Genomic DNA, 139,803 nt, shown 5'->3' with positions numbered 1-139,803 from the left:
AATGATAGTGTTTAAAAAAAAAGTTAATTAAACTAGCTTGGTAAATAATTTTGTTGCTTTTTCCGTGAAAAGAGGCCGTTTTTTCAACCTGTTCTGTTAGTTAAATATTATACCACTAAATCAATGAATACAAAAGTAAATTGTGTACATTGCCATCATCATTATCATCGTCGTCGTCGTCGTCGTCGTCACCACCATCATCACAACCATCTTATATATATTTATTCCATCATTGCTAAGTTAAAAAAAATGTATAAAAACACAAACCACCGATACCGGGAGATTTGACTCCTCTGATAACAAATCTAAGGAAAGTAGATTGTAAGTAGACGTGCAGAAATGATATAAACATTTTACTTAGTAATCCAGTAATGGGCCTTATAATATGTTGACATCTACATTGTATTCGCAAGGGCGTCGATCGACCATTTTGAAAAAGTGTACAGATTGTTTACCAAATTTTCAAGGCAAACAAAAATCCACAATCTAATTATTCTTATTCATTCGCAGGCTAAGGTTAAGAAAATCATTCCGCCGATATTAATCTTGAATGTGAGTTTTCAACACAAATTTTAATGTAAAGTCTACGTGTAGCCCTCTTTCAAAAATTGCATTTATTCTATGGTTAAATAATGTCAGCTCTGATTTTGGTACCAACACATTAAAATTCCGATCCCTTTCGCAGCACTGATATATGTTGGCGAGACATTAATCTACATATGCCACACTCCACCCGGGTGAGGTAAAACGGTATACCTAGCATGAATTAATTCCTTATTAAAATGGAATGGCAAAGAATGCGAATGTTCCAGATATGAGTGCTATACAAGACTCCACTGTTATTACTTTTATCATTATCAATATTGTTATTATTATCATCATTTATATTATCATCATTATTATTATTATTATTTTCATCATCATTATTATTAATTTTAGTATCATTATTAAGCTGTTGTATCCCATACGTATTACCTCAGCCCCACCCCCTTTCACAGAAAATCATTTCATTTGATGCTCAAAATAAATTGGTCGTCTTGTCATATCTTTTATTTTACGCAAGCGCATGTAAACCAACTTGATCATTTAATTAGATTTGCCTAAAGTAATTTTATATCTTTTTTCAAGACTTTTGTTTATTCTACGTTTGTTTTGACTACTTAGCTTCCTTTGGATCTCACTTCGTACGTCATTTAGATATACATTTATTGTATGAGAAATTCGTAACAGCAAAGTCCTGCGAACATTTTGTGTCAAGAATCTGAGACATAATTTAGCTGGAATGTATGTGAAATGGAAAATAAGGTACTGCTTTCAGAATAATCTGTGGTCTCCTACTTTTAAAAGTATCTGGTAAACATGTTTGCGATATTTGTAGGTACCCCTAACAAAAAGGGGAAGTGCTACAGATATGTGCAATTTTTTCTTCACCTTTTTGATGGTCATTATGGTTTTCATGTTGCCAATTCGTCTTCTCTGGTCATAATCTGAAAATTGTATTTGCAACTGTAAATTACAGCTTACCGAAATGTGTCGAATAAATTGTACAATCACATATTTTCAATTGTATCTATATTCATTTATGCACAGTGTGTTATATGTTGATGTATAAAAATAGATGGATCATGGCTTAAATTTACGTGCGTGTATGTTCGTGTGAGGATGAGGGTGCGGGTGACATGTGGGTGCATGTCTGTTTGTGATGATGAAGGACCTACAATAAATTGTACATTGTTTTTATGAGTACGATAAAATCACACGATGAAAAAGAGAACACCTTTATTAAAATGTTGTGTACATGTAATTTCATATTTATGGGTTTGTTTTTAAATCGCGTAGGTGGGGCTCGGTCTTTGTTATAATCATGAAGTGAAGGCATATACGTAAACATTTCCTAAATATAATTCATTCGGATAATTCGGGAAAATTCTTCATTCCAACGACATTAGGCTGTTTTCGCAACCGGCCTTGTACAACGCTAATCTTAGCGAGCGGGGGGGGGGGGGGGGGGGACGCACTCAGAGCGAAAATTTCCGCTTAGCATCCAAACCTCCGATTGGTATTCAGCCGAATTAGCGTCGGGAGTCGAGCTAGAAGGGGGTGGCGTGATCAGCCAATCAAAGCGCTTGTTAACTGTGACGGCGAGGCTTGCATACAGATGGGCGGTACGACTTTTCTGACGTCACGCAAGCGCGGAAAGTCCCGCGTATTCAGAGTTGCGAAACTGCAAATTAGATCGCGACGGTAGCCAGAATACGGAGACGGTCACAGCTCATTTAAATAACCCGTAGTCAGCACTTGCGTCGCCGTGCGACGAGACGCTATTTGGGGGGGGGAGGGGGTGGGGGTAACAAAAGTCTGGAATGTGGACTTGAGAGGTGTAGAGATGTCGCGTGGTCTAGTGGATTCGTCACCTATCTGAGGATTACATGGTTCGCGGTTCAAGTCCCGCAGAGCCCCTTCTGACACCTCTGATAAATGCCTCTATCGAAATCTCGTAGGTTCCCCTTTTTCCTTCGATAAGTGCCAATTTTCCTTTGTAAAAAGGGCCCCATTACATCCTCACAACTGCCCCTATTCATCTCAGGTGAGTGCCCATTTCCAGGTACAAGAAGGCTTAGTGCCCTATACCATCTCTGATAAGTGTTCCTTCACCTGTTATGAGGGCCTCTTTTCCTTTTGTATGCCCTCTTTTAATTTATATAAGTGTCCCTTTTCATCTCAGATAAGTGCCCTTATTCAAATTGTAAAGGTATGCCATTTAACCCTGTAATAAGTGCCCATTTTATTTTGACACGTGCCCCTTATCCTGTCTAATTAGCGCCATTTACCTTTTGAGAATTGCACCTTTTTCTTTGTAATAGGTGCCCTTGTTCTGTCCTCATAAGTACCTTTCTCGGCATCTCTGCTGACCGCCCCTTATCAGATGCGAGAGTAGTCCACGTCCTGGACGATTTTTATTGATGCGCAACCCCCTCACATAACAAACAGATGGCGCAGTCATATCTTACCGCGCTCATTCACTTTACCCCAGTGATGTGGGAGTACGACTATCAAGCGTGTGCGTGTGCGTATGTGTATGTGTGTGTGTGTGTGTGTGTGCTATGGGATGTGCACTCAACCAGATGAAAGCGAAATCGTGAACAACAGTCCAGGGGGTGGACTAGTGCAGGAGGTGCCATATTTCCATCTCAGATAATTCACCCGTTACTTTGACCGCCCTTTTTTCTTTTCTAATAAGTGTCCTTTTTCTTTGGATAAGTGCCCCTTTTTACATTCATCATAAAATGTGCACCTAATTTAAAACGGCTAAGAACACCTTTTCTTTAATTTCACTCAAATTTGATATAACTATGTTTTTTGTATGAAAGATCTTGTTTTTGTTGGCCACCCCTCCCCACCTTTAAAGACGCCCTGCTGCCCCTGACTGAAAAGACGGAAGTTCAGGAATCCTCTCCTTCCGACTGGTATTGAGATTACCAACTGACAGTACTAATATGAAAATGAAAGGGATATATTTTACCTCAACTGAATACAATGGTGTCAGAGCATACAACTAAACAGCTTTGATTTTACTAAACAGGCTCTCTCACACCCTCAATTCAATTTCAACGTAGTATTGACTTTACAATCTTTACAAAAATACCAATTGATTTTTTATTCAAAAGATCTCTGCGTTATTTCTAACATTATATTTCGAGTACATATAACTAATATGTAAGATGAAAATATATGAGGAAATAGCTGTAACGGTGATCCAAGTAATTTCCATCGCCATTTTTTATTGGCATTGCAAAAATATTTGGAATTTAATGTTAATATTTGGTGTAAATATGATCTATAATTATATAATTTTAAAAATGCCAACAAAATGAACAGTTTGACTTTCTTTTATATATAATTAGCTGAAATGACCTAATTTGCATATTTGATGAATATTCATGATTATTTTTTTTCTTCAAAAAATATATATTTCCATACCTGTCTGATATACATTGGTTTCATTGATGTATCATGTTCGGTTTTGATTTGATTACATATGCGCATATTAATTAGACGGACATATTTTCACAACTTTTTCATATCTGCAGATTCGCAAAAATGGCAAAATTTTTACCACAAAAATGATATTTTAGTGTCTGATAATTTAATTTATTAATTGTGTCCGAGAAAGTGATGAATTAAGTTGTCAACTTTGTCGAATTTTGCCATTTTTGCCAATTTGACCATTTCTGGCAGGTTTTTCGGTAATTTTGCGATATTCAAGAAATGGTATAAAATCACAACCCATTGACCGATTTCAATTCTTTTTTTTTTTTTTTTTTTTTAAGCTTTCATAAAGCTTGATCATTTGCAATCATCAAAAAACCTGTGTTTGTCTTACTTATTTTTGGTGTGATATACCTACTACTACTACTTTATTATTATAATAAATATTCTTATTATTAACATCATTATTATTATTATTATTATTTTCTTTTGGATATTGTGATTATCGTTCATCAACATCGTCGTCATCACTATGATTATTTATTTCCACAGTGCATTCAGGAAAACACACGGAAAACAAATAATTAAACTGAGAAGTTATTCTTTCGCTTACAAATAGGCTTTCTGTCTTTGGAACAGATCAATCAAATTATTTTATTGCCAAACATGGAAGCATGAACATGGAAAGAAACGGTTACTTCTATTCTAAAATAAGACAGGGTGATATAGCAAATTTTTTATTTGAAACTAAAAGTAGAAGAGTCATGTCAACAATCCCAGGAAACAAAACGGGAGATTCCAAGCTTGTTGAAGGTCATTTAAGCGCGAGACAAGTCCTCAACGTTTAATTCACATCCAGTCTATGTTCATTTTGAAATACAATGATAAATATGCATGATTATTTAATCCACTTTTTCTTTCTTTTTCTTTCTTTTTTTCTTTTTCTTATTTTTAGCCGCCCACACCCCACAGTGCATTTAGGAAAATACAAAGAAAAAAATTAAACCGAGAATTCGCTTACAAATAGGCTTTCCGTCTTTCATTGCAGATTATGGAAGCATGAACATGGACGGAAACGTTTAATTTTATTTAAAAATAAGATGATGTAGCAAAAAAAAATTGAAACTGAAAGAGGAAAGTTATTGTCAACAAGCCCAGAAATTTCAGCGCGAGACACGGCAACGTTCATTTCTCTTCCAGTCTATGTTCATGAACATACATTTTGAAATACAATCATAAATGAATAGCATCTGTTACTAACATCAACTCCTATCAATTTTTTGATTTAACATGAAATTCGCCTCCGAGAAGACAGTGTTCGTTACTATCATCATTGCAGCCATCGCGTCTTTAAAAGGGGGTAAGTATACTTAGACATATATTCATGGTCATCATAAAAAATCACCACATTTTTGTTCTGTTTTAATTTGTTTTGTGTACTTTGCTTAATACTTGTAAAATATTATTCAAGAACGATTAAATACCTTCAGGGTACTTTTAAAAGACAGAACGAATACCATGTTACAAACATTAAAGGTACTATGTCCCATTTGCAGGCCAAAAGAAAAAAAAGGTTAAATTCCAACGGCATTTGAAAGATAATACTAATTTAGAACTTCCCTAAAAAAAGGGGGGGCTTGAAAATGTCTTTAAGTGGTAAAATAACGACTAATAGTTGTCGAATCGACTTAAGTGACACCAATACAGTAAGTAATAGTCTGGTTTTTAGACCATTGTACCGAATGGTCGTACGTTTTGTGCTGCGCAAAGATTCAATCAGTTTAATGTTGGCCTTTACAAGAAGTGGGATACTGATGTAGACAAATGCTCATGTACCCTTTACAGCTCATTTTATGTATGTTATTACCAAAGAAGAAAAAAGCCAGTCAGTCACTCAATAGTGTCTGACAGTGTAGTCTAGCAAGTAAACGGGTTTCCTTGCATAATTTGAATATTAAAACACTGCTAACAGATAGGACATACATGACACACAGCCTTTTCACACACAGCTAGCAGCCTTTTCACACACAGCTAAAATTCATTGTATTTACAGATGATTAGTATAAACGTGTTTAACTCAACAGTTTTAAACATGTTTATAGAAAATTTTCCCCGTGTGAACATCGTTTATACGATGTTGGGATAGATACGAAGTCGAGATTCATACGCCCATAAAAGCAGGCTGCAGATACGAAGTTCGTATCTAGAGAGCTTGACATTTTGTGTGTGAACGGTTTTTTGTCAGTGTTTAAACGTGTTTAAACTGGATGGAGCGAGCGCTCTGTTTGATATGACCTGACCTTCAATGCGCAATGGCACTACTGCGCATTTTAAGAGCATTAGTTAATCACGAAACGATTAACGATCGCAACGAAATTTCTGTGTGTGAATGATATCGTATGTACAGGTGATTAGTTTAAAGCCCTTTAAACTAATCATGTTTATAGAATTTTAGCTGTGTGTGAAAAGGCTGATATTCATAATTCCTGCAAAGTTCTGCATAAATTAATTTGATGTTGGCTGCAAAAGGGACATAGAATCTTTAATGTATCCACTGTTACGCGCATATGTTTTCTAAATTCTCAGTTGAATTATCTTTATTCATCTTGGGAAACGGAGGTGCTGGGGACGCTGCAGCACCATCCCTCATTTTGATTTGTTTCGGGGGGGGGTGCACCTCAACCCATGCATAGGATGGTGCTGGGGCACTTCTGCAGGGGGAGCTGTCTACTAAGTTTGAAGTGAGAGGGCACCCAGAAATGTAAAGACCTTATTTTTCTGAAAAGCCACCCTTCAGCGCCCTGTTTAAAAAGGGGAAAAGATCACTTACAATAACCTACCTTGGGGTGCTGTTAACTATATCTGCTGTTTCAACGTTCCGCTGTGTCAGGTATTACCATACGAATGCTCGGAGGAAGCAGCCGCCTTATAATTTCGAAACTGTCACTTTCATATCATAATACAGTAACAAGCCAGACATCCTCTCCTGAATGGCACCGACTGGATGACGCAGTCTATCTAGTGGATAACATCACCCTAGAAGGGTACGATCAGGAGCAGGATCTCTGTCAAGGTTACGGAGCGAATCTAGCAAGGGTTGACTCAGACGAGATCCAGGTATTAAATCGATTCAAATAATGGTCAGATGTTAATCACACTTACTTTCTCAGCTTGTAACGTGATATATATACAGCTATAAGTTATGGCTAAGTTCTGTTTAAATGTGTTATCATCCACCATTGCTCTTGAAGCGTTACTTTCTGACGTAGCAACACGTAAGGGTGATAATTATAGTAAAAAGAATGAATGCAAAGTGAACGATGCGCTGATAATAATCGTCGGTTATGTGGTGCATGCGATGTTTATTACACACGAGGATCGCGCAATATGGATTGCGTCAATACCTACGCTAATACTATTAGTAATACTAATACTATTAGTAGGCTCTATTAGTAATAGAGCCTACGAAGGCAATTAGTGTATGGGCGAGTAATATAATGCAATCTGTGCACGATTTACTTCTTGAACGTCACTCTCACAGCAATGACACATCGTGTCTAAGGGGTAATATTCATTTGATAGGAAAATGTCCGATTCTTTAAAAAAAAGTATTCTAAATCATTGCACATATAAAGTTGTGTACGATTCTTCATTTGAGTGATGCCAAGTATAAAGAGATGTGGAGAATGTTTCACTTAGATTGAATAGTTTCTAATCAATATCATGTTACGCTCAGTCCATAGAACTTTTCTTTGTGATTCTTCCGCTGGATAATTGGTTTTAGGAATGAGAAGTGTGTCGTATATTTAATATTTTTCAACACCAATGCAGGTTTTCTTGACGACTTTCATCACTCCGGTCTTAAAAGATACGCGGTGCTTTTGGATTGGTTGCAATGACAGAGAGGTCGAAGATCAATTCAGATGGCTTGACGGCACACCAGTGATGTAAGCACTATAATCACGATATCGACAATAAAATAAGTGCATTTCTTTGATTAATCTCGTAGGACTTATTCATGTCGTTTGACAGTTATTAGTCATTTGAAGTTGGATCTCCATGCATAGCGATGAAGTTTGTCAGAAGTTTGTCAAAATTTATGAGTATGCACGTTTCTATAATTATCTCATATCCCAATTAAAATACTAGCAAACACAAAACGTTTGAAAGATGTTCTTAACACTTTCCAATGTCGTTAAAACGATTATGATTGTATGGTTATTTATGTCCTGTAAACGATTATTTAACCGGCATTACATTCAATTAGGATTGGATATTCTAAAATCCCATATATAGTATATGCTCACCTTCAAGTCTGGTTATTTTATTGCTATTGCAATTGTCATGCATTTTATTTTCCTTTGTTTTGTATTAGATACGATGGTTGGGCGCCAAATGAACCAAACAATAGAGGTGGAGATCAAAATTGTGCTTGCCTCTGGTCGAACAGAAGGATTGACAGACATGGACGTTGGGACGATGCCAACTGTTCACTAAACAGAAACTTCATTTGCCAGAAAGTAATTTGTGAGTGAGATCACATCTATCAATATGCTTATGTGTCTTCAAATGTCACTCTAGTCTTGCACACAAGGCGGCATTAATTTTACTTGATGTAATAACGAATGCATTTTATCATCTTATCATTTTTATCCGCGTTCTTCTATCTTTGTCATGTAAAGAACTGTCTTGTCTCGTTTTCATCCCTGTTGGCAGCCCCTTTCCCCCTATTTGGTAGTTCCTTTTGTAGTTACGGACTTAAGTATCATTTGAGGTGTTCACATTTTTACAAGCATTGCTTTATAGAACAATTTGTTTTTAATGTTTATAATTGATTTATAATGTTTTGTTGGAAACATAAATGAATTGAAATTGAAAAATTCGCTGTCATTGTACCCAGATTGGGATGGGGCTCTTGCACTTGATTTATTTGTTTATTTTCCTTGGGTTTTTTTCATAACATAAAGGTAATTTACACATAAACGAGTTATAAACATGACAGCTTTATCATTTCCAGCATTACCAGAGCTGCAAATAGGCCCAACAGTCGGAGAAATCAGCTCGTCATCAGTCACTGTCTTCTGGAGCTCTTGGATACCTTGCCTGGATCCTGGCTATGGACCTGTTGTTGGTTACCTTATCTATCAGCAAACCATGGGAGAGGAATGGATAGAGGTTGATAGAATTGACTCAGGTGTGGGAGAGGGCAATCTTCAACGAATAATGGAGTTTGTATTGACCGAGTTGAAACCAGGAACAAAATACAATATCAGTGTATCTGCCGTCATACAAGGTCCCGGCGGAGAAGGACCAAGAAGTCCACTTGTGACTATTACGACTCCTACCCTCGGTGAGTGGTGATAGGACCAATTGAGGATGATTTTGTATACGGATGTAAACAGAAACATCCAACCAACAGCTAAAAATGCATTGGTCTTAGCCTCAATAGCCTTTGAGTTGGTTGGTGGATTTGGCGGTCGGTCCTGTGTCCAATTTACATTATCCATTAATCTTATCCAGAATCTTACCCAGTTACCCTTACACTATTGGCCCTACAACAGGTGAACTGTCGGACCAAAATAGATCCTTTTCACTGGATGCTTTTTCTGCTGTCTTTGATTTTTACGGTAATATTTCCTTCAAACCAATTCTCATCATATTTAAGGTGATTAAGTGATTTAGTACAGTTAAAGATAAAGATCAGTTCTGGTTATGCGATTGCATTGTGAAAAAACGTTGTGGAAACGATCAGAAAAGGTTGATCATCTAGCATTTAAGTATTGGTGTGTACTGAAAGGTTCTGGAATCATCAAAATGATAAGAAATTTGGCCCAGTCTTGGTAAAGTTACGAGCACTATACACAGAAAGAGGTTTATGGGACTACGCACACATGCGCGCCCGTGCGTAATATCTATCACGTCCAAATAGATAAACTAATTTACCAAATATATCAATAAGTAGGCGGCTTCTCTGCAAAACTTGTATCATCACGTATTAGTAAAAACATATTCTTTCACATGATTAGTAATAAGAGCTACCAATTTCATTTTTTGAGAGGTGGCGTTTCCAAAACTGGTCTTTACCTTTAATGTAAGTAGTAAATAACAACATACATAATGTATATGCATGGATATTATCCGAAATACCTATTTAAGAATGTAACGTATTTGTAACTTTAATAAGTCAATTTAAAATAGGCCGTAAGAGATGTGATTACAGATTTGTTTTTATTTTTAGTAGTTTTTTTTTGTTGGTTTCTTTGCTAGTGTTTTTTTCTTTCTCTCGTAACATATAGGTACTTTACGTATATTAACTTGATAGCTTTATCATTTTCCAGCTTTACCAGAGCTGCCATCCGGCCCAACAGTCGGAGAAATCAGCTCGTCATCAGTCACTGTCTTTTGGAGCTCTTGGATACCTTGCCTGGACTCCGGCGACGGGCCAGTTGTTGGCTATCTTATCTATCAGCAAACCATGGAAGAGGAATGGCTAGTGGCTGGTAGTATCGACTCGGGTGTGGGAGAGGGCGATCTTCAACGAATAATGGAGTTTGTATTGACCGAGTTGAAACCAGGAACAGAATACAATATCAGTGTGTCTGCCGTCATACAAGGTCCCGGCGGAGAAGGACCAAGAAGTCCACTTGTGACTGTTACGACTCCTACCCTCGGTGAGTGGTGATTGGACCAATATTGATGATGATTTCGGTTACGGATGTAAACCGAAACATTCAACCAACAGCTAAAAACGCATAAGTCTTAGCCTCAATAGTCTTATATAATTATGTCGGTTGGTGGATTTGGCAGTCGGACCCGCGTCCATTTGACATTAACCATTAATATTATCCCGACTCTTACCCTTACGCTATTGCCCCTACACCCCCCCCCCCCCCCCCCCCCCACTGCACTGAGCGAGGAGCCGGAGTGGAGAGGCGGGCTGGTGGTACTTTTTAATAATTTCGTCGAGTAAAAATGCCGAATCCTTATTGACTACGATGTCGCAATGCTCCTACAGTTACCCTCGCCCTAATGACAATCATGGAATTGCCCTTAATCATTGTACAGAACTTCTTAGTCTGGTCCAAGCACTACCATACATACCAATTATGCGCAGCCTAGGGCCAAGGGAACCAAAGGGACGTAGGGCCAGTGATATCAAAATATCAAATGTCTGGATAAACATTATTTTATAGCATTCTTTGTAGTAGCAATAGGTCTCTTCTGCAATTAGCAATGAACTGACAAATCTTGGTGATCAACGCTTATCTTTTCACTGTTGCAGACAGTCAGTACCTGAGTAAGACTAGTGCTGTTTGGATGGTTTTATTCGTGATATCATTCTTGGGGATCATCATACTTGCTTTTGCCTTGGCGATTGTATGGTAAGAATAAATGTTTTTTTAATTTTTCGCATAAGAGTTGCCCTTTTCGATTACCCCTGGACAATCGTCCCCTGAAAAATACCCCCCCCCCCCTCCCCAGGAAAATAATACCCTGGCAACCTACCCCCTCCCCCTCTCCCTCGAGGACAATTACCCTCCAGAAGATTACCCTCCGGAAAATTACCCCCTGAAAAATTACCCCCATGGACAATTGTCCCCGTGGACGATACCCCCCCCCCCCCCGAGGGCAATTACCCCCCCCCCCTTTAATACTATTCTCTCTATATATAGGACAAATACGTCCCCCAAGGATATCCAACGACAATCAACCCCGAGGAAAAATACATCCTCTGAAAGGGGTAACCCCCCCCCCCCCCCGTTCATTAAAGGGGAATTCCACCCTGATAATAAGTTGTTTTTAATGAAGCCAGAATAAAACAAAATAGAGGGGTATTTCTCCTAAATAGTTTATACAACAAAGCTGCATTCGATCTATTCCTCTTGAACAACCTGCATTGCAAAAATGCATTTTTAGGTGAAGGATACAAACAAATCATCTTAATCTCATCATGCTTATCAGTAACATGAATATCTGCATATTTAATTATGAGGTAAACCATTCTTGTATTCCCTCAAAAACCTTGAAATGCGAATTTTCTTTTACCTCTGTCTTTACACTTATATTATAGTATTTGAAAATTCCGAATATGATATTAATAGTGATGGTAATAATGCTGGTAATGACGAGGATGATGATGATGATAATGATAATGATGATCAACAACTATTTCTGTCTGTCATTTCTAAATCGACCATGCAGCAAGCGGAAGCAGAAAAAGGCAGACCTGTCTCGTTTACGTGTTGTCCCAGAAGGAGCAGGCGATTCACAGAGCCCTCATTACGAGCTGCCTCAACCGAGTGCAGTCAGGCAACATGCCTACCAAGGCCTAAAAGGAACGGGGATCAGCAACATCCAAGAAGGGTTTTACGATGACATCGCTGATCCAGAGAAATTGGAATACGTATATATGTCATCTGGAGTTGGAAAGTAGTTATTCAATTTTCACATGAGGCGTCATGTATTGACCCCGGACTGCGTCAACGACACGCGTGACCTTTGACACGCAATAAGTGACATCGCACAAGGAATGGATGTAGAGCTATATCACATTGGGCTGCAAAAGCATGCAACTTGTTTCAGACACAACATTTAGAGATAATACTAGAATTAGCAACAATTTTCACCTGGAAACGCACTAAATTGGTACGTACGACAAATTTGTGTATGTATATCACACGAACTCCAGACAACATTTGGGTACAAAATTTGGCTGGAGTTCGCAAACTGTATGCTTTAAATATAGTTTAAAGTACATTGTCGCTCATATAGTTTGAATATTTTTGTTTTACCCCCAATTTATGGAATTATTTTAAAATAATTTAAAAATAATAGATCTAGATAATAGTATACATTCTCAGATTTTATTGAATAATAATTTGAAAAGGTGTGTTTTGCGTGACTGCTAAAGCATGTGTATGCTACTATGCTTATCAACTAGGGGACCTACGCCCTTAAGTCATAAATGACAGTAATGAGGATTAATGCCCCACAAAAGGGCACTAATATAGCACATCGACACGGTTTTGATCCTGGGGCCTCACACTTACGAGGCCATTGCTTTGTCACTGAACCATGGTTGTACGCATCGGGGGCTAGGGTAGGGGACAGTTTCCATAAATAAAAAAACACAAAGAAAATGCAATACATTTTTAATAATTTATTACATTTTATCCAAGTTTCCAACATAAACAAATCCTCTGAGTGCCCATGCCTTAAGCCATAATGCATGGCCGTCCAGAGGATTTTTTTATGTTGGGGACCGGTGTAAAATGCAATAAATTATTGAAAATTTTATTGCATTTTCTGTGTTTTTTTATATTTATGGAAACTGCCCCCTACCCTAGCCCCCGATGCGTACAGTAATGGTTCAGTGAAAAAGCAATGGCCTCATAACTGTGATGCCCCATGATCAAAACCGTGCTATATTAGTGCCCTTTTGTGGGGCATTAATCCTCATTACTATCATTTATGACTTAAGGGCGTAGGTCTCCTAGTTAATAAGCATAGTAGCAAACACATGCTTTAGCCGTCACGCAAAACACACATTGTCAAATTATTGTTCAATAAAATCTGAGAATGTATACTATTCTCTAGATCTATTATTTTTAAATTATTTTTAAAATAATTCCATAAATTGGGGTAAAACAAATATATTCCAACTTTATGAGCGACAGTGTACATTGTATTGTGTGTGTGTGTGTGTGTGTGTGTGTGTAAGTAAGTATGGCTGAGTGTGTTTGCAAGATATTTGTAAGTGTTTTGTAATAAGTATGAATATACATATATCTCTTTTTTGTTTTGCTTGTTATAGTATGTTTTTATTATATCTGTATATAATTGTATATTAATGGGCCCCTTTTACAAGCTCTGCTTCTCAGGGGTCCATAGCCTGTCATCATGGTAAAATTGTACAAGTTCCAGTGTCATTGTAAGTTGTTTTTAATGATTGGCTGAATAAATTGAAATTGAAATAAACTGCATTTCCATAATTTTATTAAACGAATTTATTTCACTGGCTGCCTGCCGTAGCAACAAACAACAAACTCCGTTTTGTTGACGATCAGCCATGCATTACGTCTTTCGTCTTCTTTGTTGTTAGGGCAGACAGCCAGTGGAACGGATTCGTTTAATACAATTATGGAAATACAAGCATTACTTTAAAGGAGTCACACCAAGAAGCAAAAGTGTATTGAATTGATGCAAAATTCATATCATTGTGAAGGGGAAGCCTTACTGATCAAATACAACAAATTTCCTCTTCAAAATATGTTTGGGGCCCGCAGAAATCAACTTTCAAATATGTTAGTTTTGAGATCCAGATTTACTGCCTTCAGCAGTCCTTCGTATGACGTCACTATTGTGACGTCACACCCTGGACACGGTTGTCTAGCTGCAGACTAATACACGCGCGACTCCGGTATGCGAGCGGTATGCGAGTATGCGAGCTGTTTGTCCAGGGTGTGACGTCACTATTCAGAGCTCGCTACGCTCGTGTGTTTGGCTTACGTTCGGGGGCGCTTGGGGGTCTAAGAAGGGTCTTGAAAAATTGCATTTTACGCCTTTCCATGATATCTATATGATTTCTCAGCAAATAATTCGTGTTTTTCAAGAGAAAATCTTTCCATCCATATGTAATTTGTTCTAATTATCAGTTGTTAGTAAAAAATATTTTTTTTTTTCCTGATTGAGGTGTCATATAAAAGGGCAGAAGTCTTCGAAATTCAGATACCGTTCGCCAAATGACTTTTTGGTACCCTTTCTTTAAATTGTTTTTAATCAGTCATGCGTGAAATATGCATCATATGAGTTGCATCAAATGAAAGAGGATCTAAGCTTTACAAAATATGTGTCATTTATTAATCATAATTGTGATTAAGTTATGATAGAAAATGGATAATTGTCGGTTTCGTTTCTCTGGGACGCACTGTATATTCATTCATGCACAGAGTGTTATACGTGGATGAATAAACTAGATGCGTCATGTATCCCCCCCCCCCCCTCCTTTCCCGGCTGCTATCGACTCAAGCATTCATGCTTATGATAGTTGGCCTCTGCATTTATCTTGATTCTTTGACTTACCTCCATACTTTCAAGTTTTCAATTATATGTAAGCATTTTTGGGGGTATATTTCATTCGTTACTTTTTATGTAATTAAATTATATTACATGTTACTTGAATATTTTGTATTTGACTTTTCGATTAATGCAGAAACAGCTGAAGAAAAAAAAAAGTATCATGGTCTAAATTAACGTGTGCGTGTGTGTGTGTGTGTGAGTGGTGAATGTGATATATTTTTAGGATTTAGGATGTTAGGTATGCGGTTAGATGTATGGGTGGGTGCTGTTCTGTGAATGGAGTATTTGTATAGTGTTCTATATGATGAGTAGATAAGTGTTGTGTTTGGTGTAATGGGAGTGTCTTGGGTGTGGTCTTGTGAGTGAGGATGATTGGCTGGAGTTCCAGTGTGCGCTTGTGAATCCGTGTATGTTTTGTAAGGTGCGAGTGAACGTGAATGTTTACGGGGGGGGGTTAAGTAGTAGAAGGGGTGGAGGGATGTCGTGCTTATGGTGCATTGTATACAAATATGAATAATTTTTTTAAGTTCGTTTTTCATGAATAATGGTAATTAAGTTCAGTATGTGATTATTAACTATTAGACAAATTTAGTGATTTCATTCCATTATTCTCCTTCTTTGCTCACTGTTTTGTGAATAATTTATTAATGTTATGAAAACGAAATGGAGAGCTGTATTTGTATGGAATTATTTACATTTATTTTTATGAAATGATTTATTTTAATTGAAATCTCATAATAAAAAAATTGAAGAAAAAAAAAAGTGTGTGTAATTTTTGTACATGTAGTTATATCGTTATGTTTTTTTTTTATCGGTAGGTGGGACGCGGCCTTTGTTAGGCCTAAACAATGTTGTTGTATTGCCCTTTAAGTTCCATAACAAGGGTCGGTCGGTCTGAAATGTTTGTTATCCCTTCTTTTTCTTAACTTTTTTTTCTTCCTCTTTGGGCTGATATTTTTCAGTTTTTTATTGCGGTAAACTTCCGAGGGCTCTACCCCCTAGCCCCCACTAATTAAGGGCCCTAAGACGGGCACCTGAATGCTCATCTGTCCATACTTAAATGCCTTAAACCCTTGAGCTTCATGGGGCTCAGCCCCCTGGATCCACGCCAATTATTGAACCGCCATTGTCAAAAATACGGTATCTAATTATGCTTATATGACTGTAATTTAATGCCAAAACCCCTGAGCTCCCAAAGCCCCTGGACCCGCGCCAATTAATGCTCCACTCGCTTCGCTACCTGATCGTTAATACTCCACTTTGAATAAAACGTTTCGCGGGGCCTGCTTGTAACATGTAAGAGTGGTGGTGTTGCAGATTTTTCTTATTGCTCATTACGCCACTGCCCCTGAAAGATGAGCCGCCTGGAATATCCCCCCCCCCCAAAAAAAAAGGCCTTAAACTGCTTCCGGCAAGTCTGGGTGTCGCCGTGGTCTAGTGTATACGTCACCGGACTGAGGATTACATAGTTGGCGGTTCGAGTCTCGATGTGGCACTAATGTACCTTGACAAAACATTCATCTACATTTGCAACACTCGACGAAGGTGAGGAAAATGGGTACCTGGCAGGAATTCCTTGAAACGCTAGAGCACAATAATGGCATCCGTACTAAGCGGGAGCAGTATTGTGGAGCCTCAGGAGTGTCAAGTCTGACAAACATAAGCGCTACACAAGAACCCACTAGTAGTAGTTGGTTGCTCCCAGATACCCCCCCCCCCCAAAAAAAAAAAAAAATAATAAATAATAAAAAATAAAAATAAGAATAATAATAATAATAATAAATAAATAAATAAATAAATAAATAAATAAATAATAATAATAATAATAATAATAATAATAATAATAAAAAAATTATAAAAAAAATAATTTAAAAAAAAAATAATAATAATAATAGTAATAAATAAATAAATATTTCTGGATTTTCCATATATAAGATAGTATCACGTTGGTGAATTTCGAACAATGTAACTGTAGAAATTGCTCTATTATGTAAAACTCCCCATCCACGACGTAACAGATAATCCCAACCTCTATTGTCTTCACTAATAGTTATACATAATTTCCAATGCCAATAAAATAAAGTCATGGCATGGCTACGCCATATTATAGTCTACTTTAAAAACATGAGCTAACTCTTTCCTGTATCTTCAATACTAAAAAGACGGAAGTACAGAAATCCTCTCCTTCCGACTTGTATCAATATTACCTAACTGACAGAAAGGCCGGAATATCTTTCACCTCGACTGAATACAACGGTGTTAGAAGCGTAAACCAACAAACTTTGATATTACTTTGTCAATTCAATTCAATTTCAACATATTGACTTTTCAATTCCTACAAAAATACCAATTTATTTAATATAGCTATGTATTCATGTTTATTTATAAGACCTCTGTTTTATTACTAACATTATATTTCGAGTAAATAAAACTGATATATAAGATGAAATATGACCTCTTTTTTAAAATCGAAACTGAACTTTTTAGCTGGTCTTTTGTAAGCATACCCTTTTTTCTTGTCGATTACAGTTCAAATTTAGAATAGGCTAAGAAGAACCATAAAATCCTCACCTTATTTGTCATATTTGCGAAGAATATTGCAGGTTTTCAAATACAGATTTCGCTGACAAGTTTGAAATAGAACCTGACACTGAGAAAATCTTTAAAACCTTTACAAACATTGGTCATTAAAAATGTCATAAGCCATAGACCTTACATAAACATAAACAAACACAAGCAAAACCATACTGAAAGAAACTCAGTAGTAAACAGAAACAAAATTACATCAGCTATTAGAGGGTTTGTACATGTATGTATCATTATATCTGCTTGTCATGATGCACTATTTTACATCCCGCGGACTACAATATGAATATGATAATCAAAGGTATCTGAAGTAACTGTAAACATGAGCGTTAGTAGTGGACAGCAATTGTTAGTATCTTACTCCTAGGATGATGTTGATGTCTTACCCATTTAATTTTAATCCATTCATTTATTAATTAATTATTTATCTGTTTACCAATTTCTTATTTTCATTATATTTTTGTTAATATTATTATTAGTAGTAATTTAATATGTTGTAGAATTATTGTTATTATTATTATTATTACTACTAGCTACTACTACGATCATTATTTTAGTTACTATTAATATTATTATTATCATTATTACTGTTATTATTATTGTAAGTATTGTTTTTGTTATTGCTTTTGCTATCATTCATCAACATCGCCGTTATCATTATGATTATTTTCTTCCAATGTGCATTCAGGAAAACAAACAGAAAACAAATAATTAAACTCAGAAGTTATTCTTTTGCTCACAAGTAGGCTCTCCGTCTTTCAAATACATCAATTAAATTATTATATAGAAACATGAATATGGAAGGAAACGGTTACTTTTATTCTAAAATAAGACAGGGTGATATAGCAAACTGAAAGAGGAAAGTCAGTGTCAACAAGCCCAGGAAACAAAACGGAAGGTATCAAGTTTGTTTTAGGTCATTGCAGCGCGAGACACGTCAACGATCATTTCTCTTTCTGTCTATGTACACACATTTTGAAATTTAATCATAAATGAATAGCTTCTGACATCAACTCGCATCCATTTTTTTATTTAAAATGAAGTTCAGCTCCGAGGAGACGCTGTTCGTTACTATCATCATTGCAGCCATCGTGTCTTTACAAGGGGGTAAGAATATACTTTTTACTAATATACATTTCTGTTCTGTTTTTTTTTTTGGTGTGCTTTACTTATTACTTGTGAAATATTATTCAAGAACGATTGAATATTTACAGGTTACTTTTAAAGGACAGACCGAATACCATGTTTCAAACTTTAAAGTATGCACTGCTACGCGCATATGTTTTTCTAAATTCTTAGTTTAATTGACCTTTATTCATCTTGGGAACCGGGGGTGCTGGGGACGCTGCAGCACCCCCCCCCCTTATTTTTTTTTTGTTTCAGGGGTGGACTTATCCCCTGCATTAGATGGTGCTGGGGTGAAAGGGCACCCAGAAATGTAAAGACCTCATTTTTACTAGTGAAAATCCACCCTTCAGCGCCTTGTTAAAAAGGGGAAATCACTTCCAGTTCATCCTACCTTGGGTGCTGTTTAATAACTATACGTGCTGTTTCAACATCCTGCTGCGTCAGGTATTACATGCAGCCGCCTTATGATTTCGAAACTGTCACTATCATATCATTATACAGTAACGAGTCAGTCAGAATGGCACCGACTGGATGACGCAGTCTATCTAGTGGACACCATCACCCGATTAGACTACGATGAGGCGCAGAGTCTCTGTCAAGGTTATGGAGCGAATCTAGCAAGGGTTGACTCAGACGAGATCCAGGTATAAACACGATTCAAAACGATTTCTGACGTAGCAACATAATTATGAGGGTGATACTTTAAGTAAAAAAGAGTGAATGCAAAATGAACGGCGCTGTGATAATAATTGCCTTGTTCCAGGCGCATGTGATAATATCAGTCATGAACGCGCGATCGAGTGGCGTTAGCCGCGAGGCCTTTCGAATTCTGTTTTTTCAGCTCTGCATGAATTATTCATGACTTTGGATTTATTTACCAATTAGAATGGCCATCTCCCAGTTTATTTCGTTCGTGATTCGTTCATTTCAAAACATGTAAGAAATGGTAAAAGACGTAAACTAGATTTGCTTATAAGATGAACATATAAATGATTAATACAAAATATCACATCCAAATCTACTTTACATGCAAAATTAGAATAAGATAGGAAACATTTGATGACTTGAGCTAACAATTGTAAGTGAGATAATTGGACTTTCCTTGTATACAAAATGAACCAGTCCAACTCGTTTCGTTCAATTTTATAGGTATTCTATAAGTTTACTGTGAACGTGATGGATAATATATGCCGACGTCACGCGATACGTTCGCTGATTGGACGCTACCATTTCGGTAGAGAACTCTAGTTGGAAGCAAGGGTTAACAAAAGAAATCCAAACCAGATTACTATAGGCATCTTGGGTGAAGCCACTCGCTCTGGCGTTCACTTGGGTTTTCGCGATTAGCCTCTTTTTAGGAGCTCGGCGTCTATCAGACATGAAGCCTTGTCTAAAGGCTAGTGTAAGGGCGAGTAATATAATACAATCTGTGTACGATTTACTTCTAGAACGTCACTCGCACAGGAAAGGCCAAACCCTGCTCCATTCACAGATACAGCTTTCAGTCAACAATGACGCCTCATGTCCAAGGGTTAATATTCATTCAATATTTAAAAAATGTCCGATTCCTAAAAAAAAAAAAAAAAAAAAAATTGCACATGTGTACGATTTTACATTCGAGTGATGCCACGCATAGAAGATCTCGAGAATGTTTCATTTTTGTTAAATAGTTTCTATTCAATATCATGTTACGATCAGGCCATATAACTTTTCTTGGTGATTATTTTGGTTTTAGGAATGGGAAGTGAGTCGTATGTTTTGTATTTTTCAATATCAATTCAGGCTTTCTTGACGAGTTTCATCACTCCGCCTTTAAGAGATACGCGGTGCTTTTGGATTGGTTGCAATGACAGAGAGGTCGAAGGTCAATTCAGATGGCTTGACGGCACACCAGTGATGTAAGTACTATAATCACGACATCGACAATAAAAAAGTGCATTTCTTTGATTAATCTTGTAGGAAAAATTCATGTCATTTGACCGTTAGCCTATTAGTATTTTGACTTTTGATATCCATGTTGGGCGATGAAGTTTGTCAGAATTTATGAGGAATCCACGTTTCTAGTTAACGGTTATGATTCCCTGGTTATTTATGTCATATAACCGAATATTTAACCAGCATTAGTCTTTTAGGAGTGACTAGTCTGCAATACCATTAATAGTATATTGCAATTGTCATGTATTTGATTGTTCTTTGTTTTATATTAGATATGATGGTTGGGCCCAAGGTCAACCAGATAATGGTGGTGGAGGTCAAGATTGTGCTTGCCTCTGGTCGAGCAGAAATAATGACATACATGGACAATGGGACGATGACGGCTGTACAGTAGACAGAAACTTGATTTGCCAGAAAGGAATTTGTGAGTCAAATTACATTTATCAATTGGCTTATGTGTCTTCAAATGTCACTCTAGTCTTATGTTCGTTGCACACAAGGCGTTATTAATTATGCCTGACGCAAGACTCCGTCAAAGAGTGAGGTGCGGTCTTTGATGTGAGGATAGCGCATAGGGTACAAAGAAACGCAACGAAATGAACAGAGCAGCATGACACACGGGGCAAAACCTAATTTACTGACTTGGATTAGCGCAGGTAACCGACGCAATTAAAATTACGTTTCGTCTGCAATGGACATTTCAATTGAAATCATTTCAACCTCAAATTTATGTAGTTAAAAACATTTGATCATTTATTGTGAGTAAGTTGCTAGATTTTGTTTTTTATCCTTTTTTTCTCGTATCTCATATACAGATAATTTCCGACTGACGATCCCTCGAACAAATCCCGGTTTTATTAATGTCTACTGCGCCGTCGACGTCGAAATCGAAGGAGAAACACTGTCTCCAGATGACGTCAAGCTATCCATCGGTCAAACTCTTTCGTCATCGAGACCGATTTCCCACTCATCGACGAGCCTTGATGGTGAATTCCGTAATAATAGTTTCCTCCTTTACAACGTGACCGAAGGTGACCAAATCTTCTGCTACGCTGGTGAACTTCCGGACAAAAATAGATCCTTTTCACTGGCTACTTTTTCTGCTGTCTTTGATGTTTACGGTAACATTTAGTTCAAACCAGAACTCATCATATTTAAGCTGATTCTACGCGATATTGTATATGAGCTGCATTTGCTTCTTTCTTTCCTTTTTTTCTGAATAGTAGTACTAGTAAGTAGTAGTAGTCTAGATAGAAAGGAGGCAACGACCAAATGAGGCGGGCGGGACGAGATACTCGTAAGTTTTGTTAGGCTTAGTCTACTTGACCTTAAATGTTAGTAAGCAAATAATTACCGTGGGTGAAGGTGATGGGACAATCCCAAGTATCACTTAATTCCGAGGCGATCTAGATGTACATGTAGTTATCTTTCCGAAGCTTTGCTTCAGAAAGATAGTCTAGTGTATGTAGTTTACATTCAGATCGCCGAGGAAGTGATACTGTCTTTTTACTGATAGTTTGCGATCGCCTGAAACCAAAAGGTGATTATTAAAAGGTGATTATTTACTTTATAATATATTCCACATCGGAAACATTTCACTGGTAGGGTCTACGAGAAACACAATCTAACTGTTTTGTTTACCTAGGCTAGTGTTACTGTTAGGCCTTGTTCTAACACTACTAGACCTACTACTGGTACTTCCACAAGTAGTACTACTACTAAGTCTAGATTCTAACTGTTAGATTCTATTTTCTGTACGATGGCATGAAGCCCCCTAAGTTTGATCTACTTACCAACAATGCTATTCCAATTGACTTCTTCCTACATTTTAGAGCAACAAGTCATCAATTAACAGCTAGCAGTACTTACGTACGTGTATACACGCAACGTTTACAATTCAATTTGTAATTCGCGCCACATCACCGCGGTGGACGTGGTCGCCTGCATGAGTTGAAGATAGTACACAGTGTTAAACACTTAAACGAGCCTTTCTTCTCCTTTAAATGATGGGCGAAACTATGTTTCATCACGTGTTTGACTTTTGACCAATCGTAGAGCAAGATTCTTAGTATGTTGTATTAGTAAATAACAACATACATAATGTATATGCATGCATAGATATTATCTGAAATATCTATTTGTTGGTTTCTTTGCTGGTGTTTGTTTTTCACATAACAAATAGGTACTTTACACATAGAATTAGCTATTAACTGGATAGCTTTATCATTTCCAGCTTTACCAGAGCTACCATCTGGCCCAACAGTCGGAGAGATCAGCTCGTCATCAGTCACTGTCTTCTGGAGCTCTTGGATACCTTTTCTGGACCCCGGCGACGGACCAGTTGTTGGTTACCTTATCTATCAGCAAACCATGGAAGAGAAATGGCTAGTTGCTGGTAGAATCGACTCGGGTGTGGGAGAGGGCGATCTTCAACGAATAATGGAGTTTGTATTGACCGAGTTGGAACCAGGAACAGAATACAATATCAGTGTGTCTGCCGTCAGAGAAGGTCCCGGCGGAGAAGGACCAAGAAGTCCACTTGTGACTGTTACGACTCCTACCCTCGGTGAGTCGCAATTAGAACAATATTGATGATGATTTCGTATATATACGGATATAAACAGAAACATTCTACCATCAGCTAGAAACGCATAAGTCCTAGCCTCAATAGGCAATGTCCTATGTCGGTTGGTGTACTTGGCGATAGGTCCGGCGTCCAATTGACATAAGCCATCAATCTTCTCCCGGCTTTTACCCTTACTCTATTGCCCCTCAAACTGACCCCCCCCCCCCCCCCCCCCCGCTCCCTTGCGTTGAGCAAGGAGCCGGAGTGGGGATGGGAGGCGGGCTGGTGGGGACTTTTTAATAATTTTTTCGAGTAAAAATGCCGGATCCTTCACTCATTATTGACTACGATGTAATGCTCCTACAAATCCTCGCCCCCATGACAATCATTGATTTGTCCTTGATCATTGTAGAGAACACCTTAATCTGGTCCAAGCACTATCCTACATACCAATTATGCGCAGCTTAAGATCTGTAACCATGGGAACCAAAGTAACGTAGGGGCAGTGATATCCAAATATCGAATGTCTCTATAAACATTTATAACATTCTTTGTTGTAGCAATAGGTCTATTCTGCAATTAGCAATAAATTGATCAAACTTGGCGATTAACGCTTATCTATTCAATGTTGTAGAGAGTCAACGCCTGAGGAAGACTAGTGCTGTTTGGATGGTTTTATTCGTGATATCATTCTTGGGGATCATCATACTTGCTATTGCCATAGTGATTTTATGGTAAGAATAAAACAACATTTTAATTTCTCGCATAATAGTAATGCCCTGTTCGAAAACTTTTTAAAGGCAGGACGTGGATTTGCAATATCTACATTGTTTTTTAATTGTCTAATTCCTAATTTTAACTGGTTTATACAACAGAGCTGCCTGCAATATATTCCTCTTGTACAGTTTGCATTGCAACGAGACACTTTTATAACAAAAATCATGATACTCGTATCATGTTTATCATAAACCTGAATATCTGCATATATAATCATTTTTAGACTAATAATATTTGATGATTTGCCGACTATAAAGATGGTAATAATGATAATTATGGAGATGATGATGATGGGGAAGATGGAGACGATGGTGTTTGGGAAGATAGAGATGAAGATGGTGATGATGATGATGATGATGGTGATAATGATAAAAAAAGATGATGATGATGATGATGATGATGGGGAAGTAGAGATGATGATGGTGATGATGACGACAGTGATTATCCACTATTTCTGTCTTTCTTTAAATCGACCACCAGCAAGCGGAAGCAGAAGAAGGAGGACCTGTCTCATTTACGTGCTGCCCCACCAGCAAGCGACCCACAGAGCCCTCATTACGAGCTGCCTCAACCGAGTGTAGTCAGGCCACCTGCCTACCAGGGCCTCAAAAAAACGGGGATCAACAACATCAAAGAAGAGGTTTACGCTGATATCGTTGATCCAGAGAAATCGGAATACGTCAATATTCCATCTGGAGCTCAAAAGTAATCACTTATGACAGCGTCGACGACACGCGTGGTATTTGACACGCAATACAGTGCCATCGTACGAGGAGTGGATGAAAGTTGGTTTCTTACTGGACTGCGAAAGGTCGCGACTTGTTAGAGACACACAATTTCGAGGAAGAAAAAGGTCCGCGAATAGCGACAATTTCAGTTGGAATCACCCTAAACTTTCGCCTGGATTCACATAAATGTCTTGCAAATTTGTTTATTAAACCCAATTTAGTCACAAAGTGTCGTAGCTTTGTCGCAATTTTGTCGCGCTCACATAAATTCGCGCCTTTCTCGATCTTGGAATTTCAGAGTCTCATTTTCGAAAAGGGTTCTAGACGGGTTCGAGACTCCCGTGACGACCCTTAGGCTACTTTGAGAGAATTTTTTGTCGTACAATTTTAATTTTAATGTTCAAAATTCCAGGGACACGAAAGCAAGGCCCTGCAACTAACATGAGGATATTGAGAAGCCATGCGATTGTTTCGAGACGGTTTGGAAACTCCCTCGCGAATGTAGCCTTTTGACAAGGCGTCGTGACTCTTTCTATTTTCCAAATAATTATGTGTCGTTTATCAATTATAATTGATAAAACATCGATAATTCTCGGTTTCGTTTTTTCTGGGACGCTCTGTACAATCAAATATCCAATTTCTTCTCGCTCGCAAGCATTAGAAATGAGGTTTATGAACGAGGATGGGTCGATTTTGTGCTAATGTAGGTATGGTAAAGGGAGGAACAGAAAATGGAAAGCTTTTGGTCTGCATGTCCCCACCTACCCCCTGGAATCTGGAAAATACCGAATACCCCCCATTTATCCCCCCGCCTACCCCGCCTCTCTCTCTCTCTCTCTCTCTCCCCTTCTCTCTTTTTGTTGTCTTCCTCTTTACTTTTGTCTCTCCCTCCCTTCCTTCCCTCTTCGTTTCTCCACTGACCCCCTCTCTTAAAGGTTTTATTTTATTGAAACCATGCAATGCACTATTCTATTGTAAAAAATTGGTGTATGTATCATGCAATAACATGTGACAATATGTAATACCTTGTATATATTATGACATTCGTACTATAATTCTCATACGTAGGTATAACTTTGTAATGATAGTGTTTTAAAAAGTTAATTAAACTAGTTTGGTAAATAATTGTGTTGCTTTTGCCTTCAAAAGAGGTCGTTTCAGCCCGTTCTGTTGCTCAAACATTATACCAATAGATTAATGAATACAAAAGTAAAATGTGTACATTGCCATCATCATCATCATCATCATCATCATCATCATCATCATCGTCACCACCATCATTACCAACATCTTACATACATAATTATATACCATCATTGCTAAGTAAAAACACCGATACCGAGACATTTAAATCCTCTGATAACAACATCTGATTAACATTTTATTTAGTAATCCATGTAATATTTTTGCAAATGGGCCTTATAATATGTTGACATCTACATTGTATTCGCAAGGGACGTCGATCGACCATGTTTTGAAAAAGTGTACGGATTGTAGAATCCACAATCTTATTCATTTGCAGACTAAGGTTAAGAAAATCATTCCACCGACAACAATTTTGAATACGAATTGTCAACACAAGAAATAATAAGGAGTCTATGCATAGGCCTACTTCAAAATTGCATTTGTTCTACGGTTAATAATATCAGTTCGGATTTTAATACTAACACATTAAAATTAATCGTTGCTCAAGAGTCAAAAGTATAGTTAGGCATAAAATATTAAAAAATACGTCGTGTAAAATATGAAGTTTTTATCACTAATTATATCGAAATGAATAATCGATATCACCACCTACATTTGAATTCACATTCATACGTAAGTCTAACTTAAATTCAATCTAATGTAATATTTCACTATTTCCAACAAACTCACTAATTCAGTTTCAGAAACTGTCGATTCACTCTAGAATCCAAACAAAATAAACCAAGTATAGTAATGGCAAGAGTTACAATAATAAAGAAAGAGGGGGCGATCTCTCTTTTGAAAAGAGAGACACCTAACCAGTTGTTTTCTTGAATTTCGCTGTGTAAAAATAGAAAGAGTAACAAAACAAATAACATAGTACGATGATACAGATCATGACTCGGGAAAATTTAACAAATTGTCACCTCTCATTAAGTCATTACTCTTTTGTAGTAGAAAACCTTTTTAGGGGAAGGCTAACCAAAACTGAACATGGGCTTTAACCTTAGTGCAATTAAAAGTTAGCGTACGAAAAGATCCTCTAAGAAATCGCGTTCGAAACATTCAAAATCATTTTGCATTGGAAAGCCACGCTTTATCGTCTTCACAAAAAAATTAAGCATTTTGGTCAAAGAGATAAAAAGAAACTTTTATATTACTTTCACCCAAAAAAAACACACAAATAAAACAAGGAAGATTAAAACAACTTAAAACAAAGCAGAATTATGTATGTATTTCAGAAAGTTATTACGATAATCATTCTTAATATTGTCATTCCACGTGAAATCTGAGGCGGTAGATTGTCAACCAATAAATGGCAGTTGGAATTCAAAAGTATGACGCTGAGTAATTATTTGATTTCATCATTACTTACACCCAATACCGATCAGAAACGTATTCGAATATATCTGTTATTGCTCAGTGCTTCGACCGCCATATTATGTAGGCCTATTCTACAATCATTCGTAATTGATATTGAGTTTCAAATATTTCTATATTGCCTTTACTCATGACAAGTTGGCAACCATTATAACAACCAAACAGTACTGAACCTTTAATTGCACTTATTGAAAGACAACCGTCAAAGATACTGACACCTTCGCTGGAGCATCATTTTTAGAAGTACGCCGCATCGCCCGCAGTAAGGGAATGTCTTGCTGTCTTTGCGTGGGATCAGCCAACAGCATGGACAACGAATCCGGTACTTCTTGTATCTAGAAACAAAAACAACAAGAACGTCAACGACATGTAAGCCCTTCTGCACTACTTATAGCTACTTGCTTCCTCTATATAGCCAACAATGCCTAAGTGGCGACCGTTGGTCCCCCATGGTCCCCTTTTTCTTATGTTAATTAAGAGCTGATTTGATGAGATGACCACCTGTCAGTGACCATGCAGGGAGGTCTAATCCCTCCTAGCCAAACTAGTGCAGATAGGCTTTAAGGCAAACTTCTTTGTGTTACCATGACTTCGTTGAGCGCTGCCTAAACAATTAAAACTCATGTCAAACTGTAATTTGCTAGTGGTAAAGTTAAGAGAGGTCAAATCCGCTTTAAGTTTTATCATGCTTATCGAATTTCCTCATATTAACATTTCAAGAAAATAATTTGATACCTTTTAAAATTGTCAGTACTTGACTTATCAATGCATGTAAACGTAATTTTGTCAGAACAAGTCGCAACCGTTGGTACAGGGTGGGGTTGCACGGGGGTACGGGGTGGGGTTGCACGGGGGTACGGGGTGGAGTTGCACGGGGGTACGGGGTGGAGTTGCACGGGGGTACGGGGTGGAGTTGCACGGTGGTACGGGGTGGGGTTGCACGGGGGTACGGGGTGGAGTTGCACGGGGGTACGGGGTGGAGTTGCACGGGGGTACGGGGTGGGGTTGCACGGGGGTACGGGGTGGAGTTGCACGGGGGTACGGGGTGGAGTTGCACGGGGGTACGGGGTGGGGTTGCATGCACGGGGGGTACGGGGTGGAGTTGCACGGGGGTACGGGGTGGGGTTGCACGGGGGTACGGGGTGGAGTTGCACGGGGGTACGGGGTGGGGTTGCACGGGGGTACGGGGTGGGGTTGCACGGGGCACGTGACCAAGTATAATAGGGACTTTTAGATTTGCACAACGACAACGTGGATTGCTACGATCGACGTCCTTTTAATGCACTGCCTTGAATGGACGTCACACGTATCAGTCCATGCAAATCTAAAAGTCCCTAAAATTGCGGCCAAAGCCATTTTGGACAGATTCAAATGAGGCCATTTTCTTGAAAAGGTCAAAATAACTTACCTAATCCCACATGCATTACAGAGTGGTGTCCCGTCTTCAGCATCTCTCCATAATGGAGTACGTGTTGTCTTACAAGACTCGCAAGTTTTTCCTGAAAGACCAATAATTCAAATTATCGTTTCGACATATTCAATACATCTTGTTGAAACGGGTAAATTATCGTTTCGACATATTCGATACATCTTGTTGAAACGGATTAATTCTAGCCACTAAGCTTATCCCGACATAGCGAGATACATGGAATTAAAAATGAAAGCTAATCTAGGCCTAAATCGCAAAAAAAGGGGTTTTAGTTTATAAATGGAAATGGGGTATCGGCTTGCTACTCATACATCTAACATGTAGGCATACACAAAAATATATTATTGTGTTTTTTGTGTTTGCTTTTGTTTTAAAGGCACACTGTCCTACTTGTAGCTACTTGCTCCCTCTATATAGAAAACTTCCCAAATTGGTGCCTGTTGGTCCCCCATGATCCTCTTTTTCTTATGTTAAATGAGAGCTGAGTTAATGAGATAGCCACCTGTCACAGTGACCTCGTTGGCTCGCTGTGTGGTCTAATCCCTTATAGCTGCAGTAGTAACGCCTACCTTTAATGATTATCGTCAATAAGTTTGATTTTATTTCTCACATACCATGAGCCTTTAACGGGTCCGGTATCGTATGTGGCGGCAATCTACCAGAATGACGTCCCGTAGTGTTGAGTGGCTGACTCAATGACGTAACAAAAAGAAGTGGCAACACTCTCTTCTTGTTCGATGCCGATTTGAAGGCTTTCGATCTCATCCTTCCAAGTCCGGTATCACTATCAGTTTCAGATGAGCTCGAGTCGGACAGGGTGCGGCCTCCAGTTTGTGAGTTGCCATGGAAATAGAATCCCCGATGAAGTACCCTTCGCCATCCTGTCATGGAGCGCTTTGTCAACATACGACGATAGCGACGAATGCTGAAGAAACAACAAAAAAGTCCACATAATTGTCTCTTTAATACACGAAAACATATGTACCAGGGGACTAACGAGACCATGTGGTTATCACATTAAAAAAAAGATAACATTGACGAGAGGATCATGATGTTTAGGGGAAAAATATTATATTTCCAGCGAGACAGATAACCCCGATTTCAATAGAGCGGTTTACTAACATACATTGTATTCAAATTTATGGATGTTTCCTTCCTGGGGACCTAGTGACGAGGGCTTCCATTAATACATACATTAATTGTTGCTATGTCTGGCAAGCCTGGGGTAAGCTTTCAGGTTATCAACAACAAACTTTGTTATGCTAGTAAACCGGTCTATTAATTGTTCTCTTATGTAGGCCTACTATATGTTTAAAATTTGACGCATGTGATCGTCAATGACTCAATAGTTAATTTTTTTATCAGATGTAAAATCTATTTGGACTATGCTCGTTTGCCTTAGCAACTTTCAACAAATCAAGGCGAAATTTATTCAGAATACAATATCATTGTGTATCGGTGCTTGTCATTTCCGAAAGCCTTTTGATATCCACCCTCATGAATGTTTCATGACTCTAGTCTGGAATTTCAGCTGGGATGCACAACGGTATTTTTTTGTTCCGAATTATTTTCTAATACACACTATTGTGGCGTTTGTTTGTAAAAAAAAAAAAGGTGTACACTCTAAAAATAAAATCAGTATAATTTGATTTTCGTAATTTTTTTCAAACAAATTTGACATCCTCCATTTCTAAAAGGCTCAAACTTCAGTATGATATTAGCATAACATTTTTCAATATTCAGCGTTAAAAGGAGTATTATTTTCTCCCCCTTTTAACACCTTAGTACCTTTAAAAAGCTAACTAAAAATACCTATTGCCGATTATTTTTGCATAAGCCTAAGCCTATTGCGTAAAGAATTTTTAAAAAAATCTGTATATGTGTTTCAATGAACCACTTGGCTGTAATAAAAAGAAATACAAAATAATAACAAAACAAACACCGTCTTCAATCATCATAAATGAGAGAAATAAATAAAAAATAATTTAGTAAGGATACGCATAGAAATTGATTAAGAGCAAACCTAAGTTGTGACTTGATCGTGAGCCTTGCTTCCTGTTTTCCATGTGAAATGGCAGTCTCCATGGAGAATGTAACTCCTTTAAATTTGGGATCATTTCTCTTTGGACTTCTCCTCGGTCGGCTGGTCTTCCTCCGTCTCGCTCTCGAGCTCTCCGACGGCGATGAATCCGATGACGAGGACGATGAGGTAGTCGAGGACGTGGTTGAAACGGCGGACAAAGTCGTCGATGGTATCAGAGGAGTTTGAGTGTCATCATCGTCGTCGTCATAAGAATTTGGCGGGATTGGGAGGGCATTTATGTTGTTACATCTCTGTCCCCAGAATTTATTTCGTCTGTGTAAGAACACATTCGCAAAGGGATTAAGCTTTTATGTCATGTCAAAGGAAATATTCATATAGACTCATGTGCCACTGGGATGTTGAATTATCAATCTTCCTATGGAAATAACATTTTCAAAATGTGTACCTTCTCTACACTATGAGTTATATCAAAAGGACATCAAATAATATGATAATCGCGCCACCGAGTGGCTTATTTAGCGGATTGCTTTCAATTTTGTCTACATGCGCTGTTGACGCCAAAAGCAAACTGCACGGTTCGTATAATATAGAGCTATAATAATCATCAACATCGTCGTCATCTTCATCATCATCATCGAAGTACTTTTTGATAAAAATTTAATTTGGCTAAGAGACTATATATAATTAAAATATTCACTTATATATTGAAACTTTCAAAAAACACCAAATGGTCGGTATCTTCTATTATTTGATGTGGAATTTTAACTTTGTCTGTACACACAACAATATATATTTTTTTTAATTTCATGTTGTCAATTTGTTGATTGTCAAGTTTTATAAAGTCGATCAATTCAACTCACGTCGTGAATTTATCACGTGTTTTGTCGTCTGCTGTCTTGCCTTGCATAGCAGCGGCTTCCGATTGGGCTGTGTTTCTCGACCCGGCGAAACCATCCCTCGAAGATTCGTGTTCGAATTTCGGAAAGAATTCCCGGTAGCGCTGAAAATCAGCCGCTGAGAAGCGATGATAGAACTTGTAAGCCATTTTTTCTTGGAAATCGATCTGATCGCATTAATACTTTGTCCCGATTTTGACCATGGCAGATCACTAAAACAATTGTGCTAACACTATTGTAGGTGTGTCAAAGGGAATAGTCGCTGTAATAAGTACACACCCTTTGGAGGGTGATCATCATTTGGTATCCGAATCAACATCTAATCAGGATGTCTCAACGTCTGAGGCTTTTCATAGGGACGGATTCTGGCATGCTTTATTCAAATTACCATTGTGATGGTGATGAATTCATCATTTGGTTCAGTCAAAACCTCTGCAAAGTATTGTGTCTGCCCATTTTACTGAATGTAAGAATGTCAAAGCCTTGAACACCTGTGCTTGAAAAGAAAAAGGAAGTTGATAGGTATTTTTTTTAAGAAGAAGAAGAGAAAGAGGGAGAGAGAGAGAGAAACAGAGAGAGCGAGAGAGAGAAGGAGAAGGAGAGAGAGAGAGCCAGGTGGGAGAGAAAAACAATACTTTACACTTTTGATCGTTAAGAACTCAAAATATTACTCGTGTGAGTCGTGTCGGCATGATCTTTGCAGATTGAAAGAAATCAAATGTATTGGAAATAATTTTGATGTCAATTCTTCAAATAATATTATGTTATTAATGCCCTGAACTGAATAAAACATTTCAACTTTAAAACATGTATCGCAGCTGAAGTAGGTCTAGGCGCGTTTACCAACATATTCCAATTTATGGATGTTTATTTCCTGGGGACCTAGTGAGGTATTCTATTAACCTGTCATTACTGAATGAACTACAATACTTGGAATCCATTCAGCATATAATATTTGTTGCTATGTCGGGCAAATCTCGAGCAAGCATTCAGGTTTTCAAGAACGACCCTTTGTTTAAAAAGTATGCAATGAATCTAAATATTTTAGTTAACCGGTCTGTTCCCGAGCAACTTTCGTAAACAAGTCACGAATTATTATTGACAGTTCAGTTGATAGCAAAAGGTTCTCGAAAATCACACATGGTATTATGTTGTGATCTAGTTACTAATACTTACGACTTATGGGGCCTTGATTTATCAAATGCATTATTTTGAAATAGCATAAGGTTTACTCCAAATAATTTGACATCCGTCAATTAAACATTTCGTCTAATACGAACTTTTGAGTTGTGAACGATTACACGTATCTATCGTGACGATGGTGGTGATGATGGTGTTGGCAGTAGCGTTAGTTCTGATGGCTGATGATGGTGATGATGATTATAATGAGGTTGGTGGTGGTGGCGTTGTCTTGGTCCGGGTGCGGACTGGCTCTTGGGATTTTTTAATTATTATTATTATTATTATTATTTATTTTTTTTTTTTTTTTTTTTTTTTTTGGGGGGGGGGGCAGGGGGTTCGCAAAGGGCGGCTCAATATTTTGGCTTTAGATCCTATCTATTTGTGGTGTGGGCACGGTCGATTTGTATCGCAACGGTCGATTGGGCTGCTCACATCTACATTTCCCAACTGAATTTCAGTCCCAGTCCACCCTTTATGGTGATGGTGGTAATAATGATGATGATGATGATGATGGTGATGATTGTTATAATTCGAAAACTGTTGGGGGGCAGAGATGCAGCCCCTGGCTGTCTCACATCATAATCCTATGCTACTTTGTCTGCATAGCAACACTGTTTGTAAACACCCTGCCTTCTGGCTGTTGAAATGCAATAAAAATGAATAGCAGGTGAATGGAATAATTTATCTGCCGACGCAATGGGTAGAAACACACTCTCATTTGAATACATTGAATTGCATGAAATAGTGGCGTTGCTTTATTAGCATTTAAGAAAAACATCTTTTCTCGAATGAGAGGTGGGATGTGACGTAAGAGGACATAACAGGTGGACGGAATGGCACGTGGAAGAAACATGCAAGAAGATGAATATATTAGTAAGTGGGGCATCCCAGACTCCTAGTAGACCGACATCTCGTAAGAATGATAAAACAAAGAAATGCATAAGGACAGATAGACCAAGGAGATGTCAACAACAACAAAGTAGGAAAATACATAGGATAGATGGAAAACGATATATAAGGAAAGACAAAAAGGAGAAGAGCATGGAGATACCTATATAGGCAAGTACAAGAAAAAAGAAGAAGATAGACATAGAAATGGATAAAACAGGACAGGAATGTAACCCACTATCATTTTAATTATTGCTTGCATTTTCATAATCACCACAGTTACTAGTCATCATCATCATCACCATCATCGTCATCACCAATTTAAGTTATCACCAGCATTAACAAAATCATCTTCACAATTAGCAATACCATCATCTTAATCATCATCCTCAACACCACCACCACTTTCATCATCATCATCTTCATCACCCCCACCACCATCATCATAAGTATCATCATCACCACCAACACTTCCGCCATAATCATCATCACCACCACCACCACCACCACTTTCATCATAATCCTCTTCACCCCCGCCACCACCTCCATCATCATCATCATCATCATCATCACCACCACCACCGCCACCACCATCATAATCCTCATCAACCCGCCACCATCATCATAATCCTCATCACCCCGCCACCACCACCTCCATCATCATCACCATCACCATCACCACCACCACCACCACCATCATAATCCTCATCACCCCGCCACCACCTCCATCGTCATCGTCATCTTAATCATCATCACCACCACCACCACCATCATCATAATAATCCTCTTCACCCCCGCCACCACCTCCATCATCATCACCACCACCATCACCACCACGACCACCACCACCATCATCATAATCCTCATCACCCCTGCCACCACCTCCATCAGCATTGTCATCTTAATCATCACCACCACCACCACCACCACCATGACCATAATCCTCATCATCCCCGCCACCACCTCCATCGTCATCATCACCATCACCACCACCACCACCACTATCATCATAATCCTCAACTCGCCCGCCACCACCTCCATCATCATCATCATCATCTTACTCATCAACATCATCATAATCATCATCACCACCACCACCACATTATCTGAATTTTCGCCAGTCATATATGGCCATGGTAACACAGTTCTCATACTACACATCCATTCCCACCAAATACAAGAAAGCACAACAATTCAGATTATTTTACATTTGAAAATATTCCTTTGCGTCTTTAATTCCTCTTCTCAATACTGATATGCACACTTCCATACGCATCAAGTTCAGAAAAGAAAGTTACAAGGATAGACTTACAAGCAATACAAGTAAATAGACCCATAAATAAGGGCATGGTTGTATGGGCAGTTACACCAGACAGCTCATAGAGATTCGTCCGATCAAGCCATTTTGTTTTCTCTACACTCTACATGACATTTTGAGCAATTTCTTTCATTTAATGCATGTAATTGCCACTATTAATGAATTCTATCCAATGAATATCATGTAATATCATTCAAGTCCTGATCCAGAGGGTGTCAATGCACTCAGAAAAGCATGCTATGTTTATATGTGACTAAACATAACTTCTAAAATCTAATTCCATTCAATTACACTGGATGCTAAAACTGATAATGTGCATAAGAATGACCATAAACACCCTGTTTTCACCAGTTATTTGATTTGTGCATCTCTTACTACAGGTCGGTACTGAAAATCAGGTTTCCTGATAAAAGACTGATTCCTGGGGGGGGGGGGGGATGTTATGCAATCTCTGATACCCTATCCATAGTAGGAATGATATTTGGTATGAGGTTGTCCAAAAAGTTGAGATGGGAAGCTCACTTGTCTCCACTTTATGACTCAAATTCAACTCGCTTAGGGTGAATAAAATTCTCATAAGAATGATCGACTACGGTAATTGAATTAAAATCAGAGCTCCTCAAAGAATTCGACAATGCGGCAACGATTTAATCAGCAAGAGAATTGTTGAAGAGTCTGTAGTTTCATAGTTTACTTTATATAAATCAGTGGAAGGTAAAGAAAGACTTTTTTTTAATGTCACCTCTTCAAATTTTACGAAATCCTAGAAATCCTAGAATATTTGTGTGAAATCTCAATTTTCACCGGTAACTCATTAGTAGCTACAGCATGCACCTAGGTTAGACACTTTTTTTAATTGCGTCAAGAGAAATATGTTGTCTCATTCAATTAGATTCGGCATTATCAATAAAATAAACTCATAATAACTGTCATCATTACGAATGATGTTTCACATAAGTATAACCAGTAACATTGCTAGTCCTTTAGTTAATGTCATGTTAGGCTAGCTAAAAAATTATCTTCCTAAAATATGCATATATAATACATATGCATTAGAAGGAAAATAGTCTACATTAAAAATGAAAGCTCATTTACATGAGGTATAAATGGACATTTGCTTTCAAAATCAAGGGACATTTCAGAATAAAGACGTTTTCCATGCCGTTCATAGAATAATATTTTTCATATTTAGCTCAAGCACTTTGATGACAATATAAAGCAAGTACATAAAATTAGCATTTTTCTACATAATGAAAGTGATTTGTATTTGACATTTAAACATGACACCTTTGAAATAAAATATACAAAACTATATACATGAGTTCATAAATAGTAATAAAAAACATTTACACAGTGTACCAGATTTTGACAAAGATATTTACCTATTCACAGCATACATACATCTGTAGCTAGCATTATATAAAAGGCAACTCATTTACTCAAATATCGTGTTATTGTTCATGATAATTCCTAGACACATAATGGATTGCCCATCTCTCCTTCCATGCATGTTAGTGATATCTACAAGCCCCAAAAGATACAGACAGGCATCAATAAATTTCATACCATGTTTGAATATTTTTTTCACAGATATATTTATATAATATTGACTGGCCTTGAGGGGTATATCAGATATATTGACCAAGCTCAGATCATATTGCCCCGAGTCGAAAGACGAGGGCAATATGGTCTTAGCGCGGTCAATATTTCTGATATCCCCCAAAAGTAAAACCAGTCAATATTTTTATTGTTATCCAAATCAGACATCTAGAGCAAATACAGAAATCCACCATGACAATCTCAAGAACTGAACAAACTTTGTCAAACCAGCACTGTGCATCCAGTGCTTGACAAAATTTTGGATACACTGCAAACAGTGTGCATTTGGTGTGATTATTACGTCACAATAGAGTGCGCGCAAAGTGCGTAGGTTCTCGTACGCATAATAGATGCGCAATGAAAATGAAACAATACGGCGCGGTCAATAAGAGATGTCTGGATGCGAGACCGTGGAAAATACCAAGGTATATTTTCACTCGTCTCTACACGCAAAGTCAATACGCGCAGGGAGACCAAGGAAAATACAAAGAATATACCCCTCCGTTCCCACTGCTAGTGAAAACTAGGGCAATACGGTTTTGTAAATGACTAGCTCAGATGTCTGATACGGGTAATAATTCATTATATTTCATTTCTTGTATAACTCTACTTGCACCATTTCACCTGAATCATGAAGGAGCCAGAGGTGAATTCAAATAGACGTTTATTCAAAATGGTTAGCTCAGGGCTTGTCTGTTGCAAGGTCCATAGCCAAATTTCATTCTTTATTTTATGAAAAAGGTAACATTGAATACCATGTATTTATACCAATCCAGGTAGTATATAATTGCCATAAATGCATGATTTAATTGAAAATATATTTCTTAATGCAAACATAATAAATACATCCATGTGACACATTTCAGCTCCAGCTTCAAGTGAATAACATCAAACATTCTCTGTTAAAATATGTGTCAATGGATACTAAGTGACCTTTATGTTCCATCATTGTTTTGAGGGAACGAATCATTTAACTCTTTCAATGCAATACATGGTTTAAACAGCCCAGATTTTTATATTGATCTAACATTGGGACTAAGAAAAGCTTTTACATCATGGAGAACCATTTGTATCAAATTGAATGATGACAGAAATGATTATACAAACCATTAAAAAAAAAAGAGATATACAAATTTGGTAAACTTGGTAGCACTGGTTAAAACATATAAAAACAATAATAGTACGTATGTAACCTGCACTAAAGCCATCCATAGTAAAAGAACAAAGCAGTCTATGAAAAGAATGAACCATGTGTAAATAAATACCAATACATATTAATAACAAGTGGCTCCAGTACCACCACTAGTAGCTGAGGCACTAAAAAAAAACAAGAAAATAGGACAGATACACAAAAAAATGACAAATAAATGCACAGCCTTGAGGTATAATTTCAGCTTAAATACAGTCAATATTTAAATATCACATACAGTTACAACATAAGATATAAATATATATTTAGTTTTTTCACCAAAGAAATAGTATGACAGCATCTTGCTCAGATTTAATTTGATAATGCCTTGGCAGGAGGGGTGTGATGTGAGATTTTCATCAATCTTATATTTTGATTTAAAACAAAAACTGTTTGATGACTTCTCTGAAGGGAAAAGTTTGGAAGTATTATAATTACATAAATACTATTAATGAATGTTTTTCTTAACTCAACACACTGTCTGAAAGAGAAGTATTGGGATACATAATTAAGGTCTGAGAACAAAGAATAATAATTACTAATCACTAACGATGTACAAATCCCTGATAATGCAAATCAGTGTATCACATTCTGTAACCTTTTACTTTGATATTGCTGAAATTGTAGTCATTTAGTGTGCTGGAACAAATGGGAAAGTTGTCTGCCACTACGCCACAGAGAAATTACTGATTCAGCCAATTTGAATTCTCATCTGTTGTCCTATTTCATTCAATTTCATCAGTATGCTTCTCTAATGGTTCTACTTTCTACTAGAGTAGCTTGCTTGCATTCCCTTTAAAGCCAGTCTCTACTAGTTTGGCCAGGGGATTAGACCTCCCTGCAAGGTCACTGATAGATAGTTATTTCATTAAATCAGCTCTCAATAAATATAAGAAAAAGAGGATCATGGGGACCAACAGGCACCGCCTAGGCATTGTTGGCTGTATAGAGGGCGCAAGTAGCTATAAGTAGTGCAGTGGAGCTTTAAATGGATGAGCTGTTGTTGGTTATCTGTAAGCTCTTATAACTCTTTGAAACAATAGCATACAGGTGTATAGATGTTGTACATTAAACTTTTTGAAATAAAAGCTTTCCAAATATCATTATTCTAATAAATGAATAGACTACTAGCTTTGCATGAGGTTTAGATAAATAAAATGAATGTTTTTTTTTTAGAATGAGGTCAGGTTGGCATCCCTATAATCTGTGTGTGACTATTTTTAGAGTTGACCCTGTAACAACCTAAACAGAGCATTAACCTAAACATTTTCTTCACAGGAAAAGGATGAGTTTATATAAAAAGCATATTTGGCAAATTTTCCAGTCACTTTACTGAGTTCATGATTCTAATAAACCTTGGCATACAGCTAACTAAAGTAGCAAATCTACAAATATAAAGATATAACATTTTTGGCAAAATAAACACATTGCGGGGCACCATGAGTCAATCCGTAAAATCAGGAATTTTGCACCTTTTAAAAAAATAGGAAACTCTTCTGGCCGACAAATCAGTTTTAGTCCATCAAGATTCTTGCTATGAATACGTAATCAAACATTTTAATGAATTTAAAAAAAACATTCTTGATGATAGTGAAGCCTGAATGATCTCATATAGAGAGAATGGCCTGTACTGTTTAGAAATGTTGCTTTGTAAACCTAATTTTGCGAAAAAGAAAATTAAACCTTCTTATTAATACTCCATGTAGGCGTCATAAAAGTCCATTGACAACTCTGTTTCTACTCTGTTAAAAAATTAAACAATCATAAATGAAATTACAGTCATTTATATTCTGTATTATAATGAAAAATCAAATTAAAAATAAAATGTGAGAATAACTACCACATTAGTTTTAAAAGCTCTATATACAATTTGGCAAATCAAATCAAACAAGATTTATTCATACTTTTCTTGGTTGAAGAAAACTGATGAGAAAAACTGAGTTCATTTTTTGGCAAATGTGAATCACACCTGGAAACCGACAAAGTTAGAAAAGCTTTGAGGGTTTTAAGAAGTTGATTGTTAGTACATCCACACCAATAATCTAGTCTACATCTATGAATATATTTTCTGGTGTGCTTTTAGAAGGAATTCGGCAGCTTAGATTTCCTGCTCTCTCTATCAGATCACTCCCTTACATTATAACTAACTGGAATTTCTCTGTAGCAATGTTACAGTGGATTATAAACATGATTTTTATAGGATTTTGGTTTAAATATGCATGTACAAATTTTCAATTGCAAAATATTTTTTTACAAACTGTTAGACCTACAAACTTTATAGGGAAAAGGGACATTCCCTTGTTAGAGCATTTAAGAAATTCAGTTCTAGATAGATGTATAAACCAAGATTATTCAATGATAATTATATGCTTTACTTTTCAAGTTTTTTGAGTGGTCAGAAATACGTGGTGTATATATCAATTGATTTTTCTGAATAGTTATCCACAAAAAAATGATAATCTATGACCAGACATTACATCGCGAATACTTCTTAGGGGGTTTGAATCGTTATCAATGCTCACTTGAAAAGGATCTATGTTGATCACAAGCAAATGATCAAATTCAATAAATAAATTGTAAAATTATGAAGTATAACTGAATCCTTTCAATACAGTGCATAGTTTGAATACCTGACTTGTATCTACATGATATAGCATACTGAGGGGGAATACTCGGTTGAAAACAAGTACAAAATGAAGGACGGAGTTGCAAAGTTTAATATAAGCATAGGATAATATTCTTTGGTTTTGCCTTTGCTTAAGTACATCATGAAGCCACAAGGAAGCAAATATCAGCTCTATTTACCTACAAGTATGCTAGTGCATTCACACAAATATACAATTTTTTAATTTCTTTGTCGTTAGAAAAACTACTTGCAGAACTTATTTTCTAGCCTTCACACATTGCAATATAGAGACAATTCTAGACCAAAGCATTACGAGAGAGTTACAATTACTGTGTATTCCAGTACAACTTTATACAAGTGCATATATAATAAAGAGACAACATAAGTGGTTATTATACAGCGGTTTGTTCCACCTTTTCTGATTTACCATGTCCTGTTGATCTTGTATGATGTGATGAGCTAGAGGTCTCCGACATGGCTTTGTCAGCGAGACCCATTTTGGGTTGAGAGTGTCTGCTGCCCCCCGACGACCCGTGACTTTTCTTGCCCTCGGAGCTGCAGTGCGTTTGCGGAGAGTACAGCCCGCTGTACTGGGGGTTAAAGTTCGCGGCGGGGTTGCCGTATATGTTACCGTTTTGCGTGTGCATAGGTACAGTGTCTAATGCTCGGAGGCGTGTGGAGATGACCTTGAAAGGAGGTCTCCTAGCAGGTATTTCACTCCAGCATTCTGTCATGAGTGCATAGATGTACTGAGGGCAACCGCTAGGGCTGGGCAGGATGTGACGGGTTCGGATCATCTCTATCACCTCATTATTGTTATAACCATAGAACGGTTGCAAGCCGTACGAGTAAATCTCCCATAACACCACACCAAAGGACCAGATATCGCTCTCCACCGTGAAGCGACCGAACATGATAGCTTCCGGAGACATCCAGCGGATTGGCAGAACGGCCTGCGAGGGCATCCTATAGTAATCCCCTGAATAAATATCCCTTGCCAGACCAAAATCAGTGATCTTAATCTGATGGTGCTCGCCAACCATGCAGTTCCTAGCAGCAAGGTCCCTATGGACAAAATGCCTGCTAGAGAGATAATCCATGCCAGATACGATCTGGATGGCGATGTTCAAGAAATCTGAGGCATCCAAGGAGGACTGGGTGTCGTCGTCTCCGCTCCCGAAGCCAACGTCTGAATTAGGAGAGTGCCTGACTAGGAATTCATGCAGATCACCATGAGGTAGGAACTCAAACAGCATACAGTTGGGCTTCTCCTTGGTGCAGACCCCTAAGAGAGTGATGATGTTGGGATGGTTGAGGGACGCCATCACACTGGTCTCGTTACGATAGTCCTGCTGAAGGGCGGGGCTCGCTTCCTTGTCCAATGTCTTGATGACGATGGATGTACAGCTGTACTGGTTGTTTAGACCCATCAGCTCTCCTCGCCATACCTTGCCAAACGTGCCATCCCCAAGGGCCTCACTGAACTTGATGGCTGCCAATGGAATCTCCTTTACCTGATGACAGACAGAAATGAGACAAAACAATGTAATATATATAAGAAAAGGAGAGGACAAACAGACATGCAAGAACTTATCTAACTGCACTGTCTCTATCCAAGTTAAAGCCACTCAAATGAATATACATGTATCTAAACATAGAATTTCATCTGATTTGGAAAAATCAATGATTAAACTAAAAACGAGGCCCATACAGATTCATCCAAAAATATATTTGAACTAGTGTCTGAACATCTTTCCGGCATTAGGGTGACATGTATGTATTCATTTGAGTAGCATGGCAAGTGTTAAAACATTCAAAGATGCATATTCCAGCGTAAAGCCAGTATTTCAATATCTTTTTGAGTTTAATGTATGCTATGTACTGTGCCAGTCTAGTACATGTAATTTCATAATTCATATAGGGATACAGGCAGTTAACATCAACAGTCTCAAACATATTGCCTGAACTGACCTGTAGTTTCTGTTGTAGGGCCACCACCTCACTAGGCCTGGTCCTGCTAGCCACGCCCCCATAGCGCTGAGACTTGGTCTGTCTCCAACAGAAGCACACGCACCCACAGATGAGGAGGATGACAACGATGACCGTTACCGCGGGAACAATGATGTAGAGGATAGTGGGTCTGCTGACCACTCCACTTCCAGTCAGCTCATCTAAGGAGGATAACAAAAATCAAAAGAAGGTGGTGGTTAAAAAAAAATGAACAAACAAAAACATTGATAATGATAATAATAATAACAATATATGAGATTAGTAAGGCGCCGAATGCACTTATAATCAAATGCTCAAAGTGCACTTGTGAAGAAAGAAAAAAGAGATCACATTAGAGCATCTGTATTATAAAAAAAAGTAAAGTAGAACACACACAAAAAAACAGAATAATTCTTGGAAAAGAAATATAATACAGTTTAATTAAATTACCAGCATAATCCACTAGAACATTGCTCACACATTCAGTATGGTCCTGTTTCCTCATAAAATGATAAGCTCAAAATATCTTTGGAAATCCATTGTGTAAAGATAAACAATTTATGGGGGGAAAGTGTTCTTTTTTTTTGGAAGGGGGGGGGGGCTGCTGGTAAGAATTTGTTGTACCTCACAATTGTTTGGCATCTCACAACTGTAAATGAAACTTTTAGAGAAACTGTGGTTTTCTATTTAAAGTGCAACAGGTTTAATATTCTTGGAACAACTTATTATCCCTTTCGTTTAAAATTAGCTTGAATGTTTTCAGAGGACAGCATACATGTATAGGCTTGGATTATCTGTTTATGAGCCTACTTTCAATTTCAAGAAGAAGAAAAAGAAATGTTCTTGACTGTTTTTGATACTTTATTAGAATAGGAGTGTTAAAAACTGCCAATTGCGCTTTCAGGGTTAAATAAAGAAAACTTTTTCATCCATATCATTATGGTCCTAAGTAATAAGATATCAGATCAAAGGAATTCTTGCAGGTAGAAATCAGTTCAGAGGTCAAGGGTCACTGAAGTTGACCTTTGACGTTTCATTTTGCTCAACATCCAAACCAGCTGATGGTTGCCTTATGAATCAGAATTCCTAGAAGCATACACATCTTTCAAATGTTCATCAGCTGAAATCAAAGCCCCTCTGCCCACCCGTCCCCTACCGGTGATCAGACTTAGGCTTGATTAACATTACCTCTGTGGTCTGTGCTCTATATCTTGAAAGATATAGGCCAACAGTCACAAAGGAGATTTCTTTTAGGCAGTTTAGCAAAATGTAATGGCACGAAAACAGAAGCGTCTTTTCATGCAACTCCATTTCTCTAAGCTACCTTAACCCAAGGTCTAAATCGTGATTAAAACCTCCACATGGACTAAATTAAGTGTATTAACACAAAATGCATAGCTGGCCCATTGGACATGAGGACATTTAAGTACTGTGCCTATGTATGTTTCATCCAGGGTTGAAGTTGGGATACATACAGCATCATTAACAAGGATTATAAAAAAAAAAGGACTGGTCCTAACTCTGTTCCCTGTGGGATGCCGCATGATACCACCATAAAATTTAAAAAGTAACAAAATAAATAGAAGGAAAAATGAAGGGACTTTGATTTATGTTATGTATTTGACCATGGAGCGATTGTCATTGAAGCATTTGTCATTATTGCACAATTCCCAAGCCATTCTTTAATTGAAAGGAATGGATGGATGGATGTGAGAGTGTGCATTACACATTGACAGTTTGATGGGTAGCAAGGGTATTTACAAACCCTGATGAGCTCAAGAAAAGAACATCTAGTTTGGCCTTGGCCTTATTTCCTACCTCTCCTGAGAGTTCAACCTGAAGCATATTTAATGGAGGGGCCCAATTATCATGAAACCAAAACATTTTTTGTTTGTAAAGCATTTCAATATGAAGAAATACGACTGTTTTTATAACTATTGAATCTATACCTGACATCCTCAAATAAATCTCATAATTCTTAATAAAAATGTCATAAATCTCAATAAAGATTGCACTGTGTAGTTACAAGATTTTCATGAAATGAAATGCAATGGAGAGAAAGACACCTGGTGCTATTCAGATTTATGAACCAATTGATGTTTTTAAACTAACTCGCTTTTTGGATACATGTACATATGTCTAGAACAATTCTTTTTTTAATGATTACTTTATAAAGTAATTTTAATATCTGATTTTTAAATTTTCTTCATAATGACAGACCAAAAGTCACTAGATTAACCAGCGAGTAGAGTGATAAAGGCAAAACATTATTTTAAAATCTTTGTCATTAGACGTAAATGGTGTCCACGGTGGATAACTGTCGAGCAATTCAAATACCTCGGCCCCGTCAGTTGCGATTGATATCAATCAATCAATAACTACTTACATAAGAGATAGGAAACTGCAAACTACTAACGATTGATTGGAGGACTGATTAATTTGGATCAATCACAACTCTTTATCAGACGGGGCCCTGATCAACATTTATGATAATGGTGTAGCTTTTTTCAAAATGATTTTCATTAGATTTAACAATGAGAAAAGCGACAGTGAAGAAAAGAAAGACTTACTAAAATGTCTTTGTCATTTGAGGCAAATTGTGGAAGCTGAGAGATCAGAGTTCATACATGTCATCTCTACCAAACGAGCTGAATCTAATTGACCATAAATTCATATTCCCCTCGAGGGCCTGGACCCAATTCCTTCACAGGAATCTTCACATAGAAGAACAGTGTTGAGTACATCTTAGCACATAGTACAGTCTTGTGCACATGTACAACAGTGTGTTTTCATATATGAAGAGGTTGCGCACCGCAATACATGGCAGGATGTCAAAAGGGTGAATAGCAATGGGAACGTTCTTTTATCAAGCAATGTCAGAACAACATCAGAATAGTTTCCAGAGAGTTTGGTATGTTACTGTCCCTGAATAAACATCAATATTTCAAACTTGATCTCATATTTCCCATGCTTTTTACAAACATCTGTAAATGCTTTATACAAATTATGGTTTTAGGGTTTGTGGGTGTCTTTAATTTTTCTTCTTACAATGGACAAAAAGAGATGAAACCCTTTGAAATCTGAGAAATGATCATAATATACGACTTTGTCATATTACGCCACAGCAGACGTTTTGTGTCTTCCCACATGAGTTCACCAAAGCATCATCAAGTTCTATGCAAGCAATCACTCTTACAGCTGAGATATTTGATTTCTTTGGCAATCACAGAAGAGACTTTTAAATAGTTATTGCATGTCAACCTTTTTGAGACAATATTTTATATTTCATTTGGTATGCATTGAAAACAGTTTGTTAGAATTGCAGTTCCCCTCCACATTTTCAATTCACCTTTATCATTCTTTCAAGTATGCTGTACTGCAATGTTACTATTATTCTAATATATACTGTATGTTACACAGGCCTTCTATGCCTGCGCCGGTTCAATTAATTAAGATTAGTAAACACGGAGATCCATTAAAATACATAAGTCTGAAACATATATTTTGTGCCAATGATTCCAAAGAGATATTTATTAATATTCAGTGTCAAAGGTACACCGATAATAAATTCCCAGTGTGACAACTGGCATTTTCTATTTCAAACAAACAATTCTTACAAAATAGCTTACATGCAAAGCTTTACAATGTGTTGTACAAGTACACAATAAATGATAGAGAAGGAGAAAAATATCAAGGAATAGAAGAAAAGAATATATGTTCATATAAAGTAAAAATAATAAACATGAGTCGTCATTCAATATAGTACTCAATACATCTACCAGGCGGAGAGCGTTGCCTGAACAACTGACAGCAGTCCCAACTCTTGTCCCGAGGGAAATGGAAGTGGAATCATGGTGGAACAATGGTGGAACCATGGTTGAACTCTTATGGGACTCTTCTTCTTTGGCCACCTGTTCGGCCAGAAACTTCACTAGCTCTGCCTTAAACTTAGGGTTAGAGTCAGACATCTTTAAAAAGATTATAAAGCTAAACTATACAAAAACAGGGTAAACAAAATAGTTTAAGATATTGAGGTGATTAAATGTACCATTTATAACACCAATCAGGATTTATAGAAGACAAACATAATTAAATGATGAGAATATTGAAATAACAAAATATGAGAAATCACGCATGATGAAAATTGAAACCCCCATTTGCCTTTCACTACTCCTAGAGCTAACAATGTAATCCCCCTGCCGAGACCTTGACGGGGTGATAGAGAGGGATAGAGAGATAAGCATGATAGAGGGAGAGAGGAAGAGAGAAAGAGTGCTAATTTTCACAATTAAAATTGTTGTTTATCGCCAATTCTGGGTCATTTTGCTGCGTTCGAACTTTCATTTTGGTTTTCATCTAAATTATTAGTGACTTTTGGACATGAAAATATCTTAAAACAAGTAAAATATTTTTTTCCTACTTCTCATTTCCTTTCAGGCCGAGCCCCAGTAAGAGTTTGTTTACACTAGTATTACGTAAGATGATGAAGAGTCCAGCTGCAATCCCATATCATAATCTCTCACGCAGAGCCTCAAGGCTCTGTCCACGTTTTTAACGAGAGAAACAAAATTGGGGTTGTGAGACCCTACCAGATTTACATTGGTGCCTGTGTTATAGTAGTAGCTCTCTCAAAGTTTTAACGAGAAACAAAATTGGGGTTCTGATACCCCACCAGCTTTACATTGATGCCTGTGTTATAGTGGTGGGGTATAGTTTTAACGAGAGCTTTTCGTAATGGATAACAACTGAGCTGGACAAGCTGCCCCTTTATTTACTGTTAGCGCCTGTCTGTAGTAGGGCTGCTACTGATTTGACCTGAACAACAGCAACGAAATTGATTAGGTCACACTTCAATTATTAAGACCACTTTCAATTACACGCTATGTCCAACTTAGTGTTTTACAAGTTGTGGCAATAAAAAACAAATATCATACATAGAATATTGTTAATCTCTTCCAAGCAAAGAGAGAGTAAGAGAACCTAGTACTCAATTAAAAGCAATTCAAAAAATGTATTATCTAATCAGAATTTTCCTTTCGGAAAAACAACAATAATTTTCTAAGAAAATTTAACATCCGGGCAGTGCCTCTATTTGTTACACAGGCCTTTTATGCCTGCGCCGGTTCAATTAATCAAGATTATTAAACACAGAGATCCATTAAAATACATAAGTCTGAAACATATATATTATGCAAATGCTTCCAAAGTGTCAAAGGTACACCGATAATAAATTCCCAGTGTGACAACTGGCATTTTCGATTTCAAACAAACAATTCTTACAAAACAGCTTACATGCAAAGCTTTACAATGTGTTGTACAGGTATACAATAAATGATAGAAAAGGAGAAAAATAAACTACACTGTACCGTAGAAAAAATATCAATGAATAGAAGAAAAGAATATATGTTCACATAAAGTACAAATGATAAACATGAGTCGTCATTCAATATAGTCCTAAGTACATCGACCAGGCAGAGAGCGTTGCCTGGACAACGGACAGCAGTCCCAAGGAAAATGGAACCATGGTGGAACCATGGTGGAACTCTGTTAAGATATAAAATGAAGGCAGGTCTTAGAAAGCTGCAACATACATGTAGTTAACTTCTGGGGGAAGTTAGATTACACGTCTATCTGCCTTGATGCCTAAACTTGCTCTCAACAAGAAAGCCAATCTTCCTGCAAACCAGGCAAACAAACCCACCATTCCCTATCCCCAAAACAAAGGAGTACCAGCAAATGTATCCACTGGTCATTCATGATTTATGTACTCTCCGAATTTAGGAGGGGTCTGGGTTTAAAGAGATGCTTTATTGATTTCAAACTTGACTGAATTTGGTATCATTGCAATCGAAAAATTACACTGAGTAAAATCATTACATTTGTGTAACTTGTACATTCGAGCGAAATTTATAAAACTTGATTGAACTTGACGAAAAATCAATCCACTCAACGCCCCGAAAACATCGTAAGTCAGCAGATTTTTGAAGTGACGACACAATATGAACAGCGGGCCGCTCAGCTGAAATGATTGACGACGGTGCGAGATGCAGTTTGCGTGCTTTTCACATGGGTACCGTACCCATTTATACCTAACGCTGTTTACCTTCATCAAAATCCCCTGGAAATATATATGGATATGGACGAAAACATACTTGATTTGAGTTTTGAGGAGATAGAAGAAGGCTCCTCCATGGCATGGTTTTGGTTCTTAATCTGACTTTAGTCTAGATAAATGGTATATAACTTCCAAAAAGCGAGTGAATATCGTCAATGTATATGTAGCGTTCAAGTTTCCCGTAGCTAGTAGCTGTCCGTGCGTACTCTGTGTCGAACGTACGTAGTATGCGTGCATCTAGCGCAGCTTGCTAGCCAGCCTAGCCCGTAGCCCGGCGCTCGAGCTAGCCGTGAATCGCGAACCGGACTGATCTGTTTCTCTCGGTTTATCAGGTCCTACGACTTAATTTATCAAAAATGTAAATTAATCAGTCTAATCACACATTTTTGTAATGAATATCTGGACAATTCTATGTAAATTTGTCGCCTACTTTACTCCAAAAGAGTCGTTAGGTCAGCATGCAAAATGTCCTTTGCCTTCCCAGACGCTGAAGTGCCCTCAGAATATGTGATTGTATGGTTCTCCGATTTTTATGCTCGAATGTGACGGAAAAAAATATAAAAATCAAACAAAATTTGTAGAAAGTATCATTTATTCAGTGTATCTCATTAAAAATGCCAAAAATAAAAGAAATATCACCAATGGCGGTAAATATACAAACAACGTTAACCCATATCTGAAAATTGCAATGGGTATCCAACATTGTCCCGAATGTGTGATGTAGGTTGTTCATATTGTGACATCAGCGTTTCGCATGTAAAATAACGCCGTCAATTCACTTTGTGAGTTGGTTCAGGAAAGGGTAACAAAATTGCATTTAATTTATTCCTCATAACAGTGAGGGCTTCAAATGTACTTTGCTCATTTTGTAAATGTTTTCAGCAATCTGTAGAGGCGTAATTTGCCCATTTTCCACATTTCAATGAACCATCTCTTTAAGACATAAGCAAGGCCTGTACAATAGGGGTCTCTTTAGGCCTGTCTTCACTATCTCGAGATTGCCAAATATCCAGCTATTTGAACTATCCCAATCGCAAACTATCCAGCTAATTTGCGTCTTCATCAGACCGAAGTAGCAATTAGCGGGATATTTGGTCGGGATTGTCATCCCAAGATATATTGGGACAGTTTGCAAAATATCCCACTATTTGGCAAAAAATCCAGCTATTTGTCCGGTGCGTCTTCACCAGACCGAAGATTCGCAATATGCGCTAACGCTGAGCAAAAAGTTTCGAGGTCGAATCTCGAGCTGATGAGGACGCGATTTGTAACTTCATGATTATTTCCCAAATCAGAAAAAGCGGGCTATTTGGCAATCTCGAGATGATGAAGACGCGCCTATTGTTCCCATCTTTGTTTCACCAGTGGCATACACCAGAGAGGTGGTCTGTACATAAACAAAGTGACAATTCAAAGAGGGGTTCAACAATTCAAAGAGGGGCTCAACAATTTAAATAGGAGTTCAACAATTTAAGTTGATATTCATAGGAGATCTCTAAATAGGAAGATATTCATATCTACAGAAAGCTTATAAGCCATAAAATGACCTTGAATTACGTTCAAACAATATAACACTTCTGTAAAAGCGAAATTTGGGTGAAAACGTCACCCTATTCTCTGGGACAAATTCGCCCTATTTTCATCAGAATCGGCCTTAAGCTGTGACGCCGGAAAAAGGGAGGCGTGGCTTGTGGGCCACTTCCGGGTCGCTGTGTCGTGCAGTAGGCCTGCATATATGGGGATTTGGGAGTCGGTGATTTTTACCACAATTGCACAATGAAGTTTCACTTTGACATATGCAGACAAAGAATTTACCTCTTCCACTATGGAAAAAACAGTTAATGGTGATTAAATTATTATTATGAATAAAATAAAATTCAAACTAATCGAAGAATATTTCATGGATATAGATTCGCTGAAAAAATAGAGCGATTCTGCTGTTGTTACGATTCATCCGCGAGAAGTGCGGGTCTTGGCATCCGCGAGAAGTGCGGGTCTTGGCAGCCGCAATAGCTATACCGCTGATTGAACGTACCGGTAGTCGTAGTATCGCTGGCTGATTTACATTACCTGCGCCCACATCAAAACAAACGTAAACGTACATTCGCTTGGCGTTCGCGTACGATCTACTATTTACTATCGAGATCAATTATTTTGCTAGGATTTGTGGCTAAATTTATTCATTACAATTAATTGTATACTTCGAAGTCCATTAAAATGCTGTTTTGTACAAATTCTTCATTCATGTCGAAATTTCAGCCATAATTCTAGTGCAACATCGTGTATGTAGAAAACTTCGAATTTAGCGCGAATGACGGAACTACTTTCTCAATAACACTGCACTGCACACACAGTAATCATTTGCATTTCGCGATAGACGAAACCCTTACGAAACTAAACCAAACCAAAACAAAACAGAGAGAAATACACTACCGTATTTGCCGGCGTAAAGGCCGCAGTATTTTTGGAAGAGAAAATATCAAATAGTTGGGGTGCGGCCTTTACGGCGAAAGAGTAAAAAAAAAAAAAATTAAAAAAAAAAAAGTCAAAACCAGCACGAATGTGCACATATGGGACTACGAACGGTAAAATAACTATACCACTATGGTACAGGACATTTCCACACATCTTACCGACAATTTTATCTTTCATTGTTGACATGAAGACAGAAATAAACGTCCTAACACAACATTTGCTGATAGATCTTGATCTAAGTTCGTGCCAATGCATTGCAAAAGTAAAGGAAGGGACCGTTTAACGGAGCTGCTGCAAACATCCATCCGAAGTCGCCATTTTGTTATCCATTTCATGCAGTTTCGCATTACACTGTACATTGTGGTAGGGGTATATATCGGACACCAAATCTGCCTGCGATCACTTTTTTAGCTAAACTTCCGGTAAATTATAAGAATATTGATGAATTTGGTATCAGTTTGTAAAAAAAAAAGAGTGTTTTCGAGAAAATTATGATTATTTTGTTTTGTCCGTTTGTCGTTCCCCCCCCCCCTTTTTTTTTTTTTTTTCCTCTTTGAAATGTCAAAGTTGGGGTGCGGCCTATGCGGCGGTGCGACCTTATCGCCGGCAAATATGGTATTCTATGTAACTATAGTTTTCTTCTGAAAATGGAGAAGAAACATTATTCACTGTTATGTCTCAGGAAATTCCATCTCAGAACATGATTCTACTAAAGGTAATTTTGTTTTGAAACACAGCTAGGTTGGTTTTTCATACTACTATATCGTACTAACAGCACAGCTGGCAAGCTAAAGCCGGTGAAAAAATTAAGTTGTAAACAGTTATTTTACGGATATTGTCACTTTTTCAATGCCAATAATTACATGAATATTGACATAAGAATATGTTTCAGGACGGGAGAGGACAACTGTATGTCAGATATTGATCATTCAGGCAATATTAAATCGTTTTGAGAGAGTGGAACTGACATCCACTCTATGAACATTTGCATGTAGATCGCAGTTAATGTAGTCTCTGTAGCAGCGTGAAGCATATCCCGGTTCTGACGTCACGCACAAAGCCACTTCCCTTAGCCGATTTCATAGGTCCGGAGAGAGTCAATTTAGTGAAATTCGATTTTTATAAAACACTAAATTGCCCACTTTCATGGCATGTTAGCTGCATAAATTGCTTTAAAGAGAAGGTTGAGTTGTGGGAAAAGGTGAAAAATAATTTGTGAGCATTACCATTCTTATTATGCAAGTGTGGAAGAACATCAGATAAGACATGTTCCCTGAAAAGCATGGCTCTTCAAATGCCTTCATATTCTAAATATGTCATGAAACATCGTAAAACATCGTTTCCCCCCCCCCCTTTTTTTTTTTTTTTTCCTCTTTGAAATGTCAAAGTTGGGGTGCGGCCTATGCGGCGGTGCGACCTTATCGCCAGCAAATACGGTATTCTATGTAACTATAGTTTTCTTCTGAAAATGGAGAAGAAACATTATTCACTGTTATGTCTCAGGAAATTCCACCTCAGAACATGATTCTACTAAAGGTAATTTTGTTTTGAAACACAGCTAGGTTGGTTTTTCATACTACTATATCGTACTAACAGCACAGCTGGCAAGCTAAAGCCGGTGAAAAAATTAAGTTGTAAACAGTTATTTTACGGAAATTGTCACTTTTTCAATGCCAATAATTACATGAATATTGACATAAGAATATGTTTCAGGACGGGAGAGGACAACTGTATGTCAGATATTGATCATTCAGGCAATATTAAATCGTTTTGAGAGAGTGGAACTGACATCCACTCTATGAACATTTGCATGTAGATCGCAGTTAATGTAGTCTCTGTAGCAGCGTGAAGCATATCCCGGTTCTGACGTCACGCACAAAGCCACTTCCCTTAGCCGATTTCATAGGTCCGGAGAGAGTCAATTTAGTGAAATTTGATTTTTATAAAACACTAAATTGCCCACTTTCATGGCATGTTAGCTGCATAAATTGCTTTAAAGAGAAGGTTGAGTTCTGGGAAGAGGTGAAAAATAATTTGTGAGCGTTACCATTCTTATTATGCAAGTGTGGAAGAACATCAGATAAGACATGTTCCCTGAAAAGCATGGCTCTTCAAATGCCTTCATATTCTAAATATGTCATGAAACATCGTAAAAATCCAGGGTAGGATTTTTACGCCACGTGTTCGTGTAGTCCCATATACATCTTTCTGTGTACAGTGTTTGTAACTTTACCAAGACTTGGCCAAATTTCTTGTCATTTTGATGATTCCAGAACCTTGCAATACACACAAATTATTATATGCTAGATGATCAACCTTTTCTGGTCGATTCCACACCGTTTTTTTCACAATGCAATCGCATGACCAGGACTCAACTTCACCTTTAATAACTCATTCAATAATAAAATAAACTATATTTAATTGATTTTATTTCCTATAAGTATCAACTTTAAAGTAATATAAGCTTACTCAAAAATAGAATATAGATTTACTCAAAAATAGAATATACCTTGTTAATAAACAGGGTCTGACATATATAATTGGACTTGTTCATTTATGTCATTTTATGTTTTTGCTAATATTTGTGATACTTTTTTAATGGAATGTGGAAAACAAAACTTGAAATAGAATTCATATTAGTTGAAAGATGGCAAGACAATAAGAAATCCATGCTGCTGTATTTGCTTTAATTTTCTCCTAAAGTAGAATATTAAACATGTTTTTGAGTCATTTTTATTATTCCATAGTGTGATCCATCATCCCAATGTAAGCGTACAAAAGAGTACCCGGTACACTTACATGTATCTGTTGATATATTTGCGTTATTCTTAGTTTATCATAAGGAAACCTTGTACATTTGCATCATGAATATATTCGTTGAAATTTTAAGAAGGGAGAAATCTAATTATTCATATTAAATACATCAATGTCCTTTTGTAACACTGAATCATTGTCTCCAGAAACCCATTCTCCAAGTTATCATGGTGGAAGACCATTAGCAGGGAAGAAAGTAACTACCCTACTTAGACGAGTCGCCATGGTTACGGCATGAGACTCTGAACTCTTGTATCAATGACTTCAAACTATTTCACTCACGTTTAGGAGGGTGAGATAGAAAAGAAATCTTGAGGCATATCGATCATGATATCTCTAGGATTTCAGCCAAGGACATTGCCGCAATTATCATGGCTTTAGTGATGCGGTTTCCATGGTAACACCATATGATGATGCCCCACTTATGTAGATTTCCACAAAAGGGAGGATACTGATTATGTAACAAACAATCTCCCATATCTCTTCCTATCCATAGTCCATCTTGAGTTTAATACTGACTAACATAGCTCTGGTACAATGCAAGTACATTTCATATTTTTGTCTTTTAAACAGTTGATACCGCAAATACAAATAGACACTTTCTTTGCATTTGGATAAAACTGATAAATCAATTAAGCAGTAAGCATGACTCACTGAATGTATTGAAGTCATGTCAAGTCAGGTGAAATGTCCACCATGACAAAACACATGTACCGGTAATGATGAAAAAGATGCAAGATAGATACAACAAAGATACAACAAAGTAAAAAGGGTGTGATATCTGCTTTTACAATGTTTGCTCTGGGTTCAATTTCATCTAAGAGGTTGCCATATTGCTAACTGTTATGAATGGGTTAATAGTAGTCCTAGGGTTAGGTGTAGTGTATAGTATGATGGTCCAGAGTTGCAGTTAGGAAATTGTGAACGGTTAAGGACGTTCCCTGTAATGTGTGTGCACAGTATGTATTTACTATGCACAATACCAGGAACTTCAAGCATTGTAGATGGTGAATACCTAACCAGCTGGCCCTGAGCAGCTAAGGTGAGCACGAAAATAACACTGACAGCCAAGCAATTACCAATAGAGCATATCGTATGCTGAGTCACAGAAGGCTGTTAACTGATACAATTATTATTATTTTATTATTATTTTATTTGGCAAATCAAGTCACATAAATACAACAATATAACAAACATGAATTGAGACAAAATCAATAGAAAACATATATAAATATTGCAATAGCAGGTGCATCCGGTCAAACTGCCCGGGTATGGAAAAAGTTAACCGCAGACTTTCCTCCCCACACCTGACCAGATGCACCTGATAGTGATTGAAATAAAGCTTTAAAAAGAAAAGAAAGATGAGGAGAAGGGGGAAAAATAGGAGAAAAGGGAGAAGAAAAAAAGAAGCTACACCGTGGTTTCTCTGAGTAGATGATGTATTTTACGATTATTTCCTTACCACATCTGGGAATGTCACACTTCTCTGCCCTGACGTCCGGGTTGGTCGTGAAGCACCAGGGTTTGTCCAGACCGTTGCCAGGGTTACGGCAGAAGTTATGACCTCCAGCAAGTTCTCGGTAGTGAGAAGGCCACAGGGCATGCTCATGGGGCTGATACAAGGAGAAGTAGAAAGTGGTAAAGTGTAATGACACCAAGATAAAAGACCCCATAACAATTACCTTTACGATTAGCATGGAGTTAGGGCTTGTAAAGCGGTTCAAGTTAGTAAATGGTGTAGGTTGAGTTTCTTTCCTTCCTTCTTTTTTCCCTTTGAGTGGATTGTTGTTTGCATCAAAGGGACATTTTTCTTTGTGAGTCAATTCCAATCAAGTAATTTATGGTTTGCCTTTTTTGTAACCCTAATAACCTTTTTGGAGATTTTTACCATACATTATCAAAAGATACAACAACACCTCTAAATCTATATATAATATGTCAATTTACAAGAATAGGGAAATTTTGTTTAATTTCTTTCTTCCACTACTAAAATGAGCACTAAATATCTTCCACAGGATTATTTTTCAAGACAAATGAATCTGTTTCCATTTCAGGGAAAGGTAGCTGTTCCAAGTTAATAGTTAAAGTAAGATATCTAGTTTCTAGGACAAGATTTGTGACTCATGGCGTAGAAAGGATTTAAGCTTTAAATCTGATTGTGTACCTCTTGCTTATCCCACGACTGACAGGCAAATCCTGATTTGGTTGTGTTGATTCTGCCTCGGTAATCTTCTCCTGTATCGTTGTAACACTTGTGATCTAATGAACAAGAGAGGGATGGAGAGACATGTTTAATCAACGAAGAGAGGCAGGATGAAAGAGGGAGAGGAAAAGAGAGAGGGAGGGAGGGGAAATGGAGGGTGTGAGCATTCGTGTGTGGGAGTGAGAGAGAGTGAGAGACAGAGACAGAGACAGAGACAGAGAGAAGAGAGAGTGAGAGACAGATAGAGGAGTGAGAGAGGAGAGAGAGAGGAGTGAGAGAGGAGAGAGAGAGAGGAGTGAGAGAGGAGAGAGAGAGAGTGAGTGAGAGACAGGGAGAGAGGAGAGAGAGAGAGAGAGAGAGAGAGTGAGAAACAGGGAGAAGAGAGAGTGAGAGACAGAGAAAGGAGAGAGTGAGAGTGAGGAAAGAGAGAAAGAGAAATGGAGAGGAAAGAGAGATGAAAGAGGGGAATAAAGTGAGAGAGATAGAGAGATAGAGAGAGAAAGAAAGAAAGTGAGACAGAAAGTAAGAAAGCAAGAGAGAGAGAGAGAGATGAGGAAAGAGAGGTATGCACAATATAACACAGAAACAAACAGAATGAGACTTAAACATGAAAACTGAGACAGGTACAGCCAGACTGAGTGAGATCGTGTTGGTGAGTTATACAGAGAGGCAGGAAAGTGGAGGGTAATTGGAGACATAGAAAGTGAAAGATGAAACAGATACAGTCTAAGGAATATGCCAGATGAATAATGAGATACTACACGCAGAACACCCCGAGGATTTTGAAGAATAGACATGTGTAGAGAGAGTGTAGATTAAATAGGTCAAACTAATCATTTATGAATACACTGTTTCCCACAAAGTTGGAATATATTTTCTTACCTCTTTTAATAATAATGTGATTGTGAGAATAATGGTTTATTCTTGATAGATAAAGTTTACATCTTCACAGAACTTTTATTGATCAATTTCCTTGACTCTTTAAATTGATCAATACAGTTACGAGGAGACATATAACCTTTATCTAACAAGAATAAACTATACTGCCAAAATAATGTCATGAAAAGAGGTGAGAAAAAAATCATTCCAACTTTCTGGGCAACAGTCACGTATCTGAACATGAATGAGAGAAGTATAGAAACAGACAAGGATGAAGAGATAGACAAAGAGAAAACAAGAAGTGTGGAGAGTTATCACAGTTCAGCTTCATGCATGGTACAAAACACAATTAGAATTACAGTAAAGGTATTACACTTTACAATGCATAAATCTATTATCAAATTCAAGAAGAAGAAAAAGAAGCTTTTCTCCATCAAGAAAATGTGGTTAAATTGGCCTACAACATTTAACAAGTCAATATAAGGAGCCATATCGGAATACAGGACTATTCTTTTGGACTTTGACGCATATCAACTTACAGATTTCTTGGTGCAGTGTTGAACTTATTGAACTTATGGTGGTTTTAATTTAAACGCAAGATAAACAAATCAACCAGGTTCCTAATGGGAAATTAATTGTGGTATTAGCCAAACAATAGTCACCCTTTGGTCATCAGTGGGAGGTTGTTTGCTTTAGTTTCTAAGATGGCAAACATCATCAGTCCCACTATATGTAAATCTATGTCAGTGAGGCAGGTGAAGTTTGCACAGTGTCTCTGTACTGACCTAGTGTCAATACTGAGAACAAGTATTGCTCTACATGGACTTGTCAAGGTCAATTAGGACTGGTACTTGAAAGAGAGATCTGATGCTAGTAATGAATCATAATAATAACTGAATAAACGCAATGACAGGTTCTAACATCAAAGTGGTTAAACATGTAAAATGAATCTATGCTCCCATTTCAATTGATCTATATGCCATTGAACCGAAAAGGAGACTGTTAGTTAAAGAATAAAAATAATAATAAAAAAAGTGCTTATAAAGAGCTTCCCACCAAAGTCTCTAAGCAACTTGAGGGAGAGATCTACTGAAATTTCTTGGTACCAATTTTTTTTTTTTAAATTAGACTTGACAGAATTTTTGTTCTCACCATGCTCACTTATAATAACATTTCCTTCAGCGAAGGCACTGAATCTAAACATGGCATATATGCAGAGTAACAGAATTAAAATAAATTACGATACCTGTGACTGCGGCGACATCTGGTAGGCCCACACGTATGCAGTTAGCGTTTGCATTGGTACCGATAGCTGGTAACCTCGAGCAATCCGGTAAGATCACATTGGGCATCTCCTTGGCGATCTGGTACTCCGTCTTGCAGATATCCTGCTCCAGGATCTCACACTCGTCCCTGCAGAGCTCCCTCCCGCGAGGCTCCTGCCTCGTCTCGTCGCAGAACGGGAACGCGAAGAAACAGAGGGAGGGGATGGCGTACTGCTGACACTGCGGGCTGAGGTCACGGGCCATCAGCAGGAAGGCTTGGGTCAGGCGTTCATCGATGAGCTTCTGAGCTTGGAAGTCGGTCACGTAGATGGAGTGGTTGCTGATGAAGTTGGAGCATGTCATCCCTCGATATGGCTGACAGTAACCTTGAGATGGACTAGAGAGGGAGTGATAATAAAAGATGTAACAATAAAGGATAGTTTCGTAGTATCACTAAACTAGGAAAAATTGTCTTTTTAACATCACATTGTATATCAATCAGTGGTTTTAGAGTTATGTTGCTTAAACAATAATCAAAGCTTTCATAAAATTTGTTCTTCCTTCTAATTTAACAACCCTGGGTTGAGATAGGCATCAGCAAAATAATGCCTTGTCTGAATACATGCATTCTAAGGAATCAAATTCTCAACGTTTTGATTGGAAAATCAAGTTTATGAATGATGATATGGATGAGATTCAAAACATTATTAAAAACGGCTCATTGAACCTTCATTTCTATAAATTATAAATTATCTCTACTGAAAATGTAATTGTTATTATTGCATTTAATAGATTGGCAGTATATCAATGAATACATACATACATACATACATACATACATATTGGTATTTATTGAGCGCCTTTACATGAACATGCTCAAGGCGCTTTACATTTTAAAATACAAACATAATTTATATATACTCTCCAAGTGCATGACAATTACAAAGAAAACAAATGAATTTTTAAATGAATGAATGAATGAGAATGGTTCAAACAAAGAAATTAACTGTTTTATTCTAGACCAGACTTCAGTCATTATTACAATGTTAACTAAATAAAACAATCAAATCACTTACATAGCAGCTACAGGCCGAGTAGTTTCACTTGCTGTAGAAATAGGAAAGAAAAAACAATACATGAATTTTATAGATTACAGGTGGAAAAAAAATATAATTTTTCTAAAATATTTTCATTATATTTCTTTAATAATGTATACCTTCCACAAATCTGGACTTTAATTTTAGTTCAGTGTGCATACAAACCGAGGTAAAGTAAAGGCATGGACATACATGTACATATGAACTACAAGTATGTACTTTCCCTTGAAAACTTTTATACTGTATTTGCAGTTATACAATGAAACTTAATTAACACTCAAATTCAATTTTCAAATAAGCAGTATTGAAAGTGATTGGAAAAAAGTAGTATTCAGCCTTTCTTCATCATTTCTATTTATTCCTTCTGCATTACCATTGTGCATTCAAAGCATATCACCGTGCAAGTTCATTTGCGCCTGATAAGGCTTCTGGAGTTCTTTAAATGCACTGTTAAACAGTTTCCCCAATCTTAATTCAATCTCTTCCACCACACATTTCAGGCAGTGGGAAAAATAAACATTCCAGGTAATCTACCCTCAAAATCAGATTACAATATTTTTCACAGTTTTTCTGATCAATCTGCGGTTATTCTATTACTTCCTTTTATGGAGCAAACTTATTTCTTCGTTGGTAAACGGCTCACAAGGATTATTGGTGTGCAAACACGAAGGGACGGATCCAGTTACATCCAACTCAAATACATCAAGGTCTCAAAAAGGTGTTATTTGCATGGTTAAAATGTTTGTATTCTGAACATGGTACAAAAAGCCATGGAAATTTGGACAAACAGAGGCTGCCCCCCTGTACGAGGGGTAGAGGAGCTGAATGCTGGAGTGACTACAAAGTGGACGGTACTAAAGATCCTTTACCTCTGTGTTCACATTGATGCATACCTTTGGGAAGCTATTGTGATAGAATTACAAAATAATAAGAGAATTTACAATTGTACAGCATATGAACACTGCTCAAAGCAAAGTCAAAGGGCCAATTACTGTCAAACCAAAAACTAATGTGTGCAAGAAGCTTTCATGAAATAGTTGCATTCTCCAGATCCATGAAAGTTTCATACCATGACATTAATCAATTTCAAGACTACATTTTTGTTAAAGCTATCCATGTAAGTTTCTTGCAGCCAAGACTAGCAACTTCAAATTCACAGTAACTTGCATGTGAAGGTGCTATCAGAGCCAAGTATTTGCTCGTATGTAAAGCCACTGCTAAGATTTTGCTCATGTTATGGATTCAGCCCAATCTATCTATTATTAAAATATGTAAATCACAGGTGTTAGAGACGAGACAACTAGGAAAGGGAAACTCCCTTGGATAAGCTGACAATGTCTCTATTAACAGTGTGCCATCTCAGTAATACACAGCAGTCTCACCATGCAGTATTATTATACTGTCATTTCCTTTTAATATTCATTAAATGCACCAATAGGAAGGAGATAACACGCAGTTATTAGGAGTGTACATTGTATTCTCAATTTAAAACTATGTATATCACATTTCAATGGTCATAACAAAGAGAAAGATTGTAATTCATTTATGAGATGGCAAATGAAGACCGGTGTGAACAGTGAGGGATAAGCGTATGCAATGAAACAGCCATATGATCAGCACAGTATTAGGTACATGGAACACCTATATATGAACGCAGTTGGAACACTGATTTGAGGGTAAAGAGTGTGGAGTTAAAATGCTGTATGTTACAGTTACAGGGTATCAAAGTTTGATGATTGTGGGTAGGTTTTCTATGGGTATAGCATATAGAGCACCCATATGTGAACAGCGTTAAAATGCTGATCTGAGGGTGAAGCGTATGGAGCATCTACGTATCAACAGGGTAGAAACACTGATCTGAATTAAAGCTCAAATAGCACTCATGTATGAACAGGGCAGAGACACTGATCTGAATTAAAGCTCGAGGAGCACCCAATGTATGAACAGGGCAGAGACACTGATCTGAATTAAAGCTCGAGGAGCACCCAATGTATGAACAGGGCAGAAACGCTGAACTGTATTAAAACTTGAGGAGCACCCATGTATGAACACGGCAGAAATGCTGATCTGAGGTAAAGCGTATGTTATGAAGCACCTTCTCAACCTTCTCTGTCAATTGACTCAGCTGTCACCGTATTGACTCATCTCGCCTGCCAATCGCTATGAATACTTGAGCAAATACAACCATTTCTCAAACCCCATTCTGCGGCTACCGGTTTTTCTAGAAATATTCAGATGCCAGCTCCAAACACTCTCTCTTTCCGCTTCTACTTGATAGAAATTCTTGAGTTCGATTTGGAAGTTCTAGTTTTCCTTCCACAATCTTACAAAATTACAAATATGTTTAAAACACATTCTACAGACTTAAATGAATGTAGGGAAATAAAAGGATTTAATCTGAATATTGCATTCAGGGCAGGAATGTTTTCAAACAGATAACTTGATCAGATTTATCTCTTCAAAGAATCAAAACTGTAAATTTTCTCCTATTGCTATATTTTTCTAACTATGGTAAAAAGTTTAACATGACTGACTTGTAAGGATTTTTCTTTTATGATATTATCTTGGATCAAATGACATATTGGAAGATAAAGAGAATGGACTACAAAGAATGATGATGTTTTTTCCCTTTCTGCTCTTGGATCAGATATATTATATTAGGCTCTGTAAAAAGCAAAATTCCAGGATGATTATGAACATTTTCAACATAAGCGAGAGTACACGCAGAGGTCAATCTATTTCATGTTTGCCTTTTACTGCGGACTCACCATTTATTATTTTTAAGACGCCATACAGAGAAAGTCATATTCCCTCATCCACGTATAGGCTATTAGTGAAATGCGATATGCTTGTCCATAATTTATCGCAGTCTTGAGCAAAATTGTGTGTTCGAGCGCACGATGCCGCATGCACGTCTGTTCCTTTGTGAAGCTGTGCATTAAGAGAGCGATTATTTGCAGAAAAGTGTGATATTGCTCGGTTTGTATTTGACGAGTTCAAAAGGGTCACCGGCTAAATATTTGCCAACGTCGGAGCTCCAACTGCCAAATTTTCTTCTCCAATCCCTTCTAAAATAAATGGTGGAGAGGGAAATATGATGGAAAGTGTGCCTCTAAATGATATGACAGGATGGATTTGCAATCTGTCAAATTAAAGTGTAGTAGTCCCACATATTGACGAATTGGATCCCTCTATATTGCATACGTATAAGCTCTGATTATACTTTCACACCGCGCAGAAACAAATTACATGGACTTGTACCCAAGAAAGGGTACCTCATTGGACATTTCTGTTGTTCCTTATCATTCCATATACAAAGGAAAGGAAAAGGAATTTATGCTTTGAACCCAGCAAATGTCAAGTTCTCATGTTTTTTTAATCTCCATTTTATATATACAATGTATCTGTACATCATCACCCAAATATTATACAAATAACGCACGGCCCAGAGTGCAATAGCGGTGAATGCAGTACGTGCGAGGTTTCTTTAGATTGGTGCCGCTCTGTGCAACGAGCCGCTTGCGGCGAGTTGACAGTGCGAACCATCTGAAGAAACCGAGCGAACACTGCATTTACGTTTCGCACAACAGGGTCAAGTGCGTTATTTGTTTTATAAAATAGCGACACAAACAGCAACAAACAAAAGTTTAGATCTTAAGTATACGAGAGTTCGATCTAGATCTAGAGTTATGTTGGTTCTACTACATCTAATAGGCCTAGATCTAGTAGATTCTACTAGACTAAAATGAGGGTCTAAAAGTAAAACCTTGCAGGCTTACCGAAAAGTCCACGGGATTCATTGTTTGATTAAAAATAAAATGCATAGGGTGTCTAGAGACGAGTCTACATCAGACAGCTGAAATTCTTGGCTTCATTATAAAATCCAAAAGTCAAAACGGGTCTAAATCCAAGGCAAAAGTAAAATAAAAATTTGCTTTCTAATAATACCCCGCTCTAGCTAGAGCTAAGCTAGCTACGCGTACGCTGCGCTGGGGATCATGGTGGAGCGTACAATATTAGCTACGCGTAGCCTATATAGCCTACAATGCACTCGAGGGAGCGTACTAGTACTACGCGTACGCGCGCGCACTGGATCTCCATGGTCACGTACGCGCCGTGCAATATAACTTTTTACTGCGCTTTTTCTGCACTCATTTCTGCAAAATCGTGCTTGCATCAAAATTTTTTCAATGTCATGTGACGCGTATTGACCAATCACGATGCTTAAAATACTAGAGCCATTTTATAAACAAATATAATATATAAATAGAATGCTTGGCAAAGAGCTGCCCAGTATATGAATTACCAATGTATGCAAGCTCCACTCTGACTTCCACAAAAACATTCATTGGTACCGGTACTAAATATGCTAGTGCAAAACATTTGTTCTCAGTATTTGGGGGGATAGAAGCAGGATAAAGTTTAGTACTTTTTGTGAAGTGATATTTGGCGGGACCTCTAATCCTTGACTTACCAATCCTAGCAAAGAGAATACCCATGGTAGATCTCACACCAGCCCTGTTCTCTGCCACGCACTTGTAGTACCCTGTATCGGTGGTATCTACGTTCCTGATACTGAGTTTTGAACCCCATTCATACTCCTTGGTTGTTATCCTCCGGTCTCTACGCTCCTCGGTGAGAAGGGCGTCGTTCTTATACCACTTATAATGAGGCGTGGGATCCCCGATGATGCGACACCTCAGCGTAGCTTTGTCACCGGTGTGGAGTTCGGTCTCGTTGTTCATAGGTCTTTCCATGATGATGAAATAACGAGCTCTGTCATCGTTAATAAAATTTAAATCAGATAAATATATTAATTGACAATAATTCACAGAGCTGATAATTTAATATTCCATGTACTTAAATATACATCAAGGACTGTACAGGTTAATACTCATTGGAATTATTACTGCATTTAAATTAAATAGACCTCTACAAAATAGACTACCGGTAGTAATTTGAAAAATGGTATAAATACTTGAAGGCAGTGGTAATAAGAAATGACAACCTTGTCATACAATTAGTATTCTTACAGGGTCGCCAACTGTTTTTATCTGTTAAATATTGTTCAGCTTTGATCAATGAGTGGAAAATGTACAGCTTGTTGATAACTTTGCAGATAAACTTGTAAAATTTACTTGCATAATATGATACTTGATTGAATTTTATGTTGTTGTACATGCATATTGGATGAACAACTGACAAATCTGTTATATACTTACGTTGGGACTCCAAACGGGGTGATTGTGGCAACTACAGAAATTAAGAAGGAAAAAAAAGTGAAATCAGACAATAGTGAACGCTCAAATTCTCTCTGCCAATGTAAAATCATTTCAATAAAACTTGTTATCAATAACAAATTCTATTATTCAATGACAAATCTGCTCTCATTCAATCAAATGTCACGATTTCTGTAGTTTATAATGATTAGCATTCCAGGTACATTGGGCTTCGCTACTACTCAATTTGAGCATTGTTTCTTCTCCACTGTTAAGAAGCATGCCATTTACTGCTGTTAAAGCATAAGAGTCATGCTAGAACCTCCTTGACCATGATGCACAGTGTACAGTTACAATTTTTTCTATGCCACAGATCTCAGATTTGGATCAAACGTGAAATGGGAGAGGCTACCTTGAGGCACATAGCGCACCTCTTAATGCACCAAGACGGCGGAAATAAGAAAGACTGCTTGTTTTTCTCATATATCATTCCAAATCAACACAGCCCCAAGATTCAGATGAATTTAGAGAGATAGCGTAATTGCGGATTTTAAGTTCTAAATCTCTATCTCAAGCTGTTTATCTAAAGACAAGCAACCTTTTAGTGGAAATTGAGTGGATATCAGATGATAAATAATACATGGCTGTTATGAACCCATACATGTATCTCCTACACTGATCAGTAATGGCATTAAGAATGGAATCAGTATGCTGTAATGAATACAGAATAGACATGCAATTGAAGGTATACTAAATTTAAAATGCACCAGATAACCTCATATAACCATGGTTACTAGGGTATGTAAAATACTGGCCTACATCTACATGTACACACCTGTCAGAAATTATATTCAGTTCTTTTATCAATTAAATATTATCCCAAATATTGAAACAAATACTTTATTTATGCTTTTTTCGCTATCCATATACTCATGAATTCTTTTATCACAATAATAAATTTAATACAACATTTTTCCTCATATCCCTCTCATAATTGAATTTGTTATTCTACAGTGTAAGATTGTTGTTTAAAGAATAAAATCAATATTACCAATATAACTTTTTATAATTGATAGATAATTTCTTAATCCATCTCTGCTCTCTGTCTACATCAATAGTAGTAATGGGATCTTGAGTGATATAAAATACTGGATATGTATGTCAAACAAGAATTATAACATCCCTAATGTGTTATTAAGAGTAATGCACCTTGATTTGCCCACTATAGTAATATGAAATAAATTTAATAGGCCATTTTCGTAATGTAACCAAATTTCTGCATATGGCTTTGTGAGGCGCCTCGATAACAATGATTTCATTCACCTGTTACAAATAAATGTATCTCAATAGTCAGATTTCAAATTGCATACATGAGTTGTTGCTAGGTAGGACAAACATCAGGGCTTGCCCTACCTAACTAAATGTAATATTTGCAATGTGTATTCGGACTATTGAAATACAATAATTTGTAACGGGTGAATAAAATAATTTTTATCGAGGCACTCAAGCATAAATTTGGTTACATTACAAAAATGGTCTATCAATTACCTCCACTTTCTGACATGCCCATTCTGAGGCATGAATTCTCAGAGTTGGCGCCGGCAACGGCCCCAGGCAGCGGCAAATCTGTGCAAATTGGCAACATATCGACGAGCCCCAGCTCCGGCTGAGCGTCCACATAGTCCACCAGAGAGGAGCAGATCTCGGTGGTTAGCAGACGACACTCATCATAGCACATCCTATGAACGGCCAAGCGAGGGCGCTCTCTGCAGAGTGGGAAGGCTGTGAGGCACATGGATGGCTTGAGGTACTTGGTGCAGCGTTGGTTGAGTGTGATCGGTAGATCGTTGTTGATCTGTTGAATGGCAGCACCTAGAGCAGCCTCGATGTCTGCTTGGGTTTGTCCAGCCGGGATGTAGACCTGACTGTTAGCTATGTGCGGACTGCATACGCTGCCTCTGTAGGGCTCACATTGAGGCTCATCCACACTCATCTCATCTAAGTAATCACTGCCAAAATAAAGAAGAACAAATATATTGATCATCATAACGACGTTGCAATTATCATCCATGACAAAACTTAGGGTGTAAGTCCAAGGTATTTGGTCCTTTTGTGTTCCACTCCCATTCATTACCAAATAGTAAGGGGTACTGAACAGAAATAACATCAAAGCAACATTATCCTGTATATTTCATCTGGTCCAAGCTATGGTAAAGCTTTAAAATTGACACAAACATAATAAATACTAAAATGATGTGATGTAGTCAGTAATATCAGGGGAAAAAACTTGGACCAACTTTAAAATCAAATAACTTCAGCAAAGTCCACTTTCATAAACAGCTCAATGTAATATTTTCTTTGTTCAAAACTGATCTACAACGTCATTATCACTTGACGAGACGCTGGAGTTCACATTCTCACTTTATCTCTATAAGCCATACATCAAGTGTTATTCAAGAGGAAAAGAGCAACATGAACGGCAACACGGATTTGATTTCATCCTGTGATCTATTTCCTTGAAATGCCCTCCTCTTAAAACAGGAAGTCCTTACACATGAAAAGTTCAAGCGACAGTCAAGTCCGATAAAACGTGAAAATGTGCATCGGAGGTGCATTCCCAATATCCACCCATGAGAGAAGAGGGAAGTGGTATTTATTAGGTCGTCACATCGCTCCGGTGTGCTTGGCTAACTCGTCTTCTTCCCGCTCCAGTTACACTCCCTCTATCAGGGGGCCATGAATAGATAATATCTCTCAAAGATGATCAAGTCATTCCCTCCCACCAACGCTCGGCACGCATTCATCCAGTCTGTGTTCTCTCATTTTAAAGCTTACTTGGTAAACTGGGGCAGATTATAGATGGGTATCCTCCTCTAAGTCTTTATGATTGAGCATAAGCTGCTTAATCTCAATAACCCACCCATTTCGGGCCATATCCTTTTTTCTTTAGGGGAACAAGTAAAGAGGATAATATTGAAATGTTGTGATAAACTCACAGTAGATTGAAAGGTCATAGTATTGTCTGTGCATACAATACAAAACTGTCCTTTTTTGTTGTCTTTTTTTCTCCCTCCATTAAAAATGCTTGAGGAACTTTAAACAAAGTACTTTTAAAGGAATAGGTAATTAAAGGAAAGGGAAAGGGAAAGACAGATGAATGAAATTTATATCATCTTATCTACAATTCAGTTTCAAGTTATACAACAACAAAAAAGTTCTATTGAATGTTATATGCTGCCCCAATAGAAATGGTACAACAGGACACTATTAAAGCCCAACTGCACTACTTATAGCTACTTGCGCCCTCTTTATAGCAAACAATGCCTAATCGGTGATCATTGGTCCCCCATGATCCCCTTTTACTTATGTTAATTGAGAACTGATTTGATGAGATAAAAAAGGCACCTATCAGTGACCATGCAGGGAGGTCTAATCCCTCCTGACCAAACTAGTGCATTGGGCTTTAATACATCTGTGAGGATTCGTACAAACTTGCTGAAAGAAAATCAGGATCACTCTGCATGTACATGTACATGTAATGACATCTACTGATCTACTGAAGATATTAAGTCATTTTCCAAATCATTTCACTGGCTTGAGATTTAAACAAAAGAATTCCTCTTTTACTGTGTCTGGCTAGTCTGACAATACATTAAGTTCCTCCATTTGCATGTGTAATAATTTTATCACAAGATTTATACAAGATTGTGTAGGCTTCCCCAATAAAAAAATTTGAATATATGAATGAAAGCTCTCTAACCTATCACTGATGGGGTGTGAAGCATTGCTCTGGAGGGCTACATGTATTACTTGAAACACTTATTTCATGCAAATCAGCAACATATGGGGAGCATTGAGAATACACTTGAAGGGGAAATTGACCCTTTCTTAACAGCATGTTTTAACAACAACCATTGACATCCTGCACTCAATGTACATATAGAAGTGATGATGCACCACACTTTACAAATAGTTTCCTGGAACTCAAATGTCTGTAGAGGCTCAGGGAGGATGGAAATCAAAGTCATGGAAATCAAAGTCATATAAACATCTCTCCGAAAAATACAGATGATTACAGGGTGATACAGGCATGGTAAAACAAGCTGAAATAGATTGCTAAATTCCTCATACAAAATATGAAAACAACATGCGTAAGACCAATATCTGATAGGTGCTTATCTAACTAAAAAGTTAACAAGGCATGGACAGGGCCAAAGAAATGAAGTTTTAATAGTTTCGAGTCTAAATGCCCTTTAAATTAAATACAATTTTAATGTCATCTAGGAGACAGAAGGGTGTTGATACTATGTATTTAGTATAAACCCACTTCTAGGTCTATGTAGACAGTTATCATAATGCAGTGTACACTTGAAAGTCATGGTAGGACACATGAGAACAAATGTTGAAGGATGATCAACAACAAAAAAGTGAAAATGTTGGGGGAAAAGGTGAGAATATACAATTCCAGAGAGAGAAAAGAGGAAGAGCTTAAAGGATAAATTACTAAGTATATTATTAACTTGGTATAAAAAGAGTGTACTGTGTTCTATGAAATATGCAGGAGGGTTATAGAATTAAAGACTACAGAATATCCAAGAATATGTGACTGAGATAGAGATGGAAAAAAGTGAGATATGTACAAAAAGATGGTTTCAGGAATGTACAAATTGCCGACAGGGAAACTCAAGAAAGTGTGGCGGTCTTTCTTGAAGGAGAGCGAGTTGCTAGCCAAGTGGAATTACATCAAGAATTCATAGGTTTGATCACCGGCACTGCCCCATCAATGTCATAAATGATTCATGAAACCCTACTCCCAAGATAGCCACCAATCAATACATTCTAGACACGGGAGACGGAATGGAGATGATCGAACGACTCATCTCCCAAAACGCGGTTTGGCAGGAACCGCTGAGATCCCCAAATCCTTGTTTGATACAAAAGTGATAATCGATTCGTGCACAGGACATCTTGAGCCCAGCCTCCATCGTGACGTATGCCAAGATTGCCTGTATGACTGGAATATGAAGAGTGTGAGATATTACTAGCAAAGGAAATATGACAAGGAAGATGTGATAGAGACAGAGCACATGATAAAGGGGGAGAATCTTCAACCCCCCCCCCCTATTCTCACCCCATACCCAGAAGAAAACTATCAAAGAGAAATGCTATTAAATATGAGAACGAGTGGGGGCTAGTTAAACTCTAATAAATGAATTATATATCTCTATATGATTATGATAGTAACATGATAATGATGATGATGATGATGACGATTATAATGATGACGATGATGATGATGAAGATGAAGATGATGACGACGATGATGATGTTGATGGCGGTGATGATGATAATGATGATAAAAATGAAGAAGGTGACTGTTATGATTATGATCCTGGTAAAAGTGTTGATGATGATGATGAATCACGTTGATGCTGTATATTTATGAGGAAAAAATTTATGAGGAAGGCAATTATGATGATCATGATCATAAATATGTAGTGACAAATCAAGGAAAAGAATAGTGGGAGCCGATTTCATGATGAACAAGGGTCCACAGTGAGAAAAGTTTTTACAACAAACAAAAGTGTGGGAGTTAGCTTCAACTTCAACTCTCAAGGAACGAGCATAAGATGCCGTAGGACAAATTGCACATGATCATTAGACCTTTCTCCCAGCCCACGCAGCAAAGTGCTATCACGATTGCGGAAGACAACCTCAATATTTGTACGTGCATGCGCATGCAAGTAAATGAAGTCTAAATAGACGTGGCAAATAAGGAGAAAGCGAGTCTAATTGCCTTAAACAACAGATGCCCACAAGACCTCATGCCCCTGACCGCTTGAAGACGATCGTCAAATGGAGGAGACAGAATCGGGCGACAACGGAAGAATGTCTTATTAGGTTCCAGAGTCCAGGCAAACATGATGAAGCCTGGCAAGGTACGTCGCAATTGATGACTCCCGTCTTGTGACAAATGGAAAACCTACACGCAAAGTTTGGGTTCGGGGGGGGGGGGGGGGGTCCTCGCGAAAGAGAGAAAATGGGCAAGGAAGTTCACTGTACTAGCTGTTTATTGGCTGTAGTACAACATAGTGTATAAACGTGAAGTGATCATGGTTTTGTAATGTCACTCTAGCCGGTTACTGCATACCTGCCTGTATAGCTAGCTCCTCTGTGAAATTCAGTTATAATGGGGACGGAAAGAGCCAACCACACTTGGCGAGAAGGAAAAAAGATGTGGTAGGGAGATGGCAAAGATAAAGAAGGCAGAATTTAGTTTGGTAAATGAAGAAAAAAGTTATTGAAGTATTGAAAGAGGAGGGAAAATTACTATGGATGTAAAATACAACCATAGTCTATATAACATCTTTAAAAATACACTTTCTCAATTGTGTTGATGTATCAGTCACATAAAACTAGTACTTCTTACAAAATCAGTGTGTTTTATCAATAAACCCTGTATTTGTGTCACAACTTCTCATGAGTACCAGCTTGACAAAGCCCATATCTTGCGCACCATTGCCCCCGACTTGACAAAGAGGGAAAATCAAATTCTTGTGTCAGAACAAGTTCAAGTAGCTATCACGTATCTTCCATGTATCCACCTGTTCCCATATATCTTCTTCACTACTGCAGGAAGCATGTTTATGGTAACACAATATTGGTGAAACCCACCCCCTGTTCCGGGATTCATTTCTCGTGATGATCAGGATTATATGCTGAAATATACAAATTTAATAACAATGTCACTGAGCAAAATGTGTGATATAATGTAGTATTTAGTATTTTTTATGTATTGAGTGTGGCAGGAAGACTATGAAAATTAATGATACACTATGAACAAAATATGAAACAAAATTGAAATCTAATGTCTGGATTTTCCTCTGCAATGTGGATTAGGCTATGTGAAAAATAGATTATAAAATAGGAAACAACCTCTCATTAACGAAGCTGATCTATTTCTATCCAAGGGGGGTTAACAAAAACATGCAAGCGAATATAACAGATTAATAAAGAAAGTATACTAAGGAAAAGCGAACATGAGAACTTGATGTTAATAACTGAGACAACAGATTAAATGAGGGGGGTTATAAAGAAGAACAAGACAAAGGCATAACAGAAGATGTCGATCTTTCCCACCCATAACAATGACAGGCATCTGTGTGTCCTACACGTATAATGTATGTGTATCAATCCTCCACAGGTATACTCTCTGGGTAGATGCTCAAGCAACAGCTTTTAGTTGAGCTGTCTTGTCCGAGGTGGCCTTCTAGAAGTAGTAACCTTAGCACCTCGGCCGTGGCTACTTCAGCATTCATTATGACTTATGCAACACGTGAATCATCCCTCTTCACCTTGCTACAAGATGATGGAAGGCTAACTGTCAATCAGATGCTGCCTATGATGATAAGGTATGTTGAAAGCCAGAAGGGCGTTTACTCTGTATTGAGGTATATGAGTTAATGCCCTTCTAGCTCCAAACAGACGAATTATCATTTGTTGAAAGCCAAAAAGTAGTTTACTCTGTGTTGAGGTATATATGATTATGAGTTATACCCTTATAGCTCTGAACAGACGATTATAGTCAATATTCCAGTCCCTGAATCAGAAACATGTAGACATCCATGTACATTTTATTTCAAGTTTCTTAAATAAGGAAGAAAGCTTATGTCAAAATTAAAATGTAACACATAATACCTACGAGATAAATTCAAAATAACCTTTGGCGGATTCTTATACTCTTTTGCTTTTCTCTAATTAATTATTGGATGTTTCTAAAGCTTTTGTCTCTTCTAAAATTCTATCTTAAATTTCATCAACCTGAAAAATCACTTCCAAATCCTTCAACCCCCTCCCCCCCCCCCTTCTTCCTCTCTCTCTCTCTCTCACTCTTTGTATGTGCATGCTTCCCTCTCACATCCACATCCCGGCCCTTGCTTCCACTCTTCCTCTCCCTCCCTCTCTCTACCACTCGCATCACCCACCGCTTCAAGATGGAGCAGGTGGCATGATTTCATGGTAATTGGCAGATCTGGGTCTTACTTTAGAACAAAGATGCTGCCCCAAATTGGAAGAACAAAATTAGGCCAATACCAGTGATTCAAGAAAGGGGGTCATCATAATGGTGCTATGAAAACTGGATCACAAAAGACATCAACAGAACAAACAGGAAACGTCCCTTGGTTTCAGCTGCCCTGAGTATTATTCCATTTATATCATCAAGATCATTAAAGATCAAAGGGCCACAGACCCAGTGAGGATTGGGATAATGGGAGAAGAGAGTGAGAGGAGGAGGAGATTAGAGAGGAAATTTTAATCAATGACCATTAAAACAGAACCAATAGGGATGTTGGACGTGACATCATCCCCCTACCCCCCCCCCCCCCCCCACTCACTTTAATATTTTATGTTTGGACATTTTGAATTCTTATAGGCTGTCACCAAATAGATAGACAAAAATGATGACCAATATAACATTAATGTGAATCGAAAAACCCAACAGACAGACAAATAGACAAACAAACACAACAGTCAACTTACCTGACACTACTCTCACTGTATGTAGGTGAATCTGTAAATTTATAGACAAGTCAGAAGACAGAGGGGTGAAACAAAAGAGAGAGAGAGAGAGAGAGAGAGAGAGGGGTGGTAGAGAGGGGGAGAATAAAGGAAAGGAAAAAGAAATAGAGTAATAATTAATATTGTATTAAAATGATTTTTGTTTTTTTCTTCAATAAAATAAAGCTAACAGTAAAGAAATATTATAAACTGACAACTTAGTTCTGAGATGGGAACTTGCAATAATAATACTAGTAGCCCCAAGGCAAGTCCAGTACTCCGAATTATCTGCAGGTATTCAGGAGCCCCAGGCCCCAGGTCAGTCTGTGTAAGACCACTCTACTGGTCAAGGTAGTGACCATTCAACATGACCATGGACATGGATCACCTAAATAATAACAATGGTTCTGCTCACATCATCACATGTGATTTCTTTCTTCGATAGTTCCTACAAAAACTGAGCATACAACATCACGGAGCAGCCAATGCTGGGGGAGGGGGTGGCACATGCTCTGAACAACTTCTTGCTATTTTCCCCCATCAATTTACACAAAATATACATATTACTCACATTGTCTAACAAAATGTACAATTAACTATTCTGCAAAATACTTCACTGTGGAGTCTTCTGATACATTCATGAATTGATAGACAGTAAAGACAGCACTTTCCTTTCCTTGACATCCTTTCTACAAGTATATATTAATAACATTTTTAAAAACCAAGGATTATCATCAATTTACTCTTGTCAGAGTCTTTGTCTCTGTGCCTCAAGAGATACGGAACATCTGCGATCCATCTTCACCCTAACTCCTCCACAAGACATACATTAGCTGCATTTACAAGTTGCAACCAAAACTTGTTGATTTTTCTCTCATTCCGGTGTTTCGCTGATAGTTGCTACCGGCGAAACACAGGAAGGAGAGAAAAATCGATATCGAAAGATCCACCTCTGGAGTGTAGTTTTTTTTTAAACGCCTGCCAAAGCTTCATCGATTTTTGCAGTGTAAATGCAAACTTTGGAAGGATACCGATTTTAGCTCTCCTCGCTTCTGTGCTAACGCATGCAGGGCACTGATGTGTGTCGCATGTGCCCTTCTCAGTTCTCACCAAAAAATTGGTATGAGCAAACTTCAACGTTTTTTTTAATGGGTTTTCCCACTTGTGTAAATCATAGTTTTACAAAAATTGATGATTTTTCAAAATGGTGTTTGGGATGTGTAAATGGGCCTATTATTTGAACCTTCAAATTCAGGACAATTTTCTTGTAATTTACTCTTGTAATTTCCAGTCAGGGTATATTACTTAATTAATCAGATACCGGTATATGCACTTTGGAGAGCAGTTCTAACATTCTGGATCAGAACGAGTCCATTAAAAACTAAGGGTACCATATTTCTGAAAATGACTAAAGATGTTCATGATTGAACTGAAAACACCCCAAACCAACCATGATTCTTTCAAAGTTATCATGTGGAAATCATCTCATATGACAGCACCAAAGAGGGATGGAAACAGGAAGCAATTCATGCAGAAAAGGGTTGTCCTCAAGACTAAGGTCAAAGGTTGAGTATCTAAAGGTCATCTCTACACTAGGAGTGGGTGAGGACATATTTATCATATGCTGACATTGCCAGTTGACTGGTAATCTAGGCAAAGGTTTGAGGATGATAAAAAGGGAAAGTATGTATTTAAAAGAGGCTGATTCTCACTGACTCCATGCAAGGTTCTGCTGACAAAATCTCTTCTAAAGTGAAGTTCACATGACAGTCCATTAAGTTAACTTTAAGTTCATGTTTTGTTTTAAACTTCAAAGTTATCTTGTACTTAATAGGGACTATGTGGACGCACTCATGATTATGAAAATTTAAGTATAATTAAAGTTTAAAAGAATCACGAGCTATCTTATGATTAGCGTAATAAATACGAGCAGCAAGAAGTCCCCACTCAAAGTTATTAGCCATGCGGTCCGGACGCAATTAACTTCAATATTATGCCAGCTTGTAGTTATAATGACTGATTGCCAAGCTCGTAGTTTAAAACTTTGACTGCTTGTTGTTTCGCTTCCTTGTGACCCTGTCGTTGTTAGTGGATTGCTGTTTATAACTTAAAATACACTAACTTAAAGTTTAAAACTTGATGGCCCGTATATACATAGCTTTAAGTAAACTGACAATGGTTGAAAGGTGCTTTGATCTACATAATCTATCTGACACATATACTTGAAGAAAGTGTGATGGAAATCTTTGTGACCTCATATTCTCTACCAATTTTAAATTTAATGTTAAAAAATATGGACATAAATGGCTGTAATTACCGGCACAAAAGTTCCATTTTGTAATGATGCACTTATGCCACAACCTTAATCAACCGAAATAGCAAATTTTCGCAGCCCTCATTTCTATTTTTGTTGGAATAACTCTCAGAATATAGCATTCTACTTCTTTAAAAAAAAAAAAAACTTTTTTTTAAATTTATCTCAATTATTAGCTGCAAAATTCAATCACAAAAGTCAAGATGTAATATCAAATCGGTCCAGCTCCCTTGAAGAAAAAAATATAATCCTTTCAAGGTCAAAATGGAGCTCCAATGTCAGGTTCAATGAATAGGCAATCACTCTTTGTGTGGTCCTAAACATTACGAGAGGGAAATGTTCCCCTATAGCTGCCAGATGGCCCTAAACTAAAGAAAGGGCATCACAATGCCAAATATCTGAAGAATTGTTTCTACGGAGACTAACCCATCCCACGTCTATGAGGAATTCAGTCTACATTCTGGGATTAGATAGCAACATAAACTGAAGCCCACATGCAAAATAGCATGCATTCTTTCTGACTGAATAATTTCCACTGGAAAGGATCATTCAAAGTTTTGAAAGTGATAACAAAAACTTGTTAATTTCATTGCCAAACACAGAAACTTGGTCTACCATATGGAATTGTAAAGGCAAGCAGAGGATAAAAATGTCCAATCAGATATTAATCAATTTGTATGTGATCCCTGGATAACCTGATGATTTCTTGATCTGTTTGGCATACACATGTAGGTGGTAGGCCTCTATCTACTAGTAGGCCTAATTACATGAACCTTTCATTCAACATTAAGCCTTTATCGGTGGGTTTTTTAATCAGAAATAGGCCCTACATTATCTGCTCCTGAATAAAACTGCTATTAAAAAGCCAAATACACAAAAATTACTTTTAAAAGCACCCTCTTTTTGTTCCAAAGGGTCAATAACTCAAAATCCTATGAGGGTCGAGATTAAGGTTACCCCTCAAGTCTTTCCATACCCTGGGGGTTAACATTTCTTCATCCTAATACACAATGTTCATGGCTGGCAGGAACATGTGGAGATAATCCTTGGATAAAGTCGAACACCTTCATGAAAGGCTTGCCTCTTTGATTGAGAAAATACCAGAAATCCTACCACCACAATCCATCTAAAGCTTCAATTCAGAACCCCAAAGTCATCACACCCTTTTACCACAAATCCTACCGACCAACTCCGCACCCCTAGACTGACCTGGGCGTACCAGGTATAGATGGAGAGGAAGGGGGTGGAAGGAGGGGAAAGGGGGTAATATAGCATCATTCTTTGTTTTCAGGTAAGAAACATGTAGTCATATTCAACCTCCAACAAGATGTCTATATTTCAAGGTTCAAAATTAGCTGTTGCTTTGGATGCTAATCAGCTGTTGCTCGGATGCCAATGACCACCTAAAATACTACCAAGCGATCCAACAGTCCTGCTTGTGTTGCCTGACAGGCAACTTTACAAATTTCACTGTTGTTATTAGCTCATGAATAAATTAAAATTCACTGCGAATGACTACCAAAAAGGAATCTTAGCAGACATTGCCAGGCAACTGTCTGGGATTTCCCACGGGCTACCAAATAAAAAGTTGAATGAGAGCCCTGTATGGGGGATGGAGGGGGATGGAGGGGGATGGAGGGGGGGGGGGGGCTTCACCCCTTTACCCACAGTGTCTGTACCCCTGAGCAATGTTAGTATGTTTCAAACTGATAAGAGACTGATCATAATCAATGAATTTCTTCTCTTTCTCCCCATGACCTCATGTGCTACTCTTTCAATTGGCTACATCAACTTCCAGATGTTGCCACAGAGTATGGCCGCTAGAGAGGGAGGTAACATACCCCCCATTTAGACTCCCACAATTCATTGTATAGATGTATGATAAGTAGTTACATGTACATTTGTATGGTCTGAATGTGGTTTCAAGAAACGTTGTATAGCAAAACGGCCGTTTAAACAGCATTTCAAACAAAAACTTGATAAACTTATCCCTCTCTAGTTTGAACGTTGTAACGTACAAAAGCGTAAAACGGGTGGGGGGCGGGGCTTATCGTGAGCGTGCATTGATGATTGGCCAGCTGCAATGTGAATCTATGACATCTTTAACACTAGCTTTGTAATACAAAATTCTTGAGATGATGTTGTTTTCTAGTCTGTACGCTCCTTTTCCTATACAACAATTCTTTATACAATGTTTCTCTAGACGAGTTTAGTATAAATTTCCTTTATCTGAATGGGCTAAGAGAGAAGTAACTCAGTAGGGAGATCATTCCTAGCTGGAGGCGTGTGGTTGAATGCAAAAGTCACTGTTCCCACTTTACATTATCCACTCAAAAATGCATCAAAACCCAAAATTAATTTAAACATTAGGCACATGGAAATCAAAGTGAATACCCCATGAATATATTCTTTCAAAGCTTTCAGGAATACCGCTCAGTGTATCTAGTGAATCTGTAGAGATTACTAGTAAGCATTTCCGAAGTTGTAATTTGTGTAACTACTTACTCACTGTACTAGCTCAAAAACTTAATTTTCTAAATTTGAATATTTCTGATAAATTCTGTTAAAATCCATAGGGAATCATTACAAGAAATGGATCTGTACATGTTTCAAACTTTCAATACTAATTCCAATTTTTCAAAACCGGTTGTCACAAATTTTAGAGTTGGTATATGGAAAATCAACAGGAACATTTTAACACGAATACATGTACCCCACTGCCTCTAGCCCAGCATGTAGAGTTTATAGTGGTCAGCAGATGCTACAAAATCAGAAGCTGGTATAGGGCCTCAACAACCACAAAACCTCTCAGATTTAATCAATACACAGTTTTTTTCTGCAATTTTTAATCTTTAAGAAGTGTTAATACTGCAAGTACATACATATGCAAACTATTCCAAAATTTATATTTCCCATTGTGAAACTCCTCAATTGTTATATCAGGGCACAGAGATCTTCTGAAATTTTGAAGATATACGTGCAAATGCGTGCAAAATACGTGCAAATCAGCAATGCAGATGTGTATCATGTGAACACATTCTGCGGTACTCTCAGGAGCAGGTAAAATGTCTGGTAGGGTCGTGACCTGCCATCAAACCCAGGGATTTATCACGTTTGATCTGCCTACAGCTCCGGATTAAAATGGTACAACACAAGGCATTGGCGACACCAAACGCACACAAACAATATCTAATCTTGCTGCATTTAACTTCCATTTTCCACATTTTGACTTTGGTGTATTACAATTTATTAAGAAGCAGTCAACTGTATTCAAGACAGATTCAGATACAGATGTTGCTTTATAGAGTGCTGCATAGGCCTAAATTATATGTCTAATAAGTAATAACACCGTGAGATTCCAGTATTTGTAAAATTCTTATTGCTACATCTATTTTCATAATTAGGTCTACTATTTTCTTGACTTTTTACCCTCTCACAAAATAATTCTATAATGCGCAAATAATAAAAATTAAGATGAAAAATAAAAAATCCTCTCTCAATTGGAAGACAAGTAATATACTTCACAAAGGCATATTAATATGTTTAATCTCTTCAACTTTTGGCAACAATGTGGTTTGGAAAAGGTCTTCTAACTTCTAAGCTTGATCTTACTTTAAATTTTACATGATTTAATGGGGCACCCATACATATTAAATTAGAAAAAATCATTTAAACGTCATAATTTACATAAAAGCTGCATATACACTGCAATTTAAACAATTTTTTAAATGTTGTTTTTCTTTACATTCTGCATTCTGTATGGTGTTTCTACGCAAACTGTTGCTAAGCATAAACATGACAAAAAACCCCACCTCTATAGTGTTTTTGTTTTTAATGCTGGCAGAAATTTATTTGGTTTTTGCAATGTTAATGCTAGCTCTCGAAACACCAGTGAATGCTCCTTCCGGGTTTTGGTCATCTGACTTGCTTCCCTGCTAATGAATGTAGAGTAGCTACAACTGGCGTATGCACGCAACTCTCAAAAAACAAAAACAGACTTATTAAACAACAATGATTTCTCATGGGTTTCTCCATCAGTGTAAAATGGCAGTTTAAAAAATAAAAAAATATTTTCATAATGGTTCTAGGGCTTTTTATAAATGGGCCTAATGAATGCAGCAGACAGTGCTCCACCCCTAATAATGATTTATTGATGGATCCATTCTCGATGAGTAGTGTGGATATTGTTTTTGCATGACTCTATCAAATTAAATTAAACTGAAATATACGCCTTTAACATTTATCTCTGACTTCTAATTGTGACAAAAACCTCTCCCTAGGCTAGAGACATTTCAGAGAGACAGAGGAGTCAGAGAGTCAGACTTCTTCCAGTCTGCTCAAGATATAAATTGAATCCAGAGACTAATTAGAAACAAAATATTTAGACAGATGCCTGCCCATCCCTGGGTCTGTGTTGAAGGCTAAGTGTAAATAATGTATCCAGTAATGGCAGTGTGTGAACCTGGTTTACACTGAATCCAAAATGAGCAGAGATAACCCGAATGCAGCGTTTCGTGAAAGGAGACAAAGCGTAGTCAAGAACAGACATGAATATGTACCCCAATATGATTATGAGGTTTGTAGTAAAACAATTTTTACACAATATGATGAATGCCATTTGGTAACAGTTATAAAAATCAATTAGTTGAACGATTCCATGACATTTGCTCCGGCGACAATTGCTCCGCTGTAAATTTCATACACTAATCGAATGGCTAACTTCAACCCTGGATTCAACACTATACCCTACCCTAAACCTAACCCTAAACCTAACATAAAACCCTATTGAAACCCTAACCCTAACCCTACATCTTAGACGAAATAAAGCCCGGAGCAATTGTCGCAGGAGCAAATGTCGTGTCACCAGTTGAACACATGGTGAAGACATTAAATTCAAATCTACTTGAACCTAAAACAAAAATTGGATTGGATTTTGGCAAAAAAACAAACAAACAAAAACCAATAAACCAGCAAACAAGCAAAAGAGAGAGAATAAAATTGCCCATGCCTAGTGATTTCAAATGACCTTTTCACTGTATTTTCCAGTTTCTCACAGCGTAATTATGAAGATCTAAAATGAAGTTAAAAAAGATAGCTCCTAAAGGCATTGTGACAATAATTTTAGCCATTTGTCTCTTGGTAAACAGCCTTTATGATTCTTGAAGGTAAAATTTGTAGGTCCGGTATAAATATAGGGAGTGGGAACTCACCCTGCCGTGGCTGAAACAAACAGATACACAGCAGGGTGACTGACCCAAGGATATAAACTTGACTGGGGCTTTGTTTACACGGAGGATCAGATGAAAAATGAGATCATCAATTCACAGTTACTGCAGGGGTATACATTAGCAACAGACATTTGCTTACTTTCTAGCCCAGTCAAAAATAGACTGTAGTCTAGCACCCCACGCCATACCTCCCTTTCTCTCTTTGCCACTTCAAAAATGTAGCCTGTAGCCTACATTACGAATGTCGGTGTATGGCTGACATCTGTGGTTCTTTTGGACATTTACTGACATTTACACAAAGATTTTGTTTGTGATGTGAGCAAAAAGGGTATTTAACTTCCGTCTGGCTCTAGTCTTGGTAAATGATTTACCGGTATTGCAAATGAATAGAATAATTGAAGTGAAAATCTGATAGATAAAGATGGATATTTCAAATACTAAGGCTAAGGTTAAGGCTCCCAATTGAGGATTTCAATGTTTTCTGCTCTTATATCACAAGGATTTTAGAATAAAAACAAGGAACACGACCGACCGACATTTGAAAATGGTTTCTGTGAATGTAAAGTCAAAATTCCTTCATTCCTTCTCTTAATTCTTTTGACATTGAGCGGTAAATTATCATAAATTCGATGGAAATCATGCTGAAAATATGTTCACAGTTCCACCCCCAACCACAAATCCCCAGACAGGTACTCCAGGAAAAGAGTTGTAATCATAATTTGAACCTTTCAAAACATTGCTCTGTTTAAACCCAACATTTCCAATCAAACTGTAATCTAGACAATCCGAACCACATGTGTTAGTTCTTGGTTTTATTGCAGAGAGGCGAACTCCAGCAAATGGCTAGGTGTTGAGATATAAGAAGCTCACAGTCACAGGTGAGTTAAAACTTTCCTCTACCTCTGATACTGCAATCTATCACCCCTTACCCTCCCCTTACCGATACCAGTATGTACATTCATGATCACTTTTATTTGGGCTTTCAACTACTTGCAAAATACACCATCGAAGAAGAAAAAAAGGGAGTTATTTCAAGGAAATCTGTATCAGAATTATGGAGGATATGTTATGAAATACAGCAAACCAATATAAATTAAGTCAAGAATATCCGGATCAACAAATGTTTGGCAAATTATTGATCAGTTCTGGTCATGTGATTGCATTGTGAAAGAAACATTGTGGATCAGAAAGATATTTTCAAGCCCCCCTTATTTTAGGGAAGTTCTTAATGAGAATTATCTTTCAAATGCCGGTGGAATTTAACCTTTTCATTTTTTGGGGCCTGCAAAAAGTGCCCTGTAATTTCAAGTCAGTAGTTTTCTCTGTTACAAAAAATACCTGCATACAATACATGAGCAAGTGACTGCAAAAGAATATATAAACAGAGAATTATTTGTGCTTTGAAAAGCTCAATGGAAACCCTGGAAAGTCACAAACAGCTCTAGTGAAAACCAATAAAACACATTTAAAATCCCTGCCAGGCAATCCCAATTTATAATGGCAAATCCCAAATGAGCTCCCTTTAACAAAAAATATATATTGACAATGCACTACAAGCAACCTCCCAGAATACATTCATAGTTCCAAGCAATTTTTTCCTCCTATTTTTGCCTGGAGAGCCAGCAGGATGAAAGGAAACAACAAGTACAGTATATGGTGTTTTGATTGGGGCTTAGAACCAGTCTCCCCCATTCCCCTTTGTACACAGATACAGTTACAGTTTCTCTTGCCTCAGCCCGGGAGTAGTTCTTAGGCTGCGTTCATAGGTTTTTTTTAAGCTAGAACCATGAACATTGGGCACAGGATCAGGTTCTACAAATATAGACCAATCATTCAATGAGAGTTGTGACATCATTTAAACATGTTTGAAAAACAGAACTGCTCTCATAATTTTGGAAAAATGAATTTCAAAACATATCTTTTCCTGTGACCTCATGTATATAATCCTACAACTGACAAACCCCATGAATCACAAGAATACAACTACCTGGTATGTATCAAATGGAATGTTTTTCAAAAGCCTATTTCTGGGCTGAGAACAAAATCTGAACGCAGCCCTCTATTGGAGCCTTTTGGGTCAGAGTTCCTCTTTGAATGTACAAAGAATATCCCCAGTGCTCCATTTAATTCCTTGTAAAATTTGTCAATAGGATTAGCCTGCAAGATGTAGGTTATAGAACACTCTGAAGAATACAGCTTTCAAGTACTTCCAGAAATCTGTTTGCATTCTATATCAATGTGTGTACCCTTAGCAAGAATGTGTTAGATTCTTGAGTTTTAGTTTACCATGTTTGGGTCATGAAGTGAAATAACTTTCCGTTTGTTTGAGGTAAAGATTGACAAAAGCAGAGAAAATGCAAATAGGGAAACTGCTTAATTGCATTCTTTCACCAAAACAACTTAATTTTGTGATGGAAATGATTATTTTAGCAGAGAGAAAATAATGGTATAACACATCCATTTAATGGAAATCTTAACACAATTTCGTCATTTCAACTACCGGTATTCAGCAATTCCACTTTTATATCAATTATAGAGGAATCAAGTTGCTCCATTACTTACATGTATGTTTCGCTACATGTTTCATACATGAACAAAATGATAAGGCCTACATTCAAACATGTATGCGACTGTCACATAACAACGCTGCATACAAACAGGCAATTTTAGTTTTAAAGAATACGGGGGTCTTACCAGTCTTGACCAGCAGTGTACCCTAACCCCTGTTAGGTTATGCGCTGTCCATCAGCAGTCCAGGGAAGTGTTTAAATTCTTAAAATTAATTTCAATGATCTCTACTTACTTGCATTCAGAGTGATCGATCCCTGCACCGACTTGGTCCCGTTATCATTCGCAGCTATGCACTTGTACGATCCCGTATCCAGCGTACCGACATTATTAATCGTAAGCGTTGATCCGCCCTTAAACTCCCTGACAACGTTCCTCCCGATGTCGTCCCTGATGATGGCATCGTTCCTATACCACCAGTAAGTAGGTTTGGGGTACCCTCGTATCCTGCAGTTGAGGGTGACAGAATCTCCCGGTATCACCGTCTCATTATTCATGGGCGCATCAATGGCGATATATGGGGTACCAGGAGGGGGCGTGGTACTGAAAGATACAATTACATCAAAACTTGATTACTTGCCAAAGAAATAATGATAACAATAATTCAAAATATATATATATTTATTTTTTTTAATCATACAAATGTTCAAATATATTGCTGCATTCTAGATAACTGAAGTAAGAATAAAATGCTGTATTCTTCCTATAGCCAAGATACCAATTCTCAGTCTTTTATCTTTACCTTGGAAGATAGAGATGAGAACATAATCACTTATACGTATAAGGGGAAATGGGCAACACATAATTTGGAATCTCTTTGATAACAATTCACATACAGGTATAAGAATTAATACAAAATGATAACTGTAATACCTAAACTTTTATGAACAAGCAGTTTTTGTCACGAAACTTAAAAGTTTAACTGTAGAAGATCATTTGTTTGGAGATAGTGGGCTCATGAGCATCCCAAATGAATAGATAGAATTACAGAATACGATGCTTGATACAATAAAACATGTCTTCATGTTATTCTGGAAACATAAATAACCCTTCATTTGTCTGACTGTGGCCAGTGCCATGAGGTTTCATAGACTCTGCAAGAGGCCTCATCTAAAAATCATTTATGATTCTCTAGTGTCTGATTTCATAATGGAAGCTACATTCAGGTTCAGACGGTACCATCGTACTTATAAACTTTGAGTTTCCGAAACTTTAAAGTCATAAACAATGATTCACTAACCACGACGAGGGTTCACACAGGACTGAAACAACAAGTATTCAAAGTTAACTACAAGCTAGGGAAAGCATTCATTTCAACTAAAAGCTAGCAAGAAAACCTCAAAGTTAACTGTGTCCACACGGCACATAACTTTAAGTAAGGACCCCCCCCCCCCCCCTCCTCCTTGCTTCAGGTAGTTATCTCTCTGTCGTGGTTATAAACGTCAAGTTAACTTAAAATATGACGAGTGCGTCTACACGGTCCCTAACTATGAGATGACTTTGAAGTTTACAACCACAACTTTAACTTCATATTGACGGTCTGTCGTGTGAACCTGACTTATGATGAATAAATGAGTATGTCAGTATGATGTTCCTCAGTGTATTTAAACAAAATGGTCTGTCATGTGAACCTGACTTATGATGAATAAATGAGTATGTCAGTATGATGTTCCTCAGTGGAATTAAACAGAATGGGAATGATAAGAGATGTCTGATCTACATTAGCGAGGCCACCCAAGTTAGATAAAGACCAAACAACAAACATAAATTTCATTGACAAGAAATGTTTCATTGGAGAGTTTTTTTAAATAGGCAACTGCACAAAATGCTAATGTGCACTCTCTCTTTCTCTCTCTCTCTCTCTTCCTCCCTCAAATGGCCGGGTGATCAACAAGGGTGACTGGCAGTACAAAAGAGTATTAGTATTCTTAATTCTGAAGAGTATGCGGACATACAATCAAATTCAAAATCTAGGTCAAACGCAGATATACATCACGGTCACCTAAATTCATACCAGTAACCATATTTATAGAGCTAAAGCATAGGCTAAATCCTAACGTAATGCTAATTCCTGAGCTTAATAGGCTTTTCACATTTTCACATTTGACCATTCGCCCAGAACCACGCTGGTCATTTAATTATGGACGATGCACAAGTGATAATTTCTAAATCAGATTTTCCTCTCCATCTCCATCCTCCACCTTCCCCCCTCCCTGGGCCTCTGGGGCGCAACGGCAGCTACAATAGGGTCTCGGTGGACACCCTTTGTCCCTGAGACACACTCACACCATGGCCATAACGCCAACTACATGAAAAATGATATCCAAGAGTAAATGTCGGTAGGGCGATTGGGACAGTGGGGTGAATATGAAGCGTGGAGCGGTCTATAAGCGGTAAATAGCGATGGCCGCTATCGTGGCAAAACGCCCAGAGGGGCCCGGGTTCTAGATTCTATGAAGGAAGTTTGGGATTTCGCAGACCTGCAGGATAAGTAAAGATAAGATTCCAGCTTTGGCTTGGCCGAAATGGTCTATCGATTTCATCCATTGCAGAGGATTTCCTTCTATATACCTCGCTTTTTATTTCATTTTCTTCGGTAAAATTCAGGAGTTACATCCATATTCATTAGATTGGGGGCTGGAGGCTAAAACCAATAACCTTTAACTTCACTGCAGGTTTTCTCTCTGAAGCTGTGAATTGAAGTACACATGGACATATTACAGATGGAAATAATTCTTGCAAGCACCATACTAGCCCATGGGAAACAGTAACCTTGTGAATAATATTTGAGGCCCATGGTGTACAGATGATTCTACGACGGTCTTCCTCATCATTTGTAAGAGCATACTGAATACTGTGATTAAAAGCTGAATATGGGAATAATTCCATTTATCAAAAAGTATTTTAGGGCTTTACATAAGTGGTAAAATGATGAATTTTAAATCTCCATTATCATGCTAACACCAGCTCACCAAGTGACCAGCCTCATTCACCATTCAAGTGTGAATCATGTTTGTTAGCAATTTTATTATAAAAATAAGCAGTACTGTTCAATTTCAACATTGAGATGAAAATAAGATTTCCATAAATCATCAAATCATAATGAAAGGGTGAAATAGTTTCATTATCCTACTGACTACTAAATTATCTTACTCCCAGAGGCTTGATACATATGAACAAAATGGTTCCAGTAGCCAATTGATTAATTTTTTTTCTTAATCCACAAGTTACTATTACAAGTGTTGTATGTTATATTTCAAATTACCCTTCAAAGTTTTTTTTTAATTAGGAATTTGATCATATACAAAATGATTATTTACAAAGATGTTCACCCCAAAAACAAACAAAAAGTTTATTATCTTTCCTACATAAATTATTCAATATTATGTGCATTCTCTCACTTTCAAATCAGTCCCTCAAGTAAAGCAAAAGTAAGAAATCTTTCATTTTCTAGTTGTGAAAATTTGCCAGACAATTATCATATAATCTCCTGCTATCACCTCATGTCTTTAAAAAGAGAAATATTGTGCCATGGTACCAACATCAAATTAGTATCACAACAAAAACTTGAACAGGGTAGAAAGAGAGACGAAGGAGATAAAGGCAGAGATAGAGAAAAAGGGATAAGAAAGATAACGATAATATAGCGCCAAATCCACTCTGTGGAGTGCTAAAGGCGCATGATACAGACATGATCTCAGATACAGAGACAGACAGACAGATGAACATGTCCAAATCTAATCCATCTCAATGAATCTGTCTCCTCATTTCAACCTCTTTACTTTAAATAAATGACAGGAATATCAGATCTCTGTGAGCAAGCTGAGATGGAAGATCTCGCATGGCATTTTCACTTCCCAATCTCAATCAAAGCAATCTAACACATTACCAAATGCCTGCATACAGTTCACTATCTTTTACATAATGGTGATGGCATAAATTATAAATCCTGAGGAGATGCCCTTAAAATATGATTAGAGATTAGCTTTGTAGCCTGTAAGGTATTTGGTCTTGGCTGCTAAATATCCATGAGTAATTTGCTTTAATATTTATACATAATGCAATGTAAGTAATTTCACTTTAACTTCCTAAACATGCTTTACATGAAAGAGCTGTAGTGTGTGTACTGTGCAGAAAGCCTATCTTCAAGATTATTGTTACATCCTGTAATATTCATTATTGTATACCAAATATTATCAAACTGGATTTTACTGAGAATGTTCAACTAACTTCCAATATGATATTTTTAGATAGCCATTCAGAAAGAGAGCAAAATTCGACTCTTATTCTGAAATTGGACTGATATATTATCCTCAATTACTTACCTATCTGAAAGCACAGGAGGATAGAATGTGTGGACTAGTAAGAGATGGACAATAATCCATCGATAGATTCCTGTAATCTCCATGGTAGAGTCAAGTCAGTTCAACTGTTTGACAGGCTCAACAGATTTTCATTTACATCAACCCCACAAACAATGCTAGCTTGAATGCTGAAACGTGTATGTCCGGCAACCTCCAGACGTCCAACTGAAGACTTGCAAGTAAAAGTGCTTTCCTCTCTGTCTGTCTTTGGCTTGGGCTATTCAAAATGAAGATGTCTGGCTGAGGGTAGATGGAGATGTCAAACTCGGACAAGATTCAAAGTCTTGACATTCGGCGCGAGCAGCCAGGTGGCCAGTTAGGATAATTTTTCCTTCAAATACAATAGAGCAAACACGAGATGCGGTTACTGCACTTAGAAGAGGGTTTAGACTCTTTCATTTTCCAGACAAGACCAGCTGCCCCTGACAGCGACATTTGACAGAATTCAAGATGAAAAGTTCCCCACAAAGGGCAGGATGGGAGCAGGAAAGTTCATTCCAATAAACATAAACTTATTTTCCAAAGTTCCAGAATAGCATCATGTCCGACTCTAAAGAGGCCTACATGAAGCGAATGTAGTTCCTGCAAATTGATATGAAATGTACGATTGTTTATAACTGTCAGGTCCAATTTGAATCAGTTTTGTCCTTTGTAATCACAATATGAAGAAATGTTGCCTGATGTCACAATCTCACATTAGATCACACAGCTCATCATCATCACTATCATCTGCAGTATGGAAGACACAGTTGCAAGATGCTGTCGTTTTTCACCGGCGGCTTGATTCAAAGTGACACGTCTCTTGATAAACCCACGTTTGACTGACAGATAGATTCAGCATAACTCCACAGCAGAAAGTATTCCATGGATGTCATTTGTGGGGGAGATAACTGGCATTGAGGCCCATCAACAATGTATATATGTTCTACCACGACTCAACACAGATAACAGGTAATATTCTATCAATTTGTCACAAGAAGACGATAAGAGACTGCCCTGTCTACTCTCTGCAGTACACTCTCTAATAACTAACTGACTGCAGAGACGATGTACCTATGCTGTATAAAGGTTGGTGGTACAGTACACTGTTCCTGCAACGCTCCTTAGGCTAATACCATTGCAGCATCTTTTGTTTGGAGACCGGGTCTTAAAAGGAACTCATGACAATTCAATCAACGAATAGAGCCTTGAGTTGAAAGTACAGCAATAAAGAAAGAGATAGAAAGAGAGAAGGAGAGAGCTAGAGAGAGCAAGGGAGAGAAAGCAGGGGTTATAAAAATGTTTTGTCTCGTCACAAAGTTGAGAAAAGTGATTCAGGAAATTTGAGTGAAGATGTTATCAAGCTATTCAAGTGCCTGTCCGTACCTATTCAGCTCTAGTGGTTCCTCAATAGAGGAGCATTCCAGATGGCTTACAATTCGGCTGCACAAACAAGGATCCAGTCTTTTACATTTCCCATAAAAGCTTCGTAGCTTGGTAACCGAGAGATGAACGTATGCTCTTTGTGATCACATTCATGAAGAATTAAAACCTCTTGGGTTAGTGGGCTTTTAGTAAAACCCTGCTACAAAACTCAGAAGGAAAAAGATTGGACACGATTCGATCCAGAGAAAATGTATCCAATACCGACCGCGGCAAGTTTGTATGTAACTACATATCCAAACACTGGAGGAAGACAATGAGAGTTTCTCAAACAGGGTCCTTCCTTCCCTCCTCTCCAGACGGGGTGTAAACAGTCACTTAGTTTACAAAGCACAGGTGAAAAACACTTGAAGAAGAGGATCAAAGCTGCGGCATAATCAATGCATAAAAGATAGCTTTACCCCTTGTATTAAGAAGCATCTAGGCTAAAGCGAAGCTGAGTGCTTCAAGCCCCTTTCAGGACGGCTTAGCGCTGGGTTTCCACCCCTCCGAGTCTAATGACCTCTGAGGGTTTGGCACACAAATGTGCTGGGAGCGGTAGAGGGTTGGGTTTGGAGTAGAAGAAGAGAGATTAGAACACTGGCGAGAGAGAAAGGAGGGCAACTCGCTCAAAGGAACCGCCCACTACTAAAACAGACACCCACTTCCACCATGTTGTTTCCATCATCTCAAAGAAAATTTAGAAAAAGAATGCTGGGAGGAAAAACACTTCTTATCCTTCAGCACATTTCCAAGGCTGGCTTGCGATACTTTCATTCCATGTTTAAAATTATTGAGTGAATTGGTTAGATTCTTCTTGATGAAAACATAGTTTGCCCGCCCGCTCTATGCTGCTGTCTAGACATGCTTAAAGCAAGCCATCATTCTACAACTAGTGTGGGATAAGTTGATGAAATCATACAAAAGTAATGTAATGGATCCAGCACAGTACCATCATTAGGCTAGGCCCAACCCTCGACAATGGAACTGGCTCCAAAGTTAGCCCATCAAAAAAGAGAAGGGCTTCGCTGACTAATTAGATGGGGTAAAGAGCCGCCAATGGAAGTCCCTTCCGGCAATGCCACTCATAATAGATATTATGACGGATGGAATTGACGCCTCCAGAAGAAAAATGAGATAAACAAATGCCTGGACTCCAACCCGAGCGAGATGGCATCCCACACAGGAGACTGACACTCTGATTATTGTTACTAGAAGGATGTTGAACTTACTCCAAAGCACCCTAAATCGGAAAACATCTAATGCATCATGGGCTCTGTTTCATACATAACCCCTCCCCCCCCCCCCTCCCCCTCCCCCTCCCACCCCCCCCCCCCCCCCCCGAAAAAATGATTTGTACCATATGAAAACTTTCTCAACTCACTGTCATTCTGAGTCAAGTCCATATTTTGCATTCACATTCTTATGAGCACAGAGTAAACAATTTGGAAAGATTTAATTTTAAGGGTGAATAAAATGAAATAGCTTATTGAGAAATTAAAAAAGTATACAGCAAATGTTAAAGGTAAAGACCAGTATTGGAAACGCCCCAATTTCAAAGATGAAATGGAAGCTCTTATTACCAATCATGTGAAAGAATATGTTTTGAATAATACATGATGATAACAATTTTGACGGGAAACCGCTTCTAATTGATAAATTTGGTAAATTAGTGTATCTCTCGCCTGTTGAGAGATATGAAATGCATGTGTCGCGCACGTGTGTGTAGTCCTATATACATCTTTCTGTGTACAGTGCTTCTAACTTTATGAAGACTTGGCCAAATTTCTTATCATTTTGATGATTCCAGAACCTTGCAGTACATCTATGCTAGATGATCAACGTTTCTTTCACAATGCAATCGCATGACCATAACTGGTCTTTAGCTTTAATCAATGAAAGATGATGCAAACTATAAGCCTTGGTATTATATGCTAATGATGACAAAAATATGTGGGATTTTTTTTCTATGACTTTAGAAGAGAATTTTTTTCTCCTGTCTTATTATGGATTTCCTTTTTCTTGAATAATGTTTGGGAGAGGAAAAAATCTGTACGGTATATACAGAAAGACATAACTGGTTTATGGTTAAAAAAAACTCTTGAAAGTGTGTGAGCACATGTATGTCAGCAAGCCAGACCACACTGGCACAGAAAGATAGGGAGGAATAGGAGGAGGAGGAGGAGGGTGGAGGAGGGATGGAGGAGAGGTGAACCTGGCCCTAGAACCACTGACCGTGCAAAGTGAAGTTTCTTTAACATTGACCTAGGGGTGTGTAAGGGGTGATTGAGCAGGGGCTATAACCTTACCCCCATTCTGTTGTCATTACTCCGGTAGAGGATTCCTCATCCATCCTGGGACTAGGCTAATCATTGAACAACCAAACAGGTTGATGTCCCAAGGGGGAACCGCTCTGCATTTTTGTCTGAAAATCTATCTTCATGTTGATCTTAACGAAGCAGATGATATTTCATGAAGCAATAAATCAAGCCTGCATGGGTCAGTTATCACAATATCTCACAACTAACTTTGAAATATGGTATATCTTGGTATAATATAGTCTGTCTTCATACTAGATCATGAATCTGTCAATAGAATATATTTCAATTTCATCCATCTTGATTGCAGGTCCGAATATACATGTAGGCTATATAATATTAGACCATTTGAATAAATCACATTCAGAGAGCTGGAGTGAGGGTTTCCTTCATTTATGATTCTTAGAGCTGGACTGATTGTAATAGCCAGTATTATACTCTATAAAATGTACGATGGAATCATAATAATGATCAAAACTAGAAATGCAATCGTGTCAGAACGATGTGCGTGCAATGACGCCGTGTGTCTACGTGTCAAACGAAAGAGCTTCTCTCGGACTATCCAGAGCAATTTGCACGAAGTCTGTAGCTTCTGTGATATTGGAGATAGGTAGGGCGAAAGAAAGGCATCAACAGTGACCTTGATGGGATGGTACTATGCCTACGAAGTTTGAAAGAAATTGGGATAGGGGAAAGAACCTAGAAAGGGCTCGCAAGCACTGCGTGCACAAACCAATGGGATTTGGTGCATGTTTGACATTGCAATCAAGTTCGTTGTGGGGGCCAAAAGCGTGAACCCGATATGCCCCATAGACAATGCGTGTAATGAATGGGCGGAAAACGTGCAGGATCTGTATTATGGCCGGAGTTAAATTGTTTTTTCTCTCTCTCTTTACGTCTCTTTATGGGCCGTATTTGGTATCATTAGAAAGAGAATTTCATGGTTGTTATTGTAAACTACTCTCTTTTTTTCTATGATAATCCTATCGAAACACGTGATGTAAAATAGATGTATAGGACAAAATGGCGTCTTAAATGGCCCCCTTGACCAATTTAAAAAATCCGGCCAAGAGGTGCCCTGCGTATTGGAACTCGGCATGTCACTGCAAATTTTCAAGGAAAAAAAAAGACGTTTAAGGGGCGAAAAGCAGTCTGAAAAAATGACGTCATAGCCGAAACGTGTTAGGTTCGGGCGGAAACTCGGCGGAATTCGTGTAGTGATCTTTGTTCAAATGCGATTTACTCACAATTTTCTGTGTGAACATATATAATACTTGGTATCATCCGAAAGGGCTCTTCATTGCGGTCAGTTTGACACCATTGTTAACTGCGCGCAATGTATTGCGCGCATTGAACGCGCTATTACGTAATCCATAGTAAATACATCATTTTTGGCGATAACTTTGCGCTGACATATTTGAATTTTACCAAACTTGGTAAACAGTTGTCACGTATATGGATACATATGTCTGCCAAGTTTCATTGATGTAGGTATAACGATCGCCATTTTAGAGCAAGTTGAAGTTATTTCTCAATTTTCTTGAAAATGGCGAATTTGGAGGGCAATTTTCTCAAATTTGGTCAGTGATAGGGTATATAATTTTGTATATGGCTGGAAAGGGCATATCTTCAAGTATCTAAATCCAAAAAAGGGTACGGGTTTGCCAAGCCATTATGGAGATACGGCCACAGAGAGAAAGCCAATTCCCAGAACTTTAGAGGGCGCTATTTATGTTGTGCAAAGCCATTGGAGCGTGAAATTTGGCATGGCTATGTGCAATTATGAGATAAAGATACTGTGAGATTTAAATACAAAACGGAATTTATATGAGAAAGTTATGGCAGTTTTAGATTATTTAGGGGTCCATTTTTCAAGAACTTGAGAGATTTTTGACGGAGTCGGTTTTAGATTTGAATTTCGAGTATAAAGATGGCATTTTGAAGGTCAAGTCATACGTCGCAGATGAAAGAACATCTCTCAGACTATCTAGAGGAATTTGTTAGAAGGATGTAGGATCTAGGATAGTGGAGACAGGAAGAAAGAAAGAAAGGCCTTAAAATGGACCAGACACGGACAAAATGGCGCCTGGACGGTTATGCATGAGTGATTTCGAGAATCGAAGAATGTAGTGACCTTGATGAGATGTTAGAGACTATGCCTATGAAATTTGAAAGGAAAAGGACATGAGGAAAGCACCTAACTAGGAATAACAAGCACTACGTGCAAAACGAATGGGATTCCGGACGACAAGAAGAAGAGGAAGAAGAAGTAAGAATATTAATAAGAAGAATGTGAACGAAAACAAGGCAATGACGAAGGTTCGTCATTGCAATGACGAAGGTTCGTCATTGCAATGATAACTTTGATAATTTGGGCCATATGAGATGATATTGCCCTTGTATGCAACAGCAAGATGAGTACAATTCAGGAATCTGTTATCATAAGCCTCTAAAAGTCAGTCAATAACTCTATGTCTAGATATAATATGACATTGTCATCATCATCATCTGAATTTGACTGATGGTTAGCGTAGAGTGTTTACAATGTTCACACACCATGACAACGGGGTAGACAAGAAGACTGGACCACAGCTGTCATGTGACAGCACAAGATGCCATGATTGGGTGTTCCCAGACTGTGAGATCCGTGACAAGGATGGCTACATGACATGAGCATTTCGGTGTGGGGCAAAGAGATAAATGGAAGACAAAGGATGCCATCGGATCGATGTCTCGTTAAAATTCTGAATATGCAGTTTTAGTAACTGCATGATGTTTCTTTTCAGTCTGATCCCATGATAAAACTTCTTTTGAAAGGAATGAAGTTGATAATCAATATTCAAGAACCAAGAGAAATTACAATGATAATTCTTTACAGAAACTTTTACTGGTTCATTATAGAGAAATTGGTTAGGAAATAAATAATCGGACAACAATAAGGTATTTCAACACTTTTATGTTCCTCTTATACTTTTATATCAATTTTCTTGATTTTTTAATATTTTTAATAAAGGTAATATTAATTCATTCAAAATATTTGATAACATCATCAAACCATAGTCGGTTTTGATCTCAAAATTTGTGGTTCTAACTATATGAATTTTTTTTTCAATGTCTATGGCTTCAATCTCACAAATACACACTATTAAGCAAAGAAATCATAATTCATTAGATTATTAACTCTGTTTGTACTATTGTGTAAGAGCTAAATCCCTTTTGGCTCCAAACAGACAATATTTTAATCAGATTAAACCATATTTTGCTCATCTCCCTTCAATCCACTAATGGCTACGTCCTTTAAAGAGGTGTCTTTAACAATGAGAGACAAATGACAGGAATAGAGAGAAATGAATAAGGAGGACATCTAGGAAGAAGACCATGCGAGGACAGACAAATAACCCATCTTCAATCATGCATGTCGTATAATGAACTCTCTTTCCCCTATCGCCTTGGGCTCCCCGGTTTAGATTTCACATTCTCATAGCTCTTAACATTCAGGCATGCTGATTCCTTGCTCAAGTTCACTAAAGAAAGCACCTTAAAGGTTCTAAGAAATATTTTTGATAAAAAATGAGAGAAGTTGAATCGAAGACGGGTATGAATCTCTTATAAAAGATATGATGAAATGTAGTGGAAATATTTAAAAAGTAGAAATATAATATCCTTCATTTTGTATTGATTTAGAAAATTTGCCAAGTAAATCCAGATGCAGAACAACAAGGAACTTCTAAACCATTGCTTTTATTTTGAGGGGGGATGCAAAAACAATTCACTATTTTGTATTATTTACCTTTCTGCCAATATTACTTTAGGAATAATTTGTTATATTCATTTTAATTTTTAATATAAGTGGAATAGATAATAAATCTATCTCATAGTACGCAGAGCTCCCTGAATATAAAATGTACCAAGTTGGTATGATAATGTGACCCACATAATGTATGTTAAACATTCTTCATGAAACGCAATACAAAACCTGACAGATGCAGAGGCAGGTGCAGTGTGAACACTGTATTGGATCTGGTTTATAATCAACAAAGTGTGCAGAGTGACATGGTACACATTCTGAACTGAAGCAATGGACAGGCTGCAGTGGGGGCTCCTGAGGGAGGGAGCGCACAACCCTTCTATGGGGGGAGGGGCGACTCCCACGGCATAAGCGCATATCATTTTGCAGAAACCTATTTTCTGGTTAACATGAGACAAGGTGTGTGTAGGGACATGGTAAAACATATTCACAAGTTTCAACCTTGAAACTTGAAAAAGAACCTGATACAGTAAAGGATCTTGTAGGGGTGTAGGAGGTGTGCCAGGCAACCCTCATTTTCTGGAGGAGAGGGGGGCAACTTTCCCTGCATGCAGGCACAACATTTGCAGTGCTAGCACCCCCTTTTTTCTGGAACCACTAGTGTAGAGGGGCATGATACAAGATCTCCACATTCAAACTCAAAGAAAACAGAATGCAGATAGGTGAATACAAGGCTCCAAAGTGAGGGCCACACTGCATGGGCACAGGAGGTGCTCATATACCCCCAATATATTTCCTGGTAACTTTGTTGGCATACATATACATCCATGCGGTTTTGCAGGTGCCCCTTCTACTACAAAAGCTAGGAAGGGACTGAAGATAGGAAACCACTAGAAGGACATGGTGAAAATATTTTCAGTTTGGAACCAAAAGGGCTCATATGCAGTACAGAGTTTATACCCTAGTTTTGGCTCCAAATTAACAGACAAGATACAGTACATGGCTGGATGCATGGATGAGATTCTCAAGTATGCATTGATCAGCACCACCACCGGTCAGTTAATAAGAAGAAGCGGTCGTTGCCCCGGCCGGCCTGCTGCTTGAGAGTCCGGTTAACGATTTGACACGTCCATCTCCCACCATTACGCATCCCAATTACCACCACCATCAACCCCCGTGCGACAGCCCAATAATTGGGTCATGAACGGCACAATCTACCCCCTACGGCTGATTGTCAAATATGATCATCGACTCAACGGAGCGCACAGCTTCATCTCCAGATGATGGACTGTAGCTAACTCAAAGACATCACACACCTTCAACCTGGTCTGCTTGTCTTCAATTTAATTTATCACAGGTTGACACTAAAATATATCTGATCCATTTCTTGTCATGGTTTGGTACTGATTATTTGAAATCACATTTTTACTTTTCCCCATTCCTACTTATTTACAACTCTACAATATTTTCTCGGTGCACTTTCCATCTAATATATATCACATTAACATATTGTCTGTTGTGAGCCAGAAGGGCGATAACTCTGTGTAAAAGCATATGAGTTAATGCCCTTCTGGCTCCAAACAAATGATATTGTTTATTGGGAATCAGAACTCAAATACTACTTTGACACAGAGATAATGCCCTTCAGGCTCTGAGCAGCTTATCCATCTTTGAAGTGATGTATGATTTCTGCTTCAATTTATCAAAAAAGAATATTTGTAGGGATTCAGTTATTCTACCTTCATTAATTATTTAAGTCTGTTAGTATTCAAAGCTAATATATCAATTTCATAGATAAAGTATGTGCTATAAGAAATAGTTCTATGCCATTCTCTTATATGTCTGGTTCTGTTCTACTTAAACCCCTGTTACACATACGTCTGAAAGTGGACTGAGGCCGGCCCCGGAGTCGGCTCGACGTATGTGTAACACCAACTTTTTTCGAAAAGCCGGACTGAGGCCAGGTGGACTCAGTCCACCTCGGGATGTGGTTTGAGGCCGGCCTCAGTCCCGCAATCGGTATGTGTAACACCAAAAGTGGACTCGGGCCGGCTTATAAGCGGAAGTGACGTAACCTGTATTCTTTGTTTTTATCATTCTATCACTCTCTCTTTCTGTCTTTCCTTATGTTATTCTTTGTTTTTATCATTCTATCACTTTCTCTTTCTGTCTTTCCTTATGTGAAATGTTTTTATCATTCTATCCTTTTTTCTTTCTGTCTTTCCTTATGTTATTCTTTGTTTTTATCATGCTATCGCTTTCTCTTTCTGTCTTTCCTTATGTTATTCTTTGTTTCTTCCTTCTATAACCTTCTCTTTCTGTCTTTCCTTATGTTATTCTTTGTGTTTATCATTCTATCACTTTCTCTTTCTGTCTTTCCTTATGTTATTCTTTGTTTCTTCCTTCTTTCATCTTCTCTTATGTTATTCTTTGTTTTTATCATTCTATCACTCTCTTTTTCTGTCTTTCCTTATCTTATTCTTTGTTTTTATCATTCTATCACTTTCTCTTTCTGTCTTTCCTTATGTTATTCTTTGTTTCTCCCTTCTATTACCTTCTCTTATGTTATTCTTTGTTTTTATCATTCTATCACTTTCTCTTTCTGGAGTCCGCCCCAACATCAGCTCGTGAAAAGGCGACGTGAGGCCGGCCTATGTGTAGACGCAAAATTGCGGGCCCGAGATCATGTGTAACAGGGGTTTGATGATCTCGAGGCGGCTTCAAATTGCCGGTGTGAGGCTGCCTCCGGGGCCCGCTTTAAAAGCCGACGCATGTGTAACAGGGGTCTTAGTATATATATATTTACTTTATTATCTTATTTTCACCCTCACTTTTCTCTTCTCTTCTCTTCTCTTCTCTTCTCTTCTCTTCTCTTCTCTTCTCTTCTCTTCTCTTCTCTTCTCTTCTCTTCTCTTCTCTTCTCTTCTCTTCTCTTCTCTTCTCTTCTCTTCTCTTCTCTTCTCTTCTCTTCTCTTCTCTTCTCTTCTCTTCTCTTCTCTCTCTCTTCTCTTCTCTTCTCTTCTCTTCTCTTCTCTTCTCTTCTCTTCTCTTCTCTTCTCTTCTCTTCTCTTCTCTTCTCTTCTCTTCTCTTCTCTTCTCTTCTCTTCTCTTCTCTTCTCTTCTCTTCTCTTCTCTTCTCTTCTCTTCTCTTCTCTTCTCTTCTCTTCTCTCCTCTTCTCATGTTAAGTGACTTCATCAAACATGAGCTGGTCCTTCATATTCATGAGTTGCATCCTTTACTTTCCAACCTCACATGGTTCAATAATAGCATTTAAGGCTAGTTACAAAGAGAGTCACATGTTTTGAAAGCATTTCATTGATTATTAAACCTGTACCATTAACAATCTATATTTGTCCTAACAAATATCAATAAGCTACTTGGACCCTCCCCCCTAATTCTCAGACACAAAGGGACCAAACGCATGGTTTTAAATGTTCTAATGCTATTAGGGATTTAAGATCCAATTTGTGATTCTAAATCTCTTGATCTTGTAGACATAATGCCTACAAGCCCTTAGTTTCTATTCCATTAAATGTGTATTACTGCATACACATGGCATTAACATTCTACACATACATGCATGTACCACACTCACACATGCAAGCACACATACTCAGATTGCAAATTCTATTACTTTTCAGCCTGAATGAAATTCACATGAAATCTTTATTTTCTTTTCCTCTTTCTTTCTCTATATGAACTGTATAAAGTTAGTACCTATTAAAGATGAAATCATTGAAACGACATTTATAATTAAGTGGAATTACATGTAATTCATTACTCATCAGTTTTTTTTTTTAATTATAGAAAGTATCAAACTAACATTTTGATGATTCTTACCTTAATCATTATTCAGCTAAGTATGAGAACATCAATTCACATGAACCACATTTTTAAAACAACTTTTTTGAAATCTCTATTCATGTACAAAATACCCAACAGATTAATGTACATTAAGATGACAAAAGCATGTATTGATTTTGTAAATTGGGAGCAAAGAGCTAATTGTAATCAATACATTGCAATTTAGAATACCAAATGCCAATTTGCTATGTCATCAAACACCCTCTTGCCAATTATTCTCAGCTCCTTGTAGAATTAGCATGGAAAATGTTTACAAATCAAATATTAGGATCCAAATATGCATGTACAAAATGAAGTTTGTAAAGTGCTTTGGAGATTAAGGAGAGTTCAGGAAAAAAGAGACAAGGGGGGGGGGGGGGAGAGAGATCGAGGGGGATAGGGAAGGAAAGAGAGAGAAGAGAGAAAGAGAGAGGGTGAGAGGGGGCAAGAGGGAAAGTGGGATACATGTAGGGAAAGGGAGAGTGAGAGAAGGCGAGAGATGGACAGAAAAGGAGAGGGAGAAGAGAGAAAGAAAGAAGGAAAAAAGATAAAAAGAAAGACAAAAAGGCCGGAAACAGACACAGAGATCAAGACACACGTACATACATGTAAAGAGATTAGGCAAAAGGTACTTTTAAAACATAAGAGAAAGGAGCATAATGAGTAAACACAACTTACCAAAAGCTTTGAAGACAATAACCACTGAAAAAAATTCCCTCTAATCTGTGATGATTATAACCCAATACATTACCATCTACTCAAGATCAGTGTCTGTACAACTTGACCTCCCCATTGTAATCAGGATACTAAGGCTGGAGGCTACACTTAACCAGTACCCCTCAAGACTCTTTACTATGTAATCAAAGTGAAAGCAAGAATCAGGCTATCCGACATCTAACTAAAAAGAGCAAACATTGAGATAATGATGAGGGAGGTGAGATGGAAAGGCTGCTTTGAGGCAAGCCAGGGCGCTTAAATAAAAAGGATTCTTGTCTCTTGTTATTGTATTTTAACCAAAAGGATAAAATCAACCTTCAAAACTTGGTTTAAAGTCCAGAAAGGATTGTATCAATAAAAATAAAAAGAGAGAGAGCTCAATGCTTCAAAAAATCCCTGCTTTGCTGACATTTCTATGCCTTCCTAAGCTTTCAGCATTTTACTGATTTTAACAATTTTCCATTAGTTGTATAGTTTATGTAACATGGGGGCAGACAAACCAAAACTGAATTATCGTCCCTCTGAGCAAATGGAGTTTCTTGCTGTTCTATTACAAACCCTGTTACCTGTTACTTACTAACAATCCGAGAAACATCATCAGATTTAGCAGGTTAAGAGATCGTAATCAAAGTAATCGTACATTGATCAGTATATTCCAAAAAATTGAAGGGTGCATCAAATTCAGGCTAATAGGTGAGGGGTGGGGGATGCACAACCTTTTTTTCTGCAATATGTGACAGGTTTCAAATGTAGTGTGATTTTTTTTGTTGGTCTAAAAATAAGTTTTGAGCAAGATGGATTTCTGCCCCAGCTGTTCATTCAAAGGCTTCATGAAACCGAGGTTAGAGAGGTGGAAGAACATGAGGTCAGAGGTCACACGAGCCATGACAAATACGGTTGACTACTGAGAGGGATGATGAAAAAAATTGATGCACGCTTGCAACATGTTTACTAGAATTGTTTGATTGTGCTTAAAATATCATATAACTCGCTAAGTGGTATAACATAAGTACTTTAAAAGAACAATAGGACACTGTATCTTCTGGCTGATGAGGGGTACATTATACAATGAATAAATAATATCTTTTAATGTAATTTATACATGGCATTAATGTAATTTATAGATGGAATAAACAACATTTTTATGGAATGTCTCAACTTTGGCATCATCATTGGGGTCTTGATGGCATAGGAATGCCCCAGTCTCTTTTTATCGTTCTGCACGTCTTTAACTTTTGTACTTTCTCCATACTTCAAAAAATGTTGTAATCAATACATGTTTGTACCCAAGGAATGGTTAGAATGTCATGATGATTGAATAAAAGACGGGATTTTCAAGAAAGTATGAAGGGCATTACATGATATAATATCAGTTTCTTTATGTTAATCATACAGACTTGCAAGGCAGTCTCCTTGGCTGAATATTGCTTTTACCATAAACTTTTAGAATCATTTAAAGTCCAAGGTAGGTGTCTATTTTGTATCCCATATGCCATAAAAATTATATGAACATGAAATTGAGATTGAGAGTATTCCTTGGCTTTTTAAATAGCTGGTCCTATCTCTGTAAAAAGAGCTATCAACTTCATAAAGTTATGATGTTATTACTGTCAATTTTGAGAAGTCATGATGCAGCTGGATAAAACAAAGAGTTGATATATATTTGATATTCACTGTGCAGTCAAATATTCAACTGCTGGGTGAGGTTTCATTTTCTTCAAATTCATGAAATTCCATGAAGACAATTGATCATGGTCCTGACACGCATCTGTCACTCCAGACTGGTACCTGATCCCTTCTCATGCTACCCTTGGCCCTTGACTCATTAGTCAGGGTGTCATGAGATATGATATGTGTCTTGGGGGCTAGGAATGGTTCTTGGTAAGAGAAAGAAAAGCTTTACCACCTGAGCTGTTATCACCAATGATAACAATCAATAAAGTACAGCAATGACTGATCAGAGAATACAGGTTTTCATTCATATTGTCAAGTTAGTTTATAAATGTCATATAATCATAAAAAATAATGAGAACGATGATGACATCAGATCCTTAAACAGAGCTCATATCTGCCAAAATGGTACTCAAAGTACTGACATAAATTCTGACAGCCCAAGCTCTATTTATAGAACTCCTAGTGCTTTTGAATAGTTAAAGAATAACAATACAAATGAAAAAAAGTCCCTGATCTATGCTAGGTTATCATTAAAATTCAAATAGCATTCTAGGTATTCCTTCTACTAGGTACTAGTGCCACATCTACCCCTGGGTCAAGAGAGGCAACTGTAGATGAATTAGCTGACTATAAAGTATAAATACCTTCATACCTGCAGGCAAGGACGACAACTTCCCAGTTCTGAAAATCAACACCATTTAGTGTCCCACATACCAATTTAGTAGATGAAACAACTATCATGATGGTCCATTGACACTGTTCATAGCAAATCATATAAACAGTCATCGATCACACTACGTACCCCACTGAGATCGTGGAAATCTGCCTCTATATTTATAAACTTTTGCTAGGGTTATGAAAGCCCAGCAATGTGTCAGATTTAATAAACTTGAGCCAAGACAAGTATCATAGTAGGCAAGATCATGACATTGGACCTACTGGTTAATTGGAATTTAATTGCTCTGTGAACTGAGCGCTACCGAGAGAGTGCATGATGGACGTGTGAGGCAGGAAAGGTGAAGAGAAACATTCAAGACACCCAATGCCGTTGGAATGGTGAGAGAAACAGCTTTCAATAATAATATTCAAGGTTTATATAGATACCACTTTTATCAACAAACTCTCTAGCACTTTACAGATATACTTGTAGGTAATAACTATCAGCAAGTTTCTAAATCATAAACAAGCTAAATATGACAACATAAAAAGTAAACATTTAAACAAATTAATGGAGGGCTTGATGTGACAAAGAAGAAGAGAAAGAAAAAAGCAGACAGATTGACAGAGCACAGAATAGAAGAGAGAAAGAGAGAAATCAAGACACAACTCTAGGTATAAAAAAAGAAGGAACAAATGAAATGAGGAAAGAAAATGATTAAAGAAAAGTTGACTATTTTTTTAAGAAGTGGGGACAGAAGAGACAGAGATCAAAAAGGGGAAAGAATGAAAATGGGATGGAAAGGAAATGAAAAAGAGAAAAATAGCAATTTTAGAAGTTCCCCTGCTAATGATTTTACACTATGCACAAAATGGAATGAAAGAGAAGAGATATAGTAGAAACCATTATACATTGTAGCAGCTTACCCTAGGATTTGAAGTATTTCTAGTGTCTGTCTGGTGGTTGAGGGAGGTACTGGATTAGATGTAGAATAGACCGTAGGAGAACAGGATGCTGAAATGAACAAAAATAAAAGACAAAGTATACATTAGTTAGATTTAAATGCAAATAAATACTTGGTAAGGTATGAATGCATGAATGTAAATCTTTATTCTCACAAGCTCACAACGATTGAAACTATACACAGTAATGTTCTACTTCCATTTTTCTGTACATTCTGAAATAACTGTATTTTGCCTCAAATTATTCTCATTTCACTTGACTTCATAGAAAATAAAATGATTGTATTCATATTAATCTGTTGAAGTTATCATTGAGCATATATGATCAATTCAAAGTATATACTTAAGCCCTGGCTTGAATGTACAGGACACAATAATCATGCCAGTTTTACATTAATTAAGCACACTAATAAGGATTTCATTCTCACATATTCTGCATGATTACTAAACAGTTACCAATAAAAAAAAATTAGCTGTCCTTATTATTCAAAAGATCTAATTATCAAAGTAGAATCCTCAATTCTTATTTGAGGAGCTGAAGAAATCATATTATATAAACCAATTATAAGGCTCCAATCTGTGCAAAGCATCATTAATGTATTTCATATACTATGATGGCATCGCATGTCTGAAGTGCATTGACTGAAGATAACCAAACCCTGACGGGAACAAACACAAGCAAAGATGAGGGAGCAGCATGCAGTTGTCATGATTGGCTCCCAAATTGACAATGACAGCAGCTCATATTATCCCCCAATACTTTACATTAGGCTTGAATTACAAGCAAAGCACCAGTAATTTGGGCACCATAATGGAAAGCATTTATCCCCCCTTCTGACTGCATGCGGAGGTAATTGATAAAACTGAAGCGCATTCACGCCACATTCATTCATGTGATGTAGCAAACGTGCCGACTCATTCTCCTCTCTAATATTTAGGGCAGTTTTTGCTACGTTTTTCCAATTTGGGGGTGGATCACCTCGCTTCAGTAGTTAAAATACGGGGTATAAATATTGTGGTCTATACAGCCTAATCCAGAGATAACTCCTCCCGCTTTCTATCATTGAATTTCTGGGATGGAAAAGATCAGACGATTCATACCAATTTGGAACTAAAATGATGGTTTCCGGTTCATCGCACAGTAGAATGTGTCAAAACAATTACTGCTTGAATTGCATTTCCACATTCTATCTGAAGGAAACAATTAAGGTTGGCAATCTGTGCATCATTTCAATGGATTACTGGGAAAAGATAGATTATTCTAAATCAGAATATTTTTCAATTAAAATATTGACTTCAAAAAAAATATTTTTTGGGTAATAGAAAGGTAAACTAATTCCCATTTTGAGGCAAGAGTAAACTTGGCTTTTATGTTAAATAAGTGTATCCTTAACTGTCTGTCTGGAGATATCCCTGGATTTCTACAAATATTATTGATACAAATCTTCTTCATTTTTTATAGTAATAAAAAATAATCAAAGATTAAATTGCATCATATATTACTTCATCATATTTTTGTCTTCATTCAAATTTGATCACAAGATTCAATAAGTTTGCCTTTATATAGCATCAAGATGATATTTAAGCTGCCGCTGTTTTAAGGCACTATGAAACTGTTTTACATAAATCTATTCGAACTGCTTTGAAAAGATTAACAAACTTTAAGCTAATGAATGTCGGTAAGTTTTCCAAAAGAGATATTGACTTCTCTTGTGTTTTCTTTGCTTCAGGTGAGATGATAAATTGCACAAACATAAAACAGGAATGTAGGCTAATAATCTACAAATTTAATTTTCAGAGCAATATTTCTCTTCGTGTTATTTTTTCTCGATATCGCATTTCATAACAATTTTGATTGATCTTTCATCACAGCCTCAAATAGGGAAAAAAAGAAAGAAGGAAAAAGCAAAAAAAAGTACCATTAATGTCAAACAAATCTCTCTACCACAGAGACGCCCCACAAAGATTCTTCTGCTGCACACTCATAACATACAAATCATATCTATAGGCCTGTCTTCATCAGCTTGTGGTTGCCAAACAACCCCCTATTTTAACTATCCCGATCGCAAATTATCTAGCTAATTTGCATCTTAATTAGCCCGCAGTTGCAATTAGCTGGATATTTGGTCGAGATAACCATACCAAGATATCTTGAACTAGTTTGCAAAATATCCCACAATTTGTCCGGTGCGTCTTCACCAGCCCGAAGACTCGCACTATGCTGAGCACAACATCAAGTTTCTAGGTCGAGTCTCGAGCTGATGAAGACGTGATTTGTAACTTCTGGCTTATTTCCCAAATCAGAAATAGCGGGCTATTTGGCAATCTCAAGCTGATGAAGACATACCTCATGGCATGCTACCTTTGACACAGTGAGCTGTGCACAATCTAAAATGTCTGCCGAGAGCAAAAAAGACATTAAATCTTTGTCAAGTTTGTTGAGTTAAAGCCCTTTTGGTTCCCAGGAAACACGATAGTAATAAAGTTAAATCAACACTTAAATTTTATGAGTCTAAAATACTGAATTAACCCATACAATACATCATGCTTTTCTTCAGACACAAATCTGTATCGTTTTTTTTTAATAATAGCAATGTAACAAAAGTATCCTGCGGTTACCAATATTCTGCCGCAAACATGACAATATATGACAATATATGACATCATGCCTTTAAGCCGGTATTCTGTCATTCTGTCTTCGGGATTTTCATGACTTGTTACAACCAAAACAAAAATAAATGATAAAACCACACTTTCATACAAGGGAAGATGAAGCGAGTGGTCAGCACTTCGGGCGGGTAAAAATGGCCATAAACCTAGCTCAGGGGGCATAAAACTGGTTTTATGGGTCGGTGCGATAGAATGTACATGTTGGAAGGTAGGGAGAGACATGAACTTGGAGTCATTACGATATCAGATTTATGGGTGCTAAAACTTGATGGTTGAATGGGAGGTATAAATCCCTGTCATTGAATCAACTCACAAAGGCAGGATGGATCTTAAAGGTAAAATCTTGACAATATCCAGTCACATTAAGATTATTTGTAAAGCTCTGAAGTAACTAGTTTCCTATTTAACGTTATAAGAAGAAAGCTAGTTTTATAACAGGGAAAAAAATATTCAAAAAAAATTTGGGGGCTACTTTTCAAGCTTGCTAGCACGAGAGTAGCACTCTTCAATTTGTTTTGCATTGAACTCTATGCAAATTTGGGAGCTGTTTTATGACTTTCGGGGGCTCTTTTGGGTATTTTGGGGGCTACTTCGCCCGAGCGCCCGTGTATTTGTTTTCCTGTTTTATAATGAGTGCATTTTGGTTGTATATATCAGTAGTACATTGTGTGAATGAAACATCCTTGAAGAAATCAAAACTGACCTGAGCAAAATACTCTAAAACAGGCCTGCGTTTGTTCAGTCTAGTCAACAGGCAGCCAAAAAAGTTTGTTGTTGTTGTTTTGTTTCCAAAGGGCTTGTGCTTACAAAACAGCTTGATACCTTCTGCCAAGTGAAGGTCTATACAACTTCAAAGTCTTCAGGAAAACAACATCGCAGATCTAGAAATCATACCGATATTGTGAGCAGCAAGCTAGGAGGACCCTTTGCCACTTATGCCAAAATCTTGATAAAAATTGCTTGATACCTTCTGCCATGTGAAGGTCTATATACAACTTAAAAGTCTTCAGGAAAACAACATCGCAGATCTAGAAATCATACCGATTTTGTCAGCAGCAAGGACCCTTTGCCACTAATGCCAAAATCTTAAGATGGCACTCACTTCCTGTTATCGGAGGAAAGGTGGAAAGAAAATTTTTTGTCTCCAGATTAAAAGCTAGAGGATAAGCTTCAAAGGGGTCTGAGCACCAATTAAGGACACACCTCATAAAACCTAATGAGGCAAAACTTCATTTATTCAACGCACCATTGAAGCCTAGCCAACCATTTTACAGCTTACCTAATCCAGACTTCAAATGCTTACCTCAATCAGGTGACAGGTACATGTGAACTTTAAAGCCAAAGGTTTCAAGTGAAATTTGATTTAAAATGTGTTGTTGAGTGAAACGAAGCCAAGATAAAGAGGTGTTACCTCCGAAAGTCCTGCATACCATCATTAAAAGTGCTAGAAAGCACTGAGTCACAATGCTGATATGAAGAAGGGATCATAAGATGCACTCATCTCGGCCCTATGTCATAAAACTTCTTATCCATAACAAAACACAATAATGGAGATGAGCTACTGAAATTATTGCTGAGAACAAATTTTGTTATTGAATTTTTGGAACTTGTAACTGATAACAAGTTTTATGAAACAGGAATGTTTTTTCTATGACTTTCTTGGAGGATAGGTATGAATGGAGTGCTAATTGAATAAGAGTGGATTGGATTAGAAGCAGTAGAAACATTTCAATCCATGATAATGCTTTTAAGAGAGATCGCCCATTCCTCAAAGAAACCATACAAAATGTGATAAATCCCATTACAGATTAAAACAACCTCTACAATCTAAGTTTTCACACATACAAGAGGTGCACATTTCAATATACAAATATAAAATGCCTATTTTAAAAGATCATCATTTTTGATACAAAAATGTATGTGTGAAGTTGTTGTTGAAGTAATAGTAGAAGTAGTAGTAGCAGCTGCATAGGCAGTGGACTTTTCAATCCTCTTTTCTTTTGGCTGGACTGCAAGAATCCTGAAAAATCTGGAGGTTCATTTACTACTGAACATCTGCATTTGAAAGCACCCCCTCTTTGATTGTGAAGTGAGTAGTTCTTTACTTTAGGTATTGTACGAACACACTAAGTCGATAAGAAGCTTTTTAGTTTCTGCACGTTTGCATGTCAAATGCTACTGACAGTCAAACAAATAAGGTACATGTAAGCCTTCAATGCAACAAACATACATCCATTATACATGCAGAAAGCCGAATAAGATTTGCCCACTAATGGGTATCACTAAACCCTCTCCATCTGAAAGGCATAGAAGGCGTCTCTTGTATTTATCATTTCATAGTGTCCCTAAGCACACCTCAAAGCTAGCAGGTCATTAGTGTCTCGTCCTCTACACCTCTTTCATACCTACAACCTAGCTGGGTTGAGTGAAGATTCCACCCCTACTTGGTAAACATCCTAAAATGATTAATATTATGGGCATCCAAATATATTCAGTGCCTTTCAGCTTTTAAAATGAAGGAGTAAAGAAGGGGTCCTCTTGTACTTGTATTGTACTTTAAGCATGAAAACAAATATTGATGAATAGCAATATGAAATAAAATGTTAGTGCATCAGGTGAGTCCACAACTGACCCATTGATGCCTTAGGTATATGAAAGTGGTTAATACACTACCGATGTCTGCTTCTTATAATGTTTAGCAGATATTCAGCTTGCAGTCTAAGCAATAACATCATGAAGAAGGCAAAATTATGAAGATTTTTGTTTTCTAAAATGAGGAATCTTAATAAATAAAGAAAATCATTCACAATTTTTGTTGTGTACACGAGTGTGTGTGTGTGTGCTTTCCATCCCAATCATATCTTTTTCTCCCTACATTTTTTCATAAATACACTAAAATGGGCTTTTGTAGGTGTTATTATTGATATAACTCCTGGCTTTAAAACCAACGAGTGATTTTCTATTTAATGCTGAACCTGACATTTTACTGTCTGAGGCTGTCAGCTTTCTGAGTTAGAATAGAAATGTCAGAAGATGAGGCAAAAAATAGACCATCGAGTTAAAATGATGATTCTCTCTTCTAAACCCAGGTTTTTACCTGGCACACATCTACAATTAATGTTCAATTTGCTATCAAATCGCTGACTTCTGCATGGCGTTTTTCTTGAACAACAGAATATATTTCTTTGATTTTCATCAGGCTGAGTGAATCTGTCCTCTTATCATAAGCTTGAGAAGCTTTCCCTGGCCGTCATTTCCTCTTCATTAGGTGAGCGTCTTGCTTCTTACTCTTCCTGACGTCACGACTGCCCTCAAACAGTCAAACCCTCACACATCAACCTCTTTTCAGCATTTCTTCAAGTACTTGTGGAAATAACTAACAAAATTGAATGATAATGGACTCTTTTTTTCTCTTCTTCTGTTGAATCAAAGAAAACGGACTGCATGCACATCTATGTTTGTTTTCAAGCTCTATGTTTAGATGTGGAATGTAGACTTTGAGACGGGTCTGATGGAAATGGATCCAGCGATCACCTCTGCCTTGGGGTGCCTCTGTGAGTGTCTCAACCATTCTGATGCATTTTCATCCATGATTTCCATGTTCACATCGCAGTGTTAATCCTTACACCAAATCAATCTTATATCTACCTTGGTATGTTTGCAGTCCAGGGGGGGGGGGGGTTGTATCACAAAGAGCCTAAGTCCAACTTAATTCTAAGTTGAACTTAAAAATTATGGAGAGCCATTTGTAGCCTTAAAATAAAATATATTCAAAAGCAAAAATTCAAGTAATTTATACTTTTCATAAATGCCGCATCAAGAACATGAAATATCCTTGATAATAGAAAATATGAATGATTTGAATCCACATGTTATGCCTTTTAAAATAACATTTACAAAATCTTTTCAAATATGCTAATGGCTTTCCATAATTGCTAAGGCCAACTTAGTGATAATTTCAAGTTAGGATCTTTGTTAAACACCCCCCTGAACATATAGCCGGAAAATTTGCCAGAATATACAAACAACATTACTTTTACCATTGTTTTCTAGACATATGTGAATTGAAAATTCAAACCACAGAATATCCCCACACAATTAGCATGTCCTGGAAACAGACTGACCCCATAAGGGGCAGCAGGGGTACAAGTACAGTGAAAATATTCCTCTAAGAATATCCCATCTTCCTATCTCTGATGCAATACTGCTGCGCAAGGTTTGTAAAAAGCTGGAATATACCACTTTCATTATCAAACAATATGGTCTATTTTCATAAGGCTACTCCTGGGAAATTACCATTTTCGCGAAATTGTTATTGATTCAAATGATTTTAAAAAATTTGATTTTTGTAAGGATTTCCCATGATGCAAGCTTTTGGCTATTTCATGTGACAATTCAAATGGCCAAATTACATTCCATTTCTAACTTTCAGAAAAAATATGTGTGAATTTTTCACCTTCTATCTATTTTTTCTTCGATCAAAATACTTCACTAGTATTCAAGAATATCATCTGTTCATAGCCAGAAGGCCAAGGGTGTTAACTCTGTGTTAAACTATATGAGTTAATGCCCTTCTGCTTCCAAACACAGGGCACACTGAATTGTTATCTTCTGAAGATGGCAACTCACTCAAATTAACACTCCACATCCCACATTTTATACAATGCTGTTAACACTACAAATATATTGAAGTACAATTCTCAATTTGAAGTAATTTAATGACAGAGAAGCATATATTCATGCACCCCAGACTGTCGCAGAGACCTACATGTTATTTTTTTTTTTTTTTTTTTTTTTTTTTGTATAGGTAATTCAAACAATTTTACATTAGCACTACCTGATAACATATTACTCCAAATAAAACGTTCTTCAATATACATCTGTTTAATCATCTTTCTTTTACGTTTTTTACTTCCATTATTGTTATTATTAAAATATCAATGTAATGAAATAAACTAGGACCATTGCCATCACTTTGAGACTTGAGAGAGATAAATCACATTTCTGTATAAATTATCTTCACATGTACTGCTGCACAATAGTCATGTTAGTTTTGCTTTCCATATCACCACACATGCAAATGTATGTTGTTGGAGCAGACAAAACAAGTCGGGCCTGAGTTTTCTTGCGGGTAACTTGACACATGGCAATTTCCATTCAGTCTGCCCTGCTCTGACACACAATATTCCCCATGGTCCACCAAGGCATGCCTGCTCCTCGTAGGCCGCATTTCACTCAACCCAAATATGGCAAATGGTAGTCAAGATCTTGACAAAGACGGTTCCATCTTTGCGCCCTGCTTTTGATAATTGCATGTTTAAATGCATTTTAAGCAATCTGATGAGAAGCATTTACCATGACAATAGCTCGGGCATCTATTTTTATCTCTTACTTTTTCTCCCTTGCATCCATTTCTTCACCCTCATTCTTGGTCTACTCCTACGCATCTCTCTTGCCTCTTCACCACCCTTGTTTTTGTTCTAAAATATAAATAATTTGCTGTTCTGCATGGCTTTTTCGTTATTTCTCATTATCACTCAGCATCTTTCGCATTCTGAATGAGCTGATTCCACATAATTCTGTTTAACTCGAGGAACCTTTGCTAATAACTCTGCTGCTCTTCATTTGACTTTTCTCAGAAATCAGAGTGTCTATGATTTGTTAGTGTCTATGGCCCTCCTGTTACTACCCATCCTCCATTCCCTTCACCATCCTCATCACCACCCCTCCCTTGCTTGCTTCCTCCCGTTATATTTCTGTGTTCTCCTCCCACTTTCAGTTCCCCTCTCTGTTGCCATCCAACCTCCTCTCCCATCATCATCCTCATCCTCGTCATCACCACCCCTCCCTCCCAATGATACTTCTCCCACAACCAGATGGGTACAGGGGCTAACAGATGCGCTCTCTATTTGGGCTCTCCAATGTAACCATGGCCGTACTGGACCATGGTAATGATTTAAATTGGAGACAGAAGACGACAGACAAGATACCGGAGGACATCCAGGCTTCTAGGAGGAGCTACTTGTTTACATTCCCCCGTCTTGATTTGTAAATGCACATGTCCTATCAATCTATTTGCGCAACAAATTACTTCAGCCAATGCAATACATGCATGAACTCAACCAGTCAGGGCGAAAATATTTGACCTCTTTTTTCTTGTTTTTTTTGGGTGCTCCCTCTGTCATTTTATTATAAGCAGTTCTAACTTGTGCCTCAAAGGGGGTAAGGAGTCATTGTTAGAAGATTCACAATGTGTGCACCATCTCCACTCCTGTAGGTGTTCCGACCATCATATAGTCACTATGAGAGCAAATAAAAATTTAAATACTAGCATCGTTTTCTCTCCTGGGTAGAGAGGCATATCTAGATTAATGTCCTTCCAAGGGACTTCAGTACCATGCCGAGGCTTGAACCTATTATCCTCCAATCTTGAGTCAAGGGTTAAAACCCCTTGGCTACAAGTGAAAGAATACAAATTCTATATACAATGTCTTTCTTTACAACTTCTCTAAGCAAACACATTACAGAACTAAAAGATATCTTTATTACACTTTGATGACATCATTCTCGTCCCCCCTCTACTACTCAGAAGTGTAGGTAGGCTTACAGCATGAACATATTGAATGCATTTATGGATTCATTTACCATGGAGCTGCTTGGGTTAATACCAAGCTTAATTCACATCGATGCAAGCTTGCTGCTTGTCTCCTAGTTGTATACATTAGGCAAGCAGCAAAGATTCCTGGCTCTTGACAGACAGATACTGCCACTGGCCAGTATCCATAGACAAGGAGGGTGCCTCGGCTTGAACAAATCATGACCTCATTTCACTTTGATGATTTCTCCAAACATGAGAAGGGTCCTTGTAGCATTCACAAAGCTAAGAATCAGATAAAGTTTGCTCGGAATAAGATTCGATCAGTTTGAAGTTCTGTTTCTTTCACTTCTTAGTCACACAAGTGATATGTATCATATAGAGTCATGTAACATAACATGTTCTGGTAGACAAGCCACTCATCAAGTTTTAAAGAATGATATACAAGTGATATGTTACTGATATTATTGTGTGTTATGTTATTTTCTCTCTCATCTATTTCTTTTATCATAAGGACCCCTTAGACAGAACAGCTGTGCTGTAATGGCATGGCTGAGCAGGGCGAACCTTCCAAAATTATTTTTCATGTTAATATGTACGTTATTATTGATATGGTTTTGTGTACAGAAAAATATAATTAATCAATGGGTCGCTATGGGGTCAGTTTGGAGTCAAATTGGCTGTGTGAACAAGGTACGTGTTTCAATGCAAAATCAGAAGTCAATGTCAAAGGACCTCAAGGAGGAGAGATAGCTACCTTCTATCACCGGTCCCCCCCCCCCCCTCCCTCCCTCAAACAACAAACGCATCACTGGTCTAGGCAGTCAGCTAGGACTACATACAAGGTAAAGGTTTAACAAGAGTAAAGTCAAGGCACGGAAGAGGAGGAGGAGTAACCTGATCATTTGCTCATCCCACATCGATCCCATCAGGGAATGAGCCAGGCAGGGCAAACCTTTGTTCAAGCACCGGTAGAGAAGGCATGCTGCCCTGAACAGACGGGCAACTGGGCTATACTGGATGAGAAGGTAGTAGCTAGGAGGGAGGAGATGGGAGACATTTTGAAGCCTTGTTCCAGATTCAAAGACAAGCCTTTCTGGGAAGTAGACCGAAGCAATTGGTGCATATTTCAAATTACTGTGATGTCTACTGTTCCAGATTTCATATCATCAATGATAATGGTTATGATTAGGGTTGCAATTTGGTTTTAAGCTACAGTAGGTTTTGGGCTTAGGGTAAGGATTAGGTATAGTTCTGAGTTGACTGGGCCTGTAAAATTATTTTTTTTGATGCATGCTGGCCTACATATGGGCAAGAAGGAACTAAACTATATATTCTCCTCTCCCATTTTACAGACTAGAATTAGATTTTATGCTGTACACAACACCTTCATCAAATTGGCAATATGGTAAAAGTTATTTTCAGCAAATCAAATTTAGTTTTTAAAAAAATTGTGGCTTACACCCAGTAAATAAGATTGATTGATTGATCTCTAATTGAAAACATGTCAGAACAAATCTTGGAACCAGCGGAATTTGAAATTTTGCCTCACAAAAAGCTGTAAGAATGTTAACCCATTTACTACTGAATTCTCATTCATTCCATAGGCTTCATACAGGAGCTACTATATTCCAGAAAGCAATGAGTTAAATATAAAATGAGCATCAATCAATTGAATGGATCATCAAACCACGCTATTAAAACATGTGCACTGCCGAACCTTCCCGCTGGCAGTGGCACAAATATATAAGAATGCCCAATTTCAAGACCAATATTTTCACTTATTTCCTTTTCACCTGGCATCAAACTCTCCCCGACACTGTTCTAGATCCAACACCTTGTGTTCTTGGCGAGAGAAATTGGGGTAATTTCCTCCAATTCAATGCCCCAAATTGCCTCATGAAAAATCAATAGTCCCCCTGTCAAATCAATAATTTACACAAACTAGGAAACATGACCACACAGTGAAATAGCCCATGTTGGAAGAGTAGAGAGAGAGAGAGAGAGAGAGAGAGAGAGAGAGAGAGAGAGAGTAGTCTCAAGATCCCCCAGGACTGCCTCATCACATATCACCTAAAAGCTAGACCCATTTTCAACTAATACTATCACCTTGACATTTCGCCAAAATCTGATATTTTCACACTTGACAACCAAACATGTTCAGCGGAGTGTCTACTGTCCTTTCAAGCTCCAGTAAAGCTAAACGAATCGTACTTTCATCTCAAAGAAGAAACAGCATCAATGTAAGATCTCTCAACTGCATGTACTTTGTATGTCTATGACTTGTCTTGCAGAAGATTTCAGGACATTTATACGATTGTAGCACTATAAATGCTGTCGGCAAATATAGCTGTGCACTCAATTCCTTACACTACTCAATTTTTTTAGATCAAATCTAGACAAAAGTTTCCATAACCCTGAAGCCTGAACCTAACCCCAAAAGCAAGCTACAGCCAATTAAAAGTACTTTCCCACATTTTGGATGAAAAACAAATAATAAAAACAACATAGCATACGTTTAGATTTGTTGGATTCTGGAGAGATGTTTAATGGTTATGTATCTAGCTAAGGAACATTTTCTCTGAGGCATTTGTTATTTCAACTGCTTCATGTCTTGGCACAGAAACATTCTGCAGAGTACTATCACCTTTCATAACAAACTTGTTCAATATTTACAAGTTCAGGGCAGATCACCTAAAGAATAACCATCCAAAATGGTTTACCACGAACCACATGTATTACACCAATTGTTTAGCTATGGGCCTACATGTACTAGGGCTGGGAAAATAACATCTGCTCAATGCCGGAAGGGAATTAACTTGATCATTATTTTAACATGAGGTAACCCTAGTCGTTTTTCACATGTGAACAATTTACTTTGGGGCTATATTTTCGATATATTTTCATGGTATTCCATAGAAGACTCAATTATTCTTCTTTTACATTCTTATGGGGGGATGGAAAATAGACTTAAAACATATTTTAGGCTAAAGATTTGGAACAAAGATAGTTGAAAATATATTCAGAGTTGAACGTAATCAAATAACATATTTTCTGTGCTGTTTTCCACTTTTTTCTGATTACTTTTCGACTATTTTATTTTGACAAGGGAATGTCCTTCTGGCTTCTAAACAGACAATATGAAGATGTGACAGTAATACCTACAAACTCCAGATGAACGATAATTCTCACCTTCGCTTTTGTATTTGACTGATTTTTCCCCAGGGGCTCATCAGCTCTCAAATAGGTCAATGGCCTTTAATAATTCATGATGAATCCGGTGCACCTTAAGAATTAGCAGTTGGAAAAATGATTGTGCCATCACCAGTCAACCTTGTTACGTGCCCTTGGTGACATCATAATCAGACATTAACACCTGCAAATGCCTTGGTTACCAAATAATGTATCTAGGTTTATTATGATGAAGTCTGAACCTGTCTGACAAACTCATGAACTAGAAAATTTACAAACGTGCTAACAAGTACCTGGTGGGATGGGAACGTCTTTGTGGATAGATCAAGGAGTTAAAATTTATAACTCTTTGAATAGATTAGCCTGTGCGCACTTGTAAACTGGGATGCTTCCCAGAGGAGTGGAGAATGTCACGTGTAGAATCCTAATATTTACTGTAAAGCACTGTGGTCGGATTTATGTACATGTACGTTGTAACTGGTAAGGTGCTATATAAGAAACAGTTATTTTGATCATTAATGAATTTCATGGTATCCAAAAAAAATGATATATATATATGTAAATGTTTATGATAGAACATTTTATTCATAAGATTTGTTAATCGAATGGTTCAATATTCTACAGGTTTTAATTCTGAATATAAAAAAGGAAACCTATCGAATATCCAGATTTCTGAACCCTTCATCATTTTTGGAATCACAAACCATGTTTTAAGTTCTTATTAAACTAGTATGTTTATATGACCAAGCTTTCTTATATTACATGTACATAGATGTGTTTCAAGTCGATTTGTTAATAAAGGTATTTAAAGATAAACTCCAGTACTGGTAAAAAAAAACAAATTAATTCTCACAGAATCAAACGAAACTTACACTGAATGTTCAAGCTTACAAATAAATGACATGTGCCAAACAATTTTGGAAGAAAATGTATACTGGCTGAGTAATGAACATAGAAAGACAAGGAAACCAAGGTAGTACCATCCCCGACACGATGTGTGTTGTCCCATATATAGCTTTCTATGTGAGTGTTTGTTACTTTACCAAGACTCGGTCAAATTTATTATGATTTTGATGACTCCAGAACCTTGCAGTGCACACCAATACTTACATGCTACATGATCAACTGTTTCTGATCCTTTCGCACCTTTTCTTTCACAATGCAATCGCATTACCAGTACTAAAGTTTAGCTTTAATATCTACACATACACACCAATATTGATAGGTGTGCACTTTCAGGCAGCTGACTTCCAATAAAGTCAAGGCTTGCGCTTCGTACAGAAGAGCACAGCATATTAAAATGAAATAAGAAGTATTGATGTTCCTCATATATGCAATATCAAGGGGGCATGCTTTATCAAATGACTGGACGAGGTGTTCCCTCGTGCAATTTACACATACCTGAAGAATTGGAACATTCTGTGTTGAACAAACATCACAAAAATTAACCTCTCTACACGTGTTTGCCGCAAGATGTATTCATTTGTAACGCTTGTGTATGTTTTTCCTTTCATTGTGCCCCCGCTACAGCCCCGCTGGCAAAATATTCAGTCTTTCAAAATTGGTTTTCATTCGATTTCTCTGAGCGAGCGGGATCTCTATTCACGAAGGGAAAATAATGTGCCATAAATTTCCATCCCGCACAAAAGGCGGAAGAAAGGATAAGAGTGCAGTGGACAAACAGACTGACAGCCCAGCACCTCCCTAGACTCCACAAACATACTTTTTGTCGACGATTCGGTTGTTATTTCTTTACAAATTACTTATATTTCTGGGATAGTCACTGTAGCTTACATTTGAAGAAAGACCATTCTTTCCTATCCCTGGGCCCCAAAACTCAAGGTTGACCCATTTATGTCATTTTATTGTCCCGATATGAATGAAGCCTCGGCTCTCATTGTTGTGTGCAGGATTTGATTTCATGTTAAATGTTCATTCAGTCTCTACATATTCATATTCAAAATATATATGTTTTCCACTTTATTTGTAAAAACTGCTTCATCCGGACTATAATATTGGCTGAACTCTAAAATCATTTCTTTTATCACCATTCAAATGGGCAAAAAATACTAGAAAATGTTTTGAAAAGTAATTTACTCCAGGAAATATTCCTGGGTTCAACACTATAATGGTTCCACCAAGCCTATTAAAAGAATTAAATCTACCATTTAAAACAAAATTACTTGTCAAACATTTAGATATTATTAAAAAACGCTCGGTTATGATTATTTTTTCAAGCATATCTTCCCATTAGAGTATTTGGTCTGATGATTGGATGGATCATAGGGAAGAAAAGAAAACTTGACTCTTCATTTCACTCAAGATTTTACATGAATAATTTAGGAGAAAAATATTGAAAATTGAATTTTGCGCAAAGAAAATAGAGCATAACTCACAAATTGAATTTCCAATCAAATATGAGTACACTTCTTTACTAGGGTAATTGATGAGCAGTTTGTAAAGAATAAGACAATTTAATGATGGCCCCTGGGCATACACTCAGTCTCAACATATAATGCATTCATTTATGAATAATACAATACAGAATGATGACACAAACACAATTACAAGTATTCATGTACATGTGCTATTGCATTGTGAACAGAATTGTCATTGTGAACCGAATGAACCATACACTCAATGAGTAATAGATTATTGAACACACTAAATCCATCACCATGATTTATGGCTGGTTTTTACCATGCTAATGGAACAATTATATCTGTGGGGGATATTAATTTTTTTGATGGCTTCAGTTGAATGGTTTGCTTACATCATTAAGTTGTACAAAGAATATACTTCGTTGCAGCACACTTATATCAGTATTATAGAATAATGGATGGGCAGCAATGTGTGCAAAATGGATGTAATACAAGATTAATCCGAGAGGTGATTTGATATGAAGTTGATGGATGAGTATTAAGTCAGGTAGTACAAAATATCAATGCGTCTCGTCGTTAAAAAGGTGCACTTCAAAAGATTGATTAAGGAGAACTATACAATTTAATCTTATGCATGGCGACGAGGTAAGAAAATTGTACTTTCAAACTGTGATATGACTAATGTATGTCTACTTTAGAAGTATTCCACACATAATTATTCACAAATTTACAACAAAACAGAAGGTTGGTAATTTTGTTTTAACAAATCAATCAAAACCACTTGATTTCTTTTTAAAATCCTGATTTAATCATCGTTTTGAATCAGTATTGCTCTGTTTTGGGCCAACCTGACAAACAGGTTCTGATATTCAGATAAAGAAAAATATTTGAAGGACCCGACACACTGTATATGTAGATGAAGTATCCATTATCAAATGCTTACTTGGGGGAGGGGTTGACTGTGTTCTTAGTAAAATGATTGAGAGACATTATATTCTTGTAATGTACCTTAACTGGATAAAAATGTCAATTTTCAGTGTTTCATAAAACAGAAACTCTTTCTGATTTCAAGGTATTTGTATACAACAAAAAAAATCCTCAGTAAAAAACAATATACACATAAAAAAATATTGATCAAACAATTGCTACAATTAGTGAAATATTCTTTTCTCATACCTCCTGTACATGACCCTGACCCAGATATATTCCTCAAATTATTCTTTATTTTGCCTATAGATCTATATAACCATCTATTGTAGTGAAGGTCCGTGATATAAGAAAGATATTTGATTTTCTAGCAAGGGTTAGTGTTTCCCTTTAACATGCTCCTGGTGCAAGCCAGGAACTCTAAAGAGGTGATGTTTGTTTGATGGATAACCAGTCCATCATCACATGGGACCAGATGAGGAGCGGGGCTGGTGGGGTCAGTAGAAAGGGGGTGGGGGGTTCAACCCCTACTCATCTCATGGTATTTTGAAAGTTTGGTTCTTGTCACAGACCACAGAGAAGATAGTCCTGAGTTCATTAGAGAGAAAGGATGGGCGCTTCAAACCCTATACCACACCACAGTGTCCTAAGACTAGCCTATCAACATGTACTGCATCAGATGAGAGAATTGATCGGGGCGGGGGGCACTTCAACCCCCATCCCACACCTGGTTCTGATCTATAGATCAGATGAGAGAATCGGGTTGGTTCAGGGGGGTATGATTGGGTTCAATCCAACCCCCCCCCCCCCCCCCCACCCTCAACCCACAGAATTCTTAAAGCCTGGTCATTATTATAAGGATTCATTTGGGAGGGGGGAAAGGGGGGGGGGGACTTCCAACTCCTCCCTCCCCAAGCCACGGAAATCTCAACAGTCAATGTTACTTTAACCCTTTGGATGCAGTTTTATTTTCCATTGATTCCAATCAGAGTTACCTTAGGCTTTGTATTCAAGTGGTTAATGATTAGCCCTTCCATCATCACCATAGACCAGTTGAACAGAGAATTGGGATGGGGGTTGATTAGAGGTAGAGTTGGTGGCTTCGAACCCCACCCCAACACCAAAATATCCTATAGAGAAGGTCCTCATTCTCAACTAGTACGTAAAAGGGGCGTGCTTCAATCCCCATTCATTCCAACGTAACCTTTAAAGATCTTTGAGTAGCCCTTACATCATCACCATAGACCAGATGAGCGGAGACTAGATTGAAATGGGGGTTGATTAAAGGTAAAGTTGCTGGCTCCCAACCCCACTCCCTCATCATTATAATCTCAAAGATTAGACCAGATGCGAGGAGACATAGACTGGGGGTTGCAAGGTGGATATCTCTAGTACTATCTCTGTCCCCTTTATAGTCAAAGTCATTGTGGGCTTAAAGGAGGCCCCCCCCCCCCCCCATTCCCAGTTCCCATCCAAAGTTGGGCAAAATTCCATAGTTCTCTCACACTTTCCTTCATAGCACTTCAATTGCTAAATTTGAATTTGAATTCAATGAATGTGCTTTGGGCCACAACAGTAAAGTTGCTCAAATACACTCTTACAGCGATTCTAAGGGTGCGTTCAATCGAATTTTCGAAGCTAGAAGCTTCAAAACGCCGTTACAAAAAGCAAGGTCACTGCGGTTTGCGTTCAAGCGATTTTTCATCAACGCTGATTCTAGCTCATTTCGAACCAAACCACTGCGCATCACACTGCGCAGTATGGCCCAGGAACTTCGGCGCGCGCTTTCTGGAATTGTTTACGGCCGACTGTCGACTGCTGTTTTGAGCATAGATCGCAATAATAAGACAAAGAATGAGAAGGTGATAGAAGGAAGAAACAAAGAATAACATAAGGAAAGACAGAAAGATAAAGTCGATAGAATGATTAAAACAAAGAATAACATAAGAGAAGGTGAAAGAAGGAAGAATCGAAGAATAACATAAGGAAAGACAAAAAGACAGAAAGAGAGAGTGATAGAATGCTTAAAACAAAGAATAACATAAAAGGTGATAGAAGGAAAAAACAAAGCATAACATAAGAATAGAAGGAAGAAACAAAGAATAACAAAAGAGAAGGTAATAGAAGGAAAAAACAAAGAATAACATAAAAATAGAAGGAAGAAACAAAGAATAACATAAGGAAAGACAGAAAGAGAATGTGAAAAAAGGAAGGAACAAAGAATGACATAAGGAAGAACAGAAAGAGAAAGTGATAGAATGATTAAAACAAAGAATAACATAAGAGAAGGTGAAAGAAGGAAGAATCAAAGAATAACATAAGGAAAGATAGAAAGAGAAAGTAACAGAATGATTAAAACAAAGAATAACATAAGAGAAAGTGATAGAATTATAAAAACAAAGAATAACATAAGAGAAGATGATAGAAGGAAGAAACAAAGAATAACATAAAGAAAGACAGAAAGAGAAATTGATAGAATGCTTAAAACAAAGAATTACATAAGAAAAGGTGATAGAAGGAAAAAACAAAGAATAACATAAGTATAGAAGGAAGAAACAAAGAATAACATAAGGAAAGACAGAAAGAGCAAATGATAGAATGATAAAAACAAAGAATAACATAAGAAAAGGTGATAGAAGGAAAAAAACAAAGAATAACATAAGAATAGAAGGAAGAAACAAAGAATAACATAAGGAAAGACAGAAAGAGCAAATGATAGAATGATAAAAACAAAGAATAACATAAGAAAAGGTGATAGAAGGAAAAAAACAAAGAATAACATAAGAATAGAAGGAAGAAACAAAGAATAACATAAGGAAAGACAAAAAGAAAAAATGATAGAATGAAAAACAAGGAATAACATAACGGAACAGGCCACGATGGTATAGTGAACGCAAATTGCATGCAAAGCGGGCGCGCGGTTTTTCCCAAACCGGAAGAGGCTTCGTCATACAATCATGATTGAGAACTCCGTCCGTTCAATCGAATTTTAGCGACCGTGATTCTTTTGAATCATGATACAAAACGCATCTTTTTCAGCGTTTCATGTTTGTGTTTTCAAACACGTTTATTTTTACGACCGACGAAAAAATCGCTTGAACGCATTGCGTTTTAAACTAAACGTCTTTAGAAACCGTGATTCTAGGGTGAAAAAGTGTCGATTAAACGCACCCTAAGTGTATAGTGAACTGAATTGATGCAGTTTAAAAGTCAAACAGTCCTACAATATTCCTCTAAATATTTTAGTTCACTACTGTTTCTTTTCTTTTTTCAAGCCCTGTACTTCAATATTGCAGTGTTCTATTTTTTGTTCACCATAGCTTTAAGTGGCCAGGTTGATTTGAGGTCAGACCTTACTTCCTGTCCCAGAGTCTGGCGTCCAGAGCTGATGATGCTATCAATCAGTGTACGCTCAAATCAAATTTTGAATGGAAGTATTTGGTTAATGAGATGCAAATTCTAACACAAGATGTGGAATTCCACCATCTCCCACTCATGACCATCAAGGTACATTGGAAACTAATGATGGGGGTGTGGAATAGTCAATGCAGCATGTCAATCATAAATGGATGTACAAAATGAGCAGAGGTGGAATATTAGTCTGAATACATATAGAGAGATGAGAGCCAGGAGGGTGTTAACTCTGTAATAATATAATAGTTGTTATATGAATTAGTTTCCTTCTGGTTCTAACAGATGATATAATTTTTCTTTCTTTTTTCCTCATTCTCGTTGATAATTTGCCTTTTTACAACCAAAAATGGCACAAGTTAGAACGAGCAGTACCAGTACAAATCTACAATGATAAGGCAAATTTTATTGACGTTATAAAGAATGTCAAATGTTTCAGACCTTTCACGTGTAAAGCAATTCGTGCACATATATCTGGATTATATCATTATAAATATTTGATATTTTCTCTAGCAACCGATTGATTTGATACAGCGAAGTAGAAGCTACACAACCCTATGTCTCGCTTTGTAACAAATCACAATTGATCTTTGATATTTTCTCTAGCAACCGATTACAGCAAAATAGAAGCTACACAACCCTATGTCTCGCTTTATTACAAATCACAAGTGAAATGTAATAAAAATGTATGCTAATAAAGTGCACGATCTCGGAGCTACAAGACGAGACTGCATGAGGATAGTGAATAGAGTCGATAGGAGGAGGAGGAGGAGTTCCCCTTTAAAGTCTCGGACTGAGCATAGTCATCATCACTTGGTGATTGAGGATGACAGCGAGATGCTGAAATTAGAGACAAGGAATCGGGAGGATGATTTCACTTGATTCCTCCCCCAAACCAACCAACTAGACTCATGCAAGACTCAACTACAGTTTTATTTATCCTCCTCATCAAGAAAAGTGTTGTTTTTATGTTGCTACTTCAACAAAAATACCCCCTTCCACATGTTTATCTTTATTTTATTATCAATATAATTATTTGTCCAGGAACAATGTTTAAATTTTTCTATTTGACTTTACAAATTTAGCATTTTGTGGAGTAAGAATTCTGGAAAAACCTGGTAAACAAACTAGTCCACCAATTTCATCACTTGCATGAGCTCACTCTCAATCTTCAAATTAAAACCAGTCTGTGCATCGGAATGTCTTATCCCATGAAAAAGACACCTCTCTTTCTCCCTGCCCCCCCCCCCCAACCAACCATCTCCGTCCTCCTTTCTGTTCTATTCCTTGTTTTTTCCCCCTTTTCAATCTCTCTCCTAATCCCTCATCTTTCCTTATATTTTGTAATGATCATACCCTTCAATTCTCTTTCATTCTCTCTCCATTTTTCCTTTTTCTACAATATCCATTTCCTTCCCATGAAACATTTACAAGAGACCTGGCTTTTAATAGAATACAAACCCAGCTGCAATCCTATGCAGGTTATGTCAAGAAGGTCTATAAAACTCATTGATCGAAGGATTAAACATACTCCATGCTTTAGTTGTATGTATATTCAAATATCGAACAGACCAATTCTGAATTTCGGCACCTTTATTGGTATAACAGTATATTAATCTTGGAAAATTCAATACATCTTGTCCTGAAGCTTGAAGAAAAGATACAGATTCAAATCAGGGCTTTCTTTGAGAATGCATCTCAAGATCGCATCTTAAGATTAAGATTCTCAAAGAAGGAGGGTCAGAGGGAGCAAAACTTTGAACTAAATCTTGCTTTTGAGAATCGATGAAAGCTGCACACGTGTTTGCTTGCAGTTGCATAGAGCTCAACTCATTCTACGATGGGATAAAATCAAGGTGCCATTTTTTCCCACAGAGATTACATCTTAACTTGGAGCCTTTAAAGACTGCGTGTGGGATGGATGGGGATTAACACTTTTGGTGATGACAGATAATTGTTCAGACCTTTAAACTATTACTATTGTAAGCAATATATTTTGCAGATTACTTCCAATGCAAACTTAAATTCAACAGTTAGCACTGACTGAGGTTATAGTAGTATTCTTCCACAATGCATACCGGTACAAGATTATGAGCATTAACTTCTGTCAGCTTTAAATAAAAGCAAAATAGAATGAAATTTAAAATTGAATAAACAATTGTGTACATTTACATTAAAGTGAAAGTGTATGTAATGTAAAGACGCAAAACCATTTTCTTTTTTAAAATCGTTCCCACTTCAATTTAGAATTGCATTGTCAAACTGAGCATGAATGATTTACAATATAATATAGATACTTTATTCTCCATGCAAGCTTAACCTTTAGCACCTTGAGCTGCAAATCTTGCCCCCAAAATAAAGTTTCTGCCCCACACACATGTATCAGGTCGAGGAGCATCTTGCTTTTCTTTTTGAAACAGACACAGAGACATGTGATAGAACCTTCTTATCGTATCCGATTTCATGGCAAATTCAACAGTGAGATAAGACATAAACTTGAAAATTTGGTAATCTGGCTTTAAGACAATTCATTCAGATTGTTGTTTGTTATGTTTTTGGTAAGGAATGGGTTGGTGCTCGATGTTTGTAGGAACATGATGATTTCTTGAGTACCATTACTCCTAGTCAGAATGTTTGGTATCCAATCAACCAGTTTGTCAGATGCCAATCTCAAGGCAAAGCCTCATTCATCCTGCTATGATTGCTTCGTGATCCAATGTGTCATAATCATGAAGAGGTTCTTCTTTCCCTCACTTTCACCCCTCACCTCCTCTTGCCTACTCTCCATTCTCCTTCCTCTCTCTTATAACACATTTTTGTTGTTTCCCTCATAAACATATCGAGAGTGTGATTATTCAAAAAATTAATGCAAGGAAATTTATCTTTAAATACAGAATTCATCAAAAGAATGTACTTTTAAAAAAGTGTTAAGATCATTTTAAACCTGTATCATAATCTTTAATTCCAAGTCAAGACATTCCTGCAGGGCTCTCTATGCATGTCACTTCTCCAACATGTTTTTTCTTTTTCTTCCAACATTCAAAATGGCCAATCCAACCAGGGAGACATGTTCTATTTTGATGCGTAACAGCAGAACATCTCCTGTCTCCTCATAGTGTTTGTCATGTGACAGCACCGATTGAAATCCTCATCAATTCCTTTCTGATTACATCTGTGATTCAGCACTGCAGTCTCTTCAAGAAGAGGACTACCAAACATTTCTACCTCTCAAGAATCCACTTCTCTACTGACAATTTCTTGTCATGTTCTTGTAGCAGTGTGTATTATAATTATTCTCTTTTTTCCATCACCATCACACAAAATAAGAAAAAAGGTTTCCTCACATTCACTTGTAACTCTTATCCTACAACTCATAATCAAATATTGAATCATATTTAGCCCGCCCCCTTTGCACCTTCTTGTATTTGACATTAAATTACACATAGATCTATGAGACTCACATCAAATGTTATTTAAAAATTTGCTGCAATTGGAATAACATGTCATCCAGAATAGCTAGTCTAAATGAATAATATGTTAAATGCTGCTTGTAAGTGTCGGCTTGCATGGTGATGTAGAGTAGGCTTGAGGGTGCACCATGTGAGAGAGAGGGAGGATTGAGGAGTCCTGAAGGAGGACTCTGACTCTGCAATCTTTCTTGAGGGTTTGTTAGTCCTGAAAAGGACTGTTGGTATAGTCTTGAATGCCACTTCTCCAATATATTATATTATATTATACAATATATTATATGAATAATATGTTGTTCTTGTATAGCTTATTATTAGCATCATTATGTGATTCCACAGGACTTTGAATATTATCACCACAGCTTCAGACCTTCAGCCAAACTTAAATGCAGGTATGAACAGACTGGTATCAAATTAAAAATGAAAACAGGTCTCAAACTCTCAAGTTTTTCCAATCCAATAATATCTAATAATTCTGATATTCAAATACCACAATGTTGATTCATTTAGCCTTAGTTAATTCTTACATGTTATGTAAGTATAGTGTATCATAAAACAATTATATATCAGCATTAGATGTTAACATGTTGAGTTTAAGTATATGTTAGGGATCATAGTTGATATACATTATAAGCAACCTCAACAGAAAAAAATTATGTCAGGACAGTGTTTTCAGGGAATTGGTATATTTTGCAACATGAATGAAAAAATTACATTTAAAGGAATATCATTAAAAAACTTTTGAAAAAATATGTGAAAAAAAACAATCAGGCCAAATATTGAGAGAAATTCCATGGATGTTGAAGATATTTGTGAATTTGTTAGGAAGTACATGTACATGTACCTCTTAGTTTATGATGCTAAATACTATTGAGGGCTATTTTTTCTTTGGTATGTACATTGTTTGTATATGACATTTTTATAAATGAACATGAAGTTTGTTTTGTTTTACCCTTTCTGACAGTTGACTTGACCATTTATTTTCATAATTCCATGGATGCACCTGCTTACTGTCTACACCAAATCCATAAACAATTCAAATACTTTCATGACCCTGTCAAAATGTTAAATACTGTAGTACTCATAAAAGGGCTTCTAAATACACATGTATATATATTTTCAAAATTAGTCAACTAGGTGTGTAAACACACATGGCAAAAATCTCAGAGTGTATACAGCTAAATTGTATAAATTAATAATCCCCTCATTTTTCACATATAAACCAAACAGAGAGCAATCAGGCAGGAGCCTGCGATAGGAATGATTTCCAATAAAGCGTTGATCAATCTCGCCGCCTCCGATATGGAATGAAATGAAAGCTTTGATCAAATTCTTCGCACTTCATCAGTTGCTGTTAGGCTCTCCCTCGAAGCCTTTGGATTTTGGTTCATTCCTTGTGCCGTTTGGCATAAAATGTGATTATCTGTGATAAAATTGCATGAATTCAAGGTGCTTCAGCTGAAAATGTATTGCATGCCATGCAGGGGGTCTATCTACACAAACATGTAAGAAAGTAAAAGAAAATAGTAAGCTACTGAGCACTCAGTACTACATGTAGTAAAAAAAAGAAAACAGCAAAAACATCACTAATAAACAGTACATGCATAAAGGATTTTTAGGTGAGATTTTGTCTGTATACATGTACAGTAGCTTTAGATATGTACCTACGTACATGTATACATGTATTGATTCTTACTGACAAACACAAGAATCATTTTCACATCAGAAATTGCCACAAGAATCATCTATGCATCAGAAATTGTCTCCTCCTTAACTCAGGTACTCTACTCAGAGATTGAATGTGCATTGCAAATTAAATAAAAAGCTTTTTTTGGAGCATCATAACAAGAATTTTCAATTTCCAATTAGTTTTTTCCTACTGACAAAAGAATCTTTGATTTCTTGAATACAAATGTAGTGTACAGTTGTAGACAGGAGTCTAGAAGAATTAGAGAATCAAGCCTAATAGGAAACAAAATCGTTAATCTTTATTTGTAACATTAACCCACATTTCAGCTAAACATAACACAGCACAAAGGTCCATGTACAATTATTCCTTTAAAAAAAAACAAGGAAGGTATAGAGAGTTAGTGAGCGGTCTCCTCAGAGACTTCTTGGCAAGTCCTTGCGCAACTTGGAAGTAGGATTGATGATGCTAGGTATACAGCGTAGAAGTGCTCATGATGCTCACACCCTAGTCAGCACACCATACAGACTTTATTGGACCCATCTATCTATCTATCTATCTATCTGTCTGCTTTAGCCAAACGCTGTTCTAGTTTCTCTCTCCCCCTCATCGATGAATAGAAAGTGCTCAGAAGATAATCATGGAAACTGAGTGATCTGCCCGACAGGCCACATTCACATTGTCACAAGAAGTAAAATATCTGGCAGCTTAAGCATCAATATCTAAGTGAGGCAATATAAAAGAACTTACAGTTAAGAACTAAATTATTCATATGCCTTGTAAATTTTATGTTTTTGTGTTTTTCATAACTCAAGAATGAAAAGTGGACTGGTTGAATTAGGGCCATTGTTGATTACTTTTAGATATAAGCTTTAATATTTCACATTTTCAAGAAACAAAATCAGGACATCCGACAACTCAATTTTTCACATACTTAAACAGTTACAAAACTTGGTAAGGGTACATGTATACAAATTTAATTGTTAACTGGCAAATTTCATACTGCTACATGTATGAATCAATTGAATACTGTTATCATGGGTAGTGTCTTTAACAGGCTAATGTATAAGGTAAAAGTAGGAATGAGATACATGTACAGGGTTCTTTATCATTTGTTAAAGTAGGGATATTCAGCTTGGCGGAAGTCAACAACATTATTACGGCCAAAACAATATAGTTTGAAGCTGGAAGTACACATTTTCTTCAGGTATTGTATTGTTATTGTTTTGTAATCTTAGTTAATCAAACATTGCACTGCAGAACAACCCCAAAACTTAAAAATGTTAAATATTGAAAGCTTTCATGAAGAAATGTTTTGAAATGTTCAAATAATTATAAAGCAATTTAATGATTTATCTTTCATCAAACATCAAATAAAGAAAATGAAATTTTTCACCATTTTCCAGGTCTTTGCAAAGATGTGAACACAGCCAGGAATGAGCTGCAAAATGTCTTTACTTTCCTCTACATTATTTTTTCCCCAGCTTTTGTCCAGGATTTGAACACGGCCAGGAATGAGCTGCGACAGTGTCTGCACTCTCTGTCCATAACGCTTCAATTCTCTTCAACGTGACAACCATTCTTTATTGCTTGATTTTCTGCTTCTTCAAATGTTTGAAGTTCAATGCAAGACGGAAAAAAATACCATGGAGGGGTAGTCTTCTAGAGCAGCCCTCTTACCAAGTTCACTTTTAGGTCTAGAAAGACAACAACAAAATCAGTGTAAACATTTCCTACACCTTTGCTTGAAAGGGTTTTTGCAGCAAGCTACTACATGTAGATATCACTCTGGAAATTATCCTTTGAAAATGGAGTGATGAGAGGCCTTTAATAATCAATCTAGTGCATGTTGGTTAAGATTTCCTTTCCCATATCTGTGTTTGCATTAGCTACTGTACATTTATGTCAATCATGTATTTTCAATGAATTCATTTTGTGACGCCCCCTACATACTGTACATGTATATTTAAGATTTGCTATCGTGCAAACATAATATAGAGCCTGTCAGAATGGTGAAGTATGCATGATCAGGGTGTGATTTACACACAGACTACATGTCACAGCCCAAAAGAGTAAAAGAAGTAGTTTTGAAAAACTGGAATGGATTCCTTTCTTAATTAAAAAAAAGAAGAAAAAGAAAAGAAAGATGTTCTCTTCCTCAATAGCAAAGAAATAGATTAATAGTGTACATTACTAGTGTTTGAGGCATGGTACATGTTACCTACAAAGTTTAATACTGTGCATTGAATTCTTTTAATCTATCCATGACAAAAATGGGTTTCCTCAAGGGCAGTTCATGTATTTTTGATATACATGTAAGGATTTGTTTTAGCCTTCACAAGCTAAATCACTCTTCTTCTCCCATGCCTTTTTGTCTTACTGGTTTGAGGGAAGAATGAGTCAGAATACCCTGCCTTAGATCCAGGGTATCATCTTACCGAGATAGCTTCTATCTTCGGCCTGTATTAAGAAGTCTAGGGAGGAACTAGAGCGAATCTAAATCTTGCCCAATATTCCTTCTCATTGTCTATCAGGTCACCTAGAAATAAAGGCCTCTCCAATGCTAAGTGCCTGTGGTGAGGATACTTTCCATTCAACTCTATCACCATTAACTCTACTTAGGTATGGCGAACTGCTACTAATCATCAAGGCTGTGTTTTGAATAGGGATGGTGGATGCACTGGGATAATTCACCAAGTTCCACATAGTTTGCATTTGTATCATACAGATTTTGCCTGAGAGTAAGAAGAGCGTTAAAGGTATACAATTTAATGCCCTTTTGGCTCCAAATATACCATTTTTCTGTAAGGTGAAAGTAACGTGTACACCTGTTCTGTATTTATTTTCTCATACAGATTAACCCGTTGGCCACAAGAACTGGTTTGTCCATGTATTAAGCATATGAGAATGACATAATGGAGAAGTCAGTGCATGTATCTTGTCTTGCAAAAGTGCATGATTATTATATTCAGAATCGATATATTCAATTACAAATCATAATATTATCCTAGATCAGATCCATCCAAATGTACATTGATACAATTCGCTATCGATGTTATATGGACATGGGCATTGTACAGGAAATGTATACAGACTAATAAATTATAATTCTTGCATCAACTGCTACAGGGTTAAGTACAGCTACATGAATATATCTATAGGCCTTGTGAGAAGTGATACAAAAACCTTTCTATTTCCCTACTTCTTCCGCGATCTACTCAAAGACGAACAAAATCCCAATCTCGATTCACTTTGATCCATCATCTCCTATTCTAGCAATAACAAATAACAAACACGGCGCGACGGGACAAAGAAAACAGAATATTGAGAAGCAGGAGGAAAGCAATAGAAAGGTCTCCTCTCTCTCTCTTCTTCTATTACAGAGCGTTGGTCTTGGCTGTGTGGGATGGAGGGAACGGGAAGACACACAGACACACTGCGATGGTCGACGGAGGATCAATAGGGTGGAGGATTTCACCCTCTCGGTAGGACGAAGCGCAGATTGAATCTTGACACCACTGGATAATCAATAAAATGTAACTGGGTGTTACGAGATACCTCGTATGTGTGACACGCCAATAAGTCATGGATCGCCGGCGGTCCTTCCCTTTCTCCGATTGGATTGAGGAAGGCACAAGCTTCTTCAGGTGTGATACTCACTCTATCCTGATCCAGTCGAAGCTAGAATGGGAATGTGGAAGACTTGAATGGCAAGTGAAATCGTAGAATGAACATTGAGTGTTTTGCTTGCAACTCAAACCAATTATGAGCAAACATGTCATTTTTTTATGATCACTATCGATGGAAAATGTAAATGAGCATGATTGCTTACAATGACATAACCAGTTGTATTTTCGGATTGACATTGCTCAATGAAATGGACCTGTCAAATGGCCTTTACAGTAAAGTAACATGTTTCCATTACACCCGATTTACAGATACTGCGGGAAATCCATTCTTCATATCCTGGGAAAATGGTAAAAAAAAATGTAACAAATTCCTTCTACATGTATATATTTTATCAAAGAGAGAGATGACACAAGAAATGATTGATCCGCAGTAGATATTAACCCATGCAATTACCATTTCCAAAAAAGAAGTGTACTAAATCAATGATATTCACAAATACTGAAATCATAAATTGTAATCTATAATAAAATGAACAACAAATGTCAGCAAATGTCAAACACTTCTGCTAGTCAGTGATCTAGAGTAGATAGTAACATATTGAAGAGTTATTACCCGGGGGAAATGTTTTTTTAATATGGTACCAAAACTTTGTCTTTTGCTTACCATATTTCATTCCTGAATCATTGATTCTTTAATACACGTAGCTACAATGGTAAATGGTACAATGGTAAAAACTATTTCATTACTGCCTTCAAGGTAGAACAAGGTGGAACAACGTGATATTTAGGAAGGGAATCCATAAATACAAATGTCTAATTCTTGCATACTGCTGTGACCATCGATCAACAGACTTCTTCAATCAGTTCATGAGGTACAGGTATCATGATAATTTTGCAAATGATACAGTACACATAAAACAGAGAAATATGCAATGAAACCAATGTGCCTCACTGTCAGTCATTACAATAGTAATTTCTCTGCAAAAAAGGTCTGCAGTGCCCCAATGTCTTTGAGTTTTCAAGTCACACATGTGCATGTACGATCAAGGACAAACAGAATGACCTGTCGGAACTTTGATGAGGAAATTCTAACCTTAGGTAACATACATGTACTTCAATGGTTATCTCTTCCTCAATCAAACCAGAGTTGGATCGTACAAATAGCGGAGGTCTTTTGATGTAGAAGTCTTACCCTTGGCTTTTCTTCAAGTATCCCTGATATAGCATCAGTTGAGAGCAATAAGGGTTTTAACTCTGAATACACTGTACAAGGATAATGCCCTTCTGGGTCTCAGCTGATACGATTTAGATTCAGATAAACCTGTCTTCACCATGTTACATGCAACATGGGTTCCTACAATGTTGACCTACATTGTACATGAAATTTTAACTACCTACAAGTTCAGCCTTCATCCTTGAATGTATACATCTCATCAAATACAACTAGTCGTTTATCCTCTTTGAGTCTCTCTCTCTCTCCCCCCCCCCCCCCCTTCTCTCTCTCTCTCTCTCTCTCTGACATTCTATTCCATTTTATTGTATTTAAACTGTTCCAACTATCTCCAAGCTATGATTTGATGTTTCAGTTATAAAAAGCAAAATAAGAGAATGGGTCCATCGTTATAATAATACTAATTGTGGGTTCTTGTTTGGCACTCTTGTCTGTCAGACTTGACACTCCTGGCTCCTAATCCAGAATTATTACCCCCGCTTTAGCATGGCTGCCATTGTGGCACTCTAGCATTGCAAGGAAGTAATTCCTGCCAGGTACCCATTCACCCCACCTGGGTTGAGGGTGGCAAACATAGACTAGTGTCTTCCCAAAAGACATTAGTGCGTAACATAAAACGCAAACTATGTGATCCTGAGTGCTGTAACATAACAAGGACAGCTTAGGGACATCCTTACCAAATTATCCTCAGTTTAACATAATGGGATAAGATTTTCCCTAGAATTTAATAAGAAGATTTATTCCTTAAATACATGCATGTCTCTGATTATGGGTTTACAAGCAAAATCCTATCAATGAATTTAGTCGACATATACGTGAGAGATATTGGAAGAGATTAACTGGCTGAGTGGGGTCAATCAAGATCGACCCATGTAACAAATCAGGAGCAATACAGTCATGGCAATGTTTTCACTGTCATAATTTGGGTCCGAATTATGAGGGAAGATCCATAAATTCATCAGGGAAGCGGCTGAACCCGCCATAAATTGACCGAGAGGAATGCAGGATGATGCTTGCCCCTGTTAAACTTGTTGACAGTTATATTTGTGATTTATGGATGATCATAAATGCATTGAACAAGAGCAGAGGATTCAAATACATACTACATCTTGCAAGATACTCCTTGAAACTGGTTTCAATGCATTGCTTTACTTGTAGTCATCAGATTTAGAAGTAGAAGTACCATTCCTCACAGTAATGTTATCTACATGTATATCTCTTCTTTTTCATCACATCTATTTTGAAATTTTCGAGAGTTAAATCGGTTTCCAAATTCTTCTACGCTACCTTGTATTTATTCATTGCTTCACACCCCACCCCCCCCCCCCCCCCCCCCTCTCTCTCTCTCTCTCTCTCTCTCTATTCAAATCCCATGTCCCAGGATATTTCTCTGGTTTCCCATTGCTTCACCGCATCCTCTTAACATCCTCAGGTAATGCTGCGCCCATCATTCCTAAATCCCAACGGATACCCCCAATACCTGCTTTACTCATCCATTTATCCAGCTTTCTAAATACAACACTCAACAGAGAGAGAAAGAGAAGGAGAAAAATGAAAATGATATTTCTTCTGTAGATGTATGAGTCATCGTTCAAAACATACCTCATTTGTACGTTTTTTCATGAATTTTTCAGTCCGGGGATTTCGGTGAAAAAGAAGAAAGAGATCTTTGGTTTGGAATCTTTGGATAGAGAGGGAAGGAGGTGTGTACATTCCTTTGGGGTTTCTTCTCCCTATGCATAGATGTGTGTTCATATCGGGGCAGGTGGCTGGCCAAGTTAAATGTTTGTTTTTTAAAGACAATGGAGAGAAGACCCTCTGGCTCTCTCTCTCCATGGAGGAATTACAGCAGACAGACAAGTGAACCTTGCTTCCTGTGCGCTTCTCATCTCAGCGTTTTCGGTGACTAAGAACAACCCTTGCATATAGAGCCAGCGGAAAAATTGATTTTTCCTTTCTAAGGAGGCAGCCATCAAAGGAGTATAATGCACTATCACCTAGCTACATGTAAATTTGAAGTACATAATCCAAATTATCATCATACTCAGTTATATGTAGGCCTACAAGTTACAGACTGTTGAAGGAAAATTTAGAGTTAAAGATGAAGTTGAGTTCTGGTCATGCGATTGCATTGTGAAAGAAACGGTGTGGAATCGACCAGAAAGGTTGATCATCTAACATATAAGAATTGGTGTGTATTGCAAGGTTCTAGAATCATCAAAATGATAAGAAATTTGGCCAAGTCTTGGTAAAGTTACAAACTCTGTACACAGAAAGGTGTATATGGGACTACACGAACACGTGGTGTAAAAATCCTACCCCCCGAGTTTTACGATGTTACTGACATATTTAGAATATAAAGGCATTTGAAGAGCCGCGCTTTTCAGGGAACATGTCCTATCTAATGATCTTCCACACTTGCATAATAAGAATTATTACGCTCACAAATTATTTTTCACCTCTTCCCACAACTCAACCTTCTCTTTAAGCCACTCCAAGATGCAATGATACATGTCGAAAAAATGTTATCTGCGCGAAAGAATGTTAAGACTGACAGATGTAATGGCAAACTTTGGACTGAAAATGATTGATTAGAAGGATATGATGGAAGAATAATACTATCAATCACATGCATTAAATTCAGCAATGCTCAATTCAACTGTTCTGTTTCTCACTTCATCTATATTGAATATAATTTGCCGGGATCATGACAAGTATTTCCGCCTAATAGAGAGGTTTAGGACAAGATGTATCAAAATGACATCCTAAAGTGAGAGTTTATATCTATTCAGGGATGTCGCGATGTTACTTTGCAATGTCTGACAATCCATTACATACTTTTGAACTGAATCTTGATTTGTCGGGATCATGACAAGTATTTCCGCCTAAATAGAGAGGTTTAGGACAAGATGTATTAAACTGATATCATAAAATGAGAGTTCCTATCTATTCATGGATGTCACAATGTTACTTTGCAATGTCTGACAATCCATTACATACTTATGCGACTGAATCTTGATTTGTCGGGATCACGACAAGTATTTCCGCCAAATAGAGAGGTTTAGGTCAAGATGTATTAAAATGACATCCTTTGAGAGTTCCTATCTATTCATGGATGTCGCAATGTTACTTTGCAATGTCTGACAATCCATTACATACTTTTGCGACTGAATCTTGATTTGTCGGGATCATGACAAGTATTTCCTACTAATAGAGAGGTTTAGGTCAAGATGTATCAAAATGACATCTTTTGAGAGTTCCTATCTATTCATAATGTCACTTTGCAATGTCTGACATTCCATAACATACATGTACTTAATATGACTTGTTAATCCTCAAACAACCATGAAATGAATTTGTCCCACTTTATCCTTCCAATATCCCTGGTTAAGAACTATCAGCAAACTGACAAGAAATGTTTCAGCGCAAAGTTTGAGAGAAATGTTTCGGCGCAAAGATTGAGAGCAATGCAAATTTCATTGGACTATTATGAGTATTGAGACATGGTAGTAGTAGGGCATAAATCATAAAGAATTCTAGGGCAGGTGAACACCTTCCTGCCGGGCAAATAACAAATGAGGTATTGTCAATTAGATGTCATCATCACCTAGATTCAGAATTTCATGCAATAAACCATCTATTACACGCCGGCACCTCCTCAGAGCCCAAATGGACGATCGCCACTGGAGTGCAAGAACATAAGGTAAACACAGAGCGAGGGCAGCAGCCAAAAAGCCTGCGGAGCTAGGAAAATATTGAAGTGAAGATGAGATGGCCTAATTGTCCCATTTATGACAGACAATCTGTCAAGATGACATCTTAAAGACACTAGTCCCATCCCAGGAGGCTTTAAGGACAATACGAAGAGGAGGGTCCTCATACATTAGTTTGCTGGCTTTTTATATGTGTTTTATGCGTCGCTGATGTGAACCTTTTATTTCTCCTGTGTCTTTGTATCTTCATGTGTATTGACTATGGAGCTCAAGCCTGCAATCATCACAAGAGAAATTTACTTTACTTTCAATTTGACACCCCCCCCCCCCCTCTTCCAGAAGAAGCTATTATTTTATTCAAATGATAACAGCTAAAAATTCACTTTGAGGCCTAAGTTTCTCCTGAACTCTTTAAACTCAGTATGGTTTTAATGCCTTTAAATCAAATAATGATTATTGGAAGAGGTTAGGATTTTATTTCTTCTCCAATCATTCTGATAACTTGCAGCTTTGCAATGCCAATCTTGAATCCCTAAATGCTAAACCTAAGGGCCCGAATTCACAAAGCAAGGTTTGAGCTCAAACCTCCTTTTGTTTCGCCAAACCTCCTTTTGTTCTTTACAAACCAGGTTTGTAAAAAACGCGTAAAACGCGTCATATGACGTCGAAAACCAAGGTTTGTCGACAAACCTCCTTTGTGAATTCGGGCCAAGATGACTCAAACTAGGGTGTAAGAAAAATACGTGTTTAAAATTCTTTTTTTAAAGTCTGAATGTGATACCTTGATATCTATCTATTTTTACTATATGAAAACAGTTACAAGAGACCGAGTTATAATTCTTTAAACAATGAAGTGAAGGGGACTGAAATAATATCCTGCTAAATCTCTTCCGGTTTCTAACTTATATTAACCAAATACCCTGACTATTGTACAAAGAGATGCAGAGTTGCAGGCACAAGGAAAGGGAAACTCACTTACTCTCTCGTCTCTCCTCTGCTCCTGCTAAACTTTATTTGCGATTGAGATTTGCTTTCCTTATTTGGTTGAGTAAGCCTAAGATGTATTCACTTTGAAATTGTGCAGGCATTCCCTTACATGAAACCCTCTGGCAGAGGGCCTATAATTGGCTATCTATGACTGCCACATCACCCCAATTTCCTAACTACAACTGAGTTATCATGCAGATAGTTTCCCGTCAAAATGAGGCTTTGTTTGGCCAGCTGCAGTCTCATCATATTTAATGTCACCCTCTTTCCCTAGTTTTTAAACCATTCAAGAAATTCCTAGCTCTTTTGCAAATTCTGTTTCTTCAAACGCCTCCCAGACAATACTAGTCGTTGAGTTCAGACCTATTTCTTTACATATTTCCACCATCTCCTATTACACCATTATACATGATCAAGAATAAACAAATGAATCATATCTTCTGTTATATACCTCATACATAGATTGTCATTCACTGATTGGTCAAAACAATATCACATGTCAAAGAGCATTTCGATCTATCAAGTATTATTACGTCAGAGGGTTTGATAGCTACTATCAAACCCCGGGATAGGACCCCTAACCCCTCCCGCGACTTAGTTACGCACACCAATTTTTTGAGTTGCTAGGCTACCGCAATCGCGCGCACGGTTACGCGCAGCGCGTAGGAATTCAATACTCTTGCCTTTAATTTTGACTTGATGTTGGATTTTTCTTATTCTGGTGAGTGAATTCCTCTTGATCTCGTTTCCTGTTTTTTAGAGCTAGATCTAGACATACAGCTAGAACTAATCATGAATCAATAAAAACGATGAGGTATATAAAACAAATATGGACTGCTCTGTAATCGGATGATGGTGGGAACTACCACTCCCTCGGTGGTGTTCACACCGGCCCTTCTATCACCCCCTCGTCTTCGCCTCGGGGATGATAGAAGGGCCGGTGTGAACACCACCTTGGGAGTGATAGTTCCCACCATCATCCTCATGAGCAGTCAATATTTGTATACTAGTGTTATGATCATTTTTAATTTTCTACTGTGATGAAATTAATTTTATGACATTACTAATAGTCAATCATTCATGTCAAGATAGTTTAATAGATGGCAACAATGCTTTTTAAAAAGCAAGTCAAATTGTAAAAGTGTGTATAGACAATATACCTATAATAAGCATTCCTTGGGAGATGTAGATGTAGTAGATGTAGAAGTAGTAGAAGTAGAAGTAGTATGCAATACTATATTCAAAGGTTGTGTTTTACATTAATTGTTCATATACAATTAGTTGAATTACTGACTTACTCACTGGCTTATTTATTAACTAATCATTTTAAATGAGAATTGAATAGAATAGGTGATTATTTATCACTTCAAGGTTATAACATGGATATAATTCATTATATACCTCACTTAAGTAATCCAGCCATCTGATTGGTCGAAATTGCATTCATAAACTTCAACTGTTCCTGTAAAATTCCCGGTAACCATGCTTAAAACATTTAATATTTTTAATAACCATGGTTATTAAAAAAATAGGTCAGTCTCCATGGTTACCCCATAGGTTTACATGTTAAAAAATGGTTTGAGCGATGGAGGATACCGTATGTGTGCGAATAATTGGTCGGTAATTTCAATACAATTGAATCTCGATCGATCTTACCGACAATTTTATCTTGCATTGTTGACATGAAGACGAAAATAAACTTCCAAAAACAAAAAAACAACATCTGCCGATAGATCTTGATCTAAGTTCGTGCCAATATGCATTGCAAAAGTAAAGAAGAGTCCGTATATGGAGCTTTTGCGAAGCATTCATCACACGCGAAGCCGGTTTCAATCCATTTTAATGTATATATCGTACTAAACTGCCAAGCATGTTAATAACGCGCGATGGCCGAGAGGTCTGAGGCGCTGACTTTAGTAACATCACCTTTTGTACGCAAGAGTTCGAATCTCATCTACGACCAAAAAAAAAGTATTTTTTATTTTTTATTTTTTAGTCTATTTTTTTTCGGCATATAAAAGTATTAATGACTGCTTTAATATTCGAGAAATAGTTGTTTTTATACGCTCTCGGGAAGGTTACAATTGGGCTATTCCCCTCGGCACGCCTCGGGTAATAGCACAATTCTAACCTTCCCTTGAGCGTATAAAAACAACTATTTCTCTCAAAGCAGTCATTAATACTATACTATTCCCTTACACATTGACAGATGAAACCTTTAAATGGGCATGCCAAGCCCTGGGTCCATCTGAAGTAGGATCTGGATAGAGCACGATTTAGAAAGCAAGACATCTGTGTCATACGGCAAGATAAATAAATGAAGGATTGGGCAAGGGATCATAGCGACGGGTCCGGTGAAGCCCAAAGGAAAGAACATTCAATTTCCGGACACACAGACCTAAGCCTTGATCGGTCTCACTCCCTGAGTGCTCCGAAAGGGGCAAAGTTCCTCTTCACGGTTACTTTATTTTCCTACCACGAATGTTCTTGTTTGTCTCTTCAATTTCAAAATTTCCTCTCCACTGATGTTGCATGAATATTAAAAACATTACTTATTTGAAACACACAAAAAAACCTCTGTCATGTACCTGTAAAGCTTTGCAAAAGATATGGATTGATTGATAACCCCCCAACCAATTGGAAAATTGTTTTCTCCCATCTCTTTATAGTTTGTTTTGATTGAATTTATTTCTGAGCGAGTTGCTCAATGTTGTTGTTGCAGTTGATTTCAAATAACTATTGATTGGAATGCGATCTAGAGTGATTACAACTGTTTATAAGACAGGCTCTAGAATCCTCATGTAAAACCATAGAACATGGACACTGAAAGAAGAACCAAAAAACATGTTCATGTATTTACAGGCAGCTCTAAGTGAGATCAGCCTACAATCATTACCAGGATTCTTTCAAATTCCATGCAATATGACACAAATAAAAAATCTACACATGGCTTCCTAATAGAGTCCCCACGGCTATC

The 139,803-nt window shown here is 37.4% G+C and overlaps 2 protein-coding genes and 1 long non-coding RNA gene across 4 annotated transcripts; 1 reads left to right on the top strand and 2 right to left on the bottom strand.

Moving 5' to 3' along the window:
- The first annotated feature begins 18,692 nt into the window (after positions 1–18,692).
- LOC115928768 lies at positions 18,693–25,578 on the top strand. The gene is made up of 8 exons (XM_030996656.1): positions 18,693–18,762; positions 19,285–19,427; positions 20,566–20,681; positions 20,991–21,142; positions 21,534–21,839; positions 22,952–23,284; positions 23,919–24,018; positions 24,542–25,578. The coding sequence occupies exons 1-8, from the start codon at positions 18,693–18,695 to the stop codon at positions 24,768–24,770; spliced, it is 1,449 nt and encodes a 482-aa protein (XP_030852516.1). The 3' UTR covers positions 24,771–25,578.
- A 1,828-nt stretch (positions 25,579–27,406) lies between these two features.
- On the bottom strand, positions 27,407–29,455 carry LOC105437891. Its single transcript, XR_970751.2, has 3 exons — positions 29,398–29,455; positions 28,763–28,853; positions 27,407–27,689 (listed from the first exon to the last, which is right to left on the bottom strand). It is a non-coding gene; the product is annotated as an uncharacterized LOC105437891 (long non-coding RNA).
- Positions 29,456–39,073: 9,618 nt separating this feature from the next.
- Positions 39,074–102,997, bottom strand: LOC115928445 (inactive tyrosine-protein kinase transmembrane receptor ROR1-like). 2 transcript variants are annotated; one of them, XM_030995606.1, is made up of 12 exons: positions 102,901–102,997; positions 83,486–83,793; positions 73,123–73,153; positions 66,130–66,590; positions 64,585–64,615; positions 63,837–64,138; positions 59,342–59,372; positions 58,247–58,662; positions 56,083–56,177; positions 55,381–55,531; positions 42,497–42,696; positions 39,074–42,039 (listed from the first exon to the last, which is right to left on the bottom strand). In XM_030995606.1, the coding sequence occupies exons 2-12, from the start codon at positions 83,745–83,747 to the stop codon at positions 40,918–40,920; spliced, it is 3,102 nt and encodes a 1,033-aa protein (XP_030851466.1). In that variant the 5' UTR covers positions 83,748–83,793; positions 102,901–102,997; the 3' UTR covers positions 39,074–40,917. The 2 variants fall into 2 exon arrangements, with proteins under 2 accessions (XP_030851466.1, XP_030851465.1); XM_030995605.1 differs by lacking the exon at positions 102,901–102,997 and adding an exon at positions 87,576–88,609.
- Between the last annotated feature and the right edge of the window lie 36,806 nt (positions 102,998–139,803).

The sequence above is a fragment of the Strongylocentrotus purpuratus genome, unplaced genomic scaffold (genome assembly GCF_000002235.5).
Source record: "Strongylocentrotus purpuratus isolate Spur 01 unplaced genomic scaffold, Spur_5.0 spur5_scaffold_3, whole genome shotgun sequence".
Taxonomy (NCBI): Eukaryota; Metazoa; Echinodermata; class Echinoidea; order Camarodonta; family Strongylocentrotidae; genus Strongylocentrotus; species Strongylocentrotus purpuratus.
This window is presented reverse-complemented; position numbering and strand designations above follow the sequence as displayed.

Coding starts and splice junctions, on each gene's coding strand:
- LOC115928768 (XM_030996656.1), top strand. CDS start 18,693: ATGAAGTTCAGCTCCGAGGAGACGCTGTTCGTTACTATCATCATTGCA. Junction 20,682..20,990: donor CTTGACGGCACACCAGTGAT/GTAAGTACTATA, acceptor GTTTTATATTAG/ATATGATGGTTGGGCCCAAG. Junction 21,840..22,951: donor TGCTGTCTTTGATGTTTACG/GTAACATTTAGT, acceptor TATCATTTCCAG/CTTTACCAGAGCTACCATCT.
- LOC115928445 (XM_030995605.1), bottom strand. CDS start 87,658: ATGGAGATTACAGGAATCTATCGATGGATTATTGTCCATCTCTTACTA. Junction 73,154..83,485: donor ATCGATCACTCTGAATGCAA/GTAAGTAGAGAT, acceptor ATAAATTTACAG/ATTCACCTACATACAGTGAG. Junction 56,178..58,246: donor AGATGTCGCCGCAGTCACAG/GTATCGTAATTT, acceptor CTTGTTCATTAG/ATCACAAGTGTTACAACGAT.